Source organism: Girardinichthys multiradiatus, chromosome 15 (assembly GCF_021462225.1).
Source record: "Girardinichthys multiradiatus isolate DD_20200921_A chromosome 15, DD_fGirMul_XY1, whole genome shotgun sequence".
In the NCBI taxonomy this organism is placed as follows: Eukaryota; Metazoa; Chordata; class Actinopteri; order Cyprinodontiformes; family Goodeidae; genus Girardinichthys; species Girardinichthys multiradiatus.
In genome coordinates, this window is record NC_061808.1 from 31,867,631 (window position 1) to 31,994,315 (window position 126,685).

At 41.8% G+C, this 126,685-nt stretch overlaps 4 protein-coding genes across 18 annotated transcripts; 2 read left to right on the forward strand and 2 right to left on the reverse strand.

The window, feature by feature from the left end:
* Nucleotides 1-1,677: 1,677 nt before the first annotated feature.
* Nucleotides 1,678-35,354, forward strand: si:ch211-63o20.7 (Serine/threonine-protein kinase pdik1l-B-like). Of its 3 annotated transcripts, none has more exons than XM_047387740.1 (4): nt 1,678-1,868; nt 2,225-2,980; nt 7,104-7,329; nt 35,073-35,354. In XM_047387740.1, the coding sequence occupies exons 2-4, from the start codon at nt 2,240-2,242 to the stop codon at nt 35,120-35,122; spliced, it is 1,017 nt and encodes a 338-aa protein (XP_047243696.1). In that variant the 5' UTR covers nt 1,678-1,868; nt 2,225-2,239; the 3' UTR covers nt 35,123-35,354. The 3 variants fall into 3 exon arrangements, with proteins under 3 accessions (XP_047243696.1, XP_047243694.1, XP_047243695.1); XM_047387738.1 differs by lacking the exon at nt 35,073-35,354 and adding an exon at nt 14,138-15,440; XM_047387739.1 differs by lacking the exons at nt 1,678-1,868; nt 35,073-35,354 and adding exons at nt 1,891-2,028; nt 14,138-15,440.
* On the reverse strand, nt 18,368-52,927 carry elp3 (elongator acetyltransferase complex subunit 3). Of its 5 annotated transcripts, none has more exons than XM_047387731.1 (16): nt 52,000-52,175; nt 51,645-51,744; nt 48,607-48,745; nt 47,846-47,916; nt 47,021-47,084; nt 46,772-46,840; nt 42,570-42,724; nt 34,244-34,405; nt 34,018-34,144; nt 24,704-24,897; nt 24,194-24,284; nt 21,019-21,084; nt 20,667-20,894; nt 20,437-20,518; nt 19,074-19,193; nt 18,368-18,880 (listed from the first exon to the last, which is right to left on the reverse strand). In XM_047387731.1, exons 1-15 carry the CDS (start codon nt 52,019-52,021, stop codon nt 19,102-19,104), a joined length of 1,662 nt encoding a protein of 553 aa, XP_047243687.1. In that variant the 5' UTR covers nt 52,022-52,175; the 3' UTR covers nt 18,368-18,880; nt 19,074-19,101. The 5 variants fall into 5 exon arrangements, with proteins under 5 accessions (XP_047243687.1, XP_047243689.1, XP_047243688.1 ...); XM_047387733.1 differs by having other exon boundaries at nt 18,368-18,932; XM_047387732.1 differs by having other exon boundaries at nt 18,368-18,984.
* On the forward strand, nt 52,426-94,073 carry LOC124881872 (kinesin-like protein KIF13B). 8 transcript variants are annotated; one of them, XM_047387724.1, is made up of 44 exons: nt 52,427-52,567; nt 52,699-52,781; nt 52,975-53,057; nt 55,823-55,916; nt 63,374-63,386; nt 63,476-63,536; nt 63,988-64,080; nt 64,587-64,767; nt 64,879-64,966; nt 65,056-65,190; nt 65,347-65,459; nt 67,228-67,339; nt 68,728-68,940; nt 69,015-69,125; nt 69,276-69,410; nt 70,401-70,531; nt 71,560-71,646; nt 71,858-72,048; nt 72,927-73,155; nt 73,257-73,419; nt 73,830-73,976; nt 74,172-74,318; nt 74,967-75,095; nt 75,263-75,436; nt 75,548-75,705; nt 75,903-76,035; nt 76,292-76,435; nt 76,517-76,546; nt 76,626-76,725; nt 78,267-78,393; nt 78,900-78,955; nt 79,035-79,153; nt 79,230-79,406; nt 79,493-79,585; nt 81,083-81,235; nt 81,449-81,526; nt 81,918-81,974; nt 83,029-83,122; nt 83,310-83,425; nt 88,336-88,392; nt 88,919-88,990; nt 91,605-92,892; nt 92,991-93,176; nt 93,471-94,073. In XM_047387724.1, the coding sequence occupies exons 3-44, from the start codon at nt 52,988-52,990 to the stop codon at nt 93,485-93,487; spliced, it is 6,072 nt and encodes a 2,023-aa protein (XP_047243680.1). In that variant the 5' UTR covers nt 52,427-52,567; nt 52,699-52,781; nt 52,975-52,987; the 3' UTR covers nt 93,488-94,073. The 8 variants fall into 8 exon arrangements, with proteins under 8 accessions (XP_047243679.1, XP_047243682.1, XP_047243684.1 ...); XM_047387723.1 differs by having other exon boundaries at nt 52,426-52,567; nt 83,346-83,425; nt 92,991-94,073; XM_047387721.1 differs by having other exon boundaries at nt 92,991-94,073.
* A 62-nt stretch (nt 94,074-94,135) lies between these two features.
* hmbox1b (homeobox containing 1 b) lies at nt 94,136-121,571 on the reverse strand. 2 transcript variants are annotated; one of them, XM_047387736.1, is made up of 10 exons: nt 121,286-121,571; nt 117,660-118,316; nt 110,083-110,168; nt 109,430-109,540; nt 105,980-106,133; nt 105,706-105,788; nt 104,535-104,630; nt 104,316-104,407; nt 103,536-103,619; nt 94,136-99,391 (listed from the first exon to the last, which is right to left on the reverse strand). In XM_047387736.1, the coding sequence occupies exons 2-10, from the start codon at nt 118,310-118,312 to the stop codon at nt 99,248-99,250; spliced, it is 1,503 nt and encodes a 500-aa protein (XP_047243692.1). In that variant the 5' UTR covers nt 118,313-118,316; nt 121,286-121,571; the 3' UTR covers nt 94,136-99,247. The 2 variants fall into 2 exon arrangements, with proteins under 2 accessions (XP_047243692.1, XP_047243691.1); XM_047387735.1 differs by having other exon boundaries at nt 104,316-104,410.
* Between the last annotated feature and the right edge of the window lie 5,114 nt (nt 121,572-126,685).

Here is a 126,685-nt window from a genome sequence, read left to right on the forward strand (position 1 = left end):
TTAATATTTATATTATCTTTAGCTGATTTCTTATACAGGTCCTTCTCAAAATATTAGCATATTGTGATAAAGTTCATTATTTTCCATAATGTCATGATGAAAATTTAACATTCATATATTTTAGATTCATTGCACACTAACTGAAATATTTCAGGTCTTTTATTGTCTTAATACGGATGATTTTGGCATACAGCTCATGAAAACCCAAAATTCCTATCTCACAAAATTAGCATATTTCATCCGACCAATAAAAGAAAAGTGTTTTTAATACAAAAAACGTCAACCTTCAAATAATCATGTACAGTTATGCACTCAATACTTGGTCGGGAATCCTTTTGCAGAAATGACTGCTTCAATGCGGCGTGGCATGGAGGCAATCAGCCTGTGGCACTGCTGAGGTCTTATGGAGGCCCAGGATGCTTTGATAGCGGCCTTTAGCTCATCCAGAGTGTTGGGTCTTGAGTCTCTCAAGCTCAGATTAGAGAGCAGGTCAATGGCACACAGAGTTCTAGCAGCAGACACATCTCTAGAACAACTGTTAAGAGGAGACTGTGTGAATCAGGCCTTCATGGTACAATAGCTGCTAGGAAACCATTGCTGAGGACAGGCAACAAGCAGAAGAGACTTGTTTGGGCTACAGAACACAAGGAATGGACATTAGACCAGTGGAAATCTGTGCTTTGGTCTGAATAGTCCAAGTTTGAGATCTTTGGTTCCAACCACCGTGTCTTTGTGCAGCGCAGAAGAGGTGAACGGATGGACTCTACATGCCTGGTTCCCACCGTGAAGCATGGAGGAGGAGGTGTGATGGTGTGGGGGTGCTTTGCTGGTTACACTGTTGGGGATTTATTCAAAATTGAAGGCATACTGAACCAGCATGGCTACCACAGCATCTTGCAGCGGCATGCTATTCCATCCGGTTTGCGTTTAGTTGAACCATCATTTATTTTTCAACAGGACAATGACCCCAAACACACCTCCAGGTTGTGTAAGGGCTATTTGACCAAGAAGGAGAGTGATGGGGTGCTGCGCCAGATGACCTGGCCTCCAGAGTCACTGGACCTGAACCCAATCGAGATGGTTTGGGTTGAGCTGGACTGCAGAGTGAAGGCAAAAGAGCCAACAAGTGCTAAGCATCTCTGGGAACTCCTTCAAGACTGTTGGAAAACCATTTCAGGTGACTACCTCTTGAAGCTCATCAACAGAATGCCAAGAGTGTGCTGAGCAGTAATCAAAGCAAAAGGTGGCTACTTTGAAGAACCTAGAATATAAGACATATTTTCAGTTGTTTCACACTTTTTTGTTCAGTATATAATTCCACGTGTTAATTCATGGTTTTGATGCCTTCAGTGTGAAGCTACAATATTCATAGTCATGATATTAAAGACAACTCTATGAATGAGAAGGTGTGTCCAAACCTTTGGTCTGTATATATACAGATATATATATATATATATACACTGTGCCAAATTTAGCCGTATTTATTGTGTTAATTACCACTTTATATATCTGTAATGTGTATTTGAACATGTCTGGAAAATATTTTCGTGTCTGCGTTTTCCGAATAGCAACCCGTAGAACCAATAGGATCGCTGTGTTGTACAATTGGTGAATTCGAATCATAGCCAATCAGAACCTCCGACCTGATATAAGTAGCCAATCATAGTAGACGTTCAGGCAAAGCGGGATGATCCAAATGAAAACTCGGAAGTTAGTTTTGTTTGTTTTCTGTGGGTTTGACTTTGCTTTATTTTGGCTAATTATCGAAGATTAAAATCAAACTAATGAAGTTTAATGTGGCTTGAGACGCCCCGAAACGTATATCGACCACGTTTTCGGAGTTTATAAGACAAACTGCTGCCGTGTGGGTAAGTCGGAAATGAAAAAAAAAGGTAGACCTTTTTGTTTCGGTTCCTGTTTTGACAACAGGAGATAGCGTTGCGTTGAACTTGGTCAGGAAGTTGAACTGTAAAATCAACGTTTGTGTTTTTAAATTCTGCCTTGCTAACCTTGAGGAAATTTAACGAGGTTTGTTTTGCTTTTGACCTTAGCATTATGTTATAGTTTGAACTCTTCTAAAACGGTTATTTTAGATGTTTGATCGCTATTTTCCAGTGCAATTAATGCCATTTCAGTTATGTGATCATAGCTAAATAAAAGACATGTAAAAACTGTGTTTAAATCATTATTTGTAACGCTAATACGAGTTATTCTGTCTCTTTAGGCTGCTTGGTGAAACATGGAGGAGTTGTACACCTTGGACAGGGAGGTGGGCAGAGGCAGTTATGGTGTTGTGTTTGAGGGCCACATGGCCAAAACAGGACACAGGGTGGCTATTAAACGCCTGCCCTGCAGCAACCCAGAATGTATTGAGCTCTACCTGCAGGAGCTGTGGGCCATGAGAGCCACTGCCAAGAACCACGTCAATGTCATCGCCCTGCACAACTGTCTACTTCAGACTGGATCCAGGAGCCTGAAGCCCCTCAAACCTGGAAAGCTGCCTCTGCGACTTGTCGAGACCGTGCTCAAAGGGAGTGTGTTGGAGTCACAAAAAGGTCAAGAAAGGAGAAAGGTTTTGTTAAACACCCTGAGAAGGACCAACTCTGCTTCCAGACTTCAGGACAAGACCAACACAGTCCTGGCCAGAGCTAAACTCAAGGGGAGGAATAGATCAACTGGTTCTGATTCTTCAACCCCACAACGGCCTCCAAACCGAGCCGTGAAGAGACCACCCCAGAATGAGGAGGAGCAGTCTGGATCTCTGCGCTGCCTAGCCCTGTGGCTGGTAATGGAGTATTGTGATGGGGGAGACCTAAACCACTACCTGCTGTCTAGACCCCCAGATGCTGATCGCAATCACAGTGTGGTGCTTCAGCTCTGCAGCGCTGTGGCCTTCCTTCATGGTTTGGGTATTACACACAGAGACCTGAAGCCGGACAACGTTCTTGTCTGTGTGACTCCAAAAGACCCTGTTATCAAGGTAGGCATATGATTATTATGTTACCATGACTACGCAGATCTAGTAGGTTTTTAAGAAATCCAGCACTGTTCAAATTTGAAGTGAATATATAGCCCAAATAATATTTAGTGTACAACAATAAATCTCTAGTGCTGTAAGAAAGTATTTGCAAATTTGACAAATGTGATGTGCATTAGTCATCAGCCCCGTGAGTCAATGCTTTGTATAATTGCCTGCTAGCTGCAGTGACTGCTGTTAGTATTAGGGATTTGCACATCTAGGAAATGAAGTTTTTGGCCATTTGTCTTTGCAAAATAGCTCAAACTCAGAATATCTTTTTAAATATAAATTTTCAAGTCCTGCTGCAAATTCTCATGCTTAAGTCAGGACTTTGACTGGGCCATTCTAACAAATGAATATGTTTTGCTCTAATCCATTCCATTGTAGCTCTAACCATCACCATAGATTACTGTGGGGATATTGTGAGTAGGGTGATTCGACAGTTTAGGTTTCCACCACATATAGCCTTTGCATGTAGCCTTTTGGCATGCCAAAAAGATCCATTATGGTGACTTGTGGTAAACTGCAAATGGGAAGTCTTCAGGGTTTCTTTGAACAATGGGCCTCTTGGTGGCTTCTCTATTAAATACTCTCCTTGATTGACAGTTATGGTTGTCGTCGTCTTCCGCTTATCCGGGACCGGGTCGCAGGGACAGCAGATTCAGCAGAGACACCCAGACGTCCCTCTCTCCAGACACCTCCTCCAGCTCCTCCAGGGGGAGCCCAAGGCGTTCCCAGGCCAGCCGAGAGACATAGTCCCTCCAGCGTGTCCTGGGCCTTCCCCTGGACCTCCTCCCTGTGTGACGTGCCTGGAACACCTCCCGAGGAAGGCGTCCAGGAGGCATCCGATATAGATGCCCGAGCCACCTCAACTGGCTCCTCTCGATGTGGAGGAACTGCGGCTCTACTCCGAGCCCCTCCTGGATGGCCAAGCCCCTCACTCTATCTCTAAGGGAGTGCCCAGAGGAAGCTCATTTCAGCCGCTTGTATCCGGGATCTTGTTCTTTCGGTCATGACCCAAAGTTCATGGCCATAGGTGAGGGTAGGAACGTAGACCGACCGGTAAATCGAGAGCTTCGCTTTTCGGCTCAGCTTTCTCTTCACCACAACAAACCGGCACAGCGCCCCCATTACTGTGGCAGCCGCACCGATCCGTCTGTCGATCTCCCGCTCCATTTTTCCCTCACTCGTGAACAAGACCCTGAGATACTTGAACTCCTCCACTTGAGGCAGGAACCCCCCTCCAACCTGAAGAGGACAAGACTCCCTTTTCCGGTCAAGAACCATGGCCTTGGACTTGGAGCAGCTGATCTTCATCCCAGCCGCTTCACACTCGGCTGCGAACCGCCACAGTGCATGCTGTAAGTCTTGGCTAGAGGGGGCCAGCAGGACCACGTCATCTGCAAAAAGAAGAGACGAAATCCACTGGTCCCCAAACCAGACCCCCTCCGGCCCTTGGCTGCGTCCAAAAATCCTGTCCATAAATGTTATGAACAGGACCGGTGACAAAGGGCAGCCCTGCCGGAGTCCAACATGCACCGGGAACAGGTCCGACTTAGTGCTGGCAATGCGAAACAAACTCCTGCTCCGCTTGTACTGAGACCGGATGGCCCCTAATAAAGGGCCCCCGATTCCATACTCCTGGAGCACCCCCCACAGGGCATCACGAGGGACACAGTCGAATGCTTTCTCCGGGTCCACAAAACACATGTGGACCGGTTGGGCAAACTCCCCTGAACCCTCGAGTACACTGTAGAGGGTATAGAGCTGGTCCAGTATTCCACGGCCAGGACGAAAACCACACTTCTCCTCCTGAAGCCGAGGTTCAACTATCGGCTGGACTCTCCTCTCCAATACCCTGGCGTAGGCCTTACCAGGGTTGAATTGTGACAAAATATGAAAAGGTTCAAATACAAAGTACTGTAAATAAGTATAAATAAATAGTCGATTTACATGAATTGAGTAAGCCTAAGGCTGTATTATATTAACCGTGGTGCAGTTGGTAGCACTGTTGCCTTACAGCAAGAAGGTCCTGGGTTCGACTCCCAGCTGGGGTCTTTCTGCATGGAGATTGCATGTTCTCCCCACTGTCCAAAATCTGTTAGGTTAATTGGTCTCTCTAAATCACCCCTTAGGTGTGACTGAGTGTGTGTCTGTGTTGTCCCGCGATGGGCTGGCAACCTGTCCAGGCTGTACCCTGCCTCCCGCACATAGATGGGCACCAGCTTCCTCGTGAAGCAGTAGAAAATGACTTAAAAGGTTAAGCAGTAACAGAAACATGCCTGCCTAAATTTCTGTGTTGAATTGGGTACTCTCTGATTATCCTGCCAGAGAAAAAAATTAGAAAAATGATGATGGACCCTCACCTTAAGGTGAGGGTCCATCATCAGTCATCAAAGCCATTGATATTCAATAAAACATATCAAGAGTAATGAAACATTTGAGTTGAAACATTGACATGTTTGGCATTTAGTGAGAAAAACGAACTAGAAAAATCCTTTAGAATCAATGTAGGAATGGTTAAGCCTGAAAAATAAACATTGAGATTTGGTCACCCGGTCTGCGTTTGGAGATGTTCGGACTTAATGTGACCATAGTGGTCAAGGAGTCTAAATAAAATCTGTGAAGCAGTACCTTCTGACCACATGTGCCCCAGACCAAGAATGTAAGCCATCAGCAGCTCTACTTATTTCCCAAAAAGAAAACTGTCTAAACAGCATCAAAGCCGTCAGCTTAAATAAGGTGATGGTACCGCACTTCGCAAAAGTATTCACGCCCCTCACTCTTCTGTGCATTTTGCCACATTACAAACACAAACCTGGAAAGCTGTTTGGCTTTGCATATATTTCACCCTGAACACAGTAACCCATCAGTAACACATGGTGGTGGTGGTGGCAGCATCATGCTGTGGGAATGAAGTTGGTTGGGGAGGCATAATCCAAATGCACTTTTCAGCAGTACCATTTTTCTTCCACTTCACTATTACACAGAATGTTTAGTTGATCAGTCATATAATAATATAATAGTGTTGGATGCTTTTTGTAAGGTTACTGTACAGTGTGGGTACGCAAAACTGTGCAAATGTTTTAAATCTCTCCTAAATGTTTTATATTATAATGGGAGCTTGTCTCATTCTCTGTCTAAATGTCATATGTGTTTTTATAAAAGCACATTTCAAAACAACAGTTGACCAAAGTGCTTTGCAATTACTCCAACAACCATAAAATAAACAGAATAAAGCTGCAATTAAAAAAATCAATAACACACAGAAGAATTAAGATTGTACTATTTATATAGAACTATTTAGCGTCTCATTCTCAATCAGCTAAAAGCCAGAGACAATTAAATGGGAGAAGAGGAGCGTAAACGAATAAAAGCCAGATCTTTAAAAGCAATCTACATTAGATGAACTGTATCTGGAAACAGTGTCTTCTGTATTAAACTGGAAAGATAAAGGGCACGAAAAATACGCCATTCTTCAGTTGATCATCTCCAGTTTTATATTTACTCACATGGTAGATTTAGATGGAATAGCAAAAAACAAAAAAAACATGATTCTAAACATGGTCAGATGATGGTCTGGAAATGAGGGAAAAATCAGCCAAACTCCACAGATGAGCTGTGCAGACACCACGTCAATAGCTTTCAAGGCAGTCTGGCTCTTTGAAGCAACACAAAAAGAAACGGAGGATTCACTCAAGACTTTTGCACAGTGTGGTCTATTGAAGAAACATTTCTTTAGCTCAGTGTTTTGCTGAACTGATTGGATCCCTAGAACTGGAAGAAGCACAGTTGGTCTGAAATATTGATCAATGACTAACAGCTAGCTTCACATGTGGTTTTCTATGACTTATCATTTGTGTTTTGATTGTTACTGGTTGTATCCACTGGCAGTCCTGTAAGGTACCATTTTTGCCTTAGTCACACACAGGAAGCCCAGTTCTCCACTGGTGCATCTGGTCTGTTATTTCTGGCAACAGTGTGCAGAAAAAAACCCCAAACATTTTATTTATAGTTGCTTACTTCTCTCATGCTGCATTTGCTGCAGAGCTGATCTCAATGCATACTTTTGTCTGCATCAAAGGTGGCAGATTTCGGTCTTAGTAAGATGAGCGGCGTGGTCGTGAACGGCGAGCGGTGCCGGCAGCACTTCTCCTCCACGTGCGGCTCGGACTTCTACATGGCTCCGGAGGTGTGGGGCGGGCTGAGCTACACGGCCCAGGCGGACATCTTCTCCCTCGGCGTGATGTTCTGGGCCGTCCTGGAGAGGATCACTTTTGTGGAAGAAGGGACGACGCAGGAGCAGCTGGGTGAGTATACGGGGGGGAAAGTGACACCTCTCAAACGCTCGCAGGAAGGTTGGAAAGGTTGAGCGGGTTGATGATGCATCATCCTGAATCAAGTGTGATTAAACAAACTGGCACATATTAAAAATGTCAGATGCTATATATCATACATTCATCACCCTTGGAAGGTGAAGTCCCATCTAAAAGGCAAAGAGATGAATGATGATTTGTTTTATCTACTTGTTGATACGGATCATAGGAGCCGGAGTTCATAACACAAGCTGACAGTTTATGCTCCAGCCTTCCATCCTTCAGCAACTGTATGAAGGCAGTATAGATCAGAGGAACATGTTACAATGTTTCTCATACATTAGTTGTCCTCCACAAAGTCACATAGAAACACACCGGGCATGCATACACACACAGACAAATGTGTTGGCAAAAACAGATGTAAAAAGCCTTAGAATAAATGTGTTTTATTCTAGTAATCTCTAACCTCACACTATGGGCTGACTTCCACCCCCCTCGCTGCTTTGTTCCTTTTCACAGAACAAATGGAGATGACAAAAAGGCCCCTGTGTTGTGTTCAGGTCAAAGGATGAATGTAGAGAAAAGACTCTTCATACCCAGTGTTGAGTACTGCGGAGGATCTGCGATGCTGTGGGATACTTGTCTGAGTGCATGGCATCATTAACTGTTTGAAATATCGGGAGATATTTAAGTAAAAGTCAGGTGGACTCGGTCAGAAAAATGGAAATTGGATAATCAAAACATATGGCCAGATGAATAGAGTAACGGTTCATCAGACCCAAAATCAGCCTTCCCTTAGGGCCAGCTTAGTCCCTAGACCAAATACCATAGAACACCCGCAGGGGGAGCCAAAGAGCATTGGGCAAGCGCCCCCTCACTGTATGCTCCAAGTCTGTGAAATGATGTAGAAAAATACTACAGCCTGTCCTACAGACAAAAGGGGTTCCACAGAGTATTGATAGCTGGGGTGCCAATATTTATGCCACAGTGAAACATTTATTTTTCTACACTGAATACATGAACTCACATTAAAGGTTGAATTTTTTTAATCTTTCTAGTCTAAGATTAAATGTATTTTAAGACTTTTTACACCTTTTTTTTTTATCAGGGATGCCATCAGCTTTGTCCATGTTTGTGTTTTTCCAGGTAGCTGCATTGTTTCAGTCAGACGGTTTAGAAAAGAAATCCTTATGAACCTGGTTTTCCACCTACTGTGTGTGTGTGTGTGTTCCTGTCTTGGCATCACAGTGAGAACCATTTTCCCGATTTCACCATCAAATTGAGGACCGTTTGTACCAAAGTGAGGACATTTTGCTGGTCCTCACGACCTATTTTGCTAACGGTTAGGTTTAGGACTATGGTGTGAATTGACTTTAGGTTAAGGTTAGAGTTAGGTAAGCACTGGCAATGGTTAGGTTTAGGGTTATTGTCAGGGTTAGGGCATAGAAAGGGTTGAAAATGACTGAAAATCAATGGGAGTCAACACATGGTCCTCACTACATATAGCAAAACAAGAGTGTGTGTGTGTGTGTGTGTGTGTGTGTGTGTGAACATTTCAGGTTACAGATAAATCTGGAAGGACGTGCCAATAGTGCAGATGTCTCGGTGTGTCGACTTTGTTTTAAAAATGGTCTCAGTGGAGACACCGCTAGGCAAAAACTTCTTTTAATTATGTTCTAAGGTCTGATAAACTGGAGGGTGATTTCTGTGCTCAATGTTGCACAGCAGAACGTGAGTCATTTTCCATCCTTTTGGGAGTGATGCGTTGTTTTTTTTTTGTTTTTTTTTGTCACAAGGATTCAAAGTTACTGTTCTTTAAAACCCGTGTACTACTTTCATTTTATTATTCTCATAAAACTCACATAAAATCATATTAACTATCTCAATTATATGGATAATCTATCTTGCAAGTAAACATTTCCCATCCTTGGCATACAATTCTCCAAACCTCAGTCAGGTTCATCATGAATGAAATCACCTCCCATATATCTTCCATCTACCACAGAGATTTGAAACTCTCTTCCTTTTGTCCCGTTGTGCTGTCAAAACCCAGTGGAGCCACGACACGTCTTAATACACCAAAGCGCAGGGCTCGGTTCTGCCTCTGTGCTCCACTGTCACACAGTAATGAAATGGCCATAATACAAATGTCTCATTTTATTTTCCAAAAATGGCTCTGGCCAGAGCTGGTAGCAGGGGAATAGGAACCATTATGCTGGAGTTTAGTGCCTTGCAGACCTTCCTGAGTCACTGATAGCTCATTTGGCTGAGTGAGAAGGGGTTACTGTTGCAGGAAGAGGAGTTCAGTGGATTTTTAAAATGGCAAAGTGTAATTAGCCCCAGTGGCAATACTCTGTCAGTGAGACAATGCGGAGAGGCAGCATGTGAGAGATGTATTATAGACCCTTTTAATGCTGGAAGACAATCTGGGGTCTTGATCAAATATTTGCCTTTTCTTTGTGGTAGTAAATCTTAAATGTCTGTCCTAAGAGTTCATTCCTTCGTAGCAGATTATAGTGGGTGCTGTGAGACACCAGCACCCTTTTCTGCAAGGAGTGTGTGTATTGTTAGTGACTGTTTTAACTCAAATCCCTTCAACCCAACTGGGAAAGTTCAGTATTCAACACAAAAGCAGGCATGACAAGCTAGATCTAGATTAGCATTCAAATGCACTGTTCAATTCTTAAAAATGTGAAGTTTCCACATCTGAGTTTGGAATGAGCAGGCTTTTTTTCCTCTTAACTGTTTCTTATATACTAGTCCACTTTTCTATACTGTACCTCAGGGTTATGCATTGGGTCCCCTATTATTTCTGTTGTAAATGCAACATTTTTGGCTTATTTTTCGGGCTTTTACAGACATTTCCTATCACTTCTATGCAGATGATGCTCTTATCATCTTCAGTTAAATGAAGAAAAGACTAAAATCCTTGTGTGCGTCCAGGCAAGATTATTCCTCTGGGTATGGAAACGCTTTGTCCTTTAGCCATGTTTGCTAAATCTACAATAAGGAACCTTTTGATATTTTTTCACAAGGACTGAAACAATTAATCGATTATTGAAATAATCGTCAACTAATTTAGTAATCCAATAATCGTTAACTGAAGTATACAGACTCTGAAACATGTCATTTGCTGTAAGAACATCCCACTCAGAGCAGTAATTAAGCCATAATTGTACAAAATATATACATTTTGCATTTAAGATGAAAACTTTTCTTTTTTCAGTAAATATGCTATATCCACAACTCCTCAAGTGGAATAGTTTTAGCTTCAAAATTGTGTAAAAAGCACCAATTACTGGTCATCGTTTATTAATAAAAATAAAATAAAAATAGAAAGATTAATCGATTTGCAAAATAATCGTTAGCTGCAGCTCTAATTTTGACCCTGGTCTTTCAGTTGGGTAAGGTCCTAAGATGTCAGAGAATGTGGTGGAGTGACCGGAAGTTTCTGTGGTTCGATCTGGACCTACTAATGCGTAGACTTTTTCTGGTCAGCAGAAAATAAAACGTAAGAAAAATGTACTTTTAGATTTACTGCTAAAATTTTGTTAAATATTTACTGTCTGATTCGCAGTTTAAAGCAGACCCTTTCCACTTCAAAGTCCAAAGAAGACCTAATAAAGTTTTTATTTTTAGCTTTAGGAGCTTAGGTGAAAACCTTAATATATGGAATATATTTTAAAGCCTCTTAATGGTAATAACAAAAAAGGTCTACATTTCTACTTCATTATTTTTCAAAAACTGTACAAATAATTTGAAAAACAGAAGTGGGGAACCTGTTGAATGTGTTTAAAAGCCTAAATATAATTTGTGTAAATATATTTGTGGATTGACTCTTGCTATGTAACAACTCTGTAAAACAAACCAGAAATGCTACGCGTCACCCTAAGATGAAGCACCAGTTGATATCTTCTTAATGTCCCTCATGGATAATTCAAGTTCATTTTGGAAGCTGATATATATTTTAGAGATGCAAATGGAGTTTGTTTTAATCTTCATTAATCTGTAGATTTCTTTCAATTAATCATGTTGTCTAGAAAACCTGTCCAGCTATGAGAAATGAGCAGTTCAAGTTATTAGACTCTTATCTGCTGCTAAGAACAAGGAGTTTGGTTTATTTCATGTGGTGAAAAGGTTAAAAAGGACTTTTTCCAACTTCTTACAGTGTTTTAACAAAAGTAAAGTGTTCACGCCCCTTGAACCTCTAAACATTTTGGCACGTTTTCATGTTGGAGATAGGCCAGTGGAAGGAAAATAACGCATGTTTTCAAAGTTTTTACAAATGACAAACACACAGAAATCTGAAATGTGTGGCATACGTTTTTATTCAGCACCCTGAGACAATACTGGGTTTTAGAAATCTGAAAATCAATTTTTAAAGTTTGGCCACACGGTTTCTCATTAGGAACTGACTGGGCCATTTTGACACATGAAGATGCTTTGCTGTAAACCATTCCACTGTAGCTCTGCTTGTCCTGCTGGGAGCTGAACCTCAGCCTCTAACAGGTTTTCTTCCAGTATCGCCCTGTATTTAGCTTCATCCGTCTTCCTATCAACCCTGACCAGCAGCATCCCACACCATGCTTCCCTTTGGGGATGGTGTGTTCGGTTTGGTTTTAGGCTTAATTGGGATATTTTGTTGTCTTCTGACCAGACAATCTTAATCCACATGTTTTGCTGTGTCCCCTACCTGTCTCATGGCTTTCTTTCAGCAGTCACTTTCTTCTTCCTACTCTATAAAAACCAGATTTGTGGAGTGTACAATAGCTGTTTGCTTTTGCTCTTGACTCCTCTTCCAGAGTTACTTCAGGCCTCTTGGCTGCTGCTCTGATAATGCTCTCCTTATCCCACCTGTCAGTTTAGGTGGACAGCATTCTCTTGCTAGATCTGCCTCTGTGCCATCCTCTTTCCATGTTCAGATGATGGACTGAACAGAGCTCTGTGAGGCGTTCAAAGCCTGGGATATTATTTTAGACGAGGTTAACCCTGCTTTAACCTTCTCCACAATTTCCTCCCCGACCTGTCTGCGGTGCTCCTTGGTCTCCACAATGCTGTTTGTTCTCTTATGTTCTCTAACAAACCCCTGAGGCCAGAAACAGAACAGCTGGAGGTTAAAATGAGACTAATTTACACGCAAGTTTATTCTATTTACTGATTAGGTTACTTCTGAATAAAGTTGTTGGCACAGATTTTATTTAGGGGGATCAAACTAAAAGCAGTTAAATAAAATGCACACTACCCTTCTTCGATTTTGACTTGTAGATGTTGAAAACGTTTCGGTGTGCAGGGCAAACCGTCAACATGGCCGACTAACTCTTAAAACATGTCACTTGATGGCCTTTTCGCTCTGTGTGGCTCACATGGGATCACAGTAAGTGTGATTGAGTCATATTGACATAACTGTGAAATGAGTGGGATTGATTTTGTAAGTGCAAGATCAAATAAGATTGGATATCGACAAATGACTGCTCCTGCTACAAGAAACATTTTGATTCTGATGTCACAGATAATTAAACTCCTTTCTGCTCTCCAGCAAATTTTCTAAAAATCGTTTTCACATGGAAATGTTGCCTTTTTTTATTTTTAAAGTTAGGACGCTTCCTCTTGGCACACTTTGTTCAGTTGTTTTCTATGTTTCAGTCGTGACCTTTAGCATTAAACGTGCGGAGGCTTGTGGAGTCTACAATGAACTTCCTGGATGTTCGTTTTTCTTCCCATTTTGCAGTTTATCTGATAACAGCACTATTGTGCCGACATTTATCTTAAGACCATTTGGTTAAGTCTTGAGTTTTTTATGATTGAGTTTTTATGATCACTCATTACTAACTTTTTTTCTTGTCTCTTTTGTTGTTTAGAAAAGTCCGTTTGTTTTCTAAATTGTAGTTCTGGTAAAGGAGTTTAGAGACTGTCGACCAAATGAAAAACCCTCCATTAAAGCAGTACTCTGTGGAGAGGATTTCAGATGTTCAGCTCTCTCGGCCCAGTGGTACTCCTGAAACAGGATCTGTATATTTAGCCAATTTCCGTCATCATGGGAACGTGTATATTTATATAGACTTTGCCTGAAAACACGGACTTCAACCATTGGTCAAAATCTTTAAAACTTAAGTAAGGTAGGACTGAAATTGAAATTCTAATGGTCTAATGGACCCAGATTGAAGCTGACAGAGCAGAATCCCATCAGAACCCATAGCAACCTACTCTACTGACTGGTTGATGACCACAGAAAATATGATCCAAAGTTACTAGAAACACAGAACTGAACAGGGCGGCTGGTGGAAATGCTTTTATGGACCGGATCCTTGTCTACCCAGTCAAAATGTTTTGTTTGGACCAGATCCATGTTCACACTCTAGGAAAATCTATTTATTTGTCCTTCGGTGGGAAAGTTTCACGATCATGACAGCAAATTGTCAGGCAAATGCAAGCACACACTAAAATAAAAATAATGAAAAGTAAAATATTTGCACATTAAATGGTTTTGCCATCAATAAGACAATAAAAATATTGTTTTAATGTAACTGTCTATATTTTCCTGCTCTGTATTAGAACCATGCAGCTTTGAATAAAGTTGCTGCAGTTTGGAAAACGGTGTTGAACATTTTTCTTGGTGTCGGTATCGAGTTTGAAGTCTCTGTTTGGCAATTACAATAAATCTAAAAATGATACATTTGGACTTCTGGGAAACACTAGTTGCTTCTGAGATCATTGCCAGTGTTTTGTACGTCTGTCACCCACTGAGTTCAGCTTTTTCACTGCAGCGTCTAAGTTGATTTTCCTGTATCTGCTTGTCATCTAGGTGCCTACGTGTGCAAGGGTCGCTGGCTGATGCCGCTGGGGGAAGCTCTGTGGGAGAACGCTGACCTCCAGTTGTGCGTCCCTATGAAGTTTAAGAGGGCGCCCCCGCTGCCGCCCCCTCCCGGCCCTGCCATGTGCACCCTGCTCTTAGACATGCTTGCGTTGAACCCGGATGCTCGGCCCTCGGCGGACCAGCTGGAGGCCAGGGTGCACTCTGCTTTGAAACAGGACTCCCACTGATGGACCGTACACTCATAAGACTGTAATGGCTCTGACCACTATAACCACAATGAAAATAACCGTGGCGTATTCCTACTGGAGTTGTTCCTTTAGAGCTTCTTTACAGCCTCAGGGAAAAGAGCTATTTAAATGTATATCATAGCATGAGATTACAGGTGCTGTTTCTGTGATGGCAGCTAAGAGTTGAAGGACACATTAAGGGGAAATGAATAAATTCTGTTAGTGTTCTGATTCTTTAGTAAAAAGCAGTCCATTCACTGAACACACAGTGGTGTTCCAACGGGTCCCCAGAGAGGGTGAATGGGACTTCATGTGTTTCATTCTTTCCCAACAGCGAATGTTTTACCTGCTAAACAAGTAGCTAAAACTTCCTGTTGTGTTTTTGCTGTCACAATTCCCAGTGCACTTCCATGTAGCATTATCTGGCCTTTCAGGTCTTAAAAAGGCTCAGACCTACTTCTTAAGCTCAACATTTACTGACTTGTGTTATTGCATTGCTAAGATTGTTTGAATGGGTAGATGTAAATAAGCTGGGCATATTTAGGAGAAAGTTTTCCAAATATTTTAATCTTAACTTAAAACTGGAGAAGCACCAATCTCAGTCGGAATTGGCCAATTTCTTTGCCCTGATTGCCCCAGATTGTAAATCGGGCCAGAAGTGCCACAATCCTATATATGAATTACTGAATAAATACATGTACATTTGTGCTACAGTTCAGAATAAAATGATTCAAACTCATTTTTTTTGATGAATATTTATTCATATAATGGATTGATCTCCAATATTACATAAATCATCACATTTAATCACAACTAATTATACACTTTCTAAAAATGTATTTGATTGTGGCACTTTTGGCCTTCCATCTATAGATGATTAGCAGCTCAAATACCTAAAATGTTAGAATTCTCCTTATTTTGAAAACATCAAAATTCTGATTTGAAGCGATTTTAAATGTTGGAAATTTGTGTCAAATGAAAAAAATGAAAAAGGCTGACTGGTGCATCTCTATTAAATAATAAAAACATTTAAGGTGCTTACAAATAAATACAAGTGTTTTGTATCTACAATGTTGCTTGAATTATTGCGTGTGTGTTTATGTGTAATTTGTTTAGAAAAGAGGATTTTAAAAGTAGTCCCTTGCTGGTACGCCGTGGGTATTTAGTGTATGTGGTGAAAAGTCAAAGAGCAAGTAGTATGAAGCTCAATGATCTCACTGATAAACTGTCCTCCTATGAACAGGAAATTAAAGCCAGGGTTCAGGACTGTTCCTGATCCGATCAATCCTACATCCTCAGCATTTATTACAGCTCATCAGTCTCAGTCCTTCACTGTAGACTTTTTTTTTTTTTTCTTTTGACTGTCTTAAATGGAATCTAATTTAAATAAAGATGAAATGTATCTTCTAATCGGTGCCATTATTTAGTGTCGTTAAACTGCGTGATGGCTCACAATACAGCATACAAATTCCACAAAACTTAGTATTAAAAACCTTTTTTTTTTTGGAATTTTTCTCAAATCTTCACTGAGCTGCATGGAGAAAATTACATTAGCGGGGAATGTAGAGCTAGAAAGAACGTCTGTAGGACGCGCCAACTTAATTTGACTAATCTCTGCTTGCCAAAGGCTCTTATGCCCCATTACTCAAAATTGAAATTGCATTAGGAAGGCATCAATTTACAGCTGGCCAGACTGGACAGCAAGAGAGATTGCAGTTAGAAACTTTCAGTGCGCTATCAATGTGGACCTATTTAGAAAAGTGAGAAAACTTTCACTCCTGAAGAAACTTTTAGTTTGGGGTTCTCCTCTTTCTTAAAGGGATAGTTGAGATTCATTTATTTACTGTGGGTTTCTACTAAGCCCTTATGACCAGTCAGTGTCTTATAACTCAATAAAATAATTGATCCACAGACAGTTATTTAGATGTTTAATCTTTTAAATACATAAAGTGAAATTTGTGAAAATCTTACATAATTGTTTTTGTTAGTTGTTGAATAATTTCATGTTTCTACTGCAGCAGTATACTATAAAATGATTTTAACTCGCATGAAACACTGTGGCTCATAATTTAGGCTCTAAGATCTGATTGGTTGACATCCAGAGCAAGTCCACTTCAAACCAATACCCCCAGTAGAGCAAAGTTAGCCCTGCCCTCTGACTTTGATAGGTAAGGTTAACAAGTAAAATAAATTCCTGATGCACCGCAGCTAATATATTATTAGCTGCAGTAAATTATTTATGTAAATCATTTATGTCCACCTTTAATTTGACAGATAATTACTGATTTGTTGACCACTGAATTGTGGCAGTTTTTGTGACGGAAGAAAAATGGAACCAGGAGAAATCATTACTAAATTTATTGTAGAGTGAAAAATGATGAATGCTTTTCATTTCTTTTTTACCAATAAAATCTGAAAAATGTAGGCTACATTTGTATTTTGTACAGCCAGCTTTAATAGCAGTTGTAGCTGCAGGTCTTTTGGGGTATGTCCCTACCAGCTCCGCACATCTCGAGCGTGTTGTTCTTTGCAAAGTAGCTCACACTCAATCAGGTCGGGTGGAGAGTGTCCGTAGACATCGATTTTTTCAAATCTTGCCACAGATTCCGTTATCGGATTTAGGTCTGGACTTTGACTAGACCATTCCAACACATGCTTTGATCTGAACCCTTCTACTGTACCTCTGGCTGTATGTCTAAGGTTAATCCTCTAACAGGGTTTTTTCTAGAGTTGCTCTGTTATTATTCATCTTCCCATCAACCCTGACCAGTGCTCCTTTCTATGCTAAACAGAAGCATCCCCACAGCATGATGCTGCCACTACTAAGTTTTAACTTGGGCAAGATCTAAAAGTAGCATTTTGACCAGCGGACATTCTTTCACCTATTTGCTGTGTCCCCTACATGACTTGTACAAAATGCCATTTTAACTTCTTGTGTCTTTTTCACAACAACTGCCTTCTTTTTGCCCTCTTTCCCATAACGTCCCATCGGCTGAGTGTGCAACTAACAGTTGTCCTGTCAACGGATTTCCCACCATTTGGATCTTGCCGTTGGACTGTACAGGATATAAGAAATGATTTATTATGATATACTGCTAATGCAACGCTTCTTTTCACACTGCCTTCTACCATTGTGAATATGGAATCAAAGAGGGATCATTTTATGGTCTGTACCCAGAAATGAGAGATGAACAATTACATAGAATATACCTCTAGTGAATAGTGTGATTATAGTATTAATGTGAAGTCTATTTGTGCAAATAGCGAACAGAGCTGCATACTTTTCCTCTTGTTACCACTATAATCTCTGCAGATAAAACCGGTAACTTTCAGCTCAGCAGAGTTTTAGGAGACCTCCACACATTAGTGCCCCCGTTGCACTGCCGATTACAGTAAGCTCTGCCAAATCACATATCAGCTCTGCTCAGAGTCTGAGCCTGGTTGGGGAGGGAGCTAGGAGTCCTTTCAGATTTCACAGCTGATAGCAGAGAGCAAGCAAGCGTGGAGAGGAAGCCCGAATGCGGCCTATTCCTCACTGCGTCAAGATTGCAACACCAACAGCAGCAGCAAGAGCGTGGCCCCTGGCAGCACGGGGTGGGGGGTGTACAGGTCTGGGAAATTAGGCGTGTCCGTTCGGCTTCAGTACCCCCCATGGAGCTGGAATCTACACGAGTCTTTTTGCCCTTTATTGCTGCCTATTTTTCAAAAGACAAATCTTTTCCAGTAAGCGAGGCTGAACGCAGCCCCTCAGTCAATACTCAGCAGACAGGCGGCTGATGGAGACGTAATTGGAAGAGCTGGATCAAATGAGTCGAATAGACAGGCTCATAGGGCAATCATCAGGGGTCTCCCGGAAGGGCCAGGCACCCTTGACACTGTGGAACACATTACAGGAGCCATTCATGATTCAACCATTGTTTAGAAGCTGAGACCTTTATGGCTCTGAAAGGAAAGTCCAATTAAACGCTAAATTCAAGAAAGGATAACAATATACCTGAAAAATACTTTATTCTTTAAGAAAATTTTTGGTAGGATGTTTCCAGAATGCGTGACAGACAAAAAAAAAAAAAAAACACAATTATGCGAGAGGGCTTTAAAAAGCTATTTATACAACGCTAAGACAAATTTCCCACCCCATAATTTAAAATATTTCAATTACACCACAGCTGGCCGGGGAGGATTTCTCGGCCTCCATTCATCCACTGGCAGCCAGGCATTCAGGAGCGCTCGACTCCAGCAGGGTTTTCTTCTTTCACATGATTGCAACAGAAACACGATTAACTCAAACCGTGACGTTAATCCCAGACAAACATGTAACATTCCAGTCAAATCAGAACTTCCTCCGCAGGTTTGTTGTTTTACATTAAATGCAGTTCACTGGTCAGGCGTGTCAGCGCCCCCATCTGGCCTGCCTTCACCTTTAATGTGGAAAGTCTCCACCAGATGAGGCTGGCTTCGTCCCAAATTTATCCACTTTCCCGTGTCCTCTCTCCCGTCTCCTTATCTAAATAAAGCAGAGCGAAGGCAGCAGCTTCAGATAATAGCAGATGAATGGCCTGTGGAAACAACACGAGCATTATCTCCTTCCATGCGGCTGGGAGTGTTTCTCTGCAAACACGGCAAGAATTTGTTTCTCAGGACCATTGTTTTGATAGAAAAAAGTAATAATTTGTACGTATATGTGGTTCTGTATGCACCATCCAGAGAAGAAAGATGTCGGGTAGTTTAGTCCAGTTCTGCCCCGTAGAGCTGCTTCACCATATACGGCCCCTCCAACTCGTAGCCCATCTTCCTGTAGTAGTTTCTAGTTCCTACACCTGCAGAAGAAGACAGTGAATGTCAGCCGATGTTCTTCTCTGACTGACATACTTGCATCCCGCTCCAGCCGGAAGTTTTTAAATACTCCCTCAAACAAGCATAGATACTTTTTGGAGCCACCAGCAAGATTCTGATACAATTTTGCTTGGATATTTGACCAATCGTCTTCACATAAACTGGTTGGTGTCCTGCCTAAGACCCTGCGTCTAAGCATAGTCCATACCCTTTAAAATGATTGAGGCTGGGGGGTATTCCAGAAGCTTGATGTTAGCCTGTTTAAAGCATATTCCAAAACCAGTTTGGATGCGTGTTTGGGATCACTGTTCTGATGAAACACCCAACCGAATCCACGCTTCAACCACCTGACCCAAACTGTCTCTCACAGATAAAAGGAAATTAGTTGGGATGTTCAAGAACAACCAAAGAACTAAGCTAGACCAAGAAATATCAACATCAGCACCTTCAAGCCTGACAGAACTTTTCCCACGTGGACAGATTGAGCTGTTTTGCTACAATGACAACCAAAATGTTTGGAGGAGTCAAGGTGAGACCTTCAAGCCTAAGAATTCTGTCCTGAGTATGATGGTGGCAGCATCATGCTTTGGGCCTGTGTCACTGCTAGTGACACTGTTGGTTTTGGACAATGTGGACGGAATATTCCAGAAGGAGGACTACCCCTAAATTCCTAAACCCCTCCTCAAATCAACCGATAAGATGCTTGAGCCATGGACATAGTTGGGTGTTCCAACAGGACATTGACCAGAACTGGTTTTAGGTTAAAAATGGCTAACAATAAACTCTTCACATGGCCCTGACATCAATCCTACTCAACATTTCAAGACTATGCCTTAAAGCGGGATCCGATGCAGGAAACCAAAGAGTTTAAATAACTCGAACATTTTTAAGAAGAGTGGCCAAATATCCAGCCAGAATTAAAACCAGAAGCTGTCTAATTGGGTACAAAAATAAATGTCATTATTCTGTGACTTGCTGGTGGAGATTTCAACAAATATTACTAGGGGTGTATGTATATATTTCATATAAACCTGAGCAAGTTTAAACTTGTGCACACACTTCTTATTGTTCAAAATACCGAAGTTGTTTCCTGTGATTATCAGGCCTGAAAAAAGAAAGGCTCAAATGAATACTTAAAAATCTAAAATTAATGACATTCATGCCAACAATGACTGTATGTAACCCTGTGACCGGCGCTGTAAGCATTATGAGGTCTTCGGTTCTTACCCGAGATAACGGCCAGTTTCTCTGAGCCGTGCTCCTCTCTGGCGATTCTCTCCGCCTCCTCCATCAGCATCATACCAAATCCCTGCACAGGAACACAGCAGGTAGCAGGAGTCATTAAAACACAAAGAGGAGGCTCATCTTTACCTCATTCAGCCGATAGGTTCCATGGAGAATAGAAACATATTTTAATACAGGCTGGGGGAGCTCTTTTCAGGTGCAAGTGTCGTCACCTGATGCTGGAACTTGCTGGGGTCTCGGCTGCTCACTGGGACCACGCTGCCGTACACGTGCAGCTCGCGAACAATGGAAACTCCTCCTTTCAGCTCCGGCCGAAAGGACTGAGGGGAGCAGCGACGCAGGCGCAGGAGGCCGATAAGGATGTCCTGCTCCGGGTCCTCATAGGAGAGGAAGGTCTCCCAGCTGCCATTGGCCACGTAGTCCCTCCTAACTAGCTCCACCTATACAGACATGTAGGACAGGCATTGAGAGCAGGTTTTAGAAAAACACTTTTACTCTAAGCAGAATAAATAAATACTTGGTCATGATATTTCATCAAATGTTTTCAGTCTTTGTGAGGTTTACCTGGTAAGGCCTGACTTTGTGGTGGATTTCCTGAATGCCAACTTCTCGGGTCCGGACATCTCGACACTGCACACAGAGCATCAGATGGATCAATCTCAGGTTAAAGATGCGAAATCTCAAGTCAACCCCGGGAATCATCAGCAGCACATTTGACTAACAAATACACGTATGCCTGCTTGTCAGTGACTTAATGGAGGGCAGGTATTTCAAGTTAGTAAGAACAGCAACATATAAATAAGCTGCTCATGCATAAGGCTTTAAGGGGTTAGAATGCACTGACTGGTCTGTTCATGACTGGAATTAGTGCTGGACTAGAGAACAGCAGGTCCAACCATTAAAGATCAGTTTTTGTTTTTCTTTTACTCCATGAACGGACCATGACAAAGCGGTTTACTCACAGTAAGGGTGCTCAGAATCAGTCTGTCTGTAAGAAAAACCGCCACTCCCTGATGCTAAAATGGAACCTGATAAAAATTCTCCAATTGGGTTCACTGGGAGCAAGATAGAACAGCAACAACCAGGGGAGGTTTTGTTCTTCACTCGCAATATTTTCCAGGTGATAAAAATGAAGTCAGAGGAAGCACAAGTGATGTCGGACGTACGTTTGTTATTCACGTTACCATTTAGGACCATACAGGCTGAGGGTTGCTTTAACTACATAATACCATTGAAACAAGTGACAAATCCTAGTTCAGCTAATGTTGTGAGTCGGGATGTACGATATGTCTGCATTAACATCGGAAACGGTCCGATAAGCAACGCTGGACCAATATTAATACCCAGTGTTTATTTCCAGGGGGTTGGCCATGTGGTATTTGTTTGGTCATGTGATTGTGATAGTGATGCAGTGCAGGGTTGTGGGGTGTTTAACTGAAGCAGATGTGATGTCAGCGGTGTGGTCGTGTTTTCTCTGTGTCAAAGGGTAAATATATATAATATTGTTATCGGCCATAACAGCTATATTAATATCTCATAGCTATATCGCTTGCTGTGAGACATGTTGCCTTCAACCAATCTAAATGTAATCTAGATTTATTAGTTTACTTACAATACATCAAACGTTAATTTATTCACAACAAATAAATAATTTAAGATTTTCTTTCTTTCAATCGCTACCCTGAACCTTTACGTCCTGGAGCTTAATTACGCTGAACCCTTGATTTCTCGGGGCTGTTTGTTTTTATCGTTTTGACCGCGGTGCCGTTTATGTAAATTCCACCCACTGACGCTAAGAGTCATGCTCCCTTATGCTCCTCCTCAGCCTACTGCTTATAGTGTATGAGGGAGAAGGGAAAATAGTTTCCCCTTGAAAACTAAAAACCTGTGCTTTTCAGCAATAAAACAAAAACCCATGATTCTTTCACACTTTTCATTTTTATCTGATTTTATTCATAGTGGTTACACTCCGAAACAAAAATACAACTCATCCAAACTCTGAGATAAATAATATGAACAAATGTTTAACAGCTTGTAGACTCAGTACATAAAAACTGTAAGCCGTTCTAACAGATGGCCAAAAGCAGAACTCCGTTATTTAAGATCTGTTAATGTTGAAGTTAACGAATAAATTAGACTGTAGTAGACCGCAAACTGAGATGAATGAAATACAATGCCTGGAAAATTCAAATAATCTGAAATGATTGCCACTCACTCCCTAAACTTCAGCCTAAAGGTTCAGGGTAATACCAAAAGGTACTACCTCCCTGCCTGGCCCGTTCTCTGAGGGAACTTTGTCCTGTTTTAACCGTGGAGACAGAGGAGTATAAAACCCAGAAAAGTACGGTACTTGGTGAAGTGAAAGAATACATTTGGGCACAGCTACCCTTTAACTGGGAGGTAAAAAAGATGATGTTCCTGTGATATGGTGCAGTGCTTTTGTTTTTATGTCACCAAAAATAAAGATAAAATAAAACACTCAGCAGCTACAATATGGCTAATAAAGAAGATATAGTGTCATTTTTATGAAGTAGGGTTTTATTTGGACAAATACCTACTGGGAGGATGTAGTTCGTAGATTTCCAGTGACGCAGAGAGAGAAAGATCTGTAACCTGGTGTTTAATTTAACCGGAGTTCAGAAAAATCTTTTTGAGAACTATACAGTAGTTCCTAAAGAAGGTCAAAGCTTTCCAGGAATCAAAAATTGGAATTTAAAAAGAAAACGGCAAACAGTGCAGGTTTAACCATAGCAAGCCACTTTCCAAATGTATGTATATTTTTACAGTATTTTTCATTATAACAAAAACATTAGTTTCTCAGACTGAAATCAGAGTCCTATGGGTACTGTTGTGACGATAAAGAGAATTACTGATCAAATAAAAGGTGTCTGTCAGTGTTTGCTGTTACCATGACAACCCCAGGTGTCTATCCATCCAGGTCTGAAATCTTACAGACCGTAACATTAAAGGCTTGCTGATTCAAAGACAAGTACCCGCTTTCTAGAGAGGAAAAAAAAGTAGCGGGAAAAAAGAAACTTTTTACATTTATTTTTAAGTCGAAGAAGAGAACTTTCCTCTCTGCCTGGATGGCAGCAGATATGCACACATGAGAGCCCCAAATCAGGCAGAAACGTTAGACGTAAGGAAAGAGGCAGAAGGAAACTAGGTCAGACTTTGGATAATTTCCCCTCAGCATCACAACAGGTTTGTAGATATACGTGGTGCAATATGCAACGTGGTTCTGAGACGGTTTCTGCCACTCGGTATTCAAATGAAGTCTGGGAATAAAAAGGGATACGTAGATGCTGAAGTAGAAAGCAAAGAAGGCCCAGAACTTTTATTTGTTACTATTACTTTTCTTGTTTTTAACAGAAACCAACAGAGCGTTCAGAACCCCACAGCTTTTATCTGAGGACAGATTTTGTCGTGCGCCTCTGATGGAAGCTGAGGGCTTTCCAGCCTCCTGTCACTGAAGCTGTAATCTACTTCCCACCTAGACATGTGGGAGGGAGGGGTGTCCTTCTGTGCTCCAACATTCCACAACTGTACCTGAGAGGCTTTTTGAATCTGTCAACTCACCTTTTCATGAATTAAAGAGACTCCAGACTGTCAGCGTTGTCTGCTGTTAGCCGCCACCAGAACCTTTTATTAATCGCAACCCAGCTGGAAAAGCCTATTGGCTCAAAATAAGCGGAAATGTGATCTTGAAGGCTACAGCCAACAGGCCTTTGAGTCTCACCTCAGTGCCCATGTCCTTCATCCGAGCCAGCGCCAGCTCCCTCAGGTTGCCGTGCTCCACACCGGAGCTCACCAGCGGCATGGGGATGTCCCTGATGGGCGGTGGGAACAGCGAAGAAGGAGACGGAGCGGAAATTATACAAGAATAGCTTTAAACAGCATAATTAGAAGGGCTGCTGTCACTTTTCTGCTTATATTACTTTTTTAGTGCCTTACTAAAGTATTAATACACCTTGAACTTTTGAGGCAATTGGTTAAATTATTTAAGGGTGCCATAATAAAGGAAGCTGAATATATTTGCACACCAAACTTTTTAGAGATTTATTCCTACAAAAAAATAAAGAGAACTATGAATCGTTTTCCTTCAATTCCCAATTATAACATGAAATAATATTAAAAAAGTGCTAAGGGGTATGAGTATTTCAGCCAAGTACTGGTGTTTCCTTCGTATCACTTTTCAGAAACATTGCTCTGTGTGAGTTTAAATACTACAGTCCTTTAGTTCCCTCACCTCTGGACCCTGTACACTCGTGTCCAGGGCGGCACCAGGGCCAGAATGCGGGCCACCAGGTCCACCAGGGCACTCGGCGTGTAGCTCTTGTAGCGGCCCGTCTTCCACAGCTCATACAGACCCGTGCCTCGGATCACCAGTGTTGGGTAGAGCTTCAAACCGTCGGGCCTGAAAGCCGGATTCTCGAAGAACTCCTGCAACAAACATTGACACTTCACTTCTGAACAGAATATAGGACACTTCAGTGTTTTATCAGCTGTTCTGACATCATTCACGCCTAGTTGCTGCTTTGTAACAAACCATGAACAATGAACCAGTTAACTTCAGATGCAAAGCTAGTTTAGGCAGAGGAAAAACAGAAGAATGAAAATATCTGAGATGATTTTATCTATTTTTTGATGGAACAAATCAGGACGGGATGGTTCAATTAAGCTGGACTCATTGACCTAAAAGCAGCAAATAACTGAGCTTATCGAAGCAGAGCTTCCAAGTGGGGGGAATCCGTGTGATTTCCAGTGATTCTCCTCCGCTGTGCACCAGCTATCACAATCACGACCGTGAAGATCTGGATTCTGGAATCGAGGCAAGTTACCAAAAATAGGCCATGTTATCAGCTTCTTATCATCTATCTGCTGTCAGTGCTCCTAATCACATGAAGACGTGTTCCACAGGTCCTGCAGTGAACCCACAGGGAGGGGAGGGGTAGGGGGGTAGCTAATCAGACTAATAACAGCCCGTCCAGGGACTATTCTCATGATTCTGCACTTGCTACCATGTTCAATTGTGTCTCACAGCTCCTGTCTGCCAAGAGAGAGGAGCAATGTTATGGAGGCCTTCCCTGGGACACAAGATAAGTGACAGAGGGCTTCAGGTCGACAGGAGGTGGCAATTGAAAGCCTTATCAGAACATGATGCTGTCCTCTGGAGGTCTTAAACTGGTCTATGTGCAGACAGTGGACACCCAGGGATCTTCCCCTTCTATCCGAGTCACACACTCAAAGCCAGAAAACTCAAGCGTGTCCGAGTCAATTAGCTTCATGCAAACAGACGACAGCAGCGCTTCTTTAGAAGCAAACAAACACTTCTCTACTGTAATCTCAGCTGCTGTTTACATCATGTAGGCAGCATTTACTTCCCATTAAAATCAAATTAGACACCGCTAACAAACAGCGACTTGATGTACAACTTGGAATATTATTTTTAATACTCGGATGCATTCGTTGTTCTGCTTAATCCTTATAATATGAACTGCAGTCTACATAGCACAGGAAGGCGGGGAACATCTGACTAAATTTAACAGCCCAGATCCTACTCAATATTTAGAAAACACATTTCTGCCTAATGTTGTTTACAGCATTTTAAATGGATTTTGATGCAATTGGTTACAGCTGCCTGGTGTAAAGGAAGGACTTGTTACACAAGACAGTGTGAGACAGAAGAAACAAGGAAGTAAACAAAAACTCTGCAATTTAAACAAGGAAGTGAACAAATACTCCGGAATGTAAACAAGGAAGTGAACAAATACTCTGGAATGTAAACAAGGAAGTGATCAAATAATCCGGAATGTAAACAAGGAAGTAAACAAATACTCTGCAATGTAAACAAGGAAGTGATCAAATACTCCGGAATGTAAACAAGGAAGTGAACAAATACTCAGCAATGTAAACAAGGAAGTGGTCAAATACTCTGCAATGTAAACAAGGAAGTGATCACATACTCTGCAATGTAAACAAGGAAATGATCACATACTCTAGAATGTAAACAAAACAAGGAAGTGAACAAATACTCTGCAATGTAAACAAGGAAGTGATAAAATACTTTGGAATTTAAACTTTAGGTAAAGTCAGACTTGTGCATTTTTTTTTTAAATGGATGGATGGACGGACGTTTACTGTCATTTACATATATACAAAAACCGTGTAACATGAACAAAATGTCGTCAACTTAACTTTTATGAAATGAAATTTAAATAAAAGTAAAAACTTTTATTTAACAAAACAAACTGACCACTACACAGCAGGAATTTGCAGTCTTTGCACCGTTCCAAGTCAACATATTTTGGTGCAAAATGTGATAATCAAACCCAGAAAAAAAGCAGAAGACCCTGTGAAGATGCTAGCTGAAGCCGGTAAGAGTGTCAATGTCCTCAGTGAAATTAATCATGTACCTACATGAGCTGAAAGGCCACTCAAAGAGGAAGAAGTCACTATTACATTTTTTTGGAGACATTTCCTGTGATCTGATGTCATTAAAATGAAAGTGTTTGACTAAATTGACCAATGTTACATTTAGAACATAAAGGGGGAAGCTTGCAAGCCTGAGAACACCCTCCCAACTGTGAAGTACGGGTGTGGCAGTGGTGCACTTCACAAAATAGATGACATCATGATGAAAGAACCTTATGTTGAAAATTCGAAGCAACATCTAAAGATATCAGGAAGTTAAAGCTTGGGCACCAACAAGTAATGATCCTCAGCCTGCTGGCAGTTAGTTACAAAGTGGTTTAAGGGCAACAAAGTCAATGTTTTGGAGCAGCCATCACAGAACCCTGAGATCAGTCCCAGAGAAAGTTCTGTCAGAGGAATGGCTAAAACTTTCTTTAAACTATTGGGAGAAGCCTGTGGAAGGACGCCCAAATCCTATAGTTTTACAGGCACTTCTACCAAATACTAAGGAAATGTATATAAACATCGGAAAACGTTATTAACAATTCTTTGTTTACCCTGGGATTTATCAAATAGAAAAAACTTTGGTAAACCTAACTGACCTTAAACAAGAAAAGTCTAAATTAAAGTGAGAAAAAAAGGTTAGGGTTTTATTATACAAACTATCCCTTTAAGATGCAGAGATAAAAATTGAATTTTCTAAATTCCTAATATCAAAATCATTTCAACTCAATGTTTGGTGTATTACTTTTATTGCACTCTGTGCTATGTATGGCCAAAATATAGCTATTATCAAGAGTTCACATGTATTATTTCACCTTTCCTCTGCATTACGTCCACCATTTGACATCAGCAGTGAGAACCTGGAAATCTTCTAGCGCAGGCTAATTTGGTTCCCCTGACAACCTGTCAACTACTCCTGGATGCCCCGTGTATAATGGTGGGGAGATAAATTTTACACCATTGACTCAAAATCCCACGTCGCTCCACTTTTGGCTCCTGGAGTGAACATTTGTAACGAAACAGTGAATTTCCCCCCTCACTCCTGATGGCAGGCAGCATGCCATGGAAGATTAGATATGGTGAAGAGGAGCAAAGGGGAATCACAGACAACTTGTATAATCCAAGTGTCAGTAGGATAAGAAAAGAAGAGGGAGAGCTGCAGAGAGGAAGGCGATGTGATTGGAAGAGGACAAAAGGATGAGAGCAGGGAGACTGATCAAACAGGAGGGAAGGCAAAATTTACGACTGGAGTGGGGAAAAGATAAGGACGAGGTGAGGGAGAGAGGAGAAGAAAGAAAACTTTGCAAACAAATAGACAGGAAATATGGAGCGTCAGAGGAAGAAAACAAGTCTAGAGGACAAGTGACAGAGGAAATGCTACAGGAGAAGAAAGGAAGAGGGTCAACAACAAATTTAATCTGCTTCCCCGAGCTGTGCCGACCTGCAGCTACCCTTCATATTACTATTAGACACACGTTCGTTGAACACACACACACACACACACACACACACACACACACACACACACACACACACACACACACACACACACACACACACACACACACACACACACACACACACACACACACACACACACACACACAAATACACTCAAACACAAACAGGTAATCCAACAAATATGTGAGAAGGCAGACACTTTGACATGACTGGTTTGAATGAAGTAGCATGGTGGTTCTACAACAAACTGATCCATATCATGCATGAATAAGTCTGAGAAAGTTGTTTATGAACACACAAACTAGCTCTAGGCAGTTTTCTAATTTCCTTCTTTACTTTTTCTTTGCCTCTGAGCAAAAAGGCTACTGATAAAAACCCATTTAAATCTCCATGTCCTGGTTTTGGTGGTGACAGAAATAGATTTGTTTTCTATTGTATGCTGAAGAATACTTAAATTATTTCATACATTTTCAAGGGTTTTCTTGACTTGAAGAGTAAATGTCCTGTTTTCATTACTTCTGCAGTTCTGGCTCACATGATGGATATCAAGTTCTAGTTCAGTCCAGACTGGCGGTGACCAATTCTCGGAGGAGATCACAGTATGGTGGCTTCTGTTTATCCGCCTGTTTTACCCACAGTTTCTTAGTTGGGTTAAGATCTGGTGAGTTCCATGGCCCTTGGTTCTGATATTCTGATCTTTGAGATTCTTCATCACAATTGTCTTGTCACGCAGTACTCGGTTATACTGAAAACTAGACGAATCAATCCCAAATTGTTCCTGGATTGTTAGAGATGGTTAATTTAGAAGATATTTTTTCATCCCACTCTTTATCCATGGTGGTTTTCCTGAATAGAATTGTGAGCAGGTCCACTTCATTGGAGATGTAACCCCATTACACAGGTTACTCTCACCTTTCCCTTCCAAGACAAATGATCTCCAGATGTCCTAAACAATCAGAAAGATTCATCAGAAAAAAAAACGCACTTCCACCTGTCTTCTGCTGTCCATCATTGTTGTTTCCTGGACAGAAGTGGATTCTTTGCTGACCTTCTTGACACAAGGTTGCACAAAAGTTGTTCTCTCCCTGTGCATAAAGATAAACTCCCATCCATCTGCCGTCGATGTTGAGCAAGCACTGCACTGGCGGCAACAAAATGTCACAATACATTAGGATGGCACTATTCTGGAGGATGCTCTAGATTCCTGGACGTCCTGAACCCTTCTTCACTGCTTCTTACATGTGAGGACTTTTTGATGCTGATGGCTGCTGACATTTCTTTGAAGGCAACCATTTCTAGCTCAAGAAGACAATGGTTTGTAACAAATCTTTCAGTCTTTTAGAAGCTGCTGTCACACTGCTTCCTATCTTGCCATATATGTAGCCGTTTTAAAAAAAGTGTAGAAGGAATGAAGAGGATTTCATGGAACATCAAGTCCTGTCACATCTTTGAAATATGTGTCGCTCTTGTCCTGAATAGTGTATGAAATAACTTTCATTGCTCTAGGAGTGTTCCAGAGTGAAATCAATCAAACAGGAAGTGATGACATATATTCCAACTCAAGTATGAGATGATGTGGTGTTACCATGGAGTTTGTGTTGCAATATTTAAGTCGCAGTTGTGTCGATTGTGTAGCAGGTGTGAGAGGTGATGTTCTTTTCACCATAACCAATCTATGGCAATTTATCCATGGTAGCCCAGCTCCCCTGGTGATCAAATGTGTATGCTACACAGTTAATTGCATTGGGAGGCAATGTCGGAGGGGCATTTTCCTTTGGCATCATGTCTTCCAAGGCCATTGAAATGAAAGGCTGATTTGTAACAGTGTGACGGGGTTAATAACGATCAGTCTGCTAATTAAACTGATAGCATGATTTCAGATAAGGCCTTTCTTTGCTGATGATTTAAATGTAAAGGCATGGAGTTAGCTGACTGTTCTCTACCAGGACAAAAACACTCTGAAAATGTTTCCTTATACATTAAACCTTTCATGCTAAAGCAAAAACTGAAGGCACTATGTTCTTATGTATGTTCACTACTGGCATTGTTATACTTCAGCGCCAATATTGTAGACAAGAGGGTCCTGCAGAGGACAATGAGGGGAACTGAGAAGAAAAATCACTGTAGTGTCCCTGCCTTCTTTCTGTGAACTGAAGCAGAGCTGCTGCAGGAACAAGGCTGTAAACATTAGGGCAGCACAATTTATCATACATTTTTTGTTTGCCGCTACTGTACACAACTGCAATATCGCAGAGAACTGTTTGGACTGTAATAGGTACCATGCATTTAGGGTCTCTATGCCAGTTATACGTTTGGTGACGCTTTTTGTTTATGACATTAAGATGTTCTGAATTTCAAGTGTTTTTCCAGCAGCTGGATAGACTACAGGCTATCTGGGATCCTTGTTTTGCAGTGAATTATGATCGCGACATTCACAAACACCATCGCATAAAATTTTGGGCCATGGTTGTTCAATAAAACCAAACACGCACAGTCTGTCAGTTTTCTAGATTAATGCAGATGAACATTCATACCTGATGCAGATTTTCCTGCATCAGGTATGAATGTTCATCTCTTGTTTCTTGACGTTTCTTAAATTACACATAAAAAACTCAAGTTGAAAACTTCTGGGATACGTTACCCCGTTGGAGACACAACTGTTCAAAAAATCGTTTAACATAAAACCTATTCAAATGAGAAAATGACTGACAATGAGTCAAAAATCTCACCTGTACCAATTACAAAAAAGCACATTCTCTCCCCCTCTTCCTACTTTTAATTACTTGATTTTATTTGTATACCAGTAAAAATCTCTCAAATGAGGCGGCAGCACCTGCTGCTTGAAACCGATTGTTCATTTACATCCTACAGTCTGGCCTTCTAGGAGGGGACCCTGCCTGACTGCACGTTCACATTATAGCTGTTTCTAATCAGAGCAGGGAAAGCTAGCCCGCTGTTGAGAGACATCTGACAGGATGTTGCATCGAGCCGCATCACAGTTCGGGCTGTGGTGCCACTCACAGCTTTTTGCTCTGCTATTTTAAGATGCCACATGTAGGACTTACTTGTTGCTACACTGCTGCGAGGTAAGTGCTGGTGACGCAGTCAGATGCCGACTAAAGGAAGAAGGTATGATTATGGATGTCACAAACAATAAACTTAATGATCTACTTGATGCGTCGCTTCCCTGCTATTTTTAGCCTGGAGGTTTGTTTCAAAGGTGACATCATTTTAGTTTGCTTAAATTTAGCTAATAAAAAGTACTGGAATGACTTTTTTTAGAGTTAGGAAACTGAAACTGGAGCACAAACCAAATAACTCCAGTGAGTACACATCTTTGTTACTATATATGCTCTAATGAATGACAGAAAATTTTAAACATGAGTGGAATACAAATCATCCAACACATTTTCCCCTGGAGGATCTTCCAGGATTGTTATTCCCTTTTCTCCCCAAATCAAAACCAAGACGTTCCTTATGTGCAAGCGGCTGTCTGATCTCTGAAGCTGAGGTGGGCTGGTGATTTGGACCAGCAGCACACAGCATCTTTGTGATCCAATGGAAATTTCAATCATCTCCAACCAGAACTGGACACTAAAACAGTGGATAAAACCCAGACCAGATTCAGATCTGTGTGTACTGATTTGTTCCCAAAATCACCCTCTTCCCACCATCTGTAGTGATAAACTTTATCACATTAAATAATGTGGCAGATTATTGATCCCATGCCAGCAAATCAGTGGAAACATGAGATCATTCAGGGATCACTTCATTAAAAAAAAGAAAATCAGGCATAAAACACTTTTAATAGCTCTACATGTAATTAACTGTGCTCATATCTACAGTGGCGGCCATATTTATTGGCACCCATAATAAAGATCAGCAAAAAGTAAAATTCTTTAAAAATACTTTTTTAATCTATATGTCACTTTTGTATATTGATAAAAAAGAAAACATAAGAACTATTTAGTAATCTACAACTTTCTTTTTCCCTGGGGTATAAATATGATGCGACACAGAGACCCATTTATTTTAGCCATAGGCCACCAGGCTAGACGAGGACCCATATTTATTTTGACAACAGACGCAATGAGCAAGATTGTAGGGGAGGTATATGTGGAGTTTGCTAAACTCTAGTTTCACTTTAACTGGAACTGGGTGCTTTGGTCAGACGGGACCAACATTAAACTTTTAAGCAACAAACACTCCAGGTGGGTTTGGTGTGAAATAAATGCTGAAGATTAAGAAAAGCATCTTATGCCCACTGTTAGGTACGGTGAAGGATCTGTGGTACTGTGGGGCTGTTTCTCATCCAAAACCCCCTGGAACCTTGTTAGACAGCATGGCATCCAGAATTCTTGGAATACCAAATAAAAATCTGTTAGACTCGGCCTGAAAACTGGAGATGGCTCATCTTTGGGTCATCCAAACATATGGCCAAATCAACACAGACATCAACACCCCCCGCCCTGCTTTAAAGCACACATGTATTTTAAGGCTTCCTGCCTATTTTTACCAGAGGTGGGAGTAAATGTGGTCCCTGCAGCGGACAAACATTCTGCCCTCTCTGTCCTCAGCTTCTCACCGCCATATACAGCAGTCATATTCGTGCACTTTATTTGCTTCAGTAAAAAAAAGTCCTGAGTCTTTGGCCAAGAAAAAAAACAACTATTTGCAACACTTCAGAACATATTAAATCACTGCTGGGCATTGAGACCAGTAAGCCAGAGTTCATTAGTGGATTTAAGTCCAGTGTTAAAACACGTAGTGAATTATGCATTGTCAGACTGTTTAATGTCTGTCCTCCTTTTTGTCCTCATTAGTGCCAATACTGCATGAACACCTCTGTCATTAAATCAGACTTTTAGCATTTGAAAGAACGTCCACACACATTTATTTATGAAGGTCAACAAACAAAATCACCCATACTCTGTACAGACCCAGGCTTTAAAAGTCTCCAGTAGCAGCAGAAATAACCTGAATTTAAAAAAACAAATACACTATGAATTTATTTTGTGTAATATTGCCATAAAAATACAGCTTTCTTCTTCTTCTTCATAGGATGTTTGCCGTGTTTGCAATTTACCAGCACCAAGATTGATAAGGACAATTATTTAAGTCTGAGCAGATATTTTAGAACCCTCAACCACATGTTTCTCTGTTTAATGTTGAACAAAAACAAGCTCTTATTATCAAGCTGAATCTATTACATGACTTTCTTGGAATTTTCCCATTTGTGCCAGCTCTAGATGTGGCAGTTCTTGTAAGTCAAATCACCCTGAACACACCATCTCCACAGTGAAACACGGTAATGGTAATATCATGCTGTGGGATGTGTGACTTGGAAAAAGAGACAAGTTAAAGGGTCAGAGTTTATGGGAAGATGTATAAAGCTAAATATAGGGCCATCCTGGAAGATAAATCTTTTATATGCTGGGATTGAGGAAGAGGGTCACATTCAACTGGACAAGCAATGACCTAGTCAAAGTCCAGACCTAAATCCAACTGAGAATATGGGGTAATAATTGAAAATTAATGTTTATAGATGCTATCCTTTTGATCTGGCAGACGTTGAGCCATTTTCCAAAGAAGAATGGGTACAAATGTCAGTGTGTAGATGTGCAAAGCTGGTACAGACACACCCAAAGAGTACAAGCTGATCATCTGAAATGAATATGTGCTTACAATAAACTGCTCCACGTCCCTCTCCATGCCGACGTTGGGCAGGTCTGGCATCATGTGTGCAACAACTTTAAAGCCAGCATCCTTTGCCAGTTGGAAAGACTCGCACACAGCTCGCACTGTGTGGCCTCTGAAGAAAGGAGAAATGTGGAGAAAGCCCACTTGGATTATTTTATCAAAGTGAAAAACAACTCCTGTTCTGACTGCTTTCCTCAGCAGACATGCTAACCTGTTGGTGTCTCTGGCCACGTCTTCGTAAACACTCTGCACTCCTATCTCCAGGCGGGTGCAGCCGTAGCTCAGCATGTCGCTGAGGTGGCGCTTCAGGCAGTAGTCTGGCCGCGTCTCTATCGTGACTCCCACGCACTTGGTGTTGCTGCGCTCCGAGTACCTGCAGCGAGCGAGAGAGAGAGACAGAAAGAGATCGCTCACGTAACTTGGGCTGCTTTTGATTCTCCGCCTTGTGTCTTTGGATTGTTTTGTTAAACTTCTCTCTTCCTGTGACATGGTAATGACTTTTTAATTTGACCATTTGGTCCCAATGAGAATAAATATTTGAGGGTTGAAAGAGAACAGGAAATATTGGAGGCATCATTTAGCAACATCAATTTGCATCCTGTGTATGGAAACGGCTCATTACCCAGATAGTTAACACTAACCTCACATTAAAGACACATTAATGCTAGAAAGATGAAAGACCCAACTTTTTAAAAGTTAAATAAGACATGTTTTTAACTCTATACAGAGTTCAATGCTTAATTCAGGAATATGAATGAATGCTAAAATCATAGCATTTAACTTTTTAATGTGCATTTCTAGGTGTTTTACAGGGTAATATGAATTAAAATTCTGGGTATGAATCATTATGGACTTTCCTGTAGCTCCTAAAAAATAAAGCTAAACACGACCTTCTCAGTGACCTTCCAGACAGACATCACTGTAGTTGGATATTTTGAATATCAAAAACTGGTTCATGGTTTGAGAATAAATGGTGCCACTGGTTTGACAGAGCTGCTTACAGTGTGGCTCTAACTCGATATCTTCTCTTTACTCCACAGGATACTGGTTCTTGCTTACCCAACTCAAGCTGAATGCTGGCTCATTTTGACTTTGGGTTCCTGAGTGTTGTTTCTCCTGACCTCAACTTCCCAGAACCTTCTGGGCCTTTTTTTCCACTTCATCCAGCCGTTCAGGCCGATCATGTCCCCTGAAGCAACCCTGTGAGTATCCAGCATCTCAGAACACAAACACCCCATCCTGGTGGAGCTGGTACAAGAACATTTGGACGAGCTACCTCAAAAGTCACTATTTGTAAATTTGTCAAATGCTACAGTACATTAAATGTGTTCTGACACCTATGCTTGGCTTCTAAGTGACTTCCTGCTGAAAGACATTACTGACGTCACTTATCTAGCAATTATCTATGTCTACTGTAAGTCATAGGTTGTCCAAATAAGGTGCGAAAGTTCTGAAAAAGGCCGGGATGAAAAGACCAAGGCTGCAAAAGTATGGAATTCCAGAGTGGTGAAACGACCACCAGGAGCCCACGCTGAGAGCTGGTTGCTCTGGATTACAGGTTTCTAGCTTTCACCGATAAAGATCAGCTGAAGAGACCAGTGCCCGCTGTGGCCGGGAGGTTCTAGTTTGGAGATGTGGTAAACATAACACACGTTCACCAAACACTTGAATGCAGAGCCTGAAATGTCGACCCCAGTCAAAATTGAGTAAATGGTCTTCCAAGGAGGTAGTTGCATGGCTGAAAAGGTCATTGTGTTGCTGTTCGATGAAATTGCTGTAGAAGGGTGTGATGATGTGATGCTATATGCACTTTGCAACCAGGAAGGCATAAAGGAACGCAAAGAGAATTCATTCTGAGCAGCAGCTGCAGCAGCAGAGGTAACCCTCCCAGGAGGAAGGCAGCTCTGAAGGCGTTTACTTTCACTGAGGGAGATGGCTGGCTCACGTTGTATGTGTAGCGTTACAAATCACTGCAGATGACTTGTACACCACGACCACGTTGGTTCTGTGATACCAGCTTCAGTGTTTTTCAGTATTGGCCTAAAGAGGGGCTTGCTTTTGCAATAGTAGAGGCTATCATCCAAGTGACGTCTTTTCCCAGGACGTCTCTGCTTATCCTAAATGAACAGAACCAGAACCCAGTCTGCAGACGTCCAACAGTATGGCTTCATAGAAAAGTAGGGAGTGTGCTAGACTTGTCCGCCTGCTGTTACACTGCCTATGAGAAGTATTCATACTCTGTATGAATACTTTCGCATTTTGCCACATCTAATATTTTAACACAAAATGTATCATTATTATGGTATGGTTATAGATTCCCTATTCAATTTAGCCCTGGACTTTAACTGGGCCATTCTAACCCATAGGAAGAATTTGGTCTCATCTGGCCACAGCACATGATTGTTGCTCTGATTGATGCTCTCCTTGCCAAACATGTCAGTTTAGGCGGAGGATCATGATGCTCAGAGCTTGGAATATTGTTTTATAATCTAACTCTGCTTCAAACGTCTCTACGACTTCCTCCCTGACCTGTCTGCTGTGCTCCATGGTCTTCATGATGCCGTTTGTTATCCATTGTTCTCTAACAAACCTTCAGAGAAGAGCTGCATTGATACTGAATTTAAACCACACACAGGCAGACTATGAATCAGGTGACCTTGGAAGGCAGTTAGCCACATTATATTTTATTTAAGGGTATTAGAATAAAGGGGGCTGAAAACACACGTGAGTCACTTCCAGTTATTTTTTTAAAAATTCAAACACTCTTTTGCTTCCACTTTATGCTCTTCTTTGTGTTGGTTTGTTGCATGAAATCCCATTAAAACAGACTGAAGCCTGTAGGAGAAAACATGGGAATAAAAAGAGTTATATTTGGGAGGTACTGAGGACACAAACTGTTGAGTGGCTGAATTCAGTCAGAAAAGACACGTATATATTTCTCTGGAAAGAGAGCAACAATTATTTCCAAATGGTTAAAAAGTGTAATTAAAAACAACAGAACTATGCCAACAGGACTGCTTTAGAGCAAGTACGGTAAATGGACATGGACGAGCTTGAATTTGGACTCTGGTTTAACAATGTATTACTGATTAATAAACTTAGTAAATGGTCCAAGAACCTATCACACAGAATGGAAATCCAGTTTGTTATGATGTTCTTTCTAAAGGTAATCTCAAGACAGAAGCCTTCTCAGCTTCATCTAGCCTGGATCTGACTCATGTACCACTTTCAGAGTTATTACACCTGCTGATCAAAATCACAAAAACAACAAGAGACATGTCATCTCAGCAACTAAGCTAGATGCCATTTTCTCCACTCCAGCTGCTCCAATGACCATTAGCTCCCCTCACGCCTGCCCCTTTTCCCTCTTATTTTGGATCTGCTGGCAATAAATGTCCATCTTTCACAATCTGCTGGCTGATTTACTCTAATTACAAGAGTTTGTGCTCCACAGATTGTGGGAGATGTATCAATAAAAAGTCTATTATCTCAGGCGATTATCTCGAGGTATCTCACTGCTTCTATCAGATCAAGAGCAGCGCGCCTGCGGCGAGAGGCAGAGACGTAGGCCTCTCGCGGTTCTTCGATACACAAACATTGCAATTATCACACACTCACGCTGGAGCAGGAGCGCTTTCCAGCCAAGCCAAGTCTTATCCTAACCAAGCAGCTCTCCACAATTACTGCAATCATGGTGCCTTAATAAAGCATGACGACAGCAAAGTAGGGCAAATTAAGGCACACACCTGTGAGCTGGCTCCCACACTCAATGACAGACACACATGTGTAACAAAAGAGAAATGTATGCTCACATAAACCAGGCTTTTTGGTCTTATTAGGCTTTAGAAAAGGAAATGGCTCCTTTTGACAAACCAGCTAGTGGGCTTTTCATTCCTGTGATAAAAAGAGCCCTTATTTGGCCCGGTCACTTGAATGAAACGCCTGCTGAAAGTTGCAGTCCGTCCATACTGAGCAGAAGCGTGTCTGATTTTCATTCAAAGCTCCCCCAACTCAGCTAGAAAGGAATCGATTGAAGTAAGCGAATAGGACTTAAGGAGAGTGGCCTCACTTTATCTCCCCCTTCCGCATTCTCAATGGCTTCCTTCAAGAGATGAGGGTATGGAGATGGCACCCTATATCCCAGGATGACCTGTGGTGCACTAGTTAATAAATTATAAAAAATCAAACAAAGAAGAAGTCAAAAGCTGTGCATAGAAACCTAAGTTCAGCGATGATTAAACAGCTGAAAGAACCACCGTTAGCTGCAATCCCTCATTTTCTGTCTCACACATCTGCCCTATTCTTTGCTTATATGACCCGATTTAGGCCAAGTTTTAGCTTAGCTGATACCCAGATGGCCTCAGAATTGACACCAGAATATGTCTACTTCAATCACTGCAAGGTGCCCAGGTCATGTGGCTGCAAAACAAGCCCACATCATCACACCTCCACCCCGTGCTTGACGGCTCTTTTAGACGACTCAGTAGAAAGAGTAGTCGTCTTGCAATCAGAAGGTTGTGGGTTCGATTTCTCCTGCCATATGTCGATGTGCACCTGGGCAAGGCACTTAACCTCAAGTTGCCTACCAATCTGCGTTAGTGAGTGCGATTGGGTGAATGTGGCTCTAGTGTAAAGCGCTTTGAGCGGTCTGTATGACTGGAAAAGCTCTATATACGTTCAGTCCATTTACCATTTTAGTTGCGTTCGTGCCTGTTCTGATTTTTTTTAGGGCAGCATAACATTAGGAAAACATTGCAACATCACAGATATTAAGGACTGCTGTTACACCATATTTGGTAGAATATTATATTTTTATGTCATGCATTTACTCTTACTATATCTTACGTCATATATTTGACCAGTTGGATTTACTCTAAAGGCCCACAGATGATGTATTTTTGTAGTAGCTAATATATTAACCCCTTAAGCCTCGGGGGCCCGTAGACGGGCCTCCAGATGGCCAAAAAATGATGTGATGTTTTTGACATCGGAAACATCACAATTTATTTCTAAAATAATGAGTGTTACCTCGTGTTTGTAATTAGAATATGACATTGAACCAGCTTTTGGTACCTTTGTCAGTGTGGATGCGTGGTACCAAATCCTGTTGGAAAATGAAATCAGCATCTCCATACAGCTTATCAGCAGAATGAAGCGTGAATGTTTCTGATAGATGGTTGCATTCACTGTAAACTTCAGAAAACCCAGTGGACCAACACCAGCAGATGACGTGGCAGCCCAGATCATCACTGACTGTGGAAACTTCACCCTGGACCTCAAGCAACGTAAATTCAGTTCTTCTCTACTCTTCCTCCAGACCTTGATTTCCAAATTAAATGCACACTTTTTATCTGAAAAGAGGACTTTGGACAATGGTCGAGTTCTTTTTCTTCTTTGCCCAGCTAAGATGCTGTTTGTTCATGCGTAGGATTCATCTCTGCATAGTCGCCCGTGATGTTCTAACTCCAGCCACAGTCCACTCCTTGTGAAGCTCCTCCTAAATCTTGAATGGATTTTGCTTGACAATCCTCTCAAAGCTGTAGTTATCCTGTTGCTGGCGCACCTTTTCCTACCACATTTTCTGTTTTCACAATTTTGCCTTCCACTCAACCATGATTGTCTCACTTACTGACCCAGAGTGAGAGACCATTTAGAGGGTCAGGAAATCTTTGCAGGTGTTTTGAGTTGATTAGCTAATTAGTGTGTGACACCAAGAGTTTTCCATGTTTTAGTTTTTCCACAGTATTCTAATTCTCTGAGATATTGGATTTTGGGTTTTCATTATCTGGAAGCCATAATCATCCAAATTACTACAAATAAAGGCTTGAAATATTTCACTCTATGGGTAATAAATCTATATAATATACGAGTTGCACTTTTGAAAATGAAAAATATTGAACTGTTTCATATTATTTTAAATTTCTGAGATGTACCTGTGTATAGATTTTAGCAAAAAAGAGTAATAGGGAGATGAAACAGAGACCTGTAACGTGTGGGCATCAGGGACAACTGGCAAAATATTGTATTGACTTGAAATATAAAAGCTACTAAATCCTTTTTGGCTACATGTAGTTTTTAGGCCAACGTGGTTCTGTGCTTTTTAGCCAAACCTTTCTACTCTGGTTTGATCAATATTGAGGAAACTGTTCCCTGGTCTCTGTGTCAACACACCTGAATCATATGGTTAGGTCATTAGCAGGACTCGGTAGAACCTGAGTGCATGAGGACATGTATCAGGTGTGTTGGACTTGGGCCACATCAAAAAATCGCAGGACACTGGCACTTGAGGACTGCACTTTTGACACCGCTGATGTATAGTAAAATGGTACCCTCTAGTGGCCCTGTTGTTACATACAGACGAGCTTCATGCAATCAAGAATATAGAGAGAATATTTCACCCTAAATTTAAGGTAACTGGAGAAAGAAAACTAAATAGCATCTTAAGGTCTTCCTCTACTTTGTTTATCATGTTTATTTTCACACATTTTTAAAAGCTGCACTTGTAAGGGAGACACCAAGTAGGGAACATCTGTTAGGATCTAGAACAACATATGGCGCCATCTAGATGATTGATAGTAATGTTCACTTTAGCAGACAGGTTATAAACGACATTTTGCAGAAGCAGAAAACCCTCAGTTGTGCACATCCTCAGAAATGAATAACATAAAATGTCAACAAAAAAGCTTTTAAACAAAGTTTTTAGGAATCAAGACGTAATCGTTGTCGTTTCTGGTAAAATGAACTAAGAAATCAGCTGGTTAACGGAACCGCCTGATTGGACCGGTCAGAAACTCTAAAATTCTGTCTTTTTCCAATCGATGAATGTAGCATACTAAGCGCTAAAACGTTCCACTGAAAACAACCCTCTTTGGTGTGGGTGTCATTACTGAGTGAAGTAGACTCACAGTTAGCCATTTTCAGTATCAGGTGTTTAAAGCCAGAGGAAGCAAAAAGCCATTTAAAAGAAAACTGACGTGACGACTGTTCATTTAGGCTGCGAGAGAGCGAGACTTTTAGCAGATACCAGGATAGGCTGAACAGAGTACACCAAACTTTCTCTGGTTTATTCTTTAGAGCTTTCAACCCGTTTGTCAAGACACATGTTGGATTCGGAAATGTTGGCAGCCTTTTGGAAATCTCAGAGTTAAGGTACGAGTGTTGGAAAGGAGGCTCCAACTGACTGGAGAACCTCAGATCCAGGAGGACCAGTGTGGCTTTCATCCTGGTTGTGGAACAGTGAGGCTGATCTTTACTCTCATGGTCATGCTAAGGGGATCTTTCAAGTTTGTTCGGGGATCTGAGATGACTAAGAATGAAATCTCCCAAGGTGTTCTGTGAGGGGCGCTGCTTTTAAGGACAATTTGGTACTTGTATAACCAAAGCAAGAGCTGTGCCTATATTTTTGACACAAAGCCAAACCTCTTCTCAGTTCGGGCTGGACTCCGTCCAAGCTTCCCCTTGTAGCTGATCCAGGTTGTGTTGTTCATGGACGGGAACTCAAGGCACTGTCTTGGAGAGGAGGGTGTTTGATTTGGGAACCTCAGTGTCTAATGTTCTGGTTTTTGCAGATGATCTGATTCTATTGTCGTCATCAAGCCATGACCTTCACAATGAACTATAACAGTTCACAGCAAAGTTTTAGGCTGGAATGAAAATAAGATTCTTTAAATCAGAAGACATGACTGACAACTGGAAAAAGGGGATCTGCTCCCTCAGGGTTGGGGTTCAGGCTTGGCTTAAAGTGAAGGAGTTCAAGTATCTTGGTGTCTTGTTCCCCAGTGATGGTAGGATGGAGCGGGAGATTGTTGTGGGTAAGAAAGACTGAGTCAAAAAGCAAAACATCTCGATTTGGTCCATCAACATTTTGACTCTCACCTATGGTCATGAGATCGTGACCAAGGTAAGGTAAGTTTATTTATATAGCACTTTTCAGTAACAAGACATTCAAAGCCAAAAGAACAAGATCCTGGATATACGCGGCTGAGAGGAGCTTCCTCCTGAGGGTAGCCGGGCTCAGCCAAAGAGAGAGTGAGGGGCTCAGAATGCCTAGTTATCCCCCAGAATGAGCTGGAGAAGGTCTCCGGGAAAAGAGATGTCTGGGTTTCCCTCCTGGACCCATTTCCCATGCAACCCGATGTCAGATAAGCGGTAGAGAGGCAGACAGATGGATGGAGGTAAGGTAAGGACTACATCTCTAGGAAGACTAGAGATAACCTCTAACTCCTAATATGAGATGCTAAAGACAGTTTAAAAAGGTCAACTATATGATAATTTCCCTTTGGTTTAAAATAAAAACAACCCTGTTTTCCAGCCACTCCTCTTGCTTTGCCGTTCCTATATTTTATTTTAATAAAGCTTTTAAAGAGAAATCTAGAGTGGCTGTAAGTCGTATCGGCAGGTAAAAGCTTTATTAGAACCATATATTAGCCACAAACCTCTGATCTTTGCCTCTCTACATTTGTGTCAGACCAACGGCAGACTTCACATTCAGCACTGATGCTGTTAGACACAGAAAACCACACAGACAGGAAGAGTACCTGACGGCCTCAGCCACGTTGTTGGAGGTGTGCCCTGACAGGGCGTCGTGGAGGTTCCTGATGAAGTAGTCTCTGTACTCCTCGGCGAGAGCCATGAAGGTGCCGCCCATCACGATGAACTCCACCTTGTCGACACTGTGGCCCAGCTGCTTCAGCTGCAGATAGAATGCAATGTTTCAAGCTATTTGGTCATACTGACAGATTTAACCAGTTGTAAGGATTATGAATAAATGCAGTGATGTTTGCTGGCTCTCTAAAATAAAGCTTTTATTCCAAAACGGGGGTTGTCCTTCAAGTCTGCAAGAGGTACTTATAGATTGCCTACATGTTCAGACCACTATAAACCAATTCATATTTATTTATTATTTTTTTCCTTATGTGGTCTTTTACAATTACATATTACAGTTGAGGACAAAATAATTACCCCCTCTGATGAAAAGGTTGTCGATTTGAAAGTTTTTCCCTAATGCAGCTTTTTAAAGATGCTGGTTTTATTTTGGATGCTTACATTATTTCATTTTAGGAAAATTATCCCCGAAAAACTACCAGAGTCAAAATGATTATTCATCATGTGCATTTTCTTTTTCTTGCTGGATAATGGCCTGCAGTCACTTCTTGTAGTTTCCAACAAGTCTCTGACACGTCTCCTGAACAATCCTCTGTGGAAAATCTCTCAAGCTCCTTTAGTTCTAATGGCTTTCCAGCACTGACCTTCATGTTCAGCTCATCCCACAGCTGTGTAATAGGATTCACATGAGGACTTTGTGTAGGCCAGTCAACAGCCGTCACTTCATGTTCTGCTGTTGTGATGTTAGAGAACAATGCAATGACCTGGAACCAGTTGTGCTTCTGACTGCTTTAGGTTTTCTTATCCATCTTCAAGATGGAGTGAAGCGTTTCCACAGTATAATTCAGCTACCGCTGTGTTGCACTGTGAGGATACTGTTGACCTCCTTCTTCTTTCTTTAAACATAATCAATGTCTAGTTTTGTCTCATCTTACCAAAGCACATGCTTCTTTATGCATAATACGTCTCCAGGCTGTCCTGGAGTCTCACGTAAAGCACTTTGAATTGTCTTGTTGCTGAAATGTGCTTGCCTCGTCTGGCTTTGAGGTGTCTCGTTTGCAGAAGCTAGGGTTTGTCTTGGTCTCACAGTTCATTCCTGTGTGGAAATCTGGAGATCATCGTGTTTGGGACTACAATTCCTGAATTGGCTAACTCATTCGCCAGTGTTTGAATAAAACAAGAATATTTAGCAACATCATCAACAGTTTTCTTTTTAGGCTCTTTGAAGCCATTCTTGATCAGTGTGGCTCTCGTTGGATTTCTTGAGAATACATCTCAATCTTCTTCTTCTTCTGATGCTGTAATAACTTTATCGTTTTTCTGCTTTATGAGCTTCAACAGTTCTTTTAAACTGATTTCTTTTGTTTGTGGCATGATGCTTTCTCGACTGGCAGCCCTTTGCCCGACTGAGGTTTTTATGATGTGTAAATTGGAGATAACTAGCAGTTTTAACTGGATTTTACAAGCTTTGAGCATCGCAGAGTTAAAGCACATCATTGCACATCAGTTCATGTTATGATTCATAAGAAGGTCTGCTTCTATGGGGCTAATAACCCTGGTCATTTTTGTACTTTTGAACTTGTTTTGTTACTGTGTGCAAGCAACTATAATGAATTTATGCTTTCTAAAGAAAACAAGTTTGCAAATTTTTGTTGAAAAATTCTTCCTCTGAACAAAGAATACTTCATTCTAATTTTATTTTTTAAACTTATCTTTAAAATTTCACTAATAATTTGGTCCTCAACTGTGAATGCTGGTAGATGGCTTTATGTTTCAATCAGAAAAATGAACTGCAGCTTCACATAGCATTTGCATTTAGTTCTGGTCTTAGTTGCTTTTTTAGGTATTTGTGGCATTATCTTAATCATATGTTTTATTCAGTTTTTGTTGTCAGATTGCAAAAGAAAAGGTCTGGAGTAAGACTGAAATACCACTCCACTTGTAGTTTTAGTAGCTGTCAAGGTAAAAGCAGTACAAGCAAAGTGATTTTATATAAACATCTCCACTATCGGCACTGGTAATTTGTCTGTATGCATAAATACAAAGTTTAAAGAAAGAAGGATGCATTTAAACACGGGTCTGCAGAGAAAACTCCACATAGGTTTTAAGTCTTAATGGGAATTGTAGTTTTAATTCAAGTTTAAAAGAGGGGAAAACCTGCATTTTATGAATAACGGGTTCCCAGAAAGCAAACAACGTTTAGACGACCCTGTCTGTGTGGTGAGCGGAGCACAACCAGATTCTGCTCTCAAAGGGATTTAGTGCAACTCTTTCCTACAAGCTGATTGGCTGAAAGTACAGCTGCAATTCACACCCAAACAGAAGACCATCTAATGCCGCCAAAGTGAGACTGTGTTCAGTAAAGGTCAAGTACAATCAGGGGAATAAAAAAAACACACCCACCTTAGTTCAGTTCAAAGTTCACATAAATACTACAGCCTCTAATCATCGGCCTCATTTCTACATATTTGTGCACAAAACTAAAATGTCTGAAGGTACAAAAACATGAACAGGACACAGATTTCTACATAAATCATCTTGTTGTTTGCTCTTCATCATCAGCTAGCCTTGCCTCTGAACAATTATGGTGGTGCTTTAATGAATTGATCTGCTCTGATGCACCAGAGACATTGTGGCCATTCATTTCTAAATTACTGTAATTAAGGTTTAGCTGGGTGATGTAAGCTATGACCCTCATTACAGTCTGTAAAACACATGATCAACTCCCAGAAGTAATGTTATCACAGCTGAGGCGGATTTGTCAAAGCTGCTGGTGTTTTGTGACCAAACGTCATGTTTATTTTGCAGTTCGCAGACAGATGGTGAGGTGTCACAAGTGTAAAATGATGCTCTGCTATGTTCACTGGCCATTAAAAAGACATACTGTTCCTCACAAAACTAATCATACCCATCGAACTGGTTCCATTTTGTTGGGTTACATGTTACAAATACCAACCTGAGTCAATTGTATTGGGATTTTATGTGAAAGCCCAAAACAAGAGTGCATGATCATAATGGAGAAGGAAAAACCAAACTGTTTTTTATTTTTTTACAAATAAAAGCCTGAAAAGACTGATGTGCATTTGAATTCAGCTCTGCTTCTGTGTCGATACCTTATACTGGGGTTTGTCTCTCCCTCCTTTTCAAATTTACAGAATGACATTTAGCCCATTCTTCTCCACAAATTTGCTCAGACTCAGATACCAGATGGAGAGCCTCTAGGCATCGATTTTCAAATCCTGCCGTAGGTTCTGTATTGGATTTAGGTCAGGACTTTAACTAGGTCAACACAGGAATATCCTTTGATCTAAACCATTCCATTGCGGCTCTGACTGACTGGTTAGGGTTGCTGTCCTTTAAGAAGGTGACCCTCTGTCTCAAGTCTTTTTCAGCCTGTAACATCCTGTCGGCTCTGACCAGCTTCTCTGTCCTCGCCGAGGACCAATATTCCCAAAGACCAAATATTAGTTCAATTTGTTTCAACTTGAATTGTTTGAAAGTTTTTTAACACACACAATCGGTTCTGGTTTGGTCAAAACGTTTAATTTTGGTCTTCTTCCACATGTTTTCCCACATCCTCTTCATAGCTTATTGTCTTGTAGACTGATGCTTCTACCTATGCTGTAGATTTTTGAAGCTCCTCCAGAGTTAGCATGGGTCATTTGGCTGCTTCTCTTATTAATACTCTTCTTTTTCAGCCTGTCAGTTGACAGCTATGTTTTGGTACACTTGCAATTGTGACACCCTTTCCATTGTGGGATAATGAAAGGTTCAATCTTTCACCATCGCTGGGTTTCACTTGGTGAAACTTAACAACCTCTTTTCCACAATTCTCTCCCTGACCTGTCTGCTGTGTTCCTTGATCTTCATGATGCCATTTGTTCACTAATGTACTCTAACAAACCTCTGAGATCATAAACAAACAGTTGGACCCTATTTGCATGCCCTCTGAAGGCAATTGGATATTATTTAGGGCTATCAGAGTAAAGGCAGCTGAATATATATGCACGGCATGTATAAGTGTTGGTCCATCACATAAAATACATTGAGTTTGTGGTTGTAATATGAAGGATTCAAAGGGTGTGAATATTCGTGAAAGGCACTTCATGTTTATAGAGCGCTGGGGGTCACTGACCTGCTCCACTCGATGTCTGGTCTGTAGATAGGGGTCGTAGCGAGCTCGGATCGCCCTCATGGATGTTGGCTTTTAGAAAACACAAATGAAACAATAAAAGAAAGAAAAAAATCAAAATCATTCAGTAAGTTCTACCCACTAAATCAAACTACTGAAAAAACTCCCAAAGATATTTAAATGGGTCTTAAATAATGTCCAGTTGTCAACTAAAGGAATTACTGGCAAACAGATGGAACACTAGAGCCTCACCTCATAGCCAGTGTACGACTGTGTGGAGTACTCGAAATCAGAGTCTGGTCCACCAGGACAGTAGCTGCCAAAGTTACAAAGAAACATAACATTACGAAACCAAATAGCAAGCCTTCCTTAAAGCTGCTGTAGGTAACTTTTGTAAACCTGTCACTATGTCCTGACAGTAGAATATGAGACAGATGATCTGTGAAGAAAACAATAATAATAATAATAATAATTTAGGCTTTATTGATCTCACAAATGAGAAATTATCCTCTGCATTTAACACATCCCTGACGGAGCAGTGGGCCGCCATTGTGCCCTGGAAGCATTCAGGGGCTAAGGGTCTCGCTCAGGGACCCAGAGTGGCAGGCTGTGGGATTTGAGCCAGGGCATTTGTGGCCTCTCCAGGTGCTCTCTAACAACTAGGCCACCACTCCCCCTTAAAAAAAAGATCAAGCTCCTCTGGCTCCTCCCAGTGGTCCTACTGCTACTTGCAAAAATACATAAGAGCTCAGCTCGCGATCAGAAACAACCAATCAGAGCCAGGAGGAATGTCTGCGGAGGGAGGGCTATAGCACAGCACAGATAAAGGGGAGCGACCTGTAAGGAGTGCTTGTTCAAACTTTCAGGCTAATAAGTCCACGGTTTCCTGATAACTCCCTACTGCAACTTTAAAGCCTATTTGTAATTACTCAGAGACATCTCAGAGGAAACAAAAAAGCCCTTGAAAATACCTGAAGCTATCTAAAAGTCAGTGTTTTGGATTTTTACATTAGTAAGAGCAGTCACATCTACATGTAATTTGTGCAATGTAAAAATTAATTAAAAAGCAATACTTACACACAGATATTTCCTGTAAAGCTGATGTGAGGACATCTGTGTGGTTTGCACATCACAGCCACAACTGCGATCTGTGACAGAGACACAAACACTGAAGATTTGCTTGTTTTCATTTAGTGATGAAACTTTTAAGTGCTAATAACCCCTTTCCAACCACACTTCCAATCAGTGATCTGCGCAGCTTAAAGTGTTGACATGGAATGTGGGGTTAAAGTCAACCAACCTCTGCACCACCTCAGATGGTGGTCACTGATGAAAAGGGGAGGCGGGATCCCGGATCGAGTGTGACAATGTGAAACCGTGTAAACAAAGACAGTAACAGCAGCACAGGTCCACTGCTGCAAACAAAGCAGCGCCACCCAATGATCCTCCAGTGTCTGTCTAATCTAGGAAATACGGTACACTGTGTTTATGAAAGTAAACATGGATGCTACTCATGTCAGGAAGTGTGTATCAGTTCTGAAGTTGCCGTGCGTTTAGAGGAGACGAAATGATCTCTAGCTGCATCTACGGTGTCCACCGGGCTCGCGTCCTCCATCAGTCTGGAGCTTTGCATCTTGGCTCAGCTCTTTCTTTCACCACAACAGTTTTTTTTCATATCGACACTAACAAAAGCAAAATCTGAACTAAAACTATTTACTGTACCTGCAGTGTGTGTGTTCAGAAAATTTATTCTATGTGTTTTGTTGGAATGCATACAAAGATTCAGAGAAATCCAAAACAAAAAAAAGGGACAGATAAGAACAGTGTGTGTCACTCACCCCACTGGCAGTGCGGATAGGTTTGGCTTTGAGTTTGGGCACCAAAACACGGCGGTACTGTGGTGGAACAGCTGCAATGATATCGACCAATCTGGGCTGGGCCTCAAGTCCATACTTAGCCGAAGTCTTGGTCTTCACTCTGAAAGAGAAAAACATGAAAGACATTATGTTGGGTTACCAAGAAGAGCAGAGGTCAAACAAGGTAACGACCAAAAGTCTTCCTACAAGGAACCAGAAGAGTAGATCAAATTCTGCCCAAATTTCTTATTGCCTCATTTTTTTTAAACCAAAGCAAAACTTCTCGGAAGCGCAGGGCTGATTAAAGATGGTTTAAACTGTTATATTATGAAGTAGAATAACTGATTAATTTAATATATATATTTTTTTTAAAGTATTACTTCTTTTACTTTCTGATTCCACATAGGAACCAAATGTCTGAAGTAGTTTGTTTGATTGCTGAAATATTTTGGTTGTACAATCCCAGATTAGGTTCATTTTTATTGTTGGGTTTATGATTATTGATTGAATAATCTCGATCAATAATTATAATTACAAATCATAATCTGACAAAATCAATTTCTTAACCATAAATCCTCATTTACGAATCTAGACCAGAGATGTTTCTAGTGTTGTAATTGTGGCTCGACGCCTCTGACAATTACAACCGTTAAATACTCCGTAATAATTAATAACTATTGCCGGAGATGTCACTGTTTAATCGACCGTTTCTGCCGAAACGTGTGGAACTTGAACCTTATTTTGACTGACACATCACTTTTTGCACACAATGAAACACCAAACGCTCTCTCTTTATCTATGTGAATATTTATTAATTTTCACCTACTCAACATGCAAAATTCTACAAACACAGGGGTAAACACATCTAAATAAGCAAAATCAACAAACGGTAGTGGGTATGTATTGAGTCAACCAGCAGTTTATGGCACAACAGATGAAGGGAGAGGATATGAAAGGGGGGAAGATGGGAATATGAGTGGTGGGGGTTGGAGCGCAGCTCCGACTGTCCTTATGGTCTTCTGATCATAAAACTTCCCCCCTAACTCCTGACCACAAAGGATTGATAACTTCTGGCGGCAAGTTAGCACAGTGAGATTGAAGACAAAGGTAAAATGGAGAATTTTACCATGAGGTTGTCTTAACAGTCCAGTCTTGCAACGCACCCGTGTTCAGATAGTAAACACAGACAGCTCTGGGGGACACGGCGGATCCCGATATTACATAACACATCAAAGTTTCAACAAGCAAGGTTACATGCACATATTATTCAGAACACATGAGATCCTAACCAGCAATTCTGATCGCTTCTACAACCTCTGACCCTGCCCAGGCCTTCTAATAAAGAAATAAAAGATGGGTTTTACTTGTGTCGTCTTCTTCCAAGTGAGGGAATTCGAGCGAGGAAAAGTGGGGTTAAGTTAATGTGCGTCCACAATTAACTTCAGGGGAACGGTCAGTCTTTGTCCTTTGGTCTTCTTGACAAAAAGGAAAAAATATGATCTGACCATCAAAGTCGACTTGAAAATGAAACACGGTAGCGGTTCGTCTCTCCGAAACTCCGTGTCTCCAGTTACGTGTTAACTCACGTCTTCGATCGGCAAAGTGAAATCTCTGGCCTTCTTAGTCCAAAAACTTCAGTTATGAATGGTTCGTTGTCCAACGAGAGAGAATGAATGAACTCTGCAAAGAGTTCTTCTCTTAAAGTGACGCGCTTCAATCGCCAGACCGATTTCTAGCAGAAGGCGAGTTTTCAAACATGAGCGCCTCCTATATAGCACCCTGTGACGTCAGACTGGGGACGTCCAGTCATATCAGTCGCAATGCTCGATGGGATATGTAGGAGCGGGCTGTCCTGGGTACAAAATGGCCGATGCCATTGGAGGGGCACAGTGACGTCCAACAACGTGCAGATAATCCAATACTCAGCAAACAAGTGGTCCAACAATATTCAGCATATCTCTGCAGGTGAAGAAGCATCTCAGATAATGCAGATTTTATCATCAACATCTTAGACCACATGAAAATGTTGATTTATATAATTTATAATAACAATTCTACATATCAACACAAAGTAACAATGGCAGTTAAGAGTTTTGAGGGGATGGAAGCATTTCAGGAGTCACATTCTTGCTATAAACACATCTCAGACTGTAGTTTTTGTGCTAATAAACCACTTTTTTCCCCCATTTCACACCAATCTACAGTAGTTGTGGCCAATAAGAAGGGCGAGTTGGCCCAAAAATCTGTTAGTGTTAGAAGAGGTGACAATTTTACTCTGTAAGGAGAACTTTCCCATCCCTACCTCAGTTGCATTCAAACATGTCTCAATTGTTTGAGGCAGATTTGGAAGCAGTCAGGTAGCCTGAACTGATCACCAATCCAACTGCAAACATGTGTTGATGACAGTCAATGAAAAGAGAGACTGGGACACAACAGCAGCTGGGAGTAGTTTTTTGCCATCCAAAATTAGGAACCTACTGGTAGGTTTGTTCCTATAAACTGTCATCCTCGTGAGAGTTTCCACGAAAATGTGTTGCGCTCAGTTGGCTTTAGTTGGTTTTATAAGTTTTCTGGTTTATGATCCCTCAGCAGGCACAGCTGTTCAGTCATTAAACTCTAATCTGCTGTAACAAATCTGTTAGCATGGACACCTAGTCTTTGCAAAATCTGTGAAGACCATGAAAGTCGTGTGGTGTGTCCCCAACTCGACTCTGGTTTGAGCTTCTTCACAACTTGAAGCACTTGTCTGCTGTGTTCTTTAGTGTTTGGGATGCTGTTTGTTCACTAATGTTCCCAAACAAACATTTGATGCCTTCACAGAACAGCCTGATTTCCACTGAGAACAAATGACACACAAGTTGGGCAACAGTTGGAGACATTAGATTTGGTTTGGGGGTATTAGAGTAAAGTGGGTTGAATACAAAAGTACAAAACACTTTTAGATTGTGACCCATAGAAGCTGAAAGCTGATAGCGGGTGAATGGTTCTTGTTTATTATAAAAAATTTTAAGAATCCTTACTTGTTGAGATTGATGTCTTTGCCCTGTTCATGAGCTTCAACTAGCTGCTTGATCACATCAGCGATAGTCATCATCATCAGCTCAGCTCGGCTGACATCACCTGGAAACCAGCAGAGACCCAGATCCATTTAGATGAAAGGATCGAATATGTGATCCATTTAGAATAACTTTGTGTTTATATAGGAGCTGGTGGCAGGGGAAGTCACATTACTTAATAAAACAGATCTGAGTACTCAGAGTGTCATTTAGTTCCCTATGAAGGCAAGATAGTGGTTAGCATTAGCAACAAGCTACAACCAGCCTGGCTAATTTGAAAGTAATTCCAAGTATTTAACACATTTCACCACATACTCACTCTTTTTCTTTAGCTTCCCCATATCACTCCGTGGACACTCTGTCAGGTTTCAGACAAACTGCTCTTTATTAAAGCGTAAACATATGTCTGTTAATTAAAGCCAGTAGTAAACAACTCCACGTTACGAGCATACTAATTCTGCCGTACCGCAGCAGAGACCGCCGTAAAATGACGTAAACTCGTGTATTTCACTGTAAAGCTTGATAAGCTGTTCTTATACTGTTTTAAAAATGTTACCATTATTATATTAGCCGTCTGGAGTTATAAGCATGTCTTAGTTGCATAACAAGCGCTAGCGGGGGTTCGTATTGTGATGAAAATGTCTTAATCTCGTTTGCATACAGCAGTGCGGGAAAGAGGCTTGTATAAGACCCCTAGATCCACGCGGTGGCGCTAAATCTCCTCTTAAGCCATGTTTTGAGTTTGTAGAGGCAGCTGGAGACTCACTGACTTAAATCTTACAGCAAATCCCTTGAGCCGCAAGTTGACATGACCTGACGGATCTCTGCGGGAAGTTTCAGGGACTGCAACAGGTGGACGGGCTGCGGGGAATGAGGCGTGAATTACCGTGAGTGTTTCCAGATTCCCCCCTTGTGAGCGGTTTATGGGGTGGACAGGCAGGTGAACCAGTCAGGGGTCACTGTCCAACAATATTTGACCCTCTGTGTGTGTTTGCTGCTCTTATCCAAACCTCTTTAGCGTCCCCGGCTAGCTGCTGCTGTATTTATCGGAAGGTACCTCCGGGAGTCGGACTGGAAGAAAACTGCGCATTTCTTCACACGGTCAGTCCCTCCTCCGCTCCTTCATTTCACTCCCGACTCCTTATCGAAGTTATTCAAACAACGTCGTAAATGACGTCGGTAAACGAAACATTCATTCTGGGAAAAGCGACATTTTCTGACCGGACGTTTTTTCATGTAGAAAGTACAAACAAAGTCCAACTGGTTTTACTGGTGTCTGCTTAAATTTCCGCAGGTCAGGTGCCGCAATGAATGACAACAGCCTGAGCTGCTCTAACGTGAAGGTCGCTGTGCGGGTGCGACCCATGAACAGGAGAGGTGAGCAATATAACACACTCTTTAAAGCTACGCGCCTCATTTTTCTGGTAAATCAAACCTACTTCACAGATAGTGTATCATCAATAGAACAACATCACCAGGTTTTCTATTTTATTCTAAATCGTTATTTCATTAAGATAGCATCTTCCCTCCCCAAAACAAGCTCCCCCTTGCACGTGCCTCTTGTGACGTCACAACAGGTAGAAGGGAGCTGATTGGATTTAGGGAGCCCCCAAGAAAGCATGACTTGCTCATGACTTCAAACATAAAAAGTTAATGTTTTCAACTGCCTGTATACCAACAATCAGCTTATCTGGGATGGTGGAACAAGAACTACACAATATATAAAATCGCAGTCTTCGTCATGATACCAGCGTGTGGAAAATCGCAATCAAAGGATTGCTTGGATGCAGGATTTGGTAGGATATTATATTTCAACTGTCATGCATTAAAACACGGCACATCAATAATATAATTGGTCTTTGGATGAACTCTAACTGCCCCTAATGTCCACACCTGATGTATAGATCCAGTAGTTGAGATGCTACTGGTAAACAAAAAAAAAAGAAAAATGTGGGTTTATTGTAAATGATAATGTCATCATTTTCAGCAATAGTAGGGCAATCGTGCAAAATGGTTGTCCATGGTTTTTGACTTTTATTCTACTAATATTTGACCTTAAACATGTCCTATCATTTGAGGGCAGAGCCAGGGGTTGATGACAAGCAAAGGGGCAGAGTAAGGTAAAAAAAAATAAATAAATAAACGTATACATTTTGCAGCTTGTTTTTTTTTTTCTTACTTCAATTCTTAAATAAAATGTTCTTTTGAGTATCTGCATTTGTATTGTAGTAGCCTTCAGTGTGCAGCAATAGGGGGGTGAAGGGCAGGTCTGTACTACATACAAGTGGAGAAAATTTCAGTCACACCGGCTTTCTTTGGCACCACTTTGAAAGCACCTCCAGCTGTAGTAATGCTCTGATAGATTATTAGTAGCATTTAAAGTTCTTAGGATGATCATGGTTATGGTGAGAGTTTGCTTCGGTGTCGCCAGCCGTGGTCATCAGAGTCATTCTGCTCTAAAATGTAAGAATTTCAACTCGAACACTTTTCTCTTGAAAAACTGTCAAAAGCAACTTGTCTGCCATAATATTTCCAACCCCGAGCTAATCAGCCAAATTCCTGTGCCTCTTGTGATGTTATCGACCCAAATACAAATGAAAAGAATTGGCTGTTTTGATTCTTCAGTACACTTTTGTGAAATTCTGTAGTGAAAATCCTGATTTCGTAACCCAGCTGTGTCCGTGTTGTCAGAGTACATTTGGTGGTTAAAACAAAACACCACTGGGTCGAATCTTTAACATAAATATGTCTGTCCTCCATTTTTCCCTTTTTCTTATCATTGGGCTGTGAGGCATTTTCAGGAAATCCCACACCCACTCCCAGTAGGAATAACCTACCACGTGTGCCACCACGCATGTGTTTGTTAGTTTCCGTGGATCAGCAAGAGCAGGACCATTTACCAGTTTCTGAGCATTCTGTGTTTTATAATGGATCTGTTTTGCTGATCTTTTAAAGTGGTCTGGCAGGAGACCTGCAGTCTAAAAGCAATAAAAATATAATGAGGCCATCATTTCCAATAGGAGGTGCTGCATGTTTAATGCACTTTAATAAATTCCCAGAACAACAGCGTAGCAGAATGTTGTGTATGAACTGGAGAACACAAATGATTATGTTCCTCTAAAGCTTCACATTTGAAAACCAACCAATGAAATCTTAAAGTACATGTGGCTGAAATGCTGCGGTGACAGGTAGTCCGAGCACAGTCTCCTCCTCCTGGTTCAAGTAGGAATGAGGAAGACAAGGTGTGACCTGGCTCTTCCTTACTGGCTGCTTGGGGAGTAGTGTATCTGTAGTAATGTTTGCACAGGCAGGTCCTGGATGAATCACCAGTAATGCAGCTATTTCCTGTCTCTCCATGTCGACCTATTTGTGTTGTGATCACGAGGATCACATGACAAACATGGTATGACAATATCAGATCATAATGGATCAGAACATGTTGAGCAGTCAAAGCAGAGGGAGATTATCTATGTGGCAGTCTCTTTATTGCTGTTCTGTCAGTTTTATATTCCATCTTATACTTTAGCTTCATTAACTACCCTCTTTGTAGTACTTTGTGTATACTTCACCTGAGTTGTGTTGTCATTGCTTTTTATCCAATATGAATAAAAACTAACTCTGACTGCACTGTTCAATGATTAGGATTAATTGGTATGTATGTACCTGACTGTTGTGAAGTGCCTTGAGACAACATGTGTTGTGAATTGGCGCTATATAAATAAAACTGAATTGAATTAAATTATTTATCTTTAAAAAGGAAAAAAAAATCAACTTTGGCAAAACAGGCAGAGAATAAATGTGTAATGAATCAAATGGTAAGTATGCATGTTTTTATTAAATGCCAATTGTGATTGACTGAACATGGCAAAAACTGCTAAATGATGTTGATGATTATGGAGAAGGTTTAGATAAACACAAATTATTGTTAGAATGGCCCAGTCAAAGTCCAGACCCAAATCCAACAAAAGAAATCTGTGGTGACACTTAAAAATGTGTGTTCGCAGGCACTCTTCATCCAATCTGAGACGAGAAGAATAAATCTCGTGTTTGCCATATATCCTGCCACTGTTTCCCATGTTTTCCAAAAATTCACATCATATTTGTTTTTGCTTAAAATCTGTATTTTTGTTTCCTAAATGCAGAAAGAGACCTGAAAACAAAATGCGTGGTGGAGATGGAGGGGAAGCAGACCATTCTGCACCCTGCCATCAGTAATGTGAACAAAGGAGACCCCAGGTAAGCTCCAAAATGTTCTAATTGAATCCTGATAAATGCAATAGAACAAGTTGAGGTGAACGGCCTGGAGTTGACCTTCGACCCTAATATCTTGTTTTTGCAAGCTATTTCCTAATTGTAAGACTGCATCTGTTCCATTTTAACACCGTAATAACATGTTTACTTGCTCTTGAATAATGCAGAAACATCTGGGTCATTTTTGTCATCGTCTAAGAATTTGTGACCCAGTTTCATCGCAGATCCCATGAACGCACAAAACATTTTCTTGCCCTTAATGACTTTTTTGTACAAGTTTCTGCTGTGAGCACAATACCAAAGCCCTAGATTAGAGGGGATCTGTTGTTGTTGTTGTTTACTATAACACAGGAAGGAAATCCACGAGATTTAAACGTAGATACTGGTTCCGACATGAAACTACAGCATTCAGAAGTTTCTGTTTGAGTGTGATGGGTCTATATTCACTGGGTGGTCCTCCTCCTCCTCTGTTGCATTACATTCTCCATGCAGATAGTGTTATGATCATCCCAGTGCTACCAGCTGGCCCCACCATGCCTACACCGGCTGTACAGTCTGTGCTGCCACCATCATTCCAGTGTGGAAAAAAAGTAAGGGAATATCCCATGGCTCCCAGGTAGATGGAAACGCATGTATTCAAACTAGCCCTAACTGGTTGAAGCAGTTCAACCTGAATATGGCTTTTACCCTTTTATGAATGGTAGACATGGACCGAATCCAATCAGGTGGATCAATCACCAGCGGGAATATTGATAGATTTGTACCAGTTTAGGCAATCAGTCTTTCTCCACTGTTGCTTCAGCTTTGCATCCATGACAGCATCCATTGTTGCTCCAGGAATGTCCGAGGCGGTCTCTGTCTAAGAGAAGGTCAACAGACTTTATGGGAAGTGGAAAAAGTTGCCCGTTTGCCACAGTATTTAATAGTGCCAGCTGACATCTATAAATGAGCCCCTTACTGTCGATTCTTGATGTCTGGTGTCACTTATTGCAACCCTTTGTGATGTTATTGATCCGGATCTGGTCGATGTTTGCATGTTCCTCTACTCTTTGCATTTCTGTCATTCCTGTTCTCGATGACGAGCGCAGCAGCATGGTGGTGAAAAGCACTTATTTGCAATCAGAAGTGACTAATGCTTTGTTCATTATTCTTTCCCATTTGAAATATGCACACACAGGTTTTGGAGCTTTAAGGCATATTTGTGTTTTTTTCCACTTGCATATATGTTAATAAAAATAAAACGTTTTTGAGCTTGAAGTCTCAGAGATGTTTGCTGATACAAAAACCCTTACAAGTACACATCACATGATGCGACCTTTCACAAATAACACTGAGAGTCATAAACTCTCATCAGTTTCTGAAAACAAGGCTTGCTTTTTGCACACAAAGTCGTACAGTGCATGACAGCTGCCAGCTTAGCGGAAAAAGCCTGTTTTCTTAGAGGATCCCCACCCTTCGTATTTTTTCACCTTTTGTCACATTACAACCACTTTTAAAGTAGATTTTCTGCCTGATAAACAGAGGGTAGTGCATTATTGTGAAGTGGAAAGAAAATTATACATGTTTTGAAAAGAAAATATCAAAAATGCAAATTGGCAAGATGTAGTGTGTTTTTTATTTTTATTTGCCTGCTTTAATTTTATATCCTTAAATAAAACCCAGCATAACCAACTGTCTTCAGAAATCATCCAATTAGTAAAAAGTGTGTGATTTTAATCTCAGTTTAAATCCAGATGTTCTATAAAGTCCTCAGAGGTTTGTTAGAGAGCATTATAAAACAAACAGCATCATGAAGACCAAGGAACACAGCAGACAGGTAAGGTCCTGCGAGGAGAGCATTAATCAGGTGAGCTGTACATGGTAACTCTGGGGGAGCTGCAGAGATCCACAGCTCATGTCGGAGAATAACAGTTCGGCCTCTTAATGGAAAAGTTGAAGGAATTTTCAGTTTGCCTCAAGCCATGTATGGAAGAAGGTGCTCTGGTCAGACGAGAACATTTTTTGCGTGGCAGAACCATGCTGTGGGATGTTTTTCCTCTGCAGGGACAGGGAAGGGATAGGAAAGTGGGCGGAGCTAAATAACAGGACTATCTTGGAAGATAACCTGTTGAAGGCTATAAAATACTTGAGACTGAGGCCGTGGTTCAACTTCCAGCAGGGCAGCACTAAACATTCAGCCCAGAGCTACAATGGGATAATTTCTGTCAAAGCTTTCTCATGTGTTTGAATAGTCCAGGCAAAGTCCAGATCTTAAATCCTGTTAAGTATCTTTGGGAAGCCTATAAAATTAATGTTCACTATTAATTTCACTCTCCATCCAATCTGACTGAGCTTGAGCTACTTTGCAAAGAAGAATGAGCTCAGATTGTAGTCACTAGACATCTAAAGATGGAAGACACACATCAAAAGATTCGCAGCCACACTTTTCAGATTTCCATTGGCTAGAAATGTTAAACCCACGTGTCATTTCTACTTAAGCTTCACAATTACGTGCTACTCTTTGTTGATCCATCACATGAAATCCCAGTGAAACACATTGAGGTTCGTTGTGATGTAACAAAATGGTGAACATTTAGAAGGGTGTGAATACTTTTGTAAGACACTGGAAGTGCTTTCTGTTTTAAAAGATGAAATGTTAATAGCTGCTTCTTTCAAATCAGATCAGAACAAAAAGCGAGTGATTACTAGAGTTAACATTTTCCTATAGTACTTGTTCCTGTGTTCATAGATGTAGAGAACCAACTGGGTAGCTGTTCTCTGGCGGGGCTGCTGCTGATGTAGCTGAGGCTTTATACCCAGGTGCTTGGAAGACTTCTGGATTGAATCATCACTCCACCGATCCTTCTTGGAACTTCCCTATCTACTTTGTCCTCCCGTCCTCCCTTCATCATAGCGCTCTTTACACAAGGTGTGTCTGTTCCTGCTCCCATACTAAAGGTGTAGGGCACAGTGCAGTAGGTCTCATTCATCTTGGATAATTTTGCTTTAAGTTTTTATCTGAGCCAATAACGCGCACGGATCTTAAAATATAAAAATCAGCATGTGTTGTGTAACCCAGCTCAGGTAGATATTCCCTGGAGATGTTCTTCCAGTCTCAGGCTTCCTTGCCCAGCATTTCCCTCAGGGCTTTCCCCTGCAGACAACAGGGCGTGAATCTTTCTTTGTCCCAAGATAAAAGCCTTCTATTTCATAATTACTCTTTGCATTTTTTCGTGTTGTGAGTGTCAGTCCGTTTTATCTGCCTCAACATGCTCCAGCAGCGGTATGCTTCCCCTCTGAGGACTGACGTGAACAAGTTCTGCAGGCATAGTGCAACACACGCAGCTACTTTTAAGGTTACAGAACAGCAGTAAGGTTTTTTTTTACGCATTTTGAACAGGGAAGTATCTTTTTCCGCAGCCAGATTAGATTTGTTCTCACACTGACTGAAGTCACTGTTAAATATGCAGGAAGCTCTCTGAGCAGCCACATGTGCAACATTTGTGCTGAGCCAGCTTGCTGGCAGTGAAGTTAAAGTGAATTAGTGTTTTCTGTAGGGGGTGTTAATACATTACACCTCCCTGGGGGGCGGTCAGGCTCTAGAGACAGCAGAAATTAATAAAGGCAAATATTCAGCAGGAGCTTGAAACTATAGTCTCCTTCAACATGTCTATGTAAGCTTCCATGAGATGGTTGGAGATAAAGCCGCTCTGCCATCACAGATATGTCCTCCTGGCTTGGTAAACTGCTGTGTACAGTATTTGGGAGGGGATCCATTTTAGCTGTTCATGCCTGCATGCTGGTGGTCAGGGACTTGGTGACCGGCTCTCCTCCTCCTCCTCCTCCTCCTCCTGAAGTGACTCCTCGGTGATCCGAGGCCCTGCGAGTTATCTCAGGAATGTCCTTGCAAGCTCGGGAGAAGGGAAGACTTAATATTGGTCTTTCATTGGGCAGCCAGTTCTCAGATAGAGGCCTTGTTTCATTACAGCTCCTCCATTTGTAGGGCCCTTTTTTTTCTTTAAACCCCAAATTGTGATTTCTGCCTGAGTTAAACTAATGTTCTGCTTTCCAAATACATCATCTTTCTGCACACAAACTTTAGCCTGCTGGTAAATATTTCCACAGCAGTGTCATTGCATCCATACTAACTATATAGGTTGGTTTTCATCTATGCTGGTTACTTCAAACCCAGGTTCTCTCTCATGAAGCTTTAGTATCCTGATCACAGGGATGTTCAGAGTCTGGAAAATTGCAGAAGTAAAGTTTTCTTTTTACACAACTGGATCTGTGGATCTGTATGTGAAAACTAGAGGAAAGTGTGTGTTTCAGACTTTTTCTCTATGCTGTTCTCTCCAGAAGTCACATCCATCCATCTGTCCATGCAGTTATCCATCAACTGTTTGTAATTACCGGTATTCGTCTTTCTGTCATTCATCCAGTCGTCGTTCATCTTTCCAGCCACCATGATTTATCCATATGTCCATGATTCATTAAACCATGTATCCATCTGTCTGTTATCCATCACTCACTTCTCCATCCATTCTCCATCTTTTGTTCGTATATCCACCCTTCCAGCCCTCTAGTATTCATCCTTCCATTATCCATCTGTTTGTCCATACAAATTTCTGTTTCATCGTCTGTCCATCCCATACATTTATCATCCATCCATCATCTATCCATTCATCCATCTTGTTTTCCTCCTGGTCTGTTTTTCCATATTTAAAGCCGGTCAACTACAGAACTGTCTTTCATGTGAACGTTTGTGTTTATGCTTTAAAATGGACTCAAAAAGGACCAGGACCTCCTGAAAGTTTGAGTCTAGGAAAGGATGGAAGTTTGGCTTGGAAAGTGGATCCCTTTAAACCTTTAAAAGTTGATCAAGCAACTTTATTCAAACGTCCAGCCAGATGGGGAGAAACGGAAACGAGTTGCATCTGAAAGTATGAATATAGGCAACCATGCCAATCAGCAATACTAACTACAGCTCATTTCTAACTTTCCTGTTTTTAAACTAAAGTTGTAATTTAGGCCAGGAGCTCGGCTTGTGAGTGTGAAAAATGACTGGAGCTTAGAATATGTTTGATAATTGAAGTTGGCGTTAGCTTGGTGGAATGCAGCGACGTGTTCGGTGACTGATGCTGGTTAGTTGCAGGCAGCCCCGGCATCTCAAGGCCACCAGGGGGGGGTGAGGCTGGGAATACTGTTCAACATTCCTCACTTAATTTAAAAGGAGCGTAAGAGGATTTGTAACCTGGACAGATTTTGAAGCTTTGCTCAGATTAAAACGCCTCCATATCAGCGATGCCCCGCCATGTTTTAGTTCTGCTGACTCTCAGGTGGACTTATGTCCAGGTCATTTACAACCTCGGTCGCCTCTGGGCTTTTCCTAACAGAACTTTTTTTTCATCATTTACATCTTTCAGAATAATTTTCAGAGAAATTGGATTCAATTTGTTATTCCCAATAACGGCAAGAGTAATTTAAAAATTGGCTTTAGCTAAGGATTGAGTTCCAGCCCAGTAAGTGATTAAAACAATGTCTTCTGCTTGACACCATTATATAACTCACAATAATGTTGGGATTGCCCAGCATATAATCTAGTCTCCAGGACGCCCCCAGTGGCGAATGACTCCACTGTGGTTCAATGTATACCTACGGGGTTGGACAATGAAACTGAAACACCTGTCATTTTAGTGTGGGAGGTTTCATGGTTAAATTGGACCAGCCTGGTAGCCAGTCTTCATTGATTGCACATTGCACCAGTAAGAGCAGAGTGTGAAGGTTCAATTAGCAGGGTAAGAGCACAGTTTTGCTAAAAATATTGAAATGCACACAACATTATGGTTGACATACCAGAGTTCAAAAGAGGACAAATTGTTGGTGCACGTCTTGCTGGCGCATCTGTGACCAAGACAGCAAGTCTTTGTGATGTATCAAGAGCCACGGTATCCAGGGTAATGTCAGCATACCACCAAGAAGGACGAACCACATCCAACAGGATTAACTGTGGACGCAAGAGGAAGCTGTCTGAAAGGGATGTTCGGGTGCTAACCCGGATTGTATCCAAAAAACATAAAACCACGGCTGCCCAAATCACGGCAGAATTAAATGTGCACCTCAACTCTCCTGTTTCCACCAGAACTGTCCGTTGGGAGCTCCACAGGGTCAATATACACGGCCGGGCTGCTATAGCCAAACCTTTGGTCACTCATGCCAATGCCAAACGTCGGTTTCAATGGTGCAAGGAGCGCAAATCTTGGGCTGTGGATAATGTGAAACATGTATTGTTCTCTGATGAGTCCACCTTTACTGTTTTCCCCACATCAGGGAGAGTTACGGTGTGGAGAAGCCCCAAAGAAGCGTACCACCCAGACTGTTGCATGCCCAGAGTGAAGCATGGGGGTGGATCAGTGATGGTTTGGGCTGCCATATCATGGCATTCCCTTGGCCCAATACTTGTGCTAGATGGGCGCATCACTGCCAAGGACTACCGAACCATTCTTGAGGACCATGTGCATCCAATGGTTCAAACATTGTATCCTGAAGGCGGTGCCGTGTATCAGGATGACAATGCACCAATACACACAGCAAGACTGGTGAAAGATTGGTTTGATGAACATGAAAGTGAAGTTGAACATCTCCCATGACCTGCACAGTCACCACATCTAAATATTATTGAGCCACTTTGGGGTGTTTTGGAGGAGCGAGTCAGGAAACGTTTTCCTCCACCAGTATCACGTAGTGACCTGGCCACTATCCTGCAAGAAGAATGGCTTAAAATCCCTCTGACCACTGTGCAGGACTTGTATATGTCATTCCCAAGATGAATTGACGCTGTATTGGCCGCAAAAGGAGGCCCTACAACATACTAATAAATGATTGTGGTCTAAAACCAGGTGTTTCAGTTTCATTGTCCAACCCCTGTAGATGCTCTGGTGTTCTTCATACCATCACACAGATTCTTTCTAACTGACGCTAACAACTTGCATCGTAATTCCCATCACATCTGAGCTGGTTGAGCTTCTGCAATCCAGTTTAACACCAACAAAGTGGCCTCATTGTCTCAGAAAGCAGGATGTGATGGCCTCCTTTTTAGCGTGCGGGTACTAACATGAGATGCCTTCAGAGCTGAGAACACTGAGATGTTGGGACGGAGTTGACCGTCTTGTTGGGCTGTTTTTATTGTTTTTTAAACAAAGACTTAGATGGAAACCGTGTCAGTCGTTTGCCATAAAATAAAAAGTTTTAACTTGAAGATCTTTCATTGACTTTCTGGATATTTCAGAGGCTGTGGAGGTATAGTTTTTGGTTTTAAGTCATAACAAAGGCAGAGACATGACACTGTATCTATTAAAACAGTTGTTTTGGTCCATGCCATTTAGTGGACGATAAAAAGACAAATGTATTAATTTATATACCAGTTATTAACTGTTCTTTCATGTTTGTCTTCCTTCTGGTCCCAGGAACCAGCCAAAGGTAACTATTTAAAAACTTGCTTATAATCTGAATGCCCCAGTTTTGGAATTTATTTGTAATTCTTCTAACATCCTGCCTGTTTTCCTCAGGCGTTTGCCTATGACTACTGTTTCTGGTCAATGGATGAATCCCAAAAAGACAAGTTTGCAGGTCTGTTCATTTTACTCTGTTACACATTACTCCAGCCCCGCTTGCTGCTGAGTCATTCCTACAGCCTAACTCCTGACACAATGTTTCCTGATATATGGATCTATTTCTGGAGCTGAAGAAAGCCACTATTAGTGGAGCAGATGGAGGAGCTGCAGATTGCTCGTCCGCAGCAGTAATATTCTAAAAGAGCAGGCGTGGAGGTCTCATTTCTTTCATACCACAGTGGTTTTAAACAAGCCTGAGTTGGATCCATTTATTCCGAGCTTATTACTCACTGTGTCTATTCTGGGCGTTTTTTATTCTGGGTCCAGTGATAAAAGAGAACAACATACCATATCTGTTCCTGCTGTCCGTATTGTTTACCCGCCTTGCTGCAGCTTAGTCACTGAATTTAAAATTTGATTTCAGGTTGTCGCAGTGGCTGATCTGCGATTTCCTTTCTGTGTTTTAGGTCAGGATGTGGTGTTCCAGTGCCTCGGGGAGAACCTGCTGGACAATGCTTTTATGGGCTACAACGCCTGCATCTTTGCCTATGGACAGACGGGTAATACATCACCTGCAACATAATGACCACTGTTGCTTGTAGGCTTGAACGCCATCCAAACTGTAAAGTAGGGGTGGCAGCATTGTGTGGGTTTTGGTGCAGGAGGGATTGGTGTGCTTCACAAAATAGATGGCATCTTGAGGAAGTAACATTATGTGTAAATATTGAAGCTACATTGTAATAAAGTTAAGGTTTGGGCACACATGGGTCATAGCGCTGAATCAGTAACAGCAGTTACCCAAAACGTTTGGCCCAAGTCCTAAAGTTTAACAGGCTGTTCTACCAAATAATAAAAAAGTTGATTAACATTTTAAAATTTTAAGAGAATTAAAAAAACAAAATTCTCTCATTATTTTAGCATTTAGTAAATAGAAATAATTTGGGTAATCCTAACTGACATGAAACAGGATACATGTAGTCTGATTTAAAGTCAGACAGTGAGGAAAAAGGTTGGTTTCAGCTGTTTTTTTTCCCTGTCATATTTGGGTTTTTATAACCGTATCCAGGTTCAGGGAAGTCTTACACCATGATGGGCTCAGCGGAGCAGCCTGGTCTGATTCCTCGTCTCTGCAGCTCCCTGTTCAACAGGACGGTGCAGGAGGCCCAAGAGGGAGAGACCTTCACTGTGGAGGTCTCCTACATGGAGATTTATAACGAGAAGGTGCGAGACCTGCTCGACCCCAAAGGGTGAGGTCTATATTTCATCTTCACAGATGCTTAATAATGTTATGTCTGATGTTTGAACGTGAAGCAGTGCTAAAAGAGGCGGGATGGTCAATCGTTTTCTTGTTTCTGCAGGAGTCGCCAAGCGCTGAGAGTGAGGGAGCACAATGTTTTTGGTCCTTATGTCGACGGTCTGTCCCGCCTGGCCGTGGCCAGCTATAAGGTAACACAGCAATAACAAAACCAGTTCTTCCTATTAGTGTTTTGCTGAAGGAAATACAGAAATCTGTTGCTGACGTATGTTTTCACCAGGACATCGAGTCTCTGATGTCTGAGGGGAATAAATCTCGCACAGTGGCGGCCACAAATATGAACGAAGAGAGCAGCAGGTCCCACGCTGTGTTCAACATCATCCTCACACACACACTTGTGGACCTGCGGTCCGGGGTACGACACAGCAATCTCAACACTGGGATTCTCTGGGAAGTTTTTAGAGTTGCAGCTTTTTGAGAAAGAATATACTTAAACCTCAGCTGAATGTGTGTGATGGTGTGTGTGTGTGTGTGTGTGTGTGTGTGTGTGTGGGGGGGGGATTTGCTCCAGACAAGTGGAGAGAAGGTGAGTAAGCTGAGCCTGGTGGACCTTGCTGGAAGTGAGCGAGCAGCCAAAACCGGAGCCGCTGGAGAAAGGCTGAAAGAAGGCAGTAACATCAACAAGTAAGGAAACAGAAAACAAAGGATCAGGTTTAACTCAGGGGTCTGAATAATAAAATAAGCTATTTTTATTAGGAGATTTTCATCATTAGTATACACTGCTCAAAAAAATAAAGGGAACACTTAAACAACACAATATAACTCCAAGTAAATCAAACTTCTGTGAAATCAAACTGTCCACTTAGGAAGCAACACTGATTGACAATTAATTTCACATGATGTTGTTCAAATGAAATAGACAACAGGAGGAAATCTTTGGTGATTAGCAAAACACACTCAATAAAAGGAGTGGTTCTGCAGGTGGGGACCACAGACCACTTCTCAGTACCTATGCTTTCTGGCTGATGTTTTGGTCACTTTTGAATGTTGGTGGTGCTTTCACACTCGTGGTAGCATGAGACGGACTCTACAACCCACACAAGTGGCTCAGGTAGTGCAGCTCATCCAGGATGGCACATCAATGCGAGCTGTGGCAAGAAGGTTTGCTGTGTCTGTCAGCGTAGTGTCCAGAGTCTGGAGGCGCTACCAGGAGACAGACCAGTACACCAGGAGACGTGGAGGAGGTCGTAGGAGGGCAACAACCCAGCAGCAGGACCGCTACCTCCGCCTTTGTGCAAGGAGGAACAGGAGGAGCACTGCCAGAGCCCTGCAAAATGACCTCCAGCAGGCCACAAATGTGCATGTGTCTGCAGAAATGGCTAGAAACCGACTCCATGAGGATGGTATGAGGGCCCGACGTCCACAAATGGGGGTCGTACTTACAGCCCAACACCGTGCAGGACGCTCGGCATTTGCCAGAGAACGCCAGGATTGGCAAATTCACCACTGGCGCCCTGTGCTCTTCACAGATGAAAGCAGGTTCACACTGAGCACATGTGACAGACGTGACAGAGTCTGGAGACACCGTGGAGAGCGATCTGCTGCCTGAAACATCCTTCAGCATGACTGGTTTGGCAGTGGGTCAGTAATGGTGTGGGATGGTATTTCTTTGGAGGACCACACGGCCCTCCATGTGCTCGCCAGAGGTAACCTGACTGACATTAGGTACCAAGATGAGATCCTCAGACCCCTTGTGAGACCATATGCTGGTCCAGTTGGCCCTGGGTTCCTCCTAATGCAGGACAATGCTAGACCTCATGTGGCTGGAGTGTGTCAGCAGTTCCTGCAAGATGAAGACATTGAAGCTATGGACTGGCCCGCCTGTTCTCCAGACCTGAATCTGATTGAGCACATCTGGAACATCATGTCTCGCTCCATCCACCAACGTCACGTTGCACCACAGACTGTCCAGGAGTTGGCGGATGCTTTAGTCCAGGTTTGGGAGGAGATCCCTCAGGAGACCATCTGCCGTCTCATCAGGAGCATGCCCAGGTGTTGTAGGGAGGTCATACAGCAACGTGGAGGCCACACACAATACTGAGCCTCATTTTGACTTGTTTTAAGGACATTACATCAAAGTTGGATCAGCCTGTAGTGTGTTTTACCACTTTAATTTTGTGTGTGACTCCAAATCCAGGCCTCCATTGGTTAATAAATGTGATTTCTATTGATGATTTTTGTGTGATTTTGTTGTCAGCACATTCACCTTTGTACAGAACAAAATATTCAATGAGAATATTTCATTCATTCAGATCTAGGATGTTTTATTTGAGTGTTTCCTTTATTTTTTTTTGAGCAATGTACAACGAACTATGTTGAAATGAGCGAATTTTGATGAAACCTTTCTGTCTCCTGAAATATCATCCTACCCCCCATCTGGCCCTCCCATCAGGTCTCTCAGCACTTTGGGTTTAGTTATCTCGGCCTTGGCTGATCATGGAGCCGGAAGGAACAAGAGCAAGTTTGTTCCCTACAGAGACTCTGTCCTCACCTGGCTGCTCAAGGTACAAACACAGAGACCCCTCCACGGCACACCAACAGGGCCGCTTCTGTTTCTCTGCACACCCGCCTCATCCACTATGGTGCACAAGAACAATAAGTCTGTTTTTGTTCTAAAAGTCTCTGAGTAATTAACTTTCTGCTGTGCTTTGGAAATTTTCCAAGCACTGCTGCTTTTTGTTCACGGTTCTGCTGAACTGAGAAAAGGTTTGTTTCTTTCATTTAGGTCTGCAATGTGTGGATTTTAAATGAGTCGTTAATTTGCCTGCAGATTGCATTAATGCTGTTTAACTTTCAAAAGTCAACTCTAACCCTAATTTCCTCTCACACTTCCAGCCAGGTTAGTTAACGCCCCTCAGAAAGATGATCTTTTATTGCTGCAGCATAACTTCTATCTGGAAAGTATAGAAAAATACAACCTTTCTTTTAGTGAAGAGAAACCTTGTTAAGAAAAGCCTTGACAAAGTGACCACAGTGGAACAAATATTGCTTGGCTTTATTAAGTTAATCAGAGTTTCTAGGAACTTCTACTTAGAAATTTATAACTTTCATTTTCCCTGGGGTATGAATCTGACATGACACTGAGCCTGCGACAGATTTTCAGCGCCAAACACTCCAGAGCATGGATGCCCACTTATGGTATGGTGGAGTTTCTGTTATGCCATGGGCTTGTTTCTCCTCCAAAGTCCCTGGGACCCTTGTTAGACTGCAGTGCATTATGAAATCTTTGAAATGGCAGGCGATGTAATAGGAAAAAATATGTCGTTCTCTCTCAGTAAACTAAAAATGGGCCCCCATTTGGGCCTTTTTACAGGATCCATCCGTTGTCTATACTTGTCCTGCGTATCGCCAGCGGTCATTGGGGGAGATGCGGGGTACACGCCAGTCCGTCACAGTTTTTAACAGGATAATATTCATGAACAGATGGCCACATTTAGCACAGTTATGTTTTACCAGCCTTCTTCCATGGTTTATCTCAGTTCCCAGATCTAAATCCTCTAGAAAACCTGTCAGGTGAGCTGAAGAGAAGAGAGTGAAACAGAGGAGCATCTGGGGAGATTGTGTAAGATGGCTCCTTCTGATTGCTCCAGCCTTGTGAAATGAGATAGAAGAATAAGTACAGTCGATTTGGCTACGATGGCAGGGAAGCCAACAATTGTACTACTGGTGATTATTTTAAAAATCAATACTTCTTAATACATTTTTTCCCCACTGATAAATGTACATGAAATAAAAGTTGAGTATTTGTAAATGCTTTGGCGAGAGATTATACTGCTGCAATATTAGATGAATATAATTTAAGGTTTTTCACTCAACTGTGGCTCACAACCCACCTTTAAACCGTAAGATAGATCTTACATGTTCACCCAGAGCTTTGACTCTTCATCCGCAGGACAGCCTTGGAGGGAACAGCCGGACCGCCATGGTCGCTACCATCAGCCCGGCGGCAGACAACTACGACGAGACGCTGTCCACCTTGCGCTATGCCGACAGGGCCAAGAATATTGTCAACCATGCCGTGGTCAACGAAGACCCCAACGCCAGGATCATCCGCGAGCTCCGAGAGGAAGTGGAGAAACTGAGGGAGCAGCTCACTGAGGCTGAGGTGCACATTACTGCAGCTTGCCTTGGTGAATCGTAATATTTGTAAAGTGTAATAAAGCTGCAGTTTTCTTCCAGTCCATGAAGGCTCCAGAGCTGAAGGAGCGACTGGAGGAGTCTGAGAAGCTGATCCAAGAGATGACGGTCACCTGGGAAGAGAAACTCCGCAAGACTGAAGCTGTCGCTCAGGTAAAATGCTCGTTGTATGACCTGAAAATCCATAGAAAATCTGGGGAAATGTTTCTTAATCTCAATGCTGTTTTTCCATGCAATTTTTTTCCCTAAATAATTGAATTATCTGTTCAGTCAAGTATTAAATATAACTTGGGTTTTATGTAGGAGCGTCAGAAGCAGTTGGAAAGCCTCGGTATCTCCCTTCAGTCGTCCGGCATCAGAGTGGTGGATGACAAGTGTTTCCTCGTCAACCTCAACGCTGACCCCGCCCTCAACGAGCTGTTGGTCTACTACCTCAAAGTACTTCATACAAACACACAAGTCAACTGCCTGTATATAAAGACATAAAGGAGACATATCATGCAAAAGCCACTTTTTCAACCTTTAAATACATTTTGTTGTGTACTTTGGAGTCTGCAGGAATGCAGAAAGTTGAAGTTAGTCTCTCCAAGTGTTGCGGAGGTATCTTTATATTCTGTTGGGTTCATATTTCTCACTCCGTTCAGTTTTCTCTATCTGTTAAGTTTTTCCAACTGTTAGGTCACAGTATTTGCTGCAGAACAGCTAAATAAGATTATGGACTTCTGACTGATTCATTTTGCGTATCCGTCATTTTTAATTGTCGCTGCGATTTTGTAGTCCAAGGTCAAGCATGCCTACGCTGAAGGAGCATAAGTTCGGTTCACTTGTTGGATGTATTAACCCACACAATTCATTACACCGTCCCCTAGCATTTCGAAGTGCCTGGTTACATCAGTGGGGAAATTCCTATTTCCTCCACTTCAAGGACGAGTTCTTCAGCAACCTCCTCCAATATCAAGAAGGATTTGCTGAAAGACTTCATCTGAATAAGGGGTCAGTTCTTTCTGTGTATGGAAACGATGGACACAGCAAAGCAGTAAGCTGCAAATAACGCCTAACTGACAACAAACTTTATTGTACACATGAATTCATGCTTTTAGCTCCTTGAGGACAGAACCGTGCTGCGTGTTTTTAAATATTATGATTATTAAATAAACAGATTTGCATTGTTTTTGCCGTTTTTGTCTTGTTTCTGCAGTGCTAGATGATTGTTATCAAACAGAACGGGTAAAAAAAAAGGAACCTGTGGAGCTACAATAACAAGGAGTTCAGACCAAAGCATTGCAGTTCCACTTTATATAGACCACAACTGAATGATTTAAGTGTGAAAAGGAAGGATTTAAAAGCATGATATGTCCCCTTTAAAGAGCATTAACCCCTTAACTGTGTGTTGTTGCCACGTCTATTTGTCATGGCTCGTGTGTTCAGGACCACACGTGTGTGGGCTCGGCCGACTCGCAGGACATCCAGCTGTGTGGGATGGCCATCCAGGCAGAGCACTGCATCATCAACATACGGCAGAACAGCAGTGTGGTGCTTACTCCTCACCGTGGGGCTCGGTGTGTAGTCCGGTCTTCTGTTTTTAGTCAGGATCACTGTGTTCAGTAAAAGCTGCTCCATGAGAAATGCTGTTTGCTCCTAAACATTGTTAGACAAAAAAAAAATATATATATATATATATATATTTATTTGTTTTTTAATGTACTTCAGAGCTGGGTACTATGAAAACAATTGTTTCTTTTGACTTTGTGTCCTTTGTTTGAGCAAACAGGTTCATGGATTAGTGCCAGTTATTGTACTCTTCAATACGTTAAACTGTCTGCAGCATCTCCGGTTAGGTCAGGTTAGCATTAGTTACTATAAACCACAGCCACTGTGTGTGTTTTCTAGAGCATGGGTGTCCAACTCCAGTCCCCCGAAACCAATGTCCTGCTGCTTTTCAATTCAAATTCAATTCAAAAATACTATATTAATCCAAAAGGATTGGGATTTAAACTTGTCTTCTCTTCACCACACCTGAAGCAAATAATTGAATCATTAGCAGAAATCTGTAGAACTTGAATGGATACAGAGGAAGCAGTTCAGCCTTTTGATTGAGTTGGTTAAACCATGTGGAAAGGGGTAAAAGTAGTAGGAAACTAGCATTTGAGGGCTGGAGTTCTGCCCTAGGGAATTCAGACCAAATCCACCATGTTCCCCAACAGAGAGAGAAGAAAGCTCAAAAGAGCCAAAGAGAGCAGTTTTACTGTAATACATTCTGCCTTCCTGTTATCTCTTTCTTACAGCCTGAACACAGCAATATCTCGACATGTAGAAAATGTAGTTTCCCTTTTTAAATACCTTCTTATATCTCTGTTCTTTCTCTGAATTCATTTAGCAAATGGCTAGCTTCAACTCTGCATCCCTCAGTAACACACCAAACTCTGTGTTGTCAGAACAACCTGCTCCTGGGTAGCTAAGTTGTGATCGGATTTTTTTTCAGCGTTGGACTGGCCTGTCACCTATGATCACATGCATGTGGACAGGGCCGAGAAAGCTGAAAGTCATCCATTTTCAGTCCCTATAGCTTTTGTTTCTCTCTATGCAGAACATGTGTGAACGGCGCTGCCGTCACCAGTCCAGTGCAGCTTCATCACGGTGACAGAATCCTGTGGGGGAACAACCACTTCTTCAGGTTTGTTTTAACATATCTGATTTCTCACACCAACCTGTCTTTAAACCAAAATAAAACCCTTGTTTGTTTCCAGTGACATTTATTTAGGGGAAAACAAAGTTGTATTCCGATGGTAGAACAAACAAGTCGTTTGTCTCTTCCTATTTTTGCGGTTCCTCTTTCTCTCGGTCGCTCTGTGTCTCACACACCATCACAAACAACCTCCACACAGGATCAACCTGCCCAGGAACAGAGGCCAAGCAGCCGGCGAGGACGAGGGTGGCGGAGCCGCCATGAAGAAGTGCCTTAGCGCCGACCAGCTGGAGGTGGATCTGGATGCATTGAGCGACGTTTCCAGTGAGCTGAGTTACAGCTATGAGTTTGCTCAGACTGAGGTCATGATGAAAGGAATGGGCACCAACGGTGAGTCACAGCACACAACAAACGCTCTGCAACAAGGAACAATGTGGAAGTAGTCCTCCTCTGTTCTTTCTAGTTTCCTGAAATCTTATCAGTCCTGGAATGAGGGGGTTAAAAATCACTCTTATCTAATGCCTCCAGGCAGCAAATATTTAGAGCCCAAACACTTCCACTATGGACGCCAGTTTCAACAAGATACGGCCCTATACCTGTTTTAAACTTAGCTGTGTTTTGTGTGAAGTGCGTAGCACTTTATCAGCTCTCCTTCCCTGCCAAATGCAAGTAATGAGGCGCTTTGAGATACTTCCAGCTGATCTAGGATGCTTAAACAAAAAGACAAGCTTTAGCATGGACAGTTTCTTTCAAAGCTTTCCATCCTTTACAGCACAGCTGAGATTAGGACAATGATTCTCTTTGTAACTCTTTTGTCCAAAACCTGGTTAAGTGCAGGGTTCATCTGCTAGTGCTTCTCTGTGTATGAGCCAGTGTGTCCACCATGCATTTGACGAAACCCCCTTAATAAATGCCTGCTGCCCTTTGCCTTCATGGTCTGTGCTCCACTTCTCCAGTTTTAGCCCATGTGTCAGGTAATTATTTATAAGGCTAAATAGATTTTCAGCTGTTGCTCTGCTTGTTGTTTCTTGTGTTACCTCCAAATGAGTCGGAGTCCTCTGACATTCACATTAGTTCAGTGGGGCACGTGTCATAGTTTGAGAATGACTGGGCTAGGGTCACTGTCATTAACCAGGCTGATTTTGCTCACAAATGGGGCTTCATGCTTGATTTCTGTGCTCATTTTCAGTTGCTAAAACACTTTTGCTCGCAGTCTTGATAATTTTTCTTGTGATCGCCCATCTGTATTGTGGCTCCTCCTTTTCCAGACCCCTTGCAGTCGGTGCTGCAGACCCTGGAGAGGCAGCACGAGGAGGAGAAGCGCTGCGCTCTCGAGCGACAGAGACTGATGTACGAGCAGGAGCTGCAACAGCTCCGCCAGCGACTCACCCCTGAGAAACCTTCCCCCTTTCCGGACTCTACGGCCCTCCCAGTCAGTGCCACCGCTGTGACGTCATCTGGACCCCACAAACGTTTGCGGCGTTGGAGCGAAGACAGGTGACACACGGCTATATGATGTCAAATTATAGCTCAGATGAGTCCAGAAAAGGACATCCAGAATCTTCTGTTCCATTTGCATGTTTGTGATTGTGGTGCAGGGAAGCGATGATGACCCGCAGCCTGCGGCGTCTCAGGGAGCAGATAGTTCGGGCCAAACTGTTGGCCCAAGAGGCCAACTTCTTTGCTGAGGAGCTCAACAAGAGGACAGAGTACCTGGTAACTCTACAGATACCTGCTGCCAACCTGGACGCTAACAGGAAGGTAATGTGTGTGTTTCTGAGAGAATATAAGAGAGAAACGGATGCTTTACATGCTGGTGATATGCTCTGGGTTGCATTGGTGAAAAAAGCTCCTGGTCGTCATTTCTGGTCACATTAAAAGCCACGGCAGAACTGGAACTAGTGAAAACTACCACCTATTTGGCAGTGCTACCATATGTTGCCGTGGAGACTGAGCGCAGGCTAGTGGACATACTTTGCTGACCAAGGGGGCGTGTTGAGTTCAGTTTGATCTCCTACATCAGATGGTGGTTGATTTGAAGTCACAAAAATGGATATCGCCCAAACCTGAGAAACACAATTTTGTTTGATAGAACTATTTTTGACATACATGAATAAATGACTCGTTACAGCAACGAGAGCAGTCTGGTAAAAGCTTCTCTGTCACTGCAGCGGGATGCGGCCCTCAGCGAGCCGGCCATCCAGGTCCGCAGGAAGGGCAAAGGGAAGCAGATCTGGGCTATGGAGAAGCTGGAAAACCGGCTGGTGGACATGAGGGAGCTCTACCAGGAGTGGAAGGTCCTGGATGAGGATAGTCCTGTGAGTAAAGCATGAGGCTGACATTGGGCCTCCGTAGGTAAAACAGTTAAAGGATGAAGAAATGAAACATTAGCATGTGTCAATGTTTGCAACATTATAATGTGTTGATAAATACCCTTTCTCTATACTTACACTTGAGAAGGACCTTGTCTCTCAGACTCTTCGCCACGTTGTTTTTCTTTCTCCCTGATTCAGATGATGCACTACTTCAAACGGGCCGACCCGTTCTTTGATGAGCAGGAGAACCACAGTCTGATTGGTGTGGCCAATGTTTTTCTGGCCTGCTTGTTCCATGACGTCAAACTCCAGTATGCAGTGCCCATCATCAACCAGAAAGGAGAGGTAAGAGCCCACTGAGGGGCTGCAGCCTTAACTCCTAAATCAGCTGTGTTGGTGGATGTTTTTTTTTTCTCTCTTTTTCATAATTGGTATCTGAAGCCAACTGGTTGCACTAGATTTTATTTAGGAGTATCGCAATGAGGGGGGGGGGTGTTTAAACGAAGAAATGTTGTGGTTCATGTTTAAGTAGGCGTGGTTGCAGAACTGTGGGTGATCAGTTAATGCAGATAGATTTTCATGCAGTTCTTTTAATGCTGATTAAAACTGATTTTAAAAAATACAGATAATATATAAATGATATTAAACTGCTGAGTTTAATGTTAATCACACAGCAAATCTTTGCTGCACAAAACAGAAAAATCAGAGGAACCAACAGAAACAATAATGAAGCAGTTTGTTTCACATTTTCCCGAGACTGCCTCTAGTGGTAACAACAGGGAATAATCAGTATCAAGCTGAAGCTGCTTGGAAGCACAACCTCCACATTATCTACAGGATTTCTACCTATACCTATAGTACAAGTGGTCATGTTGAATATTCATGTAAAAAATTTCAAAGGTTTCTTTTGCAAATATTCTAAGTGAAATATATTCAGCTGTTGTCTGTCTCTCTCTGTGTGTGTGTGTGTGTGTGTGTCTCTTTATTTGTCAGGTGGCCGGTCGTCTGCATGTAGAAGTGTGGCGAGGTACAGAAAGCTCCGAGGACATCAGCGTGGGACATCCTGACACCCAGTTGAGCGACATGAATGAAGGGAATCAGGAGCGTAAACTTGGCTGTGTGGTGAGATGAGGCAGATTTGCGACTCAGATTCGCTCAGTTTGTTCATTTATGTGCTAAAAGATCAGTTTAATCCATTTTTATACATCTTTACCAGAAGCTCTAACATACTTGTGTAATCTGTTTTTTTCCCTGCATAATTAAGCACATATTGTCATCATCTCTCACAGGTGAAAATCCTCCAGGCCACCGGTCTTCCTCGCCATCTGTCCAACTTCGTCTTCTGCCAGTATCACTTCTGGGGGCTGGAGGAGCCGGTGTTCACTGCTCCAGAGGTGGCATCATCCAGCTCATCATCTGCTTCCAGAGACCCTCAGTGTACTGTGGTCTTTGACAGCACTAAGGTCAAGACTCTCAGTGCTATAAAAAAAAATACAGAAAATAGAGCAATAAATGAGACGGAGGGAGCAGTAGCTAAAAGAAAACATGGCGGTCCTTTGTTTTTCTGTGTTCAGGAGTTAGCAGTTGCAGCATCGGAAGACCTGCTGGAGTTCCTGGCTGACGGGGCGGTGGCTATAGAAGTTTATGGCCACAAACAGGCCAACCACCGCAGGAACCTGGCGCTATGGGACCTGGGAGTGATTCAAGCCAAGACCAGATCCCTTAGAGAGAGGTCCAAACACACAAACTCCCTCCATAACCCACCCTAATAGGGTCTGTAGTAATGTCTGAAAATATTATTCCGGAAAAAGAGAGACGGGGTATATACTTGTTCCAGCTATGTACCAAACCTCAACATCCATGTAGTGTTTACCCTAAAACCTCTGCGTGAATCCCACCAATCTGAAACGACGCTCTGATCTCCTGCAGGTGGAGCGAGGTGACCCGTCGGCTGGAGCTGTGGGTGCAGCTGATGGAGCTGAACGAGACAGGAGACTTCACCGCTGTAGAGGTCCTTCCTGCCAAGGATGTCCGCACCGGCGGAGTCTTCCAGCTCAAACAGGTAATACGGATCTGTGTTTGTGCAACGACGCTCTAACAGTTCATTCTGAAGACAAAATCTGATTTTCTCTCAGCAGCGACTGTGGAGTGTAGAGTAGTAGTTATGCAATCAGAAAGTTGTCAAGGAACATAATCTGGAAGTGTGTGTGTGTGATTGGATGAATGTGGTCAGTATGAGGACCAAGCTTTTCATGTTTTACAACAGCTGGTATTCTCCCATGAAGTGCAATAGAAGTGTTAATATTCTCTACCTTCAGGGTCAGTCTCATCGGGTCCGGGTGGAGGTGCGGCCGGTGCCAGACTCAGGCACTATGCCTCTCATCACAGCCTCCATCTTGTCCGTGTCAGTCGGGGATGTGAAAGTCCGCCAGATGCGCATCTCCAAAAACAATCCCCATCTGGTGAGACCCTCCTAGTTACCTTTGAACGTTGATATTTCCACTCAAGTGTTTCACTAAAATTTCTGCTCAACCACAATTTAGGATGAAGGTGAAGACATGGACAGCTATCAAGTGAGTATTTATCTGTAAAACCAGTAATGAGCAGGCAAATCTGTTTCTTCCCAGCTGATGTGTGTGTCGCTGCATGCAGGAGGTGGACCTAGAGAGGATGAGGGAGCAGTGGCTGATCACACTCACTGAGAGGCAGGAGTACCTAGACCAGCAGCTGCAGAAGATAGTCTCCAAACCAGGTAAAGGCAGCCTGAGATGACCTCACCCTAACTGGGAAACAAAAGTGCTTTTTCTCCTGCTCGTCTCCCTTTAATGAAAACACTTTTTTAGATGTTGCAAGTAGAATAATTTCTTCACTTTTAATGTCACCAAGACCAGCTAGTGCAGCCATAGTAGGAGTAAAATGGGAACAGTTTGAAACTTAAAATCTAATCCACACATAGCCCTGATTATTATAGTAGGGATCTGTGTGATAGACCAACAGGAAGGGGTTCATAGCTGTGGTGGAAGGAGAATGCTACATGGTTTTTAGGTTGTTTTACAAACAAAATCTAAAAAGTATGCTTCACTCTGATACCCCTAAATAAAATGTAGTGCAACCAACTGCCCTCCACGTTTTGATTATGGCATAAAATGCGCAGTCTTGAAGAAGAAAATGCAAATGCAAATAGGATGATTGATTACTAATTTTATGTATGGGTCAAATAACGCAGCCACATTCTTAAAATAAAAAAGCATTTCTGGAAATGCTTTTTTATTTTCACATTTTACATTTCAAATTGAATTTTGGTATCTATTTGCTGGGGTACATTTTGAAAAATAAATCTCAAATGTCTTTTTCATTTTAATTAAGTGAAAGAATGAGCAGTCTTGAAGAAGAAAATTAAAATGCAAATAGGATTATTGATAACTAATTTCATTTATGAGTCAAACAATGCAGCCACATTCTTAAAATGAAAAAGCATTTCTGAAAATGCTTTTTCATTTGAAATATGGTAACGATTTGCTTCCATACCAAGACATGGTCATCCATCAAGAAGCCCATGGTAACTCGTGAGGAGCTACAGAGATTCACAGCTCAGGTGGTGGGAACCTGTTGACAGAACCACTGTTTATTGTGCACTGCAGAAATCTGACTTTCATAAAGAGCAGCAGTAAAACAAGTTATGATTGACATAAGAAGTCATGCTTGCAGTTTGCCACAAACCATGTAGGGACACAACAAACGTGTAGGAAGACGTTACTGTGAAATGAGACCAGAAATGAAATGAAAAACGCTTCCTGAAATGAACACACCATTCCTGCAGGTAAACATGATGGCAGCATCATGCTGTGGGATGCTTGTCTTCAGCAGTGGCAGGGAAGCTGCTGTAACTGGAGTGAAAGGCTGCTAAACAAAATATTGAATAAACACAAATGTACACAACACTTTCCAGATTTCTATTTGTAAAAACCATGGATCAGTTTTTTCCTACATCACCATTATTACAATGCGAATATTCTGTTTAAAAGGGACAAATATCTGTGATTGGTAACAAAACAAGCAATGTTTTTTGATTAAAACCTCATATTTACCAAAGAGTCAATTAAAAGAAATGGAGTTTTTCTGTTTCTGTTATTGAATATTATATAATATTATATTTATGAAATACTGCCTCCTCCTGCATTTATGTCTGCTTGCTAATGCTTATATTGTCCCATGCAAAAGTTTCTTGTTGCTTGTGAGATCACAAAGCAGGTCCATGTGACTGGTTTTCTGTCTGTCTTCATCTGTCTGCAGACAAGTCAGAGGACGACGTCGAGAGGGAATCCCAGCTGCTTGAATGTCGTCTCACCCTCACAGAAGAACGCAACTCTGTGCTTGTCCCATCAGCTGGAAGCGGGATCCCTGGTGCACCAGTAGAGAGGTGTGATTTTGATCTGGGCTTTGACTAGGCCGTTCTAACGTGAATATACTTTAAACCATCCCATTGCAGCTCTGGCTGTATGCTCAGGCTGTTGTCCTCCTGGAGGGTGAACCCTCAGCAGCCTCTAGTAGCGTTTCTTCCTAGGTTGGTCCATATCCATCTTCCCATCAACCCTGACCTGCTTCACTGTCTCTGCTGATGACAGATATCCCCACAGCATGATGCCGTCACCGCCATGTTTCACTGTGGGAATGTTCAGGGAGATGTACCGTGTTTTCTGCCATACAGAGCATGTTCTCTGAAGGCCAACAAGTCAATTTTGGTTTCGACAAGAGTACTGTTTTTCACGTGTTTGCTGTTTCTTTTGTGAATTTCTTTCAACAATAGAAAAACAAATCCCAATCCAACAGATCAATGTTTGCTGTTTTTAACTTGACTGCATGTGACTAGGTTCTAGGGTGTTGAGGCCTCCTTCACTTGAGGTTTAATCCGAATTTATTCCACAGGGTTCCAGTCCCTGGGATGGAAACCCACATTCCTGTTCTGTTCCTAGATCTCAGTGGTATGTTCTCAGATTTTACACCCATCTGTTGCTTTTAAGGAAAATAAAGCCAATCATTTCATGTGTTTCCTGCTTCCAGCTGATGATTTTCAGTCCAGTTTGTCAGCGCCCCTGGCTGGAGGGCTCGATGCGCTGCTCAGCGGGGAAGATGAGGACGACTTCTTTGAGCTTCAAGTTGTGAAACACTTTGATACAGAGGTAAGGAGACCATTTCCTCTCTTATGTGTTTTTCCATCGAGTTTCTTCCTCCGCTCCTAAATGGGCAATGTTACAGGTGAAGGTGGAGGCATCCTGGGACTCCACAGTCCATGAGTGTCCTCAGCTTAGCCGCGCAGTGTCCCCCGAGCAGAGGGTCTACCTGACGGTCCGAACCGTCGTGGAGCTGAGCCACCCGGCCCACATGCAGCTGGTCCTCAGGAAGCGCATATGTGTCAACGTCACGGGGAAGCAGGTGGGGGAATGTAGGATTAACCAACCCAGCAGTATATTGGATAATCACACTTCCACTGAGAGATAAAACCCGTGTTTTAATGGCAGGGGTTTGCTCAGAGCCTCCTGAAGAGAATGTCGCAGCGCAGCACCATCCCTGGCTGTGGAGTCACCTTTGAAATCGTCTCTAACATCCCAGGAGTAAGTAGCAAACCCCACAAAGTTACAATGGAGGCTTCAGCTAAGCCTGAAGCTGAATATTATTCTAAAACACACTGAGAATTCCTTTTCTGCAGCTTTCTGGAACCTCTTCACAGAACTGAGGACCAGGGTCCCTTTGGATCTGGTTAGACGAACCCCTAACGATAAATATTGTACTCAGTGGTGATAAAAAACTGTGAGTCAGCTGGGTTTGAAGGCCAAGATGTCATGTCAGACAGTTAGAGCTCGGATCAGCGTCTGAAAGAAGAAGCAACAAGAATTCATAAATTTCTCAATAGATCACAGCCATACCTTAAAACTCAGTGGATCTGCCATTTTCTGTGTATTTCATTAAATCAGTGCAATGCTGCTGTCTGAGACATGAAAGAAGGTCCCTGCTGTAATCTCTGAAAGACATTCCTGAAATGTTCTTTAGTTTAAATAACCCAGAAAAATACTTCCAGTCATCTAGAGCCTAAAAATGATTTTAATAGACAAATTAAATGACACACATCATTAAAAACAAATATACCATAATATTTAATGAGATCTTAAGGAAATGCTTGCTTGAATAAGATATCAGAATAGCATATCTTCTTATTATTATTAATAATATTATCTATTCTCCACATTGTCTAAATTATACATACAGGCTCAAATATGAAAATATGCCCTCATTCATATTTGGTTAAATGTTTTTTAATAAACTGCAGAGACACCAGACACTTTTAGTAGCCATCAGAGAGGTTCTGGTGTATCTCTTGTTGGATATTTAACCATTGTTTTTCTCAGAAACTGTAAACGTTCATTTAAATTGGTTGGTTTCCTGTCATAGTTAGGAGATTTTCAACAGGACGGAGGTCAGGGCCACTGAGGAAGCTTAATGCCAGCCTGTTTTATCGTCTCTAAAACCAGTTTTGTTGCAGATTTGAGACCAGTGTCTTTTTGAAATCCAACTGTGTTCCAGTTTCAACCATGTTGTGGCTGATTCAAAGTCAAGTTGAAGAATTTAGAAGTGGATCTCCTGCTCAGTACTCCACTACAACTGGCAGCTAAACAACCCTCAGAATGATGCTGCCTCCACCCTGCTTGGCCTTTCGTACAACAATCTTAGGTTTAAAAAGCTTCACTTTGACTCCTCCAAATATACTTCTTATCATTTTGGAGAAACTCTGCTGTTATGTTTTTTTACCGAATTAATAACTAAAAATCAAGTGAGTTCTGCAGACTGTTAGATCCAAGAGCACAAAACCACATTGGAAATTTGCTGGTGCTGCGGAGTGTCTCCTGGAGACCAGCCATGAGAATCAGCCCCTACTGGTTGCCCTCCAAAGCTGGTGGGTGCTGCATGTTAAACAACTAGCTGGGATAAAATAAGTTGTCCAAAACTGGTTGAACATAGAGCTGCTTCTTCTCGACTAGTAGTGAATGATATGAAAAGGCCTTCAGTGCAAATGGAGGTCCTACTTCTCATCATTCCCATCCTGATTCCCACAGGACATCCACGGTCCGGAGGACAGGGAGATGTTGGCCAGGCTGGCCGCCAGCGCCGAGGACGAGCAGTCAGCAGACAGTGAGGCGGCCATAGAGAAGTACCTGCGCAGCGTCCTGGCTGTGGAGAACGTCCTGACCCTGGATCGGCTCAGACAGGTCCGGGAAAACCGTTTCGGAATGCTGAGATTTGCCTCTCTTTGTTTATCCACCAAAGTCCTAATTTTGTGCTGCATCCATTCTTTGAGATTTGTGTGTCTTCGTTGTCCTCGTCGCGCTCTTTCAGACCGATCTCGTAGTGCTGGAAGAACAACCATTTAGTTAATATTCTGTAATGAACCAAATCATCTTCCTGTGTGTGAACATGAGCAGGAGGTCGCTGTGAGGGAACAGCTGGCAGTCAGAGGGAAAGCTGGAAGACGCTGCCTGAGCTCTCCAAACGTAAACCAGGTAAGACCTACACGCAGGGACTGTAATGGTGGACCTGATGCCACATCACCTGCATTTACACCAACTGTTAACAGAAACCGCAGCAGCAAAGAAAGATGCTTTTCCACAGTCTCCCCGAGTTTTTCTGCTTTACTTACCCGCCTCTTATCAATAGAACATGAAGAATTGTTTCCGCACCACATCAGATGTTTGCACTGAGGTTGGGACAAGTTTGGCTTTGGTTCTGTTCTGCTTTTAACAAAACTCCTGACTGACACTAGAATCTCAGCTTTGTAGATATTTCTGTCCAGAACTTCTGACCTGAGGTTCTGATGTTTCTTGGTGTGTCTCCTTCCTTTGTCATTAACCCCTCACTAACTCCTACCATGCATCAACCTAACTGTCTACCCAGCTGTCAGCCAGCAGTCTGGACCTGTACTCCTCCACTCATAGGCTCGGTTACTTCAAGGTGAGATCCTCATTTCTTCTAACGCTAACTTCCAAGTCTGATAAAACATTATACAACCCCAGTCAGAAAGTGTTTCCATATACAGAAAAAAGACAAAAACATTCATTTTACACACATTTTATAGCTTAGAAAAAGTTACATAATTTTTCTTTGCATAGACTTTAAAACTTTATTATCATTTATTTATTGTTTAGTAGTAATTTGAGTTTATATAAGAATAAATGACTTAAGATATTGTAGTTTTACGTTGATCATATGTTTATTTGACCTAAATTCAGCTAAAATGTCGAGTTAAAGTTCATTATTGTAAACCTTTACGAAGGGGGATGAACCCAGTAGCTCTAAACTGCTGTTTTGGGTAAATGGTTAAATGTACGGTGCCTCGCAAAATTCTTCATTTGAGATCAACTTTTTCTCCTTTTGTTTCATTTCAACTTCAAATGTGTTCATGACAACAGAGCACTGCCCCATTGGTGAAGTGGAAGGCCCTGTGTTTGGCCATCAACCCTGGCAGCTACCCTGTCACTGCTGAAGAAAAGCATCCCCACAGCATGATGCTGCCACTCCCATGTTTCTCAGTGGGAACAGTGTGTTCAGGGAGCAAGTTTACCACCATAGAAAACATATAGGCCAGAAGGTTCAATCGGGGTCTCATCTGACCTGAGCAATTTGTCCCCTTCATGGTTTTAGGAAACTGTAAGCAGGATTTGTTGTTGCGTTCTCTCAACGATGCCTTTCTTCTTGCCACTCTTTCTTAAAAGTCCTATTTGTGGAGTGCGCGGCTAATACTAGCAACAGATTCTCTCACCTGAGCAGCAGCTCCTCCAAAGTCCTCATGGGCGCCTTGGCTGCTTAGGTGGTTTCTGAAAGAGGTTGCACTGTATTTTATTATGAGAATATAGACGACTGATTAGAAAAGCACACCACACAAAAAAGAAAAATTAAAACCATGTAATTTTGATTGATTTTACAAATCAATTCTGCCGTGTATGGTCAGAGGCTAACCCTAACTCTACCTAAATACCTGTAACCTCCTTTGCATGATCCCCTGCAGGGCTGGGAGAGCCATCAGGACCTCTCGGTAGTGCCTCCTCCATCCAGACGCACGCTGGCCAGCTCTATGTCCCAGAACCTGAACACGGAGACGGGTACGTCTGACAAAAGCATTTTCATTTAAAAAAAGATTCTCTCTGGTTTTGAGGTCTCGCCTGCTTTGCTGCCTTTGTGTGCTAGTACCTGGTGATTATTTTTTTGGCTCTGCATCTTTTTCACTCTCACGCCCCCTCCCCACTTCTCTCCTTGTGTGCTCCTGCAACCTCTCCTTCTCTTCCTCAGAGCATTCAGGCTTTGCTGCATCTTATCTCTCTCCAGTGAAGGCCGTTCCCAAGCTGCTAAAGTCCCTGCTACCTGGTGGGAAGGAAGACCGAGAGCAGCCAGCCGTCCACCAGCAGGTACTCTCCCGTTTTAAACTTGTCTCCTGCCTTCTGACAGGTCAAGGATATTGAAATTACAGCCCAGATCTACATATTTCCTCGTCTTATCAGCAGCCAGTTTCATTGTTCAGTTGCTATGGAAACAGGGCTTGTGTAGATGAAAAGACAATTCTTTCAACATAAACTGTATTAATGCCTCAAAGTCTTTGACGCCTATGGTGATTAAAGGTGGATCTGTGTCAGACTGTAACATAAAGAGCATTCATGCTGTCAGACAAACAGGAGCTTTTATGGTTTCATAAAAAGTGTCAGGTTGAAGTGTTGGAGGCTTCCAAAAAGTATTCATACCTCATGGAATTTTATGCGATAAAATCCACTGCAACCAACTGCCTTCAGATGTCACCTAATAAGTAAAGAGTCCATCTTTGAGGTCCGTCATAGAACACCTGCATTTATACCAGGATTAAATTACACAGAGGTTTGTTAGAGAATATTAAAGAACCAACAGCATCACGAAGACCAAGGAGCACAGCAGACAGGTCAGGTAAAGAAAACAACCTAAACACAACATCCTCACAGTCAATCTCGATGGCAGCAGCATCAGGCTGTGGGGATGCTTTTCCTCAGCAGGGGCAGGGAAGCTGATCATCACCGATTGGATAAATTCAGGGCAATCCTGGAGGAAAATGTTGTCAGAGGCTGGAAAAGGCTTTCAGACTGTGGCCAAATGACAAAATATGAAAGGGTTCAATGGGTGTGAATATATTTGCAAAGTACTGTAGCCCAAACATAAATCCAACAGTCCCAGTTTATGTCATTTGCTAGTTGGTTCCAGTTAGCTCAGGTCGGCCTGTATGTTCACTGAATCCAAAGCAGGGTACTGTGGTAGCAGAGTGAAGAACCTAATCAGCACATAAGCTAGAAATGACACGAGTGCCATGCTGAGCCTCTACACACAAATAGACACCTCTGAGACGAGTTAATTAGGAGCACGCCGTCCTATTAAAGACATCACAATCATGTGCCGTTGCAACCTGGGGGTCTCCAGCTGTCTCACGGCAGCCAAACACCACTGCAGCTGATTGGACTGATTAGCACCTCGAGCCATGATGGGAAGCTATTGATAGAAACGACACACGGCGGTGTTGGGTTGAAGTGCAGACCCGTCAGACCTCGCTGGCGCACCGTTTCAGGCCACAGCTTTAATTAGACGGCTGTTTTCCACGTCGGCCGCAGATGTTAACGAAGGTCAACACATAAACAAAAAGCTCAGCATCCTGTAGATAATCGGACCGGCTTGGTTTAATTGTTCTGATCTGGGAGCAACTCTTTCACCTTTGCCTTACCCTTGTGACACATTGCTCCATCGTACTGGAAAATACACAGACCATCATACAGTTGTGCCTGGATTGTTGGTCTTGGAGGACATGTTGATCCCACTGGACATGGCAGGGTTCTGGTTCAGCCCTACTCCTTTGGATGAGACACAACCCCACATATGGATTGCATCAGAAGTCTTCACTGTTAATACAACGCAGGATCTTCTCTTCCCAAATCTCCCAAACAATCAGGAGGATCCATCAGAGAAGACACTGCAACAGTCTTCTGCTCGTCCATCCTGCAGAACTTCAGTCTGTCCTTGATGTTCTGGGCTGAATGTGTCTCCATCTTGTCTCATGTCTTCTGCTTATTCTGTGTGCAGATGTGCTCACACCCACCTGCTGTGACCTTTGACCACTAGACTCTCATGGATCAAAAAGACTGTTACTTTATGCCTGCAGGAGACATGTCATCTTAAACTCCTGCCAGAGAAAAAAACCTTAATCAGATTATATTTCACTATATGTTGCTTCTCTATTGTCTTTTTTATTAGTTCCATGTAATATTCAAGTTTTATGAGAAACTTAATTTCAGCATTTAAATCAATGAAATTATATTCTTAGGAATACAAATTTATTGAGAAGCATGTATATATATATATATTTTTTTTATAATTAGGTCTACCAATATTAGGTAAGAATTGCTGGAAATTGCAGTAATGATATCAGTTATGATCTGCTCACATTTTATTGGCTTTTTTTATCGTCACATAATGTCCACAGTTTCCTGTGTGAGCTTTAGCATCCAACCAGAGTAGGGTAGAGCAGCACTACTTCAGCATATTGTTACTCAAGTAGAAGTAAAAAGTAGTCATCCAAACAATTAGTCAAATAAGAGGAAAAAAAGTATCTGTTTAAAAGGCTACTGAAGTACTGAGTAACTGTTTGTTCACGTAAAAAAATGATTTAATCAGACAATATAAAGTTCTGTGCATATTCTGGTATTTTAAAGAATAAAATAAAAGAGTAAAAATAAATACCATCTCCCGAAAATAACAAATTCAGGCAAAATCAATACGCATTTACAAAAACCATTGTTTTATAATATAAAGGTTTTGAAACCAAATAATTTTAGGAGGGTACATACAGGTCCTTCTAAAAAAATTAGCATATTGTGATAAAGTTCATTATTTTCTATAATGTAATGATGAAAATTTAATATTCATATATTTTAGATTCATTGCACACTAACTGAAATATTTCAGGTCTTTTATTGTCTAAATACGGATGATTGTGGCATACAGCTCATGAAAACCCAAAATTCCTATCTCACAAAATTAGCATAGTTCATCCGACCAATAAAAGAAAAGTGTTTTTAATACAAAAAACGTCAACCTTCAAATAATCATGTACAGTTATGCACTCAATACTTGGTTGGGAATCCTTTTGCAGAAATGACTGCTTCAATGCGGCGTGGCATGGAGGCAATCAGCCTGTGGCACTGAGGTCTTATGGAGGGCCAGGATGCTTCGATAGCGGCCTTTAGCTCATCCAGAGTGTTGGGTCTTGAGTCTCTCAACGTTCTCTTCACAATATCCCACAGATTCTCTATGGGGTTCAGGTCAGGAGAGTTGGCAGGCCATTTGTGCACAGTGATACCATGGTCAGTAAACCATTTACCAGTGGTTTTGGCACTGTGAGCAGGTGCCAGGTTGTGCTGAAAAATGAAATCTTCATCTCCATAAAGCTTTTCAGCAGATGGAAGCATGAAGTGCTCCAAAATCTCCTGATAGCTAGCTGCATTGACCCTGTCCTTGATAAAACACAGTGGACCAACACCAGCAGCTGACACGGCACCCCAGACCATCACTGACTGTGGGTACTTGACACTGGACTTCTGGCATTTTAGCATTTCCTTCTCCCCAGTCTTCCTCCAGACTCTGGCACCTTGATTTCCGAATGACATGCAGAATTTGCTTTCATCCGAAAAAAGTACTTTGGACCACTGAGCAACAGTCCAGTGCTGCTTCTTTGTAGCCCAGGTCTGGGGAATGCGGCACCTGTAGCCCATTTCCTGCACACGCCTGTGCACGGTGCCTCTGGATGTTTCTACTCCAGACTCAGTCCACTGCTTCCGCAGGTCCTCCAAGGTCTGGAATCGGCCCTTCTCCACAATCTTCCTCAGGGTCCGGTCACCTCTTCTAGTTGTGCAGCGTTTTCTGCCACACTTTTTCCTTCCCACAGACTTCCCACTGAGGTGCCTTGATACAGCACTCTGGGAACAGCCTATTCGTTCAGAAATGTCTTTCTGTGTCTTACCCTCTTGCTTGAGGGTGTCAATAGTGGCCTTCTGGACAGCAGTCAGGTCGGCAGTCTTACCCATGATTGGGGTTTTGAGTGATGAACCAGGCTGGGAGTTTTAAAGGCCTCAGGAATCTTTTGCAGGTGTTTAGAGTTAACTCGTTGATTCAGATGATTAGGTTCATAGCTCGTTTAGAGACCCTGTTAATGATATGCTAATTTTGTGAGATAGGAATTTTGGGTTTTCATGAGCTGTATGCCAAAATCATCCGCATTAAGACAATAAAAGACCTGAAATATTTCAGTTAGTGTGCAATGAATCTAAAATATATGAATGTTAAATTTTCATCATGACATTATGGAAAATAATGAACTTTATCACAATATGCTAATTTTTTGAGAAGGACCTGTACATAAGTTAGAACAATGCAAAGTACTTCCAGTGAATATACGTGTACACACTATTTACAGTGTATTTATTTGACCTCCAAATAGCCCAGCAGGCTCAGCAGATAGAAGTTGACACTAGAACAGTGAAGCTGGTGGTCTCTACATGCTCATCCAGGAGGAGCGAATGCTGCAAGTAACTAACTCAATGCACTCTGCTGGGTTTCCTTAGAAAACCTTTTCACCAGTGTGAATAATACAGTGAACTTGACTGTTTGATAACTAGGATCAATTGGAATTTATGTACTTGACTTGCAATCGGTCTGCATGATTGGACCAAGTTGATTTTTGTTTTTTTTTGTGAAGTTCTTGGAGACGATTTTTGTTGTAAATATTGCAGTATATAAATAAACTGAATTGAAGTCTCCGTTTATCATAAACTGTGTAGGTGTGTCTGGTTAAAACTTGCTTTTGCTTCATTCAGTGAAGTAACCAGAGGTGGCTAGAGTAGCCAGAAATTGTCCTCAAGGGCAGCATTACTTCAAAAATAATATTGCTCAAGTAGAAGTAAAAAGTATGGTGCAGTAAAACTACATCAAGAAGTGCCTTCTGTTTTCAAACACTTACTGAAGTAAATGCCATGAGTTACTACCCACTAACAATGCAGATCAGGTATAAGCATTAAGGTCTGTTAAGGTACTTGGTATGCTACCCTGTATTGCATCCAAGCAGTCAGGTCAGTTTGCGATGACGATTGCTGTTTGATGTATTGTGCTGCTCTGGCCTTAATAGTCCTACACCTTGTCTACAGTGTTTTTAATGTGACTTGAAGTTACATTCCAAACAGTTCGACCCAATCCTGGGAGGATTTTAAAAGAAACGTAAGCCTCTATGAGCCTGACATGTTGTATTACCTTGCAGGGTTCTTGTTCCAAGCCACAGAGGGGTAGGATTGACTTCTTTGACCTGCTCTCTGATGTAAAAGCAGTTGTTACATTTGTTCTGCTCAGAACAAAAACTTCCATCTGAATCAAACCACAGATCAAGCATGGATGCAGCATGAGGGCAGAGCACTCCCAGTGGTGCCCCAGTACTGATTTATTAGCTCCAAATGACACTGAGACATAAAATGATAGTTTTCTTCTCTGCATGTAACATGGTTGCTAAAATGAGATAAATGAATACAAACACAATTATCATTAGAATGCAATCATCTTGGCTGATTCATCAGTTTATCGTGATTATCAGTGATTTAAGGAGCAAATATCCTAATTGCACTTTGAGCGTCTTATATCAACACCCCTCCCGCTGATCATTTGGAATAAGTGAAATATTGGACTCTTCCTTAATGTAGGAAGGTTATTAAAGGAGAATATGATGGTGTAGACGCTCGTCTCATATCAGCTAATGCCTTTAATTTGACGGGTACAAGAACAATGCTCCAGATTTAAGGCAGTTCCATGTTTTATCCGAACAGAGATTAACATCTTCCACATTGTTTCAGTCGCAGGGCGTTCCACGCATCGTGGTGCAGTCAGCCAGTGTTGAAGAGGACATGTGCAAACATCAGCAGCCAGTAAGTTCCTCCTTTAACCCAAACAGTGTTTCATGCGTCTCTAGATGCCTGGCAGGAAGCGCTTTCTGGATCACTGCATTTCATAGTTAGTTTATGGGAAGCCATATGGCATTTATTAGACTAGTCCTGTGCGATCAGTTGAACTGAATCAAACGGGACTTTCCCACCTCAGCTCTGTGACTTGCTTTTATATAACATTTACAGTGCTGTGAAAAAGTATTTGCCCCCTTTCCTTTTAGATTTAGTTAATGATTTTATCAAACTTTATTGGTTCAACAAACTTCAGTATCAGGCAAAGATAACCTGAGTAAATATAACAAGCAGTTGTTTTCAATATTATTTCATTTATTAAGTAAAAGTATCTGTCTAAAGCAGCCTGGCCAGATGTGAAACTCTAATCGCCCCCTAAGTGATTATTCCGCCCTTGCTGGCAACAGCTGTGACGGTCCACTCTTCTTTGCAGAATTATCTAAATAAAAGCACATTTGAGGTTTTTAATATGGAGCTAAATTGGGGCCACAAAGTTTGTTCAAAAGAAAAACATTTGAACCTGAAAAATTATTTTTGAACCTCCCCCCCAAAAAAATGTGAAAACTGAAAAAAAAGTTTTGCAACTGAAAAAAACCCAGATGTGAAACTGGAAAAAAAAAAAGTTCAAAACTACTTTTCAGATTCAAGTTTTTTTTTTCGGCTTCAAACTTTTGGCCCTGTTTTGGCGTGGGGGGCGGGGCCTAAGATCACAGCGGTGCGGAATCATGACTGACAGCTCAACACAGCGGCTGAACAACATATTACCAGCTGTTGCATTCAGGGACCGTGGGAACTGGAATTATCTGTAATACATCATCGATATTCTATATATATGTGATTGGTTTTGAAAGATAGCATGCTTCACCGATAGAAGCAGCTTACGTGAAAACACGACGCGCATCTTCAGAGGAGAAAATATAATCTTGACAGATTTGCACAGCGTTTTAAGTCCGTGTTGGAGATTTCCCATGCTCTCAACATCAAGCAAAATAACCGCCAGACTAAGCGGCAGGAATGAAACCAGATGCAAAACGAGTCGGTATTTTCCCTGAATGCAACAGCTGGGAAAATGTTGTTCAACCGCTGTGTTGAGCTGTCAGTCATGATTCTGCATCCCCGTGATCTGGGGCCCCGCCCCCCACGCCAAAACACAGCCAAAAGTTTGAAGCCGAAAAAAAAACTTGAATCTGAAAAGTAGTTTTGAACTTGTTTTTTTCCAGTTTCACATCTGTTTTTTTTTTTTTTTTAGTTGCAAAACTTTTTTTTCCAGTTTTCAAATTTTTTTGGGGGAGGTTCAAAATAATTTTTTAGGTACAAATGTTTTTGTTTTGAACAAACTTTTATTTTTCAGGTTTCATTTGTTTTTGTTTGAACAAACTTTATGGCCCCGATTTAGCTCCATATTTTCAAGCTTAACTGGCCTGCTTAGTGCAGCTTCTCAATGAGATTTAAGTCCAGGCTTTGAATAGGCCACTAATAAATCCTTCATTTAGGTTTTTGTTTTTTTGGGGGGTTTTTTTAGCAAAGGCCCTAACCCAAAGTCGAGCAGAATTCCTGGGTCCAACACTTAGGCAAACAATCTTTTGGGCCGCTCACAAAACCGTCATACAGGTTTTTAAGTGTGCTTGAGCTTAAGGTCACTGAAAACTGATGGTTGGATATTCCCCTTCAGGATTTTCTCCTAGAGAGGGAAATTTGTGGTTCCATTAAATGTTGCACATTATCCAGGTCATTAAGCACCAAAACAGCCCCAGATCATCGCCCTACAGCCACCTTGTTTGACTGCTGGAATCATGTTTTGTTTTCTAAAATGCTTTTAGTTTTTGGCCAGCAGTAATGGGAAATATATTTTTCAAAACGTTCCGCTGTCAGTCCACAGATTTTTTTCCTAAAGGTCTTGTGGATCATCAGGATGTTTCTTGGTAAATGTGAGACTGTTATTTTGGTCAGCAGTGGTTTTGACATTGGAACTCTCCCATTGATCCCACTTATGCCCAGTTTCTTTCTTATTGTTGAATCATGAACTCTGACCTTAGGTGAGGCTTGCAGAGCTTTAGATGTTGTTCTGGACTGATTGGTTATTGGACTAAGTTTGGTAGGCATACCACTTCTGGGAAGGTTCACCAATTAATTGTTTTCTCTTAAAATAACCAAACAAGATAAATGCAGCATAGGTTTATGCCCACACTTAATGCTGGTTAAGTTGCTGGTTTTGTCCATCAGTCAAAGTGTCCAGCTAACCCCACCCCTCCCCCTAACCCTTGACTATCACTATGAAAGAATTGAATGTTGCCATTAATATAGAGGAGTGGTATGTTTTGTGAGATGTATGTAATCAATGGTACTAAAGATATACATGGCATGTTATGGCAAAACAGGCATAAAAACAGGAAATAGAAACACCAAATACACTTGTTTAGGTCCAAAGTAACTGAAAAGATCTGATGCAATTAAAGTTTAAAAATAAACATTTTTATCACACTTTCTATGATGGGGACACTTCTGGACCAAATGCTCATTACCTGTGCCTGAAACTAGCTTGAGTCTATTTTCATTATGGGTAACTGCCAATGGTTTTCCTCAGGTTCCCACTGGAGAAATCAGTCCTGCAGATGTCCAAGCGGACATCCCCAGATCCGTCCCCTTCCCAGCTCCCATCATCCCAAAGACGGAGGACTTCAGCTGTAGCTCAGTTAGCGACACCTCCAGTGGATACATGTCATCCAACATATCCACCGCGAGGCTTTCAGATGTCTACACACTGAGCTGGGACTTGCCTACATTGGAGCCAGATGAAGTGGAGGAAGATGAGAAAGTGATGAAGGAGTTCTCAGCTGAGAATCTAGGTTTAACCAAAGAAGTAGCTGTCCTGACTACCGACCAGCGTTTATTCAAACAAAAGGAGACTCTGTCAGAGTCAAATCTAGGTGAACAAGAACCAAATCCATCTCTGTCCGTTGCTTCAAATGGTACAGAAGAAGCTGCTGCAAGAACAGAGGAACAGTCAGGAAACCAGGCTAAACACAACCAAGACACAACTACTGATAGGACTGGACTAGAACCATCCAACAGTTCAGAGAATCACACTGATTCAGTGGTGGAACAAAACAATGAATGTGAACTGGGAGAATTCCAGCAAACAGATCCCTCTAGACTCCAAGGTTCTCCAACTAAACATCTAGATCTTACTGCTACAAATCAGGACATCCGTGAGCAGTTACTCACCAGTAAAACCCAACTATCTGACCAACAAGGTGAACATCTGGTTGAATCTATTACTCCACAGTGCCAGGAAGAAGACCAGGCAGCTTCTGACAGTATTCAAGATCCAGCTCCAAATGTGATCCAAGCTCCGGCTGCTCAACCACATGAAGACACTAGCCTTAAAAATTCACCCGAAGAGAAATCATCGTCCGAACCCTCAGATACAAACAGCAGCCTCATTGGATCCTCAGCCCTGGTTAAGGTCAGTCAGAAACCACCTTCTGATTCTGCCACTAAAACTGCTACCACTGCTGCTCAGCCCAAGTCCAGCTTATCAGCGGTCAACCCCTTCAAGATCCAGAAGGTCAAATCTTCAGACCTCAGGTCTTTCCAGCAGATTGTGAGCGAAGACGGCAGCAAACCAGCACAAATCGAGCGCATCGGCAGCCTCGGGACAGGACTCAACATCTCAGTGCCAGCGGAGAGCCTGGAAAGTATTTCGGACTTAGAGGAGGGCGACGAAGCTGCTTCCGGCATTCTTCCTGACTGGTTGAAAGAAGGGGAGTTTGTCACTGTGGGGACCAATAAGAGTGGGACGGTGCGGTACGTGGGGCCCACAGACTTTGCTGAGGGTACCTGGGTTGGAGTTGAACTGGAGGTACCAGCAGGTGAGAGACTTGATCTGATGTTTTAAGTTTCCCTTAAACTTACCTCATTATTGTTCCTTGGAATAATCCCTAATGGATCTCTGTTGGCCTGTTTTTAGGAAAGAACGATGGCTCGGTAGGTGGAAAGCACTATTTCCACTGTAACCCTGGTTACGGAGTACTTGTAAGGCCTGACAGAATTACCCGTGGTGGTGGCAAACGACGTCGCCAACAGCAAACGCGGCGTAGTGCCAACCTGTCGGGATCCAGTCCAAACCTGGCAGCTCTCACGGCTCTGGCAAAAGGTGAGACTGGACCGTCCAGACAAGGCAGAGGAGAGAACCGCAAGTCATGGAACACTTGAAACATGCTGATCTGATGTATGTAGAGACGTTTACTATAGGATTCAGTATCTAGGCCTTTGCTGCTGTGTAAACGGCTGCAGTCACTCCACTGACAAATAGACAGAGATTGAATGTTATGCAAATGTAAATGTTTTAGGTGGAGATTTGCATAAAAATATTTAGCCTTCGAAAGCCTGAATGGCTCATGGGTCAGATGTTTAGAAGCTCATTGACAAGAGTTTCCTTTGTCAACAGTCGGGTACAAGGACTGAACTGAAGATGAGGGAAACTTGGAGAAAGCCTGTAGAACAACTTCTCAGTTCAGCACAGGGCTGAAGTTTTTAACACTGGAATGAGACCACTGAATGACACTAATTTCAACTCTAATGCAAGTTTTTTTTATATACTCCTTTTTCTTGTCTTTTAACAATATCACACTATATGCAGATGACATTTTATTTGGAGCTTGTGGGTGAATGCTGCAGCTTGATTCCTGTGCCTTGATTACTGCTCAACACATGTGCCTTGATCATGTACAACCATAATGTGTTCTGCTGGAACTCTGAAAGTGTTCACCAATGATGTCATTCTGCTTCTTGGATGACTATTTTTATACAAATTTGCACTCTGATAACAAATTATAGTAATGCTGATACTTTAAATGGGTTTAATGTCTTCCTGCCAAGCATGTGGTAATTCTTTTAGGTTTGTTTTTTTGTGTATGAAGATGCCTGGAGTGGGGAATTCAGGAAGAATTGTCTGTTCCCTAGTTTTTTTATAGATATGCATTTAAGTGGATCAATTTGACTGCTTCGGATATTTATTTATTTGAAAATAAAGACAAGCTGTTGATGTTTATAGCTTGTCTTTTCTTCATTTGAGTGAAAAGTTTAAAGAAATTCTGGAACCAGCAAGACGGACACAGTCATTGATATAGCTTTATTCTCTTGTACATTTTATATATATATATATATATATATATATATCATACTAAAATAAACACAAGTTAAAAAATGGACAAAGAAACTGTACAAAAAATGTTTATATACTACATCTTAATTACAGAACAGTCTACTGTCCAAAAAAGGCACTAAATTCTGAAATGGGCAATACAGTAATTTTGAACTCAACTATAAAGATTGATACAACAGCATTCAGTCTTCTGAGTGACAGTTGGATGAACTGGGTGGCTTTTCACTTGAAGACATTGACAGACATGTAACCACACCATGAGACGCCTGGTAAATCTCCAAGCACTTTAACAGATCATGGCATGTCCAAACGTTAGACGGACCATCTGAATACGGGTTGAGAAAAAAAAAATCTCTGAAGGCGCTCTGTGATATTCCTCAACCATTAAACTTAGTACAGAAGTATCACTGAAATCCATCAACGCTTGGATTTTATAAAGGTGTGTGTGAAGAAGCTGCACCCAAATGATTCTACACCAGCCTCATTATATAGAACTATATACTACACTGGACATTAACACCAGGCGGAGGTTTCATTTCAAGCTTAGTCATCAATACTTAATCCTTATAAGGTGCATCATTGTTGGCCTTTTCATGAAACTGTTGCTCAGACGATGGAGACGGCTAAATGCAAAAATTAGAATAGAAAAATAAGGCCGGTAAAATGAAAAATCATTAACTATAAAGCATGTTTCATTTCAAAGCGTTTCATTCGTCTTTGTACATTACCATACAAAATGAGCATAAATACATATATTTTCATTTCTTTATTTTTTTTACATTTCCTTTTAAAACCAGTTCTGAGTGACTGTTTTGCAGCTTCTTACAGACAGAAGCTGTCTAATTAGCTTTACTAGACCAGAACCCAGCTTGTGGAGTTATGAGCATGAGACGGATATTTAGAAAATAAAAGACGTCAAACACTTTCAGTGTTGCAACATGTAACCTGGTTCATCACAAACATCAAAAATCACTTTACTAATGAGGAATCACAAGATATGTTTTGCTCAGTCCTGCCAGGAAGTTTTTTTTCTCATCAGTTCTCAAAAACCATTGGACAGTGGTGCTTATACCTGGTGTTCCAACTTTTTTATTCACTTATTTTGGGAAAAACTGTAACCCTTTTTATGCTTCTGTGCTAAATATGAAGCTGGGATGTTAGCATAAAGGCTGTGAATCGCACAGCTAGCCTGTCTTTGTCCAAAAATACCTTCTGGCTCTTTGTTTAGACTCTCAGCCCAAGATTAAGGGACATATGCAGCTGCATAGGCCTTGCCAAGCCTACAGGGGGCCCCCAAGACCAGTAAAACTTTCACAAATCAGGTTTAAATTATTTTTGTACGGTAATTCTACAAAACATGATTCTTTCACATCAGAAAGGTTGTACCCACAGCAGTGTAGACAAACTAAAGATGTTTTTCTAAGTTATATATTTTGTTGAGTAGGAGAACATCTATCGTCACCTTCCTAGGAGGTAAAATCTAGACATGCTTACAAAGCATACCAAGATTTCTCCAACTGTATCCATCTTAAAGAAACTCAGCACACTTCCCCCTGTTGGTGTGCACTGCCAGTCAGCTGGCTGGAGGAACTCTCCTGTACTTTTTCCACAATCACACAAAAAAATTCAATGTTTGAACATATTTCTGGTTGCAAAAAACATTATGGTCTTAAAAACTAAAGGAGCAACATCCATTACTCTTGAAGTAACGTAATTTAAAACCTACAACTGGCAATCTATACCAATCTGGCTGGCTACCTCAGCAGATAGCCAACCATTACCCAGCTAATATTAGCTTGTTAGACTTGTGTGACTCCAGAAGGAGCAAAAAGGTGGAATATTCCACACAACGCACTCTTAAAAAGTACAACTAAATTTAGCTGGAGTTTGTATATTTGTATTTAAGTTTTTGTGTCAAAATCCTAAATAAATGTCAAGCATTAGAACTATTCACTGTTTTAGCAGGTGTAGGTGTTGTGTTGCCTTGTATCCTGTTATAGATTTGTTTAAAATGTGTAAGTACCATCATATTGAGGTATTTTCATACAAGGTGAGAAAGTTTCAAGCCTAGTGGAAGCATCACAAATACAGAAGGAAGGAACTGGGTTATCAGGAAAACATGGAGGTCAAGTATGAATATTAGTGTAGCAGTGGTTGATTGTGGGTCAGTTCTGAACTCATTACAGCCTTGGATCAGCGCTGTATTTAAACTGTTTTCATATAACTCATTCTTAATGTCCTACATTCCCGAGGCCATCAAAGCAGTCCAATTTACCAATGAGCTATGGCTGACTAACTTGGAGCTGTGATATGTAAATCCTGACAAATAAAATCCAGAGTATTTTTAAATATTCTGTAAACCTACAAACTTAGCTGATGACACCAATAGTGGGACTATGTACCGGGTTTGTTTCTATAGCAGAATTTTGAACTTCTGCTTCAACTAAAGCATCCTTAATTTTCATGAGGAATTTTAATTAAATCCAAAACCTTTTAGGCCTAAATGGATAAATTAGCACAGGTCTTTTGGCTCATGAAAAAATGTAGTGTTTGTGACTCTAAATGGTGCAACTCAGGGTTGCCAAGTTCAATTTGGACAAAAAGAGAAACTGAGGAAAAGCTCGAGTCTCACTCAACAGGAATGAATTAGCAACCCTGTGTAACATTTCAAATGCCAAGCTGAAATTAGGATATTGGTTTTATATGAAGGCTACATAGTAGTGCAGTTGGTAGAACTGCTGCCCTGCAACGAGCAGGTTCTCTGTTCAAATCCCACCCTGGGGTCTTTCTGCATGGAGTTTGCATGTTTTCCCTGCATATCTGTGGGTTCTCTCTGCATACTCCAGCTTCCTCCCACAGTCCAAAAACATGAATTAAGTTAATTGGGTTACCTTAAATCGCCCTTACGAAGGAGTATGTGTGCATGGTTATTTGTCCTGTGTGACTGATGGACTGGCGACCCGTCCAGTGTACCCTGCCTCACGTGGGTATAGAGCTCCTTCAAATGAAGTCAGTTGTGTTTCTGAAGTTATTTTAAATAATTTTGCTAACATGCATATTAACATACAGTGGCTTAACTTATCAAACCTAATTATGGGGTCCATCTTTAAATACAATTCTTACTATTTCAACATTGTTTATTCTCAAGTGTTCTCCAAGCTGAACAAGCCAACGTGGCGCCATGGTGCAGCTAGTGATGGATCCCGAAGATTAGCGGCTAGCTATTCTTGCACACCTATTTGTGACATCCAATAAATACACAAACTCATCAACCCTGATGCGGAGGAACTTTAGCAATCCTTTCTGCCCTTCGGCCAAACCAAACGTTTATGATCTTCACAGATACCAACGGCACTTTTTGGACAATGCTAGGCTAGCAGTTTTCTCTGATTAAACAAAACCCAGCTCTGCTCAAATCCACAGCATTCGGGCAGGATAGCAGTATTGATGTTTTCATTGAACTTGTTGGAAAAAAATATGTTGCATAAACGTCTTTGGGCTGTGCAACTTCTTGTCAAAATATAATCCATTATAAGCAGAGAAGAAGCTGGGCTCATCTAAACTGATATTTGTTTTAGATGCTGATGGTTTTAGAGAACTTTCATTCAGGAGAGAAAAAAAACACTAAGTGTCTGATTCCCTTCATTGCTTCCCTTTGAGGTTATTTATAGATGAAATTAAAAAGAGTTTTTATAGTTCTTTGATATTCATCTCCAGTGTGGATACAGTCTAATTTGATACTTCTTGTATAAAAAAAAAAAAAGCACATAGCTTACATTATTATTATTATTATAATGAAGAGGCAGCATCACAGAAGTAAATAGCTTAGGGGTATATCATGTGTGCCTGCCAATACCTACCATTACTGATACAGGCCTGCTGTAGTGTCAAGCCTACAATGGCCTGAGAGGCTTCACTGAACATGAGGACCAAAAACATGGAGACACCAGAAGGGTTAGCAGCGATCACTCTGGATTCACTGAAACACCGCTCTCAGATATGCCCCAGCACAGAGCCAGTTCCTTTGGCATGGATTATGTGGAAAACATAGAGACCGTTCCCTTATTGGACAGCCGAGGGAAGCTGATTTATCCTCACCAACTGAGGGGAGATTACTATAAATGACAAGAAAAACAGCTAGAATCTCCGCTAAAAGAAACAGAGGGAGAACAAACTGCTGCTGGATGGAAACATTAACAGTGACTTTAAGGAGTCCGTCTCCCCCCCCTACCCCCTCATCTGTGCAGGTTGTTATTTTGTTCCTGCGCTCTGGGAAAATAAAAACCAGCTGTGTTTCTCAAGTTAAGGCTACTTCCTTGCAACAGACATTCTGCAAAGTTGGTTTGGTGTCAATCCAATGTAGGCAGCTCGACTGCGAGGAACGGACAACTTCCACTGAGGAACGACGACTACAGAGGGTAAAGACTGACTGGACCGTTGAGTGTTCCTGTAACACTCCTGCCAACCGCCTCGCAGCCAGAGAGGAAGAGGAGGGAGCGCTCTTCATCCCGGGGCGGATGGCTCTGGCCTCCTCTTCTGATGCTCTGTGCTATGACGAGGTGGGTTTGAGGGTGCAAGTAAGTAGGTAGGTAGCGTGTCATGAGGTGAGGGTGACTGAGAACCATTAGAACCTTATATGTATATTCAATATTTATTTACAGTGCGTCGTTTTTCTGAGGTTGAGGTGAGAGACTGAGAATCTGCTCAGACAACCAGGCTGCTGAGGGAAGGAAGAGGAGAGAAAACTGAAGAGGTATCCTGTGCTGGAAAGGGAGAGGAGTTCCTGGGAGACCCGGTCCCAGAGAGGTGCCACCTTTAGGTGGGAGGTTCACAACTCGCGCCGCCTCCTTCTTTTACAAAGCCTACAGTAACCATACCTGCCAGCTGTGTCAATATATTGAGTAAAATAGGGTGGGGGTTGTTATTGTCTACATGGACGTTCTGGAAGGAGGGGAGCGGATTCTGAAGGTTTTTACTAAGTTGGATTATTTTGGTCTATTGTCCCCCCCCCAAATCATCATCAACTTTGTTCCCTCACTCCGTCCCAGTTCCTGAGCAGTTCATTCGTCCTCCAGAGACTCCGTCTTGATGTCGTTGGGCACGCCTCCGGTTCTGGACAGTGCCAAGATGGTGTGGTTGACAGCGGCCATCTCCACGGCCAGAGAGATGGGGTCCTGGTGCTCGTTGTGAGCTGCGCTGTCATCCTGCAAGCGGGACAAAAATAATCTCCTCTAGGTGAACTCGAAAGCACAAAGTAAAGTTTCAGTAACATTGCCAGGATACCTCATAATAGACACTTCATATGCTGACCTACTTTGCTGAGGACTACAGTAAATCCTTTTATATGAGCACAATAGGTTCTACACACTGTGTCGCTCCCAGAAACCCGATTCTGACACACAGAGCCTTGCAACTGTATTCATATCCGTTAACCCTTTCTATGTTTTGCCACATATCTACAATTATTTCTGTACTTTATTGGGATTTAATGCGATAGACCAACACAAAGCAGAGCTTAATTAGGAAGCAGAAGGAAAACAAGAAAAAGGTTTGATGAAAAGTGTGACTCAGCGCGCAGCGCTGGTGGTGTCGGGGTTACGCGTGCGACCATATAGAGAGGCTATAGTCCTCGATGCGGCCATCCTGGGTTCGAGTCCCGGACTCAGCGACCTTTGCCAAATGTCTCCCCCTCTCTCTGCCCCTCTTTCCAGTCTACCTACTGTCGTAAAATAAAGTCCTCTAATGCCAAAAAATACCTTGAAAACTGTGGCTCAAGGAAATTTGCACATCTAGAAAATGAACATTTCAGCTATTGTTCGCTAAACAATGCAAGCTCAGTCAGATAGGATGGAGAGCATCTGAACATCTATTTTGCAATGCTGAACTGGGTTTAGGTCTGGACTTTGATTGGACTATTCTAACACAAGAATATTCTATGATATAAATCATTCCACTGGAGCTCAGACTGTGTGTTTAATGTCCTCCACCCCAGTCTGAGGTCTTTTTTAGCCTCTAACACAGGTTAGAAACTCTAATCCTCGAGTGACTGTGTCCTGTAACCTTCTGATTTGTCTGTGCTTCAACACACCTGAATCTACTCAGTGTGCAACTAATGACCTAATTATTTGAGACAGCCGCGTTCAATCACAGAAAAAAAAAGGTGCAGGACACGGACCATCAAGGACTGGAGTTGGAACACCCACTTCAGCAGGTCTTCCAGGAGTGGCCTGTACTCAGCTCCTTACATCTTCCCATCACCTGTGACATTCAATCATTCAGGTCATTTCCCTGTCCCTGCTGGAGAAAAGCATCCCCTCAGCATGCTGCTTCCATCACCATTTTCTACTGTGAGGATGGAGCGTTTAGGGTGGTGTGTAGTGATTTCTGCCACATAATGTTTGTATGTAGGCCAAAAAGTTCCATTTTGTTCTCATCTGACCAGAACACCACCTTGTGGGAAAGTGTAAATAGGACTTCTTATGGCTTTCTTGCCATTCTTACATAAAGCCCAGATTAGTGGAATGCAGGACTAATAGTTGTCCTTTCAACAAATTCTCTGCAGCTCCTTCAGAGATACCATTGTCGCTTCTGATTAATATTCCCTTTCTCAGCCTGTCAGTTTAGGTGGACAGCCATTTCTTTTTTAGTTTTATAGTTGTGCCATCCTCCATGTTTAGATGGATTGAACAGAACTCGGATGTTCAAACCTTGGAATATTGTTTGAGAACCTAACCCTGTTTGTTCACTTATTATTCTCCAACAAACCTCTGAGGCCTTCACAGCACATCTAGATTTATTCCCAGAATTCACTTGTGTGTAATTTAACCCTGATTAGATGATTTCTGTAGGTAACTGGTGGCACTGATTTTATTTAGGGGTATCAGATTAAAATCTAACAAATACAAATGCATGTCACTTTTTTTTGCCATCTGTTAAAAAAAATGAACTCTTTCATCACTTTCTAACATCTTTCCACATCTGTGTTGATCCATCACAGAAAATCAAAAAATACATTCAAGTTTGTGGTTAAAATGTAAAAAATAAATAAAGAGGTGGGAATAGTTTTCTAAAACTGTATATTGGAGCTCTGATCTAAGTTCTGATCATGGACCAAATTAATATTGTGGCATTAAGAAATTGTATTTATGAACATTTACAAATTTAAGCAGGCAGAAGTTCACCTTTACCCGTTTTGTAAACAAAGCAAGAAAATAAAATCATAATCTTATTCAATCTCAGTTTTACTTGAATAGTTTATGGGTGTAATGACACGTGTTCATTTTAAACTGACTCAGAAGAGGGTGAGAATATATGTTTGCTTTTTTTTCTTAAGACCCACAACAGAAAATGTTCAGCAGTACGTTCAACTACTTAATAGAGCAGTCCACACCAAAGCAATGCAAAAATGGCTGCTAAGGACAAAACGTGGAGCTTAAAAGGTCATATGAAGAATACTTTATGTTTTTTTTTTATATATTTTCTAAAATGTTGGTAAACAAATACGCAATGTTCTACAACGAACATGAAAATCTGAATCAGCATGAAAATCTGAATCAGAATGTCGGCGGAAAATTCACGTTCGCGTGGGTAAGTTTCACACATACATCCAGTAATACATTAATCCATTTTAAGGTGGTCTTCATTGAACATTAGGGCAGCTATAAATGAGACAGCAGGCCACGCCTGCACAAAACTCCCTTTAACTAGTAAACATTACTAACAGGGTCAAGGCAGCTTGACGTGGGGGACAGCGCCACCTGCTGCTTGTCATTCTCCCAACTGTACGACCACCATCATAACATGACAGTGAGAGATTTACCGAGCACAGAGGAGCGAACTGAACTTCTGCAAAAACCACAGGCTCAAGTAACAGTAATGTTGTTATAATATTTTTCCATAATAATAAATGGGCTACGGGATTTTAGAAGTGCTCCTCAGGTGGCAGCTTGTTACAGCAGCTCCTGGTAGAGACTAGAACGGTGAACACTTTCTATACCTTGGTAATAAACCCTTACTACTGGGCAGTTACATCTCTCTGGGATAGAAGTGTACAGTTTCATGCTGAAGGTATAAATACGATTCTCCAACTGGATGATTGTGTCTCGTTTTTTAACCCTATTCATTTAATGTAACACCGAAGTTTCTCCTAGGGGGACAAACAAAGGAATTCTCATTCTTATGAAGATGTTGCATTCTAGACGGATACATTGTGATGGGTGTGCTTGGAGCTATGTGGCATTTTTTTTATCCTCTCAGCATTATAATCAGGGAAGTTTTCCTTGACATTTCTGTCTGAGCAGAACATTCTCCTCTGTTTGACAGCTTTAAATTGGTCCGGCTGGACAGTTTAATATTTAGTTCTGTACCAGAATCGGGCTCAGTGTCAGACACAGACACGGCAGCAGCCGGATTGTTTCACCAAAATGACGTCACATAGCAACAGCCGTATAACTTAGAAACAGGAATTCGGATTTTCGACTCTGCCTCCGAGCTCCGTTTAGCAGGTGGAAAGTTGTAGTTCATAATGTTTTTTCTTACAGATGTGCATAACTGGATCAGAATCTTGATTAAGACATCGTATTAATGCAAACTATTTTTGTTTGCTTCCTTGATTTGACCTCCACATGTCTCCCTGCTTGTTTTTGAGCAGCACAGTGCCAAGCGGTTTCCAGTTCCAGAGCAAATTGTTGATATATTGAAAGCCACCAGATCACAATAAGGCCACCTGGCTGCAGGTGTCTGAAAATGTTGCCAAATGCACTACTTGATGCTTAACAGCCCCTGGAACCTAAGAAGTGCCGACTAGTAGTGTCCATGTGAGTAATGACCACTTCGCATTCTGTCAGAGTTTAGTTCTGATTCAGTTCTGCTTTTTATTATTTTTGCACGTGGTTAAAACCAAAATAATGGAAACAAACACTGCTTGTTTCATTCTGAACCATTTTCATGATGCGGGAGATGCCGTTTGGTTTTGGACTGGTTAGTTAGGTCACACCTTAGTCCAAACTGCATGAAAAATGTGGAGTTTTTTCATTTTAAAAGTAACAATTAACATCCTGCCAGTCTGGAATGGTTCGGTTTTCCCATCTCTGTAAGGCTTATAGTGTGTGCTAAACTGTGACCTCAGAAATCAATACAGCCTTAATCTAGATTCTGTTATTTTTAGCCCCATTTTATTGCAGTTTAGGCTCATTTCAAATTTGATCCTAATCGCTGTATTTCATGTACCTTTTTCTTTGAGCCAATCAGGTTTCAGCATTCGTTGCCTCCATCATGCTCCTGTTGTATGAGGACACCAGTGAATCTAGCACCTATTTGCCCATAGTGGCACATCACTGTTTCTGTTACCTGTGTTGGTGAGGTGGGCTCCAGGCGATAAAGGCCAAACGGTCGGCTCAGAGGTCTCTTGTCAAAATATGGGAGATCACAGGCCTGAAAGAGGGGAGTTGCCTTAGTTGTGTTTCCTTTTCATACAAAACAGGGAGACTTTTAATGAGGACAATGCATCAGAGTGAAGCAAGTGTGCTTTTTCTATATTTAGTGAAAGCTGACTACAGAGTTTCACAAGGCAAGCAGCAGTTGAAACGCTGCAGCTCATCTTTTTATATTCAAGCAGGAGAACACGGTTTTTTACCAAACACACAATCTGCTTCCAAATACACCGAGACTAATGGGGGACGTGCTGTGATGCTTTAGCACCCGGACTTATCGACACATAAAAATAGCTTTTGCAGTTTCTCAACAACTGCTCAGCAGTCTCTGTGTGTGTGTGTGTGTGTGTGTGTGTGTGTGTTCCTGTCTTGGCATCACAGTGAGAACCATTTTCCCGATTTCACCATCAAATTGAGGACCGTTTGTACCAAAGTGAGGACATTTTGCTGGTCCTCACGACCTATTTTGCTAACGGTTAGGTTTAGGACTAAGATGTGAATTAAGTTTAGGTTAAGGTTAGGGTTAAGCATGCACTGGTAATAGTTAGGTTTAGGGTTATTGTCAGGGTTAGGGCATAGAAAGGGTTGAAAATGACTGAAAATCAATGGAAGTCAATGGGAGGCAACACATGGTCCTCACTACACATAGCAAAACAAGAGTGTGTGTGTGTGTGTGTGTGCACGTGTCCCACTCTACCTGCTCTGAGAAGTCATTCCCATCAATGTCGTCACTGTTGGAGTGTCCACCTGGACTCTGGACGTCTATCCCGTGGCTCTCCAGGATTGTTGCTTCTTGGAGAAAGAGGATGGACCATCAGTTTTATGATGAGCAGTTTATCAAACATTAGGCATTAAATCCTAAATATGCCATTATCTAGAACACAAATGCTCTGCCATTCAGTAACACCCTTATTACCAATATTGGCTCGCCTCTTGATCTCTTTGCGACGGTTCGCAAACCAGTTGTACACTTTCAAGGAGGTCACCCTTTCCAGATCAGACAGCTTCTTCCCTGTGGAGTCACACACAGAACACACAGTCAAGGCCTTGCCTTAACATGTCTCTTCCTAATGAATGGAAATATTTTTTCTGATTCCAGAGTTTAACTACAGAGAACATTGTTGAAAACAAACACTGCAGCATATTTCATGCCCGTCACGCCTGTATGACCTACAGTGACGACCAAATTCCCTTTAAAAAATGAACTGAAGCATTTATTTTTTATTTGCACTGTACATTAAATTGATCACAGTTTCTGGGAGCGTCTAATTAGCAATTGTTGACTGGCATGATGTCACACAGAAGCCCGGTTCTTTTAGCCACTTTTCAAAATAGGAAAGACAAAAACACGTTATTTAATAAAAGTGTTGATCTTCATGACTCAGGAGTTGGCTACTCACCTAAACTTCCCATATCTACAGCCAGAACAATAAATGAATAAATGAAGGCTATTCAGTGCCAAACCTTTTGAAACAATGACCCAAAACTTCCTGTTTGGTTTTAACAGACCATTCTTTCTTTCTCAGTTCAGACATGTCTGAACATAAGCAGTGCTTGCTTAACTTTCCTGCAGCTCCCGCCATGTTGCCTTTGGCCTCTTGGCAGCCCAGGTTCTCAACGTTTCAATCATTTTAGAGCAACATCCACTTTTTGTCATCTCCTTGTATGCAATCATCGAAGACCGTCTTCACTGTGCCGTTGTATTGTTCCCCTGAATGACACCTTTGAACAATGAGATTCTTCCGATTGGTTGGCTAAAGAATATGTGGAAAAGTTCTGCTCGGACGGCTGAACTTCATTTCAGACGAATCAGATTCACTAATTGATGGCAGGTGTGAACTAAGGACAACAGGATGAAGGAACAGCCGTTTTCAACAAAGTATAAAAGGTGTACAGGTTTAGGATAGTTTACTGAATCAGCCCAGACATGTGTCGATACCAGGTCTGAACTGGGCCACAGACAGTAGATAAAGGGGATGGGTTTTATAATATAGTGTACCAATATTTGCATAATACTGTAGTTTGTCACCAGCATTTGAAGCTATCAAACATTAGTTCCCCAGTAGGAACTTGTTGGTGTAGTTTACCTGGTTTCTGAATAACAGCATTGCACGCGTTGGCTATCTCCTCTCTTTTGGCCTCATCTGGATACTGGTTGTCATTAAAGTAACTGTGAACGACAACAGTCATTTAATTTCACAACACAGGGACAATGTCAACAAACTGGAGCTACTGTTTGTTTGATATTGCAGGTACTGACAGTTGTGGGATTTATTTCATCATTGTCCAAACTGCCTTTACTCCTCAAGGAAATAACCACAGTTATGAAACAAACCCCTGTCTGCCCCCTTCCATCCTCACCTCTCCATCACAGCCAGGCACTCTTTTCTCCAAGTGAAGCGGCTTCCCCGACGCAGCCGGAAGGTTCCGGGAGCGGTGGTGAGGGGCGGTGGTGTTTGCCTCCACTCCATCTCCTCCAGGGGCAGCGGAGCTGGCCGCATGTTTAGAGTTGCACCTGGAGCGGCAGAACCACTGATCAGTTACAACTGAACACACGTCACAGATCGTGGAGCCGCAGTCTGTCTGCAGGTGTGTTTGTGGTCAGGAGACACAAACTGAAATCAAGTAGGTTGGGTAACCAGAGTGGCACTCAGGGAGGTGATGCGTTTCTAACCATATTGACAGTTGGATTTGTTCTCATAAACTGTAGTGATGCCTGCATCATCAAAGGCTGTAATCGAGCCACACAGCACAGGTTAGCAGGATCTGGGCATTGGTACTTTAAGTTAGCTGTGATGGAGGAGTACGCACTAATCTGGTTGGCAGGGCTCCACCATAGAGAACACTGCAGAGGACAAGGAACGGGACGTCTGCTGCGAGACTATAGGTTGACGCAGCGCTAACATGTGTGCACGTCTTTCAATTTTAATAAGCCTGAATTTATGAATAAGAGCACACAACATAAGCTATCCGAATGAGGACCTGTGTGCGGATGTAACGGACCAAATTCCAGACCGCTCTCAGGTGTATGATAAAGCAGGTTCTGTTCAGTGTTAAAAATTATCGCTGTTTGTCAGTACTGAAACTTCTTCAACATTAAAGTTCTAATGTAACATTCAACAGAGATTAAACACCCACTAGTTGAAGGTTTTAAGTGCCGACTTTACAGACTATTTTTTTTTAACTAAAACAAGCGCAGGAAACTTATCAGCTAGTTAATTAGCCACCCACTGGTAGACATGCTGCAGGTAGCATGCCCACTAGAGTTTTAAAAAGATGTTACCTTAATAAGAAGGATGGGTGGTACTCCTTTAGTTTCCACGCCATAACTTTGCCCTTTGGTACATAAGGACACATTCATTTGTTAGGGGAAGAGTGTAGTTATACAGTGTTCCCCTAACAGATAAACAAGGTACCCTTCCCTAGGACAAGGTACATTACTTTTGCCATGACACTTCTTTTATTCCATATTGAAGGGTCAACTTATGAATACGGGTATAATGCTCCCTAAATGACTTAATAAGTAGGTGTTCGTGTTCCCTGCCATTGGACTCACTTCAAGCCGTCAGCATCTGGAGGAGAGTGAAACTTCATCAGTGCAGATGGAGCATCTGCATACATATTTGAGTAGTACTTGCGCATATTTGCAGCATATAAGTGAGAGTTGCAACTCTGAGGCATATGCAATTGCGGCACATGCATAAATAAAATATCATATTTTCATATGCTACAGTGTCAAAGAGATAAGAAGGTAATACTGGAGTACTTTTTGTCTTAAGGCCTCACACATCTGCCTTAAAAAGCAATCCAACATTTTTTTTTTTTTAACACATGAACAGCCCCTTAATCATGATCTGAAACTTTACTACCCAAAGACAAAAAACTAGCCCCTAAGAAAGAAATTCTAGGTTGTACACTGCTCCAAAGATTAAAGAAATACTTTGAAAACATATTAATTGGAGGAAAACAAATCATGCTGTACAGGGGTTGGACAATGAAACTGAAACACCTGTCATTTTAGTGTGGGAGGTTTCATGGCTAAATTGGACCAGCCTGGTAGCCAGTCTTCATTGATTGCACATTGCACCAGTATCTGTGACCAAGACAGCAAGTCTTTGTGATGTATCAAGAGCCACGGTATCCAGGGTAATGTCAGCATACCACCAAGAAGGATGAACCACATCCAACAGGATTAACTGTGGACGCAAGAGGAAGCTGTCTGAAAGGGATGTTCGGGTGCTAACCCGGATTGTATCCAAAAAACATAAAATCACGGCAGAATTAAATGTGCACCTCAACTCTCCTGTTTCCACCAGAACTGTCCATCGAGAGCCCCACATGGTCAATATACACGGCCGGGCTGCTATAGCCAAACCTTTGGTCACTCATGCCAATGCCAAACGTTGGTTTCAATGGTGCAAGGAGCGCAAATCTTGGGCTGTGGACAATGTGAAACATGTATTGTTCTCTGATGAGTCCACCTTTACTGTTTTCCCCACATCAGGGAGAGTTACGGTGTGGAGAAGCCCCAAAGAAGCGTACCACCCAGACTGTTGCATGCCCAGAGTGAAGCATGGGGGTGGATCAGTGATGGTTTGGGCTGCCATATCATGGCATTCCCTTGGCCCAATACTTGTGCTAGATGGGCGCGTCACTGCCAAGGACTACCGAACCATTCTTGAGGACCATGTGCATCCAATGGTTCAAACATTGTATCCTGAAGGCGGTGCCGTGTATCAGGATGACAATGCACCATTACACACAGCAAGACTGGTGAAAGATTGGTTTGATGAACATGAAAGTGAAGTTGAACATCTCCCATGGCCTGCACAGTCACCAGATCTAAATATTATTGAGACACTTTGGGGTGTTCTGGAGGAGCGAGTCAGGAAACGTTTTCCTCCACCAGTATCACGTAGTGACCTGGCCACTATCCTGCAAGAAGAATGGCTTAAAATCCCTCTGACCACTGTGCATGACTTGTATATGTCATTCCCAAGACAAATTGACGCTGTATTGGCCGCAAAAGGAGGCCCTACACCATACTAATAAATTATTGTGGTCTAAAACCAGGTGTTTCAGTTTCATTGTCCAACCCCTGTAGATCCATGCTGATATGGAATGGGTAATGCTGCATCCTGGAATCTCCTCCATGCTCCTGAGACTGTGGTGGACACCGATTAACAACCCCCTCTGTAATACTTAACTGGCCAGATCAATATAGCAGAAGTTTCACAGCCTAGATATTATACTTTGATTAAGAAGTTTTTCTTTCATTTTTGGGGCAGTGTATTAAAGACCTTTTAAATTGTCTTGTATTGTTCAACCTTGGCCCTCCTCAAAAACCAAAAACAAAGAGAAAATAGGTGAGTTTCAGAAGTGCAACCATTGTGGTATTCCCTCATATCCTCCAGTTGGACCTTCTTTTTTGTAAATATTTTCCACACCACTTCAGCACATAATCTTGACGTGTGCAGCTGTTATCACAGACTTACCACAGCTTTGTTTTTAAAACAAGTATTAATGCGAGTCTGCTAACATTTAGGAAATCACATCTTGTTGAGGTAAGCTCTGCCAGACATCTCTGTGCTGCATTTACAGCAAGATGTGACTTCTTAAGCTCATTTTACCAACAGCGTCATGAGAAACTGCATCCACGCAGAGACTAAGCTTTCTAGGCTAATGCTGCCTTGGAAAAGCCTAGAATCAAACCCTGCTTCCACAATGACGTCACATTTCCTCAACATCTCTTCACGTGGTTCATGTGAAATCTGCGCCATTCTTTTGAGGCTCTTAAGAAGTTTCATGTACCTGGTGTGGTTTTCTCCAGGATGTACCAGCGGTAAAACGCCCTCTTCTTCTGCTCGCTGAGGTCGGAGCCGTGCTGCAGCAACCAATGGGAGATCCGGCTCTGGCTGATGCCTGGAAAGCAAAGCAGCCGCACACTGAATTACAGCAAGCGGGCACCGAGCACAAGAACAATGCACCGATAATTATAAGGAAAGACCCAAGAGGCATAGAAGGGGAATATGAGTAAGGGTGAAGTGTTTTCTCCTGTCTTAGCTTTAATTTCACTCCGTCTCCAATCACATAGACAGAGTTCAACATCTCCACTTATTTACAAAGAATACTTCTTATTTCAAATCATTTCAGTTACTTTTCACATTCTAGACACCTTATGGACAGGAAAGTAATGTTTTATCCAGACACCACACTTTCATGACCTGTTAACACAATTTGGAAGAGACATGAGAAAACGTGGACCATATGAGGAGTCGAGCGACTCCTAATTTACAGCTAGATTTCACCACAGCAGTACATGTTTGAGCCAAATTGTGGCTCTCCTCCTTCACAAGTAAGTCTCAAAGAACTTCAGAGGAGGATTTCCACAAATGAAAACCCCTTTATCAATATGCTCAATGATAAATCTTCAACAGAGTGTGGGTTTCTCATGTGCTGCTAACCTGTTACTTGAGCCACAACTGCCTGAGAGATCCTCCTGTTCCCCAGGAAAGCTTTGATCTCTTCTTTCACCAGACTGCTGTCCCTTCTGCAAACACAAAACACAGCAATGCTATTAAAAAGAAGACTGTCACACTGTATAAAATAGTAGAGCAGGCATTTAATAAAAGCGCTTATTGCACCTTTAAAAAAAAATAAAAAAAAATATCCCAAGCTTTGGACAAAGCTTTTCTTGCCATTTGTCATAACCCATGAAGGAAACCTAGAGGACGATGTTCTGGCAAACACTGCACATGACCCTGAACACACCATCCCCATGGTGAAACATGGTGCAGGCAGGATCATGCCGTGAGAATGCCAATCATTGCCAGGAATGGGAAAACGGGTCAGAGACGTGTGGCAATCCGAGATCAAAACCTTGTAGAGGCATTCAAAAGGCATTCAGACTCAGGCAGATGTTCACCTTCCAGTAGGACAACCACCTTAAACATACAACCAGAGCAACAATAGAATGGTTTAGATCAAAGCATGTTCATGAGTCAGAATGGCCCAGTCAAAGTCTACACTGAGAATGATTAATAGATGTTCACAGGTCCATCCAATGTGAGTTGGAGTTGTTTGTATGAATACTTTTCAAAAGGTCTCATGGCTGCCATTCATAGGGAAACTATTAACGTTTCCCTTTTTTATTCAGAGCATTTTTAAAAACAGCTTTACCAACAGGTTTAGTTGTTCTTTTATAACCACATAACCAGCGCCGAATTTCACAGGAACACAAAGGCAGCCAGTATACAGATGGAGGCACAATCAATGTTTATTTTCAAAATGTCTTCAAGGGGGCATGTTTTCACAGACTCTGTCCATAATGGGGAGTAAAAAATAAAAACATGCAGAGACTTGCAGGAATGGAGGATATGCAGTCACACAGCACACCCACCCTGCTTTCTGGTTGCAGACCAAATCCCCTCCCTAGCACACATTAAAACATGCATACATACGTATATACACACACACACACACACAAATACACAAGCTTAAGACTGCCTTGGCCTGATTCCCCTCAGGGACAGAATGTGCTCCTCGTTTGCTGAATTTATCCACAATAACGTGTAGAAAGTTCATTTTTCCCCACAGGAAAGCCCCCACCCAGTTTCAACTGCAGTTACACGACCAGTACTCCAGACTCCACGCCTCTTAAGTCCTGAGCGCTCCGTTGGCATAGTTCTGAAATGAGAATGCGTCATGACTCTTGACATCCAGCATCGATATCCTCCACATCAGCCTCTTGCGGTGCAGCTAAAATTAGAGCTTGAAAACGCTGCTTGTATTGACACCAGCGAATCAATGTAGCACAAGCTGCCGTACAAGAGGGAGGGAAGGGGGGGGCTCAAAGGCCAAACCCCTGCAGAGGAAGAGAAAGAGGAAGGAGAAGGGCACCGTGGCACTGTTGACAAGTTAACCCACCCTCACCCTGCTCGATGTGTTGCAGAGAAGACATTGTCCAACTCCTGGATTCATCTCTACATGATGTGTAATCTAATGCGGAGCTGTGAATGAGTGATGGGAAAGACAGATCAGCGCCGAGGAGCCTGATCGTCCAGGGCAGCCTGCAGCCGTGTGAGGAGAGGAATAGGGTGTGAAGTGCTCCGCAGGAAGCAGGAAATGGCTCACATGTACCATGACAGATTAGGAGCACTGAACCTGTCAGGCTAAAACAGGCGTAATGAACCACTCAGTTTGTCATATGATGTTACTAAATGTGATTTCATGTATCGCTCCCTGCTAGATGCAGGGCACAATCCTCCCTTATGCAACGCACAGCTAAGTTTTTTTCCAACCTGTATAAAAGCCCAACCAGTTAAATGGTTTCTGTTGCTCCTCTTGTGCTCCGCTGCATTTTTAAGTCTCTGAGGCAGAAACCTGGAACTATTTACAATGAGTTTTAACTTGTTTCACTAATATTTAATTAGTGCTCATGCTTCAAGACTCCACTCGCATATAGCTGAACTTCCTCAGAGAAGGCAGACCTTGTCAAAATGTAACAACATGACCCAGATAGGCCTCGCAGGAACTACGACCAGGAACCGCGGGGTCGGTTTTAGTGACTCCAGCTACCGTAACCCAGCAGGAACGTGACTTTTTTTGCTGACAAATCATCTGCAGACACCATGTATTCCAACAACGCCACCATAATGTTACAGCTTAAAGATTATCCACCTCTTCAAACACCTAAATGCTCAACTCACTAAACTACGTTCACTGCCTTGCAAAAGTTTTCATACCTCTTTTGTCATGTTACAACTGGAAACTATAAGGGATTTTTGTGATAAACCAACACAAAGTATTGAATAATTGGGAAACGGAAGGAAAAATAAAAGATGCATGGTTTTCAAAATAGTGCACACATCAAGATCTGAAAGGGTTGGTCTGCATTTCTTTTCAAAAACCCCTTTATTCTGATACTGCAGCTGTAAAAGTTGTTTTTGCAACAAGACAGGGTCATATGAGACAGAATGTGGACTTCATGGACCTAAATATGAAACTCAAAAATAAAAGCAGTCCAACTAGACTAACCAGGTTAAATCCCTGTTTTTGGTACGAGTCATGTTAGCACGTCACAAATAATTTACTGGTAGGTGTAGTAGAGTCATAGAAAACCAACATTCATTATATACATCCTCCTGGGTCTGTGTAATTGAATTGATTGAAAGAGGCGTGTTCGATACAGTAGCAGTGTGGAGGTCAATTACTGAGGTCATCTACAACCCTGGCAAAAATCATGGAATCACCAGTCTCTGAGGATGTTCCTTCAGTTGTTGAATTTTGTAGAAAAAAAAAAAACAGATCACAGACATGACCACAAACTAAAGGCATCTCAAATGGCAACTTTCTGGCTTTAAGAAATACTAAAAGAAATCCCGAAAAATAATTGTGGTAGCCAGTAACAGTTACATTTTTAGAACAAGCACAGGGAATAAATTATGGAATCACTCAATTTTGAGGAAAAAAATATGGAATCACCCTTCCACCACAGATTTTCAATGGGATTGAGATCCAGACCGTTTGCAGGCCATGACATTGACCTTATGCGTCTTTCTTCAAGGAATGTTTTCACAGTTTTTGCTCTATGGCAAGATGCATTATCATCTTGAAAATGATGTCATCATCCCCAGACATCCTTTCGATGGATGGGATAAGAAAAGTGTCCAAAATGTCAATGTAAACCTGTGCATTTATTGAAGATGTAATGACAGCCATCTCCCCAGTGCTTTTACCTGACATGCAGCCCCATATCATCAATGACTGTGAAAATTTGCATGTTTTCTTCAGACAGTCGTCTGCATAAATCTCTTTGGAACGGCACCAAACAAAAGTTCCTGCATCATCACCTTGCCCAATGCAGATTCGAGATTCATCACTGAATATGACATTCATCCACAGTCCACGATTGCCTTTCCTTAGCCCATAGTGACCTCGTTTTTTTCTGTTTAGGTGTAAGTGATGGCTTCCTTTTAGCTTTTCTGTATGTAAATCCCGTTTCCTTTAGGCGGTTTCTTACAGTTCGGTCACAGACGTTGACTCCAGATTCCTCCCATTTGTTCCTCATTTATTTTGTGGTACATTTTGTTTTCAAGACATATTGCTTTAAGTTTTCTGTCTTGACGCTTTGATGTCTTCGTTTGTCTACCAGTATGCTTGCCTTTAACCACCTTCCCATGTTGTTTGTACTTGGTCCAGGTTTTAGACACAGCTGACTGAACAACCAACATCTTGTGCAACACTGCGTGATGATTTACCCTCTTTAAGGAGTTTGATAATCCTCTCCTTTTTTCCAAGTGACATCTCTGATGTTGGAGCCATGATTCATGTCAGTTCTCTTGTTGCAGCAGCTCTCCAAGGTGTGATCACTCCTTTTTACCTGGACACTAACGAGCAGATTTAATCTGATGCAGCTGTTATTGTTTGTAATGACAATTTGCAGGGTGATTCCATATTTTTTTCCTCAAAATTGAGTGATTCCATAATTTATTCCCTGTGCTTGTTCTAAAAATGTAACTGTTACTGGCTACCACAATTATTGTTTGTGATTTCTTTTAGTATTTCTTAAAAAGGCAGAAAGTTGCCATTTGAGATGCCTTTAGTTTTTTGTCATGTCTGTGATCTGTTTTTTTTCTACAAAATTCAACAACTGAAGGAACATCCTCAGAGACCGGTGATTCCATGATTTTTGCCAGGGGTTGTATTCTGTGAAGAAACAGGTGTCGATCAGGTGGCCATTATTTAAGGATGACACTAGCACATGTTCATGCATTTCTCTCTAAAAATCTGACAAATATAGGTTGTTCCGGGGATTGTTCAGAAGAACAGCGAACTTTGATTAGGACGCTGACTGGAGAGGGGAAAACGTATAAAGAAGTGCAGAAAACGATGGGCTGCTCATCTGAAGTGATCTCCAATGCGTTAAAATGGAAGCAAAACCAGAGAGACGTAGAAGAAAATGAAAGACTACCATTAGAATGAATCGAAGAATAGCCAGAATGGCAAAGACTTAGACAACGATCATCTCCAGGGTGATCCAAGAAGGTCGAAGTTAACTCTGAGTACTGTGACAATTAAATATGCCTGTGTGAAGTTAATCTATGGGCAAGAAGCACCCGCAAAGTCCTTTTCACCTAAACACGTCAAGAGGAGAGAATTTACCAAAAAACAAACACATCAACTGACCTAAACAGAAAAGGAGAAATATTTTTTGGATAAGACAAAGGTATAAGTGTATTTTTTGGGGGGACCGAGGGCCACAGTTTGTCAGACGACTCCCAAACACTGAACTGAAGCCATAGTCCACTCTGAAGACAGCGGGTCGACATCAAAACAGCCGTTTCTGAGGCAGAACCAAGACATGCAGAGGAACTGTGGAATGTTGTCAGGTCATCCTGAGCTGGAATACCTGTTCCCAGGTGCCAGAAACTGGTGGACTCCACAGATGTGAAGTAGTTCTCAGAAACAAACATTTGTTGCTTTCTACAGTAAATCTTTGAGTTTGGAAAGAAAAATACAGACACTACTACTTTATTGAACAACCCAATGCTCATCTTTCCAAATTTTCTGTGATGTGAATAAAAGATTGATGAATTTTTCTTCATGGTTTAATTGAGAATATTATGTACAGTTCTTCCAGTACACTTCACTCACATTTTTAAACTCACTATTATTTTAAACGCAACTGTACAGAAAGAGCTACAATGGAACGGTTTATTTCAAAGTATATTTATGTGTTAGAATGGCCCAGTCAAAGTACAGGCCAAAATGCAATCGGGATTTCACGGCACGAGTTTAAAACTTATGCTCAGAGGCCCTGCAGCCTAAGATTGAGCTGTTTTGTAAAGAATAAACAGAAAATCCATCTATAGATTTTAAAAGCTGGGACAGATGCACTTTTCAGATTTTTCCTTCAAACCATGTATCCTTTTTCTTCCACCTCACTGTTATAAAAACCACATTCTGTTGATTTATTACATAAAATGGCAACAAAATACACAGAAGGTCAAGCCGTATAAATACTTTTACAGCACACTGTTATGTTAAATCTGGAGATCAGAAGCTGGATTTCTGCTTTCCAACACAAGGCTGTGGAGCATCTTCATTAAAAGATGGGGCAAAAAATGATTTAAATGAAAAACTAATTACTCCTGTCAGCTGTTAAACACAATGACAGGTTTTATCGAAATGAAATGGGGACAAAAGAAACAAAAACCTAAGGATTTCTGCACATCTTTATCAGCAGTGCTGATAACTGGGCAAGGTGTAGTTCATCTATCAAGCAGATATAACTAAAGTATTGAGACTTTAAACGTTACGACCCTGACAGAAACCACTGATGGATTCTTTTCTTTGTATATTTTCCACTCAAATTACTCTTCAGTTATGGGCTGAACCTAATGACTGAAGGTTTATCCAGGTTCAGTGTTTCTAGGTAAAAAACTGGAAGCTGTTGCTGGTTTCATAATACAACGTGTCGTTAGATCCTGGCAGAAGGCACACATGGGAAGTAGAGATCCTCTGAGAATCGCTACTAGCCACTCACCGGATGGTTTTCAGCTTGACCGTCCTTGACCTATGACCAATCATTCAGAAATTGGAAATGTGAAGACAGTGAACGCACCACAGCTAAATGCGCATTACCACACCCTTCACCATGGCAGTGGTGACTGAAACCAGCTGCTTTCAATGTCTGTAAAACGTTTTGTCAGAGGAGTAAGAAACTAAAAGGAAATTATTTGCCGTCTCAGCTATTCATTCAAGCTCCTATATGAGCTAGACTTCGGTGAGTGATGGTTCACCATGTCACATTTCGCAGTTTTGTTGTCAGGTTTTTCCAGGTATAAAAAGGAACCCCGCATTGCTGCATGGGAAGCTTGACCCGAAGTCAGCTTCAGAAGATATCAGGATGGCTGAACAGATTACAGCCCAGTTGCTCTGTTTGGTTCTTCTAGTTCAGTCATGGATCATGCTGCATTTGGAAATGTTGGAAATCTCAGAGTTAAGGATCTATATTGGAGAAGGTTCACACAGAGACTCCTTATGCTAACCATGCTAATGACCAATATAAGATGCCACAGACAGATAAAAATAGCAAAATCTGCTCTTGCAGTGACTGTGCTTTCTCACGCTCTCTTTCGGTGACTCCAATTCATTTTCATTTATTTCTATGGCCTAACCATTATCAGTGCATACCTAACCTAAACTCAACTCACACCTTAGTCCTAAGACTCACCGCAACCCAAGATTGAACCCAAGAAGAAAATATGAAAAATGGTTCTCACTCAGCAAGTACAAGCACACACACACACACACACAGGGTGACATCAACTCTGCTCGTCATACAAATCATCTCTTGTGGGAAGGCTAGAAAGAAATACTTCCATTTCTAAAAGAGAAATCAATGTCTGCTAAAAACCGGTAACAGTTGGTCAAAGCGTAACAGAAATCAGGCATAAATCTCTGGTTGGTGCATCTCTACGTCTCTGTAAACCGATTAATACAGACACCATCCGCAGACAGAAACGATTTGACGTTGAAGCAACTTTTCACTGAGCCTGTTGTCTCAGCTTTGTGCTTCCAAGTTCAGGAACGAATTTGAAGGAAAACATATTGTGTTCCAACAGCAGCTGCACACAAATCCAGATTCAACACAGTTCCAGCTCAGCAGCCCTGAAACAAAATGTGCTTCTCTTCTGTTCATTATAAACAGTCAAGCCAATAAAGAAGAGCCATCAATTCCAAGCTATTCATAATGAAACTGCACCTGAGAGGCAAGGAAAAGAAAAGGGCTTTAAGGTTGCTCTCAAAAGCGCTTTCTGTGTGTGCACCTGCTTTAAACACATGAGAGTAGCTACTACAGGTTCAAAGGAAATGAAGGGTCTAAATCTCTAAAGCACAGACTTGTTTCTGTAATACTGGAGAGAAATACTTTACGGCCGGCCATACAACAATAACCTCGGCTATAATATTCCATCAAGGTCTGAGAGAAAGTTTGCAGATTGCAAAGTAAACCCAAGTTTTCTCTGCTGCCACTCACCTCATCAGCTCCTCCACCTTATCATCGATATCCAGGTCTTCTTCTGCAGTTTCAAACCCAAACGCTCGCGACGCTGCTGCACTGTTCACCGGATACCGTGGCGGAGACACTTTTCCATTGGGCGTAGCCGCCAGACTGTCCCGGCCGTTCTGAGACAGCGCCACCAGTGACACCGGCGATGGAAGGACCGCCGAGGGTGGCGGCGGTCCTGGAGGCGGGGAGGTGTTGTAGCTGTTGCTGGGAGATGGGGACAGTCTCCCTCCACTGTTGAACTGCGTTTGCGTGGCTGTGGAGACTTTGGAAGTGGTGGACGAGGCGGCAGCGGAGTGATCGCCGCCTTCGCCCCCGTTGCACGACGCCGAGGAGGTGGTTGTGGTTGCCGAGGCAGTGGTGTTACTGATGAAGGATGTGGCGGTTGTATTGGAGGCAGAGTTGTTGGTGCAGCTGTTCGCCCCGCCTACGAGGTAGGTGGACGAGGAGGAGGAGGAGGAAGAGGTGCGGCGGCCAAACTTGTCACCGTGCTCCCGGTCCAGCCGGTCCAGAGTGTCAAGCGCGTGCAGGATCTCCTGCTTTGTCATCCCGGTGCGACGCAGCCGCTGCAGCAGATCTATCTGCTCGATGGTGAAGCGCGGCTCCTCACTGATGTCAGACATCCTGCTGTTGGGCCGGACACAAAAACAGACAGTTGAGAAGGAAACCAGAAACAGGAAATGCAGGCGGGAAGTTCGGGAAACTCAGAGGCAAAAATGTGGAAGCACAGAGGAAATTAGAGGATTAGGCAGCAAAGAGGAAGAAACAGTTTCTTCATAGGGAGAAAAATGAGAATGATGGAGGAGGAGTTTAAGCAAAAATGTATAAAGGGTGGAAAAAGGAAAAAAAAACAGGAAAAAAAGAAGCAGGAGATAAAGACAGGAGCAAGATAAAGAAGTGTGAAAGAAAAAGAAAGGGAGGGGCAAGGCATACAAATCAGCTATTTTTGGGAAGCAGCAGGCAACACGCACACACAGACTGCCAGAGTCACCTTGACAGCTGATGCTATCTTAACATTCAGACTGTCGTTCTTTAAGAGCTACTCTATAATCCCCACGCTGCACGCCACCCACGCTGGATGTTTTTCATAAGCAATTTGCTGTACTCAAAATCAATGCCTCTGGAAACAGACTGCGGCAGATTTTTCCATTTTCGCTGCCAGCCCAGCCTATGTTGATATGATGACTGCTTTAAAAGGGGTCACTGGCACTTTGCTACACTTGTGTTACTCTGTCTTTTTCCATCCTGTAGGTTTTCCAAACGCATTTGGAGCAAAAAGGCATTTATTTCAGTTATGGTGGAGGTCACTGATAAAAAGAGTCTGTAGCTAAAGTATTCATACCCCGTTTTATTGGGATTGTGTGTGATAAATCAATACCGCACAGTTATAAAGTGGAAGGAAAAGGATCCATCGTTTCCACATTCTTTACTTAAACACTGCAATGTTTTACACATTTGAATTCAGTCCCCTTTACTCCGATAGCCCTAAATAAAACCCAGTTAAACCAACTGCCTTCAGAAGTCACCTACGTTAAGAGTTCAGCCAAGACATGGTCGTCCACCCAAACCAACAGGCTGGGTAAGGACAGCATTAAATCAGAAGCAGGCCAAAAGGCCCATGGTAACTCTGGAGGAGCCACAAAACTCCACAGCTCAGGTGTGAGAATCTGTTGGTAGGACTAATACGGTGCACTGAACACAAAAGCCGGATTTTAAGAATTCCCAGTTAAAAACTCAATAAATGGAATGGTTTGGATCAAAGCATGTTCGTCTGTTCACACGTGAATCTAATTGGAAATCTATGGTAGGACCTGCAGATAGATGTTCACAGAAGCTCTCCATCTAATCTGGATGAGCTTCAGCTATTCTGCAACACTTCATGTTGGTCTATCGCATAAAATCCCAATACAATACATTAAAGTTTGTGGTTGGAACATGATAAAAACGCAGAGAGGGTTCAAGAGGTATGAATGCTTCTGCAAGCCGCTGTAAGGCTTGTACTGAAGGTGGGGGTATCATTTACTGCTTTTCAGACATGCAGAGGATCCCTTCTTTGGGAAACAATAACTAAATCACTTCCAAAACTCAAAGCAAGCTCCTGTAGCTCTTAATCACCACAAACAGTTTTCAAGACTGCAAAATATTTCATGATTCAGAGAGATGGACTACTCATAGAACATCATTCTCTTTAGCAGATAAATCAAGTGATTCGTTGCTTCAACAAACATGCAGATTTTGAATAACTATGCATTCTGATTAACCATTAACCAAAGTAACTATTCACTTGAGCCATGCTGGCATTTCTAGTCAAAACAGAAGTACGGCCAGCAGAAACAAATGGTCAAACTTCATGCTAAATAATTTAGATTTAAAAGGAAAATATTGGATCAGATTGAGCTCTGTGACAAACGCTGGGCAGTTCAGTTCAGCCCAGCTCTGCATTTTCTGTCAATGAGGACTGGGAGTCTCCAAGGTGGAAGCATTAAAATAGATGTAAAGCTGTCATATGATTTGCAACATCTGATTCGGTGCGCTCGGAGTTATTGAAAGTTATTTCATGGTTTCTCGCTTAAAATACACAACGCTTTGGTCAAACCTGGACAATATTACTCTGTAAAGCACAGAGATTCTTTAAAAACTGTTTGAGATTGATGGGATCTTTATTTTATTTGTAGGGAAGAAAAACGCTTAGGTAGTAATAGACTGATTTGACTTGGCCACCAGGAAGTAAGAGAATAAGGAGCTTCAACTAGCTGCATAAGTTATTTAATTTTAAATGAATTAATTAATTTATGAATTAATTAATCAATAAATAGTCTATTTTTCATAGTGTTCCACCTTTAAGTATCTGCACCTAAATAGAACAGCAGCATAATAAAAACAGAAAAAGGTTTCGATCAAAGCTTTTGGATCAGTGGTCCCCATCTGAACTCCATACCCTCCCGTCTAAACTTTCTGGAAGCGCCCCTGTTTATGATAGATAATGCAAGCTTAGGAATAAACCTCACTGCGAGCTGCTCATGAGGTTTCTACACACAATATACAAACTGTGTGCATCAGATCTGCCGGATCACCTTCCTAATGTTCTGTCCGAAGCGAGCCCGGTTCGTGGTGCCCCTTCCATCCATTCATGTGTTTTTGTTTTGCTCACTATGTGGCCCGCTCTGACACCACCGATGAGTTGCTCTGAACATCGGAGCTGCAGGCTCGCCGCCCCGGCGATGATGCCAGTTTTCACGCCCTTTGCCCAGAAGCTAAGCACGACAAAATGTTTCCGTACCATACGAGCCATAAGCAGCCAAACACCAAATTAGACACGTTGCGACACTTTCTGCACATCCCGACTTTACTTCATTTAAGCAGCCCTGTTTCTGAATTGGTCCTGACAACAGCCCCCTGGCACCACAGAAGCCCACAGCCAACTCAACCCGGGTTATTTCGGTCGCAGCGAGGATATGAAGTGATTAGCATAATGTGCTAGCCGTGCCAAAGCCGCTCCTAGCTCCCGTTAGTTAGCGGCTGTCGCTGGCTAGCGAGCGTTTCATATTAATAACATCACTTTCACTGTGTTGGAGACAGCAAACTACACGACTTACCTCGGTTCAAATAGTCCACTTCACCATTTAACTTTAAAAGTAAAGCACAAGCCAACCGGTGTCTTTTACTGCGGCCGAACAATAGCGCAGTTAGACGGCAGTGCCCTGCACGACCCTTTTCCAAGGATTTCTAATCAGAGGCGAATTATTTGCCTCTCCGCTTTGTCTGTCTGACAACAGCCATATTGACAACTAACACCTCCGAGGAGCGCAGAGGGAACTGTAGTTTTACGCCCACAAAGGCCTTTATAACACGCGGCGGGGTTCTCCATGCTAAAGACTACAAATCCCTGGAAGGAGAGCGAGGGGGAGCTGATGGCTCGCGGATCTACAGCTGTCACATCTGAAGCAGAGGAGGTGCAGCTTTTAATGTGACCAACACCAGGCACCACCCACCAGCAGCCAGGAGGAAAGCTGCTGGGACTGCAAACCGCAACATGTACTCCACCAAAAATCAGTTGTTGCCTAAAATAAAAGCTAAAGGACACTCAGGGAAGTGGTGTCCTTGGAGAACTATTGTAATACAAACTAGAGAAGATGTACCGGGGCTCCCCTGATATTACCAATATTACTTTAGCCCCCATAAATGAATGTTGGTAATTATATTCATACAACAAATTCCTGCTTATATGCGCTTTACATCAAGAAGCAAGTCTAGGAGCCAAAATAAATAATCATACAAGTTTTATGATATTTGATCTAATCGATTGTGTTATTTGATTAGGTTATTTTCCTTTCCTCTGCTGTTTTATGAGTAATGACCGTGTGGAATCTGTTGTATGATTTTGTGAATAATTTAAGAACTGGATAAAGAAGAGATCATATTTATCTCCTGATACATAAAACCCTAACCCTCTTTTTTCATGACTGTATTAACCAGCATCTTTTTTCATGATTATAAAACAGCATTGTAGATTTTTTCATAATTCTAACTTATCATTTTAATAGTGTTTGCATTGTAAATAAATAGGGGAGGTAGATGGTTATCCAGAGAAAGCAGAAAAAAAGAAAGTACTCGAGATGGTAGGCCATAATAAATGTCATATCATTCATAATTAAATTATGGAGCCTTTTCAGGTTTGATGTAGGGCTGCCAAGTCTACTCAACACAATCAATGACTTCTCTTTAATAATCCATTAACATTATATTTTTTTAGAATGTTATCTTTTTTATTTTTTCAACATTAACAAAGGTTTTAACTGTTTACCCTCAGATGGCTCAATGTGGGTAGTCTCCTGGCTAGGTTCAAATGTATCCCTGTAATGTCGTCCACTGTGTACGTCATTTGAATTCGGCTACAGTCATTAGTCAGCTTCATCTGATCTTCAATTTCAAAGCAAACATGAAAGATAAAGAGTCTGTCAAAGAAACCAAATTCCACCATTTTTTTTTAGTTCTCAAGTAGTCTATAATGTGTGAGTACTTCAAGTTACATAGGGGATGATAAATGGAGGAATTAGGCATTGTGCCTAATTTGACTTGTTTATCTCATTCGGAATATCAGGTTTTTCTTATTTGTCAGAGAGTTCAGAGTTTATGATTACTCATTGCCTTCACCTGCACTGGGCTGCTCCTATTTAAACAGCTGCTCGTCACCAGCTCAGTGCAAGATCGTCTGTTGCCTCAGTCACAGCTTTCAAGCCTTGATTCATGTTCTAAGAGAGGTTTTCTGGTTTACTGATCCTGCCTGTTTTTTGACCACACATTTTTGCCAAGTCCTTCTGCTGTTTGGAAGAGTTCTGACCTCCCGTTGCTGAAACCTGCCTGTCTCTGACTCTGTCTTCGGATTACTGGACTACCTTTGCCTGAAACCCTCCAGTGCTTTACCCCGGATTGTCTCACGACTCTGCATCTGGTTGGTGGAAATTGTCCATGTCCCCTGTTTGTTCCCGAAACCCCCAAGACCTCCCATTCTCCACTCTCCCTTCCTCCCCGGCTGGACTCCGGTCCCCTGTGGAACCTCCATTCCTGTCCTCCCAGTCTGACCACTTCCTGTGGAACCCCATCAACCCAATTATTTTAATAATAAATCTTTTGGTGAACCGTTCTCTTGTCTGGCTGCGTTTTGGCGTTTTGGGTTCTGTCTGATTTGCTTCATCGTTACAAGTTCACTGACTTTATCACAGCACACAGGCAGCTCTGGTATGTTAATTTCAGCAAAATAGTCAAAGTTTTTTTTTTTTTCAAATTTTACCAACGCATTTGAATGGGATATCCACACAGTTTTTGGCCTGTGCCATATGGCATTAGACAGTGAGGCAGACAGTATAACTTATCTGTCAGCTGCACCTTAAACAAGTTTTCTATTGCTTTTATGCATGTGCAATGGAGAGTTGCTGCCTCATGCTTAAACAGTCAGACTATTTTACTTGCTTTGTATGGGACTAGCATAAATTAAGACATTTTCCTGCATTTTGAGTGGCTGGGGAGCAGCAGAAGCCCAGGGCGCCTTTCATGCAAGAACCACCACTGCATAGTCGACAGCGTTGATTTAAAAGGTGAGCAAACCATGCCTACCTAAAGCACAAATCCATTTGCCAGATGACAAATGGTGCACATGCAGTTGAAAGATAACCTTCAGGGGGTCTTTAGATAATTTTCCATTAAGGATTACTTAAATGTTGTTACAACATTTATAGTGTGTGTCAGGGTTTGTGGTTGGTTGGGACCGGGATGCAGACAGACGCTTGGAAGCCACATAGTCTTAGAAGTCTTCTTATTTTAATCACAAATAAATAATATGGCTTACACAAGGAACCAGAGCTGGAGACACAGGAAGATAACAAGAGGAACCAACAGGGAACAAGTGAAACCGGTAAGCTTTTATACAGAGGGAAGTGAGTAGTGAGACAATGGGAAGGAGAGGTAGGTAATCAGGGTGAGTACTGACAGGTGTGGTGATCAGGTGTAGGGAACTGAGCGAATTAGGTAACTATGGCTACGGGGGAACTAAGATACCGAAACACGAGAGACTAAACTAAACAAACTTAGGGAAACAAACCTGAAAGCAAACACTAACTGGGCAGAGAAGGGAACAAGAAACTAAGCAGAACATAAGCTAACAGAAATAGTAACTCTAGAAGGAACTAAATCTAAGGACATGGAAACAACTAAAGTAAACAAGCACAAGAATACTAAATGAGATACTAAAACTAAATAAAACCAAATAGGTGAAATAACCATAAGGAACAAACAAAAGAGAACTAAGCTAAATAACAGACACAGGGAAGAAAATTGATCTAAAGTAAACACACAAGCACAAGCATCTAAGCAAGTATTAACTAGACAAAAGTAAACTACTAATCAAAGCAACAGCGAAAAAACCTCTAACGGCAAAGTAAACAGAAACAAAGACCAAAATGGCAGGTCCTTTCAGTCCAAAAGTGTCCAAAATGCTGGTGTTTGCTGGGTAGTGAAACATGTCATCACCTGCCGCAAGGTTAAAAAAAGGTTGGTAGATGGATGACCTATCTATCTAAACTGACAGGCTGGGCAAGGAGAGCATTGATCAAGGAGCAGCCAAGAGGCCCATGGTCACTCTGGAGGAGCTGCAGAGATCCACAGCTCAGGTAGGGGAATTTATCGACAGGACAACTATTAACCGTACACCCAAGAAATCTGGCCTTCATGGAAGAGTGGTGATAAGAAAGTCATGGATGGATGGATGGATGTTGAAAGAAAGGGAAATAAAATTTAATTTGTAGTTTGCCACCAACCATACAGCAGAAAGGAAAACATGTGGAAAAACTTTTTGGGTTACATGGAAAACACTGTATGTTTCCAAAAAACTAACACAGCACATCCCCTTGAAAACACAATCTACACCATAAAACATGGTGGTGGTAGCATCATGCTGTTGAAATGTATTTCTTTAGTTGTGACAGCAAAGTTGATGGGAAGATGGATGGACCTAGTACAGGACAATCCGGGTAGAACATTTTCAAAAGAAAAATGGAACATATTTCAATTTGACCAAATTCTAGGAAAAGAAGGGAAGATCTGCTGCGCATGGTAAAACATTTAAAACAGATGCCAGTCTTGCAAGCATATTCTGCTTTACATATTCTGACTTCTTGCAAAAGCAAATTTCCCGTATCTCACTACTGATGATAATTGATGTTTGTGAACAAAAGGCAGGTGGAGATTAATGAGGTAAAAGTCCTGTATAATCAGCATTCAGAGCAATGCTTTTTGCCTTAAAGAACAAAAACAGAAGCAAAATCAGAGATGACGGTACACCTACAGTACGGTACATCAGCTAAATAATAAAACAGGTCTGAACTAAATGCAGAATTTTAAAATGAATTACCAATGTGGATTTAAAGATAGCTAAACGAAAGCAAAAAGAACATGCAGACATGTGTTCAAAAGCTGCAATGAACAGAATATGGGCGTTTCATAAAGACACTGCCAGACCTGTTATAGACTGGTTCAAGATGAAAACATGATGGGTTATAGAACGGCCACAGCAGACTGTTTATAATAGAGCTTACAGTGGCTATGATAAATATAGACTATAATAAAATGACCTGTTAAGGCATGGCCTGTTGCTTTGGATGTTTGACCCCAAGTTATTAAACACCTCTACCTTCAGTACCTCATTACAGCCTACTGTTTCATCTGATTTCTTTTCATTCATGCATCCAGTTATATTTTTTACGCCATTAAATGATCAATAAGTAATCGATAACATTGCTCAAAATTTGTGGAACTTTATAATGTTAATCCAGTCTTAGATCTGAATTATTTTACTTTACAAGCAGTCCCATCAATGTTCTATTGCTAATGTCATGTTATTTAGGAGCTTCTTATACAGCTCTGATGTTTTGCAAACATATTTTTTAGTTTTGCTATGGATGTGCAAAGACTAGATTGTTGACCCTGCTGTTCAGCAGCGAGAAGGTCAGTAATAAAAACAAATTAAGCAAGGCTTAATCCTGGTGGGTCCAGAAACCCGGTGGCTAACCTAGCATGTGCATAAATCGGACACTGAGGTCACTCATGTTAACCATTAAGATTTTTCAGCTTGTACCTGTTTTGCATTTGGAGAGGTGGAGTTGAAGTCTTTTTCTTTTTATTCTATTTTCTGCCTTGCAGTTATGCAAGCTTTTACTCCATATGCTTTTCCATCTAGACAAAGGAATGGCAGAAAGAAACTGATTTGAAAATAGCCACCAAGCTAACAAACACAAGAGCACAGTTTGTCTGAGCTGATGTCCTGTAGGTGTAATTTTCTAAAGCAATATCATGCATGGTGGATCCAGAAAGGGTGTTACTAATGCTAGGTCCTTACAACGTGTCAGATAGTCGGACTCATTTTGAAAAATGGGAGCTGCAAATTACCTGATGAGGGAATTTTATGGCGTTAAAGATGCTGTCATGTAATTGCAAAGTGCTGT

Coding starts and splice junctions, on each gene's coding strand:
- si:ch211-63o20.7 (XM_047387738.1), top strand. CDS start 2,240: ATGGAGGAGTTGTACACCTTGGACAGGGAGGTGGGCAGAGGCAGTTAT. Junction 2,981..7,103: donor CAAAAGACCCTGTTATCAAG/GTAGGCATATGA, acceptor TCTGCATCAAAG/GTGGCAGATTTCGGTCTTAG. Junction 7,330..14,137: donor GACGACGCAGGAGCAGCTGG/GTGAGTATACGG, acceptor CTTGTCATCTAG/GTGCCTACGTGTGCAAGGGT.
- LOC124881872 (XM_047387721.1), top strand. CDS start 52,988: ATGAATGACAACAGCCTGAGCTGCTCTAACGTGAAGGTCGCTGTGCGG. Junction 73,420..73,829: donor ACCTGGACGCTAACAGGAAG/GTAATGTGTGTG, acceptor CTGTCACTGCAG/CGGGATGCGGCCCTCAGCGA. Junction 78,956..79,034: donor TCTGTTCCTAGATCTCAGTG/GTATGTTCTCAG, acceptor TCCTGCTTCCAG/CTGATGATTTTCAGTCCAGT.
- hmbox1b (XM_047387735.1), bottom strand. CDS start 118,312: ATGTCTGACATCAGTGAGGAGCCGCGCTTCACCATCGAGCAGATAGAT. Junction 105,789..105,979: donor TGCCTGGCTGTGATGGAGAG/GTGAGGATGGAA, acceptor TGTCGTTCACAG/TTACTTTAATGACAACCAGT. Junction 99,392..103,535: donor AGCCCACCTCACCAACACAG/GTAACAGAAACA, acceptor TCCCGCTTGCAG/GATGACAGCGCAGCTCACAA.
- elp3 (XM_047387731.1), bottom strand. CDS start 52,021: ATGGGGAAGCTAAAGAAAAAGA. Junction 48,746..51,644: donor AAAGACATCAATCTCAACAA/GTAAGGATTCTT, acceptor TTTCTCTTTCAG/AGTGAAGACCAAGACTTCGG. Junction 47,917..48,606: donor CTATCCGCACTGCCAGTGGG/GTGAGTGACACA, acceptor TCTCTGTCACAG/ATCGCAGTTGTGGCTGTGAT.